Source organism: Acomys minous (genome assembly GCF_964271855.1).
Source record: "Acomys minous genome assembly, chromosome: 3".
Lineage (NCBI taxonomy): Eukaryota > Metazoa > Chordata > Mammalia > Rodentia > Muridae > Acomys > Acomys minous.
The window spans coordinates 28888914-28998042 of record NC_140485.1 but is presented as its reverse complement, the minus strand read 5'-3'; the positions used below and the strand labels follow the sequence as shown (position 1 = coordinate 28998042).

At 41.0% G+C, this 109129-nt stretch overlaps 1 protein-coding gene and 1 long non-coding RNA gene across 20 annotated transcripts; one reads left to right on the top strand and one right to left on the bottom strand.

The window, feature by feature from the left end:
• Positions 1–20909: 20909 nt before the first annotated feature.
• Positions 20910–107285, top strand: MGA (MAX dimerization protein MGA). Of its 18 annotated transcripts, none has more exons than XM_084775548.1 (24): positions 20910–21421; positions 44970–46097; positions 58117–59062; positions 61447–61525; positions 61639–61737; positions 63182–63313; positions 63571–63675; positions 64968–65662; positions 67581–67923; positions 71728–71954; positions 72576–72758; positions 73283–73352; positions 75180–75694; positions 78532–78826; positions 80333–80956; positions 87511–87801; positions 87978–89431; positions 92188–92315; positions 94678–94729; positions 96985–97191; positions 99510–99621; positions 99904–100137; positions 101625–101801; positions 103415–107285. In XM_084775548.1, exons 2-24 carry the CDS (start codon positions 45037–45039, stop codon positions 104683–104685), a joined length of 9300 nt encoding a protein of 3099 aa, XP_084631674.1. In that variant the 5' UTR covers positions 20910–21421; positions 44970–45036; the 3' UTR covers positions 104686–107285. The 18 variants fall into 18 exon arrangements, with proteins under 18 accessions (XP_084631674.1, XP_084631673.1, XP_084631677.1 ...); XM_084775547.1 differs by lacking the exon at positions 20910–21421 and adding an exon at positions 21574–21709; XM_084775551.1 differs by lacking the exon at positions 20910–21421 and adding an exon at positions 21582–21705.
• Positions 33213–39116, bottom strand: LOC311594116. 2 transcript variants are annotated; one of them, XR_014777962.1, is made up of 3 exons: positions 38048–39116; positions 37111–37220; positions 33213–34416 (listed from the first exon to the last, which is right to left on the bottom strand). It is a non-coding gene; the product is annotated as an uncharacterized lncRNA (long non-coding RNA). The 2 variants fall into 2 exon arrangements; XR_014777963.1 differs by having other exon boundaries at positions 33408–34416; positions 38549–39114.
• Positions 107286–109129: the final 1844 nt, after the last annotated feature.

Here is a 109129-nt window from a genome sequence, read left to right as displayed (position 1 = left end):
TTTTTTGATTAGGTATATATGTCTCTCTGTGTCTTGGGGGAGTATTGGTCCATTAGTGTTGCATCTCCCTAGGAAAATTTTGTCACACAACAGTTTGGTATATGTCTGTCTTCTGTTCATGTTTGCTCGCTTGCTTGTTTGAGGCAGTATCTTTTTTTGTTTGTTTGTTGTTTTGTTTTTTGAGACAGGGTCTCTCTGTGTAGCCTTAGCTGTCCTGGACTCTCTTTGTACACCAGGCTGGCCTCGAACTCACAGCGATCTGCCTGCCTCTGCCTCCTGAGTGCTGGGATTAGAGGCGTGCACCACCACCAGACCCAGCAAGGCAGTATTTTATACATCCCAATCTGGCCTTGAATTGCTTTGTAGTTGAAGGAGACTCCGAATTTCTGATCTTTCTACATCTACCTTCTGAGTACTGCGTGCCTGTGCCACTTTGCTCAGTTTATATAGTGCTGGAGATCAAACCCAGGGCATAGTCCATGCTAAGTAGTATTCTAACAACTAGGATGTACACCCAGTTCTCTTCTTTAAAAACATTTATTTTGGCGCCGGGCTATGGTGGTGCTTTTCATCCCAGCACTGGGGAGGCAGAGGCAGGTGGATCCCTGTGATTTCGAGGCCAGACTGGTCTACAAAGTGAGTCCAGGACAGCCAAGGCTACACAGAGAAACCCTGTCTCAAAAAAAAAAAAAATTGAGACAGGGTCTCACTACGTAATCCTGCCTGGCCTGGAACTTACTATGTAGACCAGGCTGCCCTGGAACTTTTGGGGATCCTCCTGCCAATGCCTTCCTACTCACTTACTTTTTTTTTTTTTGTACTTTATCTGTGTGCATGTGGTGTGTGTGAGTACATACATGTACACAGGACCTTGTCACATGCTACAGAGTGCTCATGTAGGTATGTAGGTTCTCGATTTCCATCATGTGTGTTCCGGGCATCACACTCAGGTCATCAGGCGTGGCATCAGGCTCCTGCTCCCACCGGGCCATATTGCCAACCCATGTTGATGATGACGATCCACCAGAATGTATCCGCAGTTCTTCTCCCATCTTCCCCCTCTGTTCTGCAATCTTAGTACTCAAGAAGCTGAGACAGGAGGAAGATCAATTACAGACCAGTATGGTCTAAAGAATTGATACTAAGAATGCTAGCACGGGCTGGAGAGATGGCTCAGAGGTTAAGAGCACGGTCTGCTCTTCCAAAGGTCCCGAGTTCAATTCCCAGCAACCACATGGAGGCTCATGCCCATCTGTAATGAGATCTGGTGCCCTCTTCTGGTGTGCAGGCACACATGCAGGCAGAATACTGTATATATAATAAATAAATATTAAAAAAAAAAAAAAAAAGAATTCTAGCACTGGCTGGGGAGATGGCTCAGAGGTTGAGAGCAGTGGCTGTTGTCCCAAAGGTCCTGAGTTCAGCTCCCAGAAGCCACATGATGGCTCACAACCATATATATAAAAATGATAAGACAAAAAAGAAATTATTAAATCTACTCCTCAACTTAAGGCCTCACAAATAAGGTTAATTTTAATTCATTAATATAAATTTTTGTATATTGATACAAAATAAGTTTAATTTTGATACATTAAAAATAAAATTAAAATTTAATATTATTCACACATTTTATTTCTACTTTAATATGAGGTATTGTACATATCCAACTCAATTCATACATGGTTGCTATTATAGACTGTTTAAGATAATTAAGTAATACAAGTCAACTGTTGATCAATTCATGGTCATGTCAAGTATAAGAATATACATGCTAGGTTTAACAACTATTATTCTATAGTTAAATAAATTCTTCAAAAACCTCAGATATCTACAAAATATGACATTTAAAAATATTTTTATTGTTTTTAAGATTCTTTAACAGTAAGACAAGTTAACTCTTGACAACACCCTGCCTACCTCAAAAAAAAAATGATGAACATTAAAAAACCTCCTTGTGAAGATGGCTTTAAATGTGACAAAACAGCCACTAGACAAAAATGTTCTCATTTCTCCCACAGACAAACTTCTGCCTAAAATGAACAAGCTTGGATACAGACAGAGTCAACGGCCAGACTCTGCCAAGACAGGGTAAACAAGTCCTAAATGGTTCCTGCTTCACAAATATGTCTGCCAAATATACTGGGCCAAAAGCTAAAGACGATGCTCCAATGTTATAGAGAGTTTTGGATATCTGTTCAGACAGTAAACTGTCTCTGTCATTTTTTCATTTTAAAAGCTACTAACCTACACTTCCCTTTTACTCAGGTAGTTAAATTTATTCCTTCTCAAGTCTCTGATGGGGTTAAAGACCAGATAGTTAATTTCAAAATTATACCTAGTTGTTTAGAAAGTAAAAAGCTACTTTTAAGTCTAGGTAGATACTTTTAGGTTAATAGATTTGAGCTTTAATAGATGTTGATTTAGGTTCAAAACTTTAGATGTATCAAAATAAAATAAAAAATATTTTCTACAAGATTGCCAAATACATTTTGATTAAAAATTATGTGTATAGGTCTTACCTATTAGTTTTTATAATTTTTCATAATTATACTTACTGTATATAAAAAATGGCATTTTTATTTAGACAGAAAAGGGGAGTTGTTGGGGGATGGGCTGATGTATTTTGATGCTAATTACTGCTTGCTGTCTCTGTGACCCTTTTGCTTAATAAAAAGCCATCCCACCTGGGCAGGACAAAAGAGATAGGTGGGGCTTAGAGAGAAAAGAATCTTGGGAAAAAGAAAAGAGAGACTGCCATGAGGAGAAAGGAGAAAGACCTGAAGGGAAGAGACGAAGGCCGGTGGAGAATCCGGCCCAGATAAAAAACATAAACAAGTATATGAGATTATAGATGAAAGGTACCTTGACAAAAGTTATTGAAAACAGATGGCACGGGATTGAGACAGGGATTCCATGCCTGCCCCACTATGGGAGGTAGTTTAAAAGATTGATATCTGCCCTGCCCCAGGTTAACTGAGGCTATTTAAAAATATAACAAGTGTCTGTGTCTTGATTGATTACTAGCCAAACCTATAGATAGTACATATAATTTAAAAACAATAATCTATAAAGAGATCTGGTGCCCTGTACAGGTGTACATGCAGGCAGAACATTGTATACGTAATAAATAAATCAGTCTTTTTTTAAAAATTAATTGATTAATTAATTATTATTTATACAGTGCTCTGCCTGCATGTAGGCCTGCAGGCCAGAAGAGGGCATCATATCACATTATAGATGGTTGTGAGCCACCATGTGGTTACTGGGAATTGAACTCAAGAACTTTGGGAGAGCCAGGCGTGGTGGCGTACGCCTTTGATCCCAGCTCTCGGGAGGCAGAGGCAGGTGGATCGCTGTGAGTTCGAGGCCAGCCTGGTCTACAAAGCAAATCCAGGACAGCCAAGGGTGTCAGATTTCCTGAAACTGAAGATATGAATTATTGTGAGCCATCCTGTGGTGCTGGGGACTGAACCTGGTCCTCTGTAAGAGTAACAGGCGCACTTAATGGCTGAGCCAACTCTCCAGCCCCTTTAAATCTCTGAGTCCGTAGGCAAGTTCACATGAGAACTAGGTTAGGGCAGAGAACATTTCCCAGAAGGCTGAGGTTGAAACAGACAATTGAGTGTCTTTTTGTTTGTTTTCAGTGCTATGGATGGAACCTAGGGCCCTCCCCGTTCACCCGTCCTGTGAACACCCTGCTGCAGAGCTGTATGCCAGCTTGTGGTTAGTGCTTGCATATACACCAGAGGTCAGGCCCTCTTAGTGATAGTCTCTTCCTCTGGAATGTGGAGTGAAATCCTGAGAATGACAAAGGAACGGGAGAAAGCACAGTAGACTTACTGATGGCATCTGCTCCTTAAAATAGAGTCTGTAGACTTTAAGCAGCATAAGAAATTACCCACTCTTTTCTGGAGCGTTTTATACCTAGCATTGGAGTTTCAGTTGCCCCAAATCCTAGTCAGCACTTGTCAGTCTTTTTTAAATTTAGACATTCTGGAGGATGTGAAGTGGTATTTCATTGTGGCTTTGTTTTTCCCTGACAATTATGAATGCTTTCATGTGATTGCTAGCCATCTGTATGACTTTTAAAAGAGGCATCAGTTCAAGTCTTTTGCTTATGTAAAAAAAAAAAAAAATTGAGGCTAGAAGTGTGCTTCCGTCGGCAGAGCGCTTGCCTAGCGCACCCCAAGTCCTGGGCAACCAGATGTGATGGCATAGTCGCAGTGCTCAGGAGATGTGAGTCGGGGAGAGGAGCTCAGTGTCATCCCTAGCTATATTGACTGTCAGGCCAACCCCGACCTCACAGTGCCTTATTGACCCTTCAAAATAAATTTCAAAAATGGGACTTGATTTGTTATATTGAGTCAGCTGGGCAGTGGTGGCACTTGCCTTTGATCCCAGCACTCAGGAGGCAGAGGCAGGTGGAGCACTGTGAGTTCAAGGCCAGCCTGGTCCAGGACAGCCAAGGCTACACAGAGAAACCCTGTCTCAAAAAACAAACAAACAAACAAAAGGAATGTAATGTTATATTGAGTCATAGACTGGTTTTTGTTTTGGGGGTTTTTGTTGTTGTTGTTGTTGTTTTGTTTTTGTTTTTGTTTTGAGACAGTATTTCTCTGTGCAGCCTTGGCTGTCCTGGACTCACTTTGTAGACCAGGCTGGCTTTGAACTCACAGCAATCCACCTGCTTCTACCTCCTGAGTGCTGGGATTACAGGGGTGCACCACCATGCCAGGCTGAGCCATAAAGTGTTTTAAACAATATATTTTGGAATTTTATCCTTTGCTAGATATATGCGATGTGAATTCATATTAATGAATCAGAAGATTAATTATTTGTGTTATTATTTTATTTATTTTTGTCTTATGAGATAGGATTTCACACTCTAGCACAGGATGGACTCATTAGCCTCAGATTTTCAGAATCCCTTAGCCTCCCAAATGCTGGGCATACTGGCCTATAATTCTGTGCCAGCTTTCAATCTTATTGAGATATTAATTATTCATAATTTGATCTATAAATTCAGTGAAATTCCAATAATAGCTCTAGCAGTTTTTCATAGAATTTGACAAGCAAATTTTACAGTTTAAAGGAAAGTGCAAGGAAAGCTAGGAAGGTGGTGCATGCTGTAATTCCTAGCACTTAGGGAGGTTTAGGTAGGAGGATCCTTTACGGCAGTCCAGAATACACAGCAAGTTTGAAGCCACTCTACAGTTATATCCTGATTGAAAATTTTTGAAAAAGAAGATTACTAAGTTAGACTTAATAAACCTTTGGGCTTTTTTGTTTGCTTTTTATTTATTTTTTATTTTTAAAATTGTTTATTTATTTTTATTTTATGTCCGTTGATGTTTTGCCTGCATGTATGTTTGTGTGAGGGTGTCAGATCTTGGAGTTACAGACAGTTGTGAGCTGCCATGTAGGTGCTGGGAATTGAACCCTGATCCTCTGGAATAGCAGTCAGTGCTCTTAACCACTGAGCCATCTCTCCAGCCCCCTTTTATTTGCTTTTTATTTTATTTTATTTTTTGGTTTTTCTAGACAGGGTTTCTCTATGTTATCTTGGCTGTCCTGGACTAACTTGTAGGCCAGGCTGGCCTTGAACTTACAGCAATCCACCTGCCACCGCCTCCCATGTGCTGGGATTTAAAGGTGTGTACCACAATGCCTGGCTATATTTGCTCTTTTATTTTTTGGTTTTTTGGTTTTTTGAGACAGGGTTTTTCTGTGTAGCCTTGGCTGTCCTGGACTCGCCACCACGCCTGCCTTATATTTGCTTTTTAAGATAGGGTTTCTCTAGGTAGCTCTGGCTGTCCTGGAACTTGATTTGTAGATCAAACTGGCCTTAAATGCCTAATCTGCCTGCTTCTGCTTCCCAAATGCTATGATTAAAAGAGTAAGGCACTACACCCACCTTTTTTTTTTTCTTCCCCAGACAAGGTTTCTTTGTGTAGCCTTGTCTGTCCTGGACTCACTTTGTAGATGAGGCTGGCCTTGAACTCACAGAGATCCCCCTGCCTCTGCCTCCCAAGTGCTGGAATTAAAGGCGTGTGCCACCATGCCCAGCTTTTTTTTTTTTTTTTAAATATCAGCTCTTACTATGTGACCCTGTTTGACTTGGAATTCACTATGTAGAAAAGATGTATTAGTTATTGGTTTTGTTTTTTTGTTTTTTTGTTTTTTTGTTTTTTTTTACAAGGCAGGGTCTCTTTGTGTAGCCTAGACTTGCTTTGTAGACCAGCCTGGCCTCAAACTCACAGAGATCCTCCTGCCTCTGCCTCCTAAATGCTGGGACTAAAGGTGTGCGCCAACCAAGCCCAGACACACCTAACTGGGCTTATGGGTTCAGTCCATTGTCATCAAGGTGGGAAGCGTGGGGTGTGGAGGCAGACATGGTGCTTGAGAGGTAGCAAGAGTTCTTCATTTAGATCCACATGCAGCAGAGAGAGAGAGAGAGAGAGAGAGAGAGAGAGAGAGAGAGAGGGAGAGAGAGAGAGACTGGCCCCGGCTTGAGCATTTGAAACCTCAAAGCCCATCCCCAGTGGCACACTTTCTCCAACAAGGTCACACCTACTCTTACAAGCCCACACCTCCTGATAGTGCCACTCCCTATGAACCTATGGGGACCATTTTCATTCAAACTACCACAAGGAGGAGGAGAGAGTTCACTAGGGATGGTGGAAGGCTTCTGAAACCTCAAGCCTATCCTCCAATGGCACAGCTCCTCCATATCCTCCAATGGCACAGCTCCTCCATATCCTCCAGTGACACAGCTCCTCCATATCCTCCAATGGCACAGCTCCTCCATATCCTCCAGTGACACAGCTCCTCCATATCCTCCAATGACACAGCTCCTCCATATCCTCCAGTGACACAGCTCCTCCATATCCTCCAATGACACAGCTCCTCCATATCCTCCAATGGCACAGCTCCTCCATATCCTCCAGTGACACAGCTCCTCCATATCCTCCAGTGACACAGCTCCTCCATATCCTCCAGTGACACAGCTCCTCCATATCCTCCAATGACACAGCTCCTCCATATCCTCCAGTGACACAGCTCCTCCATATCCTCCAATGACACAGCTCCTCCATATCCTCCAGTGACACAGCTCCTCCATATCCTCCAGTGACACAGCTCCTCCATATCCTCCAGTGACACAGCTCCTCCATATCCTCCAGTGACACAGCTCCTCCATATCCTCCAATGACACAGCTCCTCCATATCCTCCAGTGACACAGCTCCTCCATATCCTCCAGTGACACAGCTCCTCCATATCCTCCAGTGACACAGCTCCTCCATATCCTCCAATGGCACAGCTCCTCCATATCCTCCAATGACACAGCTCCTCCATATCCTCCAGTGACACAGCTCCTCCATATCCTCCAGTGACACAGCTCCTCCATATCCTCCAATGGCACAGCTCCTCCATATCCTCCAATGACACAGCTCCTCCATATCCTCCAGTGACACAGCTCCTCCATATCCTCCAGTGACACAGCTCCTCCATATCCTCCAGTGACACAGCTCCTCCATATCCTCCAATGACACAGCTCCTCCATATCCTCCAGTGACACAGCTCCTCCATATCCTCCAATGGCACAGCTCCTCCATATCCTCCAGTGACACAGCTCCTCCATATCCTCCAATGGCACAGCTCCTCCATCAATGCAACACTCGATAATCATTCCCAAGTAGCCACCAGTTAGGAGCTGGCTAGTCAAATACATGAACCTATGGGGGTCATTTTCATCCAAGCCAGCACACCAGGCTGGCCTCAAATTAATCAATTTCCAGCCGAGCGTGGTGGCACACGCCTTTAATCCCAGCACTTGGGAGGCAGAGGCAGGCGGATCATTGTGAGTTTGAGGCCAGCCTGAGCCGACAAAGGGAGTCCAGGACAGCCAAGGCTACACCACAGAGGAACCCTGTCTCTAACCCCCCAAACAAACAAATAAACAAACCCAAAACAACAACAAAAAAATGCACATGTGTGAGTGTGTGTGTAGAATACAACTTTAAGAGTCATTTCCTCCTACCTTGGTTTCCTGGGATGAACCCAGGTCATCAGGCTTCTGCAGCAAGTGCTTTTACCTACTGAGCCTTCCTGCTGGCCGGGGGAGGAATTTTAATTCAGAACTGGCAAGAGATCACATCCAAAGACCTTTTAGGTCTGTGTGATCTGGCTGGAAAACACATACATCTTTAATCCGGGAGACAGAGGCAAGCAGATCTGAGTTCAAGGCCAGCTGGTATACAGCAAATTTCAGGTAAAGAAAAGGTGTAGTGGTGCACGCCTTTAATCCCAGCACTGGGGAGGCAGAGGCAGGCAGATCTCTGTGAGTTTGAGGTCAGCTTGGTCTACAAAGAGAGTCTAGGATAGCCAAGGCTATACAGAGAGACCCTGTTTTGAAAGAAAAAAAAGGAAAGTGACATCTATTAATCCCAGCACTCAGGAGGCAGAGGCAGGTGGATCCCTGTGAGTTCAAGGCCAGCCTGGTCTACAAAGTGAGTCCAGGGCAGGCAAGGCTACATAGAGAGACCCTGTCTTGAAAAACCAAAAAAAGAAAGAAAGAAAGAAAAAGAAAGTGATGTCTAATTGATATGTGTGTGTTTGTGTGTATTCCCGCCACCCCTACCCCCACCCTAGCCCCCACCCCGACCCCCGGCTTGGAACTCACAGTAATCCACCTGCTTCTACCTCCCATGTGCTGGGATTAAAGGCCTGAACCACCACTGCCAACTTGTATGTTTGTTTGTTTGCTTGTTTTTTAAGACAGGGTTTTCTTTGTAGCCCTGGCTCACTCTTTAGACCAGGCTGGCCTTGAACTCAGAGACATGAGTGGTAGCATTACAGGCATTCACCATGATTAAAGGTGTGAGCCACCACGTGATGTCTAATTGAATGGCAGAAAAAGAGAGTGATGAATCAGAGAAGATTTGACAGAATAGGGTTCTCCCAACCCTCATGAGAAGAGAGAGGAAAGGGAAGCTACAGAGAGAGGGGATGGGAGGCAGTTTTATCTAGATGGCAACAGAGAGACAGGTTGCAGAGACAGAATTCAGGGGAAGACTCAAGGAGCCAGAGAATAGGAGCTATAACACTAGGAAAGATTGTTGGAGTTAGTGTGAGGCCAAGCAGAACAATTCAGGGGCCGACAGAGAAGCTGGGAAAGGAGTTTGAGCCAGAACAGCTCACTGAACCATCCAGAGCTCAATACTAACAAGAAAGGGTGAGCTTATTCAGCAGTAAGTCTCAGAGGCCTAAACATTCGAGGCCTGTGTTAGAGTGTATGGAAGGCAGGAGCTTCCAGGACTAGGCCTAGGTTAGCAGTAAACCTCTGAGAGAACAACTGAAACAGAATAAAAGTTCTTGTTACGCCAGCCCTATATCAATTTTTTTTTCCAAGACAGGGTTTCTCTGTGTAGCCTTGGCTGTCCTAGACTCACTTTGTAGACCAGGCTGGCCTTGAACTCACAGGGATCCGCCTGCCTCTGCCTCTCGAGTGCTGGGATTAAAGCTGCGTGCCACCCCGCCTGGCCCTCCTTTTTAAAGGAGAATTTTGTTTTGTTTATTTTTGCTATTGTTTGAGACAGGATGGTCATGTGTCGTCCCAGTTGGCCTAGAACTCATTATGTAGACCAGGCTAGCCTCAAACTCATATGGAATAACCTACCTCTGCCTCCCCAAGATCTGGTATGAAAGGTGTGTATCACTATGCCTGGCTGGTAACTCATTTCTCCCCCCTCACCTCAAAATTAGTTTTTTTTTTCTTATTTACTATTTGTTTATAGTTATGTGTATATGTTTGTGTACTTGAGTGTGATGTTTCCAGAGGCCAGAAGAGGGTTTATTTGGAGCTGGAGTTATAGGCGGTTGTCAGCTGCCTGATGTGGGTGCTGGCAACCAAACTCCAGCCCTCTGGAAGAACAGCATGCATTCTTTTTTTTTTTAATGATTAAAATATATATGTATATTTGAAAAAGCAGCAAGCATTCTTTTTTGTTTGTTTTTGAGATAGGGTTTCTCTGTGTAACAGTCCTCGCTGTCCTGGACTTGCTTTTGTAGACCAGGCTGGCCTCGAACTCACAGAGATCCACCTGCCTCTGCCTCCCGAGTGCTGGGATTACAGCCATTTTGGTTTTTTTGGTTTTTTTTTTTTTTTTTTTTTGAGACAGGGTTTCTCTGTATAGCCCTGGCTGTCCTCTGAAGTGTGCCACCATGCTTGGCCACAGAATTTATTTCTGAGTATGCGTACCTGTATGGTGTGTGTGTGTGTGTGTGTATTTGTGTGTGAGAACATGTGTGTGTCATGATGCACATGTGTAGGTCAAAGGCCAATCTCAGTGTTGGTCTTTGTTGTCTTCCTTCCTTGTTTTTGAAGCAGAGCCTCACTTATTGTTTCCCACTGTGCTGAGTACTCCAGGCCAATTCCTTAGGATTCTCCCATCTTGTTTCTCATCCTGTGTAGGGAATACTGGGATTACATGCAGCTTTCACATGAGTTCTGGAGATCCAAATCAGGTGATGCTTCTGTGGCAAGTGCTTTTATACACATTTCCACGGCCCAAACTTTCTTAAAAATTATTTCTCTCTCTCTCTCTCTCTCTCTCTCTCTGTGTGTGTGTGTGTGTGTGTGTACCCACACCCTTGTGCACATGTGGTCTGAGGACAGTTTGTAGGAGTTGGTTCTCTTTTACTATGTGAGTCCCACAGATTGAACCTAGGTCTTCAGGCTTGGAAGCCTTTATTGCTGAGTCATCTTTTAGCCCATAAATTATTGCTAAAGTACCCTCAACTTGGATGTTTGGTGAATTAAAAAAAGTTTGTTATTGCTCTTAAGGGTTAAACTTAGGACTTCTTGCATGCTGGTGAAGCACTCCTCTGCCACGGATTTGCAACCCCCAGAGTTTTTTGTTTTTTGTTTTGACAGTCTTTCTGTGTAGTCGATGTTAGCTTTGAATTCATACATGCTCCAAGCTGATCTCAAACTCCTCCTAGCTCAGCCTCCAGAGTGCAGGAATTAAAAACAAGTATCACCATGCCTTGTAAATTTACTTCCTTTAAAAAGCGAATAACAGAGTCTGGAGAGATGGCTTAGCAGCTAAGAGCATGGGAGGCTCTTCAAGAAGACCCAGGTTTGATCCTCAGCACCACAAGGCAGCTCACAAGAATCTGTCATTTCAGTCTCAGGGATTTAATTGCCCTTCTCTGGTCTCTTTGGGCACTGAACGCAGGTGCTGCAGTTTGCAGACAAACTAGTATGTAAAAATACCCACCCCCTTTCTCTCTGTCTCTCTCTGTAATATATATATATATATATATATATATATATATATATATATATATATATATACATATATATATATAAAATTATGGCTGAGTGATGGTAGCACACACCTTTAATCACCTTTAATTCTAACACTCAGGAGGCAGAGGCAGGTGGATCTCTGTGAGTTCCAGGCCAGCTTGGTCTACAAAGTGAGTTCTAGGCCAGCCTGGTCTACAAAATGAGTTCTAGGCCAGCCTGGTCTACAAAGTGAGTTCGAGGACAGCTTGGTCTACAAAGTGAGTTCCAGGACAGCTAGGGCTACACAGAGAAATCTTGTCTAGCAAAACAATGACTTCAAAAGCAAGTCTCTGTATATAATGCATTTTTATATATTCATTCATCAGTTGAAGGGCATTTGATTTGTTTCCACTTTTCAAATATTGTCATTAATATTGCTGTGATTGTTGGAGTACAAATAATCCCTTCAAGACTCTGCTGTGACCTATGACTTTTAATCCTACCATTCAGGAGACAGAGGCAGGTAGATTTCTGTGAGGTCATGGCCAGCTTGGTCTACATATCAAGTTCCAGGCCAGCTAGAGCTCCATCGTGGGACCCTGTCTCAAAAACCAAAAATCAAAACCAAGACCCCTGCTTACAATTCTTCTGGGTGTATACCGGATGTGGACTGCTGGACCATATGGCATTTTTATTTTTAGTTTTTTGAGGAACTGCCATACTGTTTTCCACAGCAGCTGCATCATTTTACACTCCCACAAGCAATGCTTCAGGATCCCAATTTCTCCACATCCTTGACACAATATTTATTATTGGTTTTATTCATTTAAAAAGAATTATATTTAATTATGTACATGTGTAGTCTTTATCGAGCTATGTGCACAAGATTGTGCTACCTGTGGAGGCCAGAAGAGGGCGCTGGACGCAGGGGAGCTGGAGGTACAGGCAGCTGGGGTCTTAACTCTGCTCCTCTGGAAGAGTGTAACTGCTGAGCCATTTCTTCAGTGTGTATTTGTTATTTCAGAGTAGTCTACTACTGAGTCAAAATCCAGTTCCAACTTTAAAAAAAAATATATGGTCTCATTAGTCTTGGCTGGCCTGGAATTCTCTATGTAGGACCCAGAGAGAGAGACCCACCTGCCTCTGGCTATGGAGTGCTGGTACTAAAGGTGTGTGCTATGCTTCCCCACACCCCACCCCCGTGTAACCGTGACTGCCCTGGACTGGTTTTGTAGTCTAGGCTTTGTAGACCAACAGACAGATTTGTTTGTCTCTGCCTCTCCAAGTGCTGGGATTACAGGTGTGTGTCATCATGCTGGGCTCTCAAAAAAGGGTCTTAACCTGAGGCTCACTTGAACTGGTAGTGATCTTCTTGCCTGCTTCCCAAGCCTGAGCCACCAAGTTTGCTTCTTTTTAGAATATTACATTTACGCTCAGGGAGGCAGAGACAGTCTGATCTCTGTGAGTTCAAGGCCAGCCTTGTCTATAAAACAAGTCCAGGACAGCCGAGGCTACACAGAGAAACCCTGTCTTGAAAAACAAAGAACAAACAAACAAGAATATTACATTTATTTATTTGTGTGTATGGATGGGTACACATACTTGGGGGATTAGTTCTTTCCTTTTGCCTTTGTGGGTCCTAGGGTTTGAATTCAGGTCATCAAGCTTGGCGGCTGGTGCTTTCACCCACTGAGCTGTCTTGCCTGCCCTATTTTAAAGTGTAAGTTTTAATGTGTATGAGTGTTTTGCCTAATTGAAGGTCTCTGTACTACCTGCTGCTTGGTACCCTTGGAGGCCAGAAAGAGCCATTGGATCTCCTAGAAATAGAGTTACAGTTGTGAGCCACTATGGGGCTCTGGGGATGCAAACCCAGGTCCTCTGAAAGAGCAGCCAGATCTCTTAACCGTTCCTCCAGCCCCCTGGTTTATTTTTATTTTGAGACAGGGCTCATGCAGTTCAGGCTGGTGTCAATTTATACAGCCGAAGCTGGCCTAAAATTCTTAATCATCTTGCCTCTACCCGCTAACTACAGGTATGTGCCATTACAAACAACTCCACTTCTTTAAAAAAAAATATGATTTGTGTGTGTGTGTGTGTGTGTGTGTGTGTGTGTGTGTGTGTGTGTGCCATAAAGACCGATTCTGAGTCTGGAGAGATGGCTCAGCAGTTAAGAGCATTGGATGGTCTTACAGAGGACCAGAGTTCAGTTCCAGCAGTTACATGTTGGCTCACAACCATCTGTGACTCCATTTCTAGGGGATCTTCTCTTTACATGTACCAGGCACACATGGTACATATACATACATGCAAGCAAAAGAGTCATACACATAAAGGTTTTCTTTGCTTTTTGTTTTTTGAGATAGAGTTTCTTTGTATAGCCTTGGCTGTCTTAGACTTGTTTTATAGACTAGGCTGGCCTAGAACTCCTAGAGATTCCTCTTGCCTCTGCCTCCTGAGAGCTGGCATTAAAAGTATATGCCACCACACATGGCAATAAACAAATCTTAAAAAAAATTGATATAATATCTAAAATTCATGGTACTTTTGTTGACAAGAGAAGAAAAGAGCAGGGAGAGGGGGAGAAAAAAAAAAGCTAAGGCCCCCGCCTGGTGGTGTATACCTGTAATTCTGGCACTTGAGAGGCAGAGACAGATATATCTCTGTGAACTCAGGATTAGTCTAGTCTACATTATGAACTCCAGGCTAACCAGATCTTCACATCCAGCCACTATAAAAAGAAGAGGAGGAGGAAAAAAAGAAAGCAGAAGGAAGCCAAAACTGTGGAAATGACTTTGATAACTGTGAACACAAAGGGCTGGTCAGAGAGTACCAGATTCAGCCAATACCCAAGGAAATTAGAAATGAAATTCTCAGGTACTTGATTATTAGCCAAACTAACTTTTATTCCTTATTACTGAAAGAGACTAATGAAATGACTCTGGTTTTTGGTTTGTTTTTCTTTTTTCTTTTAAAATTTTGTTGATTTATTGTATATGAGTGCTTTATCTGCAGAAGAGGGCATCAGATCCCATTACAGATGGTTGGGAGCCACCATGTGGTTGCTGGGAATTGACTTCAGGACCTCTGGAAGAGCAGGCAGCACTCTTAACCACTGAGGCAACTCTCCAGACCATTTTTTTTTTCATACAGGGTTTCTCTGTGTATCCCTGGCTGTCCTGGACTCACTTTGTAGACCAGGCTGGCCTCAAAGTCATAGCGATCTACCTGCCTCTGCCTCCCAAGTGCTGGGATTAAAGACCTGCGCCTCCATGCCCAGTCTAATGAAATGACTTATACATGCTGTTTAATCCATGCCAAGGCTTTAAGGAAGTTCATTTGGTATCTAGCAGGCATCACATTTGTTTTGTTGAATTTGAAAATGATGGGTAAGATCCAGACCTGGTGGCACTTGTTTCCACTCCCAGCACTCAGAGTGTGGTGGGGCAGAGGCAGGTGGATCTTTGTGAATTTGAGGCTAGCCTAGTTTTCAAATTGAGTTCCAGGACAGCCAGAGCTATATAGTGAGATTTTTTTTTAAGGTTAATTTTTTTAAGAAATTTATTTTATTTTATGTACATTGGTGTTTCGTCAGCATGTGTATCTGTGTGAAGCAGTCAGTTGGAGTTATACACAGTTGTGAGATGCCATGTGGGTGCTGGGAATTGAACTCAGGTCCTCTGGAAAAGGACTCAGTGCTCTTAACTGCTGAGCCATCTCTCCAGCCCCCTATAGTGAGATCTTATCTAAAACAAACACACACACACTATGGGTAGGTTGTTGCTTTTTTCGGTTTTTTTTTGTTTTGTTTTTTGAGACAGGGTTTCTCTGTGTAGCCCTGGCTGTCCTGGACTCACTTTGTAGACCAAGCTGGCCTCGAACTCACAGTGATCTGCCTGCCTCTGCCTCCCAGAGTGCTGGGATTAAAGGCATGCACCACCATGCCCTGTGGTTGTTGCTGTTTTGTAGGGGTATTTTGTCAGATCATTTCAGTGGCTGGTGAAGACAACATTTTGGGGAAGATTTTTTTTTTAAATCTAGTATTTTTCTAGTTTTAGTAAACTATGAAATACAAAGACCTTAATTTTGTTCAATAAACTTAAAAAATAATTTATTATTTGTGTAGTATTCTGTCTGCATGTGTGTCTGCGTGCCAGAAGAGGGCACCTGATTTCATTATAGATGCATGTGGTTTTTGGGAATTGAACTCAGGACCTTTGGAAGAACAGACAGTGCTCTTAACCTCTGAGCCATCTTTCCAGGCCCCAACTTTTATTTGTAGTCTATAAAAAAAAAAGAATAAAGGTCTACAAAGTGAGTCCAAGACAGCCAAGGCTATACGGTCAAACCTTGCCTCAAAAAAGCTAAAGCAAAAAAACAAAACAAGAAACTAAGGGCAGGGCATACAGTGCAGTAGTAGAGTATGTGCCTAACATTTCCAAAACCCCAGGTCTAACCCATAGCACTGCTAAGGCAGGAGTGGCCAGGAAGCATCTATAGAGTGCTATGTAGCACGTGCTATGTAGCACGTGTGGGCTCTGCATCCCCAGGACAGCAAGAAGGAGGAAAGAGAAGTAGAGCAGGAGAGGATGGGGAAAAACAAAGGAGACAAGACACTAATAGCATCGAGAGACAGCTGTCCCAGGGCGACACAAATGAACCCAAAGAAAGAACAGTCCCTGGGATGTGGGGATATTTTACTTTAGGGATGGCAATTACATTTACTTGTTTGTTTGTTTGTCTGTTTATTATGTTTGTCAGCATGTGTGCCATGGCACAGGTGGCAGGTGTGAGGTCAGAGGGCAATTTCAGGAGCTGGTTCTCTCCTTCCATCACGTGGGTCTCAGAGATCAAACTCAGCTGGTCAGACGTGGCAGCAGCCACTCACTGAGACACATTGCCAGCTCCATTTTTTGTTTTGTTTTTTGTTTTGCTTTTAAACCATCCTACTGTTTAATCCAGGCTGACCTCCCAATTGATGAGCCTCCTGTCTCTACCTCCCAAGTGCTAAAATTGTGCCTCTGTGCCTAGCCAGTCACTTCTATATTATGACCTTACTTTATTCGTTCTTTCTTTCTTTTTTAGACAGGATCTCTCTGTGTTAGCCTTGGCTGTCCTGGGCTCACTTTGCAGTTCAGGCTGGCCTCAAACTCACAGCGATCTGCCTGCTTCTGTCTTCTGAGTGCTGGGATTAAAGGCGTGCACCACTTCGCCCGACCTGTCCTTAGTTTCTTGCGATGTAGTCTAGCCTGGTCTCTAGCCTGGTCTCAACTCTTGCTCCTTTGGCTTCAGTCCCCAGGAGTTTTTTGTTTGTTTGTTTGTTTTTTTAAGGTTTTTCAAGACAGGGTTTCTCTGTGTAACAGTCCTGGATTTCCCGGACTCACTTTTGTAGATCAGGCTGGTCTTGAACTCACAGTGATCCACCTGCCTCTGCCTCCCAAGGGCTGGGGTTGAAGACGTGCTCCACCATGAGAGTTTTCCTTCTAAGTGTGTGTCACAACTTGGACATTGGCAATTGGCACTTTCTTTACCAGACTGGATTTTTGTGCTCTAACAAGTTCTTCTGTTTTTGTGTCACTGAGTGTGTTCTGTGTTGTAACAGAAAAGTGCAAATCTGAGAGTCTTATCCCAAGTTATATCTTGCACACACAACATACTCACTGCAGACTGACTGGGGTAATGTGCTCTGTGTCATCCTAATAAGAGACCAGAGCTGATAAAATAACCACCAGGTGGAGCACTGCTCAGCACTGTGGCTGAAGGGAGGAAAGGCGGAACTCTGTACTGGTGGTTAAGCTTTTTCCTTCCCACAAGTGATTCATGAAATTCCCATTCATACTTTATTGGTAAAAAGTCATATAGTCACTGTCCACTTCAAAGGCACTATGAAATAATTACAGTATAATCTTTTGTTTTGTTTTGTTTTTGGTTTTTTTTTGGAGACAGGGTTTCTCTATGTTATCTTGGCTGTCCTGGACTTGCTTTGTAGACCAGGCTGGCCTCAAACTTACATGATCTGCCTGCCTCTGCCTCCTGAGTGCTGGGATTAAAGGTGTGCACCACCACTGCCCTTCTTCTTCTTCTTCTTCTTCTTCTTCTTCTTCTTCTTCTTCTTCTTCTTCTTCTTCTTCTTCTTCTCTCTTTTTTAGACAGGGTTTCTCTACTTAGCTTCAGCTGTCCTGCAACTTGCTCTGTAGACCAGGCTGGCCTCGAACTCACAGAGATCCACCTGCCTCTGCCTCCCAAGTGCTGGGATTAAAGGCGTGCGCCACCACGCCCAGGTACAGTATATTCTTTGAGGCTGTAAGAAGTAAAATATTTGAGAAGAGGATGATAATTATTTTTAGCATTCAGGAGGCTGATGCAGTAGGATTGCCATGAATCTGACTCAGTCTGGGCTATATAGTACCAGGCTAGCTCCTATATCAAAACTCAAAACCAAAAAACCAAAACCAATCAACCAACCAACCAACCAAAACCCCAAAACAACCAAGAACAACACCACACACAGACAAGAAAACGTCTAAGTTTTTCAGCTCCTAGTACTCTTGCTGGGTGTGGTGGCACATGCCTTTGAGCGCAGCACTTTGGAGGCAGTAGTAGATGACTCTCTGTGAGTCTGAGGCCAGCCTGTCTAAATAACAAGTTCCAGGACAGCTAAAGCTACATAGTGAGATCCTGTTTCAACCAAACATACAAACAAAAATAAATAAAAGAAAGAGAGAAAAAAAAAAGAAAAAAAGAAAGAAAGAAAGAAAGAAAGAAAAATTTACTTAAGCTAGGCGTGGTGGTGCACACCTCTAATCCCAGTACTCAGGAAGCAGAGGCAGGTAGATGTTTATGAGTTCCAGGCCTGGTCTACAAAGGGAGTCCTAGAAATCCTGTCTCGAAAAGACAGAACAAAAACAAAAACCAACAACCAAACAACAAACCAACCAACCCCAAAACAAACAAACAACAGCAACAGCAACAAAAACAAACCTTGAAGGCAAGAGATAATGTGATGGTGTATTTCCCAACAGATGGGGAGTATCACCAAGAAGTCTCAAAGAGATTTGTGGTATAAGAATCTGTTATTGGAGCTGGGTGGCGGTGGCGCACGCCTTTAATCCCAGCACTTGGGAGGCAGAGGTAGGACTGCTGTGAATTCGAAGCCAGCCTGGTCTACAAAACGAGTCCAGGCCACCAAAGGCTACACAGGGAAACCGTGTCTTGAAAAACAAACAAATAAACAAAAGAATCTGTTATTGTTCTCAGCCAGGGGAATCTGTGAGTTCAAGGCCCTCCTAATCTACAAAGGAGTTCCAGGACAGCCAGGACTACATAAAGAAACACTGTCTTGAAAAACCAAAGCAAACCAACCAACCAAATAAACATCTGTTAGTGTTCCTCTAGCATTATTTAGGGAAAGAACAGGAAGGTAGAGAAAAAAAATTGAAGAATATGTTGTGGGGGCTGGAGAGATGGCTCAGAGGTTAAGAGCACTGGCTGCTCTTTCAGAGGACCGAGTTCAATTCCCAGCACCCACATGGTGGCTCACAACCATCTATAATGTGACCCGATGCCCTCTTCTGGCCTGCAGGTGTACATGCAGGCAGAACACTGTATACATACATACATAAAAAAAAAAAAAGAATATGTTGTACTAGGCTAGGCTAGGTGAGTTTAAGGACACCCTGGTTTCCATAGAAATTTCTAAGCTAGCCAAGGCTATATAGTGAGACTCTGTCTTAAAAAACAAACAGGGAGGCCGGGCGTGGTGGTGCACGCCTTTAATCCCAGCACTCGGGAGGCAGAGGCAGGCAAGTCCATGACAGCCAGGATTGTTAGAGAGAAACTCTGTCTTGAAAAACCTAAAAAACAAACAAACAAAACAAATGGGGTGGGGATGTGTGTGGGGGTATTGGGGGGTGAGGGTGGGGCTTGGGGAGGGTGGCTAGAGAGATGGCTCATAGGTTAAGAGCATTGGACCTGGGTTCAATTCTCAGCACCCACATGACAGCTCACACTGTCTATAACTCCAGAAGGCAAAACACCAACGAACACAAAATAAAGATGAGTTATATTTAACAAACAAACAAACGAACGAACAAACAAACAAACGAACGAATAAACAAGGCCTGGAGAGAGGGCATAGTGTTTACAGCATTAAAATGGAGGCTTACAAGTTTCTATTATCTCCAGTTCCCAGAGATCTCATGACTGCTCTGGCTTCTCTGTGGTATGTGTACATGCATGCAGGCAAAACATTCATACACATATAAATACTTTGTTGTTGTTTCTTTGAGACAGGGTTTCTCTGTAACATCCCTTGGTGTCTTGAAACTCATTTTGTAGACTAGGCTGGCTTTAAAGGATCAGAGACCTGCCTGCCTCTGCCTCCTGAGAGTTGCCATGATGCCCAGCAAACAACACAGGAAAATATCTTAAAAACAAACAAACAGACAGACAAAGAATCTGCCGTACTGGACAGAGAGAAGAACTGCAGTTCAAATGCAGCCATCAGCAACAGTTACTACTGACGTTTTAGATTGTTTTGTAATCGTGAACTATGACAGCTATTCTAAATATTTTTTTTTCAAAATCATTATGACAATCCAAATACTAGGTAAAAGTGTCCCTAGTTTTTTTTTTTTCCCCTAAAGGAACCAGATATAACAAAAGTTCCAAGCTATGTTTACAGTCACAGCCCAGGAAGGGACGCACAAGCTGTTCACACCTATCAGACTGCAAGGCTCTTGCTGTTGTAGCCCATAGATTTTTTTTTTTTTGAGACAAAGTGCCGTTTATCCTTGAGCAGTCTCAAACTGGCTGTAGCAAAGGATGACCTAGAATTGCTGACCTTCCTGTGTGCCACTGTACATGGTTTACTTGGGACTGAGTTTATGGCTTTGCACATGCTGGACAAACACTCTACAACTCAACTACACGCCTAGTGCTAGACAGCAGATGTTAAACCCAGTTCATCGCTTTTCCTAGACATCATATGAAAATATATTTTCTCTGATTTCCACGCAGGACTGAGATATGTAATATGAGTATTATGCCACGTTGCCAGCATAGACTATAAAAAAGAATTAAAAAAAAAACTTCAAGCTTAACAGATATTATACATGTTTATTTAATGTTTTGGTGTCTTGGTCAGAAATTAGTTTTGTGATATTTAATTAGAGTGACTGCAACCAGGAGAGTGCCCTGTACTTTAGGTTTTGGGTTTAATATTACAAATATACTTATTAACCATCTTCTAGACTACAAACATGACCTTGCAAAAGAAAGTCTGAGGAAGACTAGTCAAATTTCTCAAGCTGATCATCCTTTGAGACTTACAAAAGTTTTGACATCATCAAAATCTGTTAAGTGTAGTTCAAAGCAGGCGAGGTGCAAACAATTTTAAGCAGGGTCTTCACTGTGGGTTGGATATTAGGTTTGGCTCAGCGGGTAAATGTGTAACTTGTTACAAAACCAACTAGCTCTAATACAAGCCCACCTTTTTCTTAATGTCAGCATATGATTTTTCGTAGTTCCAATGTGTTATAAACAGTTTGGGCAAACCAGGGCTGATGCTAGGGACATGCTGTCGATCTAAAAAAAAAAAAAAAAAGTAACACAAAACCAAACAGCCCCACTCCTCGTATCTTCCCAACAATAAGCTTACTGAGAAAGGGTGCCTATTCCTAGAGAAAAATCTAAGAATCATAACTATTCTTTGAAAAAAAAAAAAACCCCGTTTTCAAGTTAGTGTTCTAGTCCACTGACCACGAAAGGCTGGTGGTTCTTGTATGTAAACACCCTTGTTATTTTTCTACAGTATTCACAAAGTCAGCTCCACGAAGAAAGGCTGAGCGGCTTTACCAAGAGCACACAGATCAAACAAGAAGGGGAGGAGGGACTGAAAGTGCCTGGTGTCCTGTCATAGTCCGGTAATTATCCAAACCGTCACGTCCTCGGTCTGGCTTTCAAAGGGACACCAATGCAAAGCCAGAGAGGTGACAGCCAGGAAAACGGGAGAGGTGGCTTTCCCGGCATGCTCTGCAGCACACCGAGGGGCGCCAGACGCATCCCGGCGTGCAACGGGGAGCGCCCAAGGGCGATGGTTCACGGCTCCTGGAGGGGCCGGCGAAGTTAAACCGGTAGGTGTGAGCTTACTTAGTTTTGGGACCCCGCTTTCTCGTTCCTCCTTTACGGATGCCACCCGGCAAAGGGCAGAAGGAGGTCTAGTGGCCACGCTCCCCTTGCGCGTGCAAGGCACTTTCGGTGCCGCTTCGAGCACCCTGCCAGGTGATTAGCGGCTGTGGGCGGGCCTGCGAGGAGCACGTGACCGGGCCTGGCAGCCAATGACCAGCCGGGTGGTCCGGCAGCGCGACGATCCCGGGACCCCGGAGCGGCGCGGCGTGGGTCGACTCCCGTCCACCAGGCAGGTACGCGCAGGCGCCTCGCTTGTCACGCGCTCCGCTCGTCCCCACGCGCCCAGTGGCGTGGACTCCGCGCGAAGCGTTGAGAGTCTGTCGTGGCTGTTTTTTTGTGGGTGGGTGGGGGACGGCGAAGCGGGGGTGTGGGGGGGGGGGACAGGAGAGCGCCGTGGCGTCACGTGCGCGTCACAGCCTATCGCAGGCCGAGGCGCACCCGCAGCCTTCCTGGCGCCCCGGGGTGCGACGTGTTCCGTGAGGCTCGGGCGGGCCCTCACTGTCTGAGCGCTCTTTCGAAGCGCGTGTGCAGCCCGGAACGTCTGGCTGCGACGTGGCGTGCGATCGGACCCCGCGCAAGCACGGATGACAAGTTCTCGGCAAAATGGCTGCTGGAAAGAGTCGCCTAGCAGGGGCAATGCTGGGGCCGCGTGAAGGTCACATGACGAGGTTGGCAGCGCGTGCTGCTGGCGCGGAGAAGGGGGAGGCACGGGGCGTGGCGAGTCACGTGCCCGCGGCTCGCGAGCCTGTGATTTCGAGCGACTTTGCTGAGGCCTGATGGTCGGCTTTTACCCCCTCCCTTTTCGAAGCTAAGCACGCATCCGCGAGTAACTCCGGTGCAGTGGAATGAATCCTAATATGGGTTCCCACCTTTGGCCAGTTTTGTAATCTTTCTATTTATATTTTAGCAAGGTAGAGATGATGGTTGTGTGTGTGTGTGTGTGTGTGTGTGTGTGTGTGTGTGTGTGTGTGTGTGTGTGTGTTAAATGGTCTTATTAAGGTCGATGATTTTCTGGCTTCAGTTACATGCAGCTAACCAAAATAACAAGTGGTGATGAGTGTAGGTCAGTGACATAATGCTTGCTTAGAATGTCTTAGGATAAAAGCCCTTGATTCCATAACAGTGAACCAATTACTGGACAAGCTTTCCTCTCAAAGACCTTCCCCAACCACTCTGGGTTCTTTTTGAGACTATGTAGACCAGACTGCCTTCGAATTCACAGAGACGTGCTGGAATTAAAGGCATGTACCACCATGCCAGGTGGCCATATCTGTGGTGGTCAGTTCCATTTCTGTTGTATGTTTGTTTCGTAGAGTTCTTTGGAAGAGCCTAGACGTAACTTTTGTTAAAATTCTGAAGCTTTCTACCATTCAGTCTTTGTTTTACCAAGGCCAAGGCTTTGTAGAAATGAAAAACCTATAAACTATACATTGCCAATCAATAATACTATGGACTGGAGAGAAGGATATATATATCTCCTTCTGCCTCCCCAGTGCGGGGATTAAAGGTGTGTGCCACACTATGCCTGGCAAATAACACACTTTGAACATTTTTACTTTTAAGGAGCCAGGGGTCAAACTCTGGGGTTTCAAGTGTCCTAGACAAGGGCTTAACCACTGAAATTTCACTCCTATGTACTACTGTTTATATTTTATAGTATCTTCTGATTTATCTTAATGTGCCTTGGAATTGTGTGGGAAAAGAATTTGGAAAACATTCGTTGTGCAATCAATAAATAGGTGTCACTTTTGAATAATTAAGCTAATAGCTAATATTTTTAATAACAGTGTCCCTTTTCTTTTCATTTTTTCTAGTTTGGAGACAGGGTCCCCTTTCGGCCAGGTGGATCTCTCACTCACTATTCAGCCAAGGATGATCTTGAACTTCTGATTCTCCTACTTTTATATTCTTGTTTTTCTTGGAGACAGGGTTTCTCTGTGTAGCCTTGGCTGTACTGGAACTCACTCTGTAGACCAGGCTGGCCTCGAACTCACAGAGATCCTCCTGCCTCTGCCTCTGCTGGGATTAAGAGGGGTGTGGCGGACACCCTACTTCTATATTCTTATGTTCCTGGATTGCAGATAATGTGTTACAATACCCAAATCTGGTCTATTCAATCCTGGTGGCAGAACACAGGACTTCCTGCATTCTAAGGCAAGCATTCTACCAGCTGACCTACATCCCAAGTCTCCCAAAATTCACTGGGAAAGTGCTGCTATAGAGTAGGAGATTTAAAAAAAATATTTATTACCATGTATACAATGTTCTGCCTGCATGTACTCCTGCAAGGCAGTAGAGGGAACTAGATTTCATTCTAGAAGGTTGTGAGCCACCATGTGGTTGCTGGGAACTGAACTCAGGACCTTTGGAAGAGGAGCCAGTGCTCTTAACCTCTGAGCCATCTCTCCAGCCTGTGCATAATGAGTCTTATCGAGATGAAAAAACAAGATGACTGTTTTGAAGAAAATTGAGTAGACAGCAGGTGTGATGACACATGCCTATAATTATCCGCATGCAGGACAGTGACAGCACTGCCATAGGTTCAAGGCCGACTGAACTACAGTTGATACTCCATCTCAAAAATTTTCTCAAGGTGGGTAAGATGGCTCGGTGGGTAAAGATGTTCCCCGCTAGCCCGACAGTCTGAGGTCAGTCCCTGAAGTGCAGGTGGTAGAAGGAGAGAACTAGCGCCCTCAAATTCATCTCTGACTCCACACGAGTATTGTGGCATGCACCTACCCGTGTACATGCAATATATTAACACACACGATAGATAAATGAATGTTAAAAAAAATAACAATAAAGAGTCAGAGTTTTTCAGGAGAGAGAGGCAGGTTGTTCTCTGTGAGTTTGAGTCCAGCCTGGTTTACAAAGGTCCAGGACACCCAAGGCTAAAAAAAAAAAAAAAAAAAAAAAAGTTTCAGATATTTGAAAGGAAAAAAATTGTTTTCTTAAAATTTGTTTTGAGGGGCTGGAGAGATGGCTCAGCAGTTGAGAGCACTGGCTCTTCTTCCAGAGCTCATGGGTTCATTTCCCAGCAACCACAGGGTGGCTCACAGCCATATATAATGAGATATTGCGCCCTCTTCTGGCCTGTGGGTGTGCAAGCAGGCAGAGCACTGTATACATAATAATAAATAAATCTGAAAAAACATCTTTTTTGTTTTGAGATAGGAGTTTCATTGTTGCCCAGATTGGCCTGGGATTTACCTTTTGTCTCAGCCTCTTGAATAGATGAGGTGGAGCAGCTGCACCTGGAGCATAATACCTTTTGCAGTTATACTCTCAAGCCTTTGTTTTCCCATCCCCATTTTCTTTTCTTTCTTTCTTTCTTTTTTTTTCCCCTGAGACAGGGTTTCTCTGTGTAGCCTTGGCTGTCCTGGACTCACTTTGTAGACCAGGCTGGCCTCGAACTCACAGAGATCCCTCTACCTCTGCCTCCTGAGTGCTGGACTAAGGTGTGCAATACCATGCCTGGCTTCATTTTTTATTTCTTTTTACTTGTCTAGATTTGTCTCAAACTTGCTATGTAGCTGAGGCTGGTCTTGAACTCCTGCCCTGGGCTTCTGAATACTGGAATTTCAGGCACAGCCCCTATATTCCTCAGACCCCTGGGAACTGGAATTATAGATGGCTGTGAGCTACCAGTGGGTGCTGGGAACTGCACGCTGGTCCTAGGGAGGAGCATCCAGTGCTTTTAACTGCTGAGCTATCTAATAAAGATATTTTAATGTTGATTATAAACAAGATTTAAGAGAGACACTTAGAAAGTTAAGATACTACAGAGAACATACTGATAATCAAGAAGTAGATCTAAGCCAAGTGTGGTGGCGCACGCCTTTGATCCCAGCACTTGGGAGGCAGAGGCAGGCGGATCACTGTGAGTTCGAGGCCAGCCTGGTCTACAAAGCGAGTCCAGGACAGCCAGGGCTACACAGAGAAACCTTGTCTTGAAAAAACAAAACAAAACAAAAAGTAGATCTAAGCCTTTCATAGCAGAAACAGCATATCTATGTATATAATATATATATACATATATATATGGGGCTGGAGAGATGGCTCAGCGGTAAGAGCACTGGCTGCTCTTCCAGAGGTCCTAAGTTCAAGTCCCAGCAACCACAGGGTGGCTCACAGCCATCTATAATGAGGTCTGGTGCCCTCTTTTAGTGTGCAGGTGTACATGCAGGCGGAATATTGTATATACAATAAATAAATAAATCTTTGGAAATTGTATATGTATATTTATATATACACATATGCATATTTATGCACAACACACACACATATATGTATATGGGCTTGGCACATGCCTGTAATCCCAGTACTCTGGGAGCAGAGGCAGGTGGATCTCTGTGAGTTCAGCCTAGTCTATAAAGTGAGTCCAGAACAGCCAAGGCTACGCAGTGAAACTCTGTCTTGAAAAACAAAACAAAACAAAACAAAAAATTATATAAGTATGCATGTATGTAAAGTCCAGATATAGTTGCATGTGCCTTTAATTCCAGTATTCAGGAGGCATAGTAAGGATGTCTGCGAGTTTGAAGCCAGCCTGATCTACGTATTCAGTTCTAGGCCAGTTAGGGCTACAAAGTGAGCACTTGTTTCAAGAAATAAGCACAAAAAAATAAGATAGAAATAAAAGTTAGTGATGTTATTAACTATGCATAATATAATGAAATGCAAATAGGATAATTTAGGCTTATTTGGTAAATTCATAATAATCAATAAGCCCTACTCTATGCCAGACACTGTGCCAGATGTTAGGGTGTTCAGTAACAAGAAAAAAGATCTTGTGGAATTTATATTTTAGTAAATAGACAATATGCAAATTAAATATGATTTCAGATATTGTCAAAATGCTGTGAAGAAAATAGGAGGATTGGAAATATAGCTGTTATGGTAGAGTACTTGCCTAGCATGCATGAAACCTTGGGCTTCTTCCTGGCACTGCATCAATCCTGCCTGATAGTATGTACCTGTAACCCTAGCACTCAGGAAGTCAAGGCAAGAGGATCTAGAATTCAGGACCATCCTTGGATATATAATGACTTTGATACTGAGATATCGGAGACATTGTCTCACAAAAAACCAAAAAAAAGATACATGGTAGAAAGGCTTTGTTTGTTTGAGGGAGGATTCTATGTAGCCCTGGCCAGCTGAGAACTTGCTATGTAGACCGGGCTAATCTGAACTCTGCCTTTGTCTTCTGAATGCTGGGAGCAAAGATGTGTGTTACCACACCCACCCTGGTTCTTTTTTTTTTTTTCTTCGTTTTTCGAGACAGGGTTTCTCTATGTAGCCTTGGCTGTCCTGAACTCACTTTGTAGACCAGGCTGGCTTCAAACTCAAGCAATCCACCTGCCTCTGCCTCCCGAGTGCTGTGCGCCATCATGCCTGGCTAGCCTAATTCTTTTAATTGTGTGTGTATGTGTTTATCTGTGTATGCAGGCATGCTCATATGGTGGTTGGAGATTGAAATTGGGTATCTTCCTCAATTGCTTTCCATCTTTTATTTTTATTTTTTTAGACATACCCTCTCACTGAACTTGGAGCTCACTAATCTCACTGATTTGTCCAGTGAGCTTCTGTTTCTACCTTCTCAGCACTGAGCTCATAGGTGTGAGCTGGTGTTTCCATGATGACTTCTGGGGGATTGCATGCAGGTTCTCTGGATGTGCAGCAGGTACTTTACCTACTATTCTAATTCCGTTCGTTCTTTTCTTTTTTTTTTTTTTTTAAGTTTTTTTGGGACAGAGTTTCTCTGTGTAACAGTCTTGGCTGTCTTGGACTCGCTTTTGTAGAACAGGCTGGCCTCGAACTCACAGCGATCCGCCTGCCTCTGCCTCCCAATGCTGGGATTAAAGGCGTGTACCACCACGCTTGGCTCTATTTTTTTCTTTCTTTTTTTTTTTCTAGACAAGGTTTCTCTGTGTAGCCTTGGCTGTCCTGGACTCTCTTTGTAGACCAGGCTGGCCTCGAACTCACAGCCATCCACCTGCCTCTGCCTCCCAAGTGCTGGCGTTACAGTGCAGCCAGTGCTCTTCAATCCTGAGCACTATGTTTCTAGCTCCAAGTTTGAAGATTCTTAAGCAAAGTGCTGTGGTTTAGGTGGCATGGATGACTTGGTATGTTTTGGACGTTGGCAGGTTGAGATTGCATAGAGAGCCTTGTAAACCACAAGCATTTTATATTTTTTTCTAATGTTCCCCTCCATTGGTTTTTTTTCCAGTAATAAAAGGTATCATCTAGTTTATATCTTAAAAATAGCACTTTACTGATCTGGACATGGTAACCCTAGTACTCAGGAAGCAGAAGCATGTGTTCTGGCAAGTTTGAGCCACATAGCAAATTCTAGGCCAGCCTAAGAGACTCTCAAACAAACAAGACATCACTTTGCTGTAGAAGCAAGAGGGGAAAAGTCAGTAAGAGGCCACATACCGGGTTGAAGAAAAGATTCAGAAAAGAGCGCTCAGTGTTCTCCCATGGGACCAGGGCTCAGCCTCCCGCATCCACACGGTAGCTCAGAACTGTCTGTAACTCCAGTTCCTGTAACTCCAGTTTTATGGGGTCCCATGTGCCTGCTTTACCCCTCAGGCACCACATGTGCACAATACACTGTGTATATACAGACAAACACTCTTAGCCATCAAAAAAAGGGTATTTTAAAATACTTTAAAATTCTAGGCGGGGCATGGTGGCACACACCTTTACTCCCAGCAGGCAGAGGCAGGTGCATTTCTGTGAGTTTGAGGCCAGCCTGGTCTACAAACTGAGTTCAGGACAGCCAAGGCTACACAGAGAAACCCTGTCTTGAAAAACAAAACAAAAAATTAAAATCTTTTGTGATTATATCATTTCCCCACTTAATCCCTCCAACCCCTTTCTCAAATGCCTCCCACATGCTCTCTTTCAAATATGTGGCTTCTTTTTTCTTTGTTGTTACATATCTATACATGTATGCATATGTGTGTGTGTGTGTATTCCTGAATATGTAAATATTATCTTCTTAGTCCATATTGTAATCGCATGTCTATATTTTTAGGGCTGACCATTTAGTATTGGATAACCAATTGGTGTGCTCTTCCCTGGGGTGCTTTTCTCCAGCTTTCCTCATTTCCACAATTGACTGTAGGTATTTGTGTAGTGTTGAGCCCTCATGAACTTTCCCCCATCTATGGTCACATGTACATAGGTGTTGTCCTTGTTCAGTTCTTGATTAGGTAGCCATGTTGGTAAGATTTCATAAGTGTGGCTTCTCTGCAGTTTCAAGGAGACACAATTTCACAGCAAAATTCCTGTTCCTCTGGTGATTACAGTCTTTCTGCCTCCCTCTTCTGCAGTGATCTCTGAGCCTTAGTTGCAGGAGTTGTATTGTAGATGTACCAGTTGGGACTGGCTTCCACAACATTGCATTTTGATTGGTTGTGATTTTCTGAAATGGTTTCTGTCTATTGCAAAGATGTTTTCTTTTCTTTGTTTATTTTAATTTTTTGACACAGGGTTTCTCTGTGTAACCCTGGCTGTCCTGGACTTGCTTTATAGACCAGGCTGGCTTTGAACTCACAAAGATCCACTTGCCTCTGCCTCCCAAGTGCTGGGATTACAGGCGTGTGCACCACTACCGCCCAGTGAGTTGTTTTCTTCATGAGGGCTGAGGGCTACATTTATTTGTAGGTATAAGGACAAACATTTAGAGTGTCGTTGGGAATTCTGATGGTTGAAGTGGTGGTGTTTCTCCAAGGTTCATGGCTTCATTATAGCCCTGGATAGGTGGTTAGGTTTCCAGTACCAGCCATGATTTCCCTTCACTGAGCAATTTTTTTTAACCTGCATCTGGATAGTTCTAAAGGCTGGCTGGGCGGTGGTGGCGCACGCCTTTAATCCCAGCCCTTGGGAGGCACAGGCAGGTGGATCCCTATGCGTTTGAGGCCTGCCTGGTCTGCAAAATGAGTCCAAGACAGTCAAGGCTACACAGAGAAACCCTGTCTCGAAACCGCCCCCCCCCCCCCCCCCGCCCAAAAAAAAAGAAGGCTGAAGCCCAGCTAAGCCCTGCAGAGTTCCCATTGACGCAAATGGAGCTCATAGAAAAGTATGGCTATCTGGATTTGTTCATCCAATGTTATGGTGGATCTTTTGGGATGCCAGTGTGAGGCCCCATGTGAGGTCCAAGGAAACAAGGGGCCTTCTGAAACACACAGGGAACATGCATCCAGTGTGTGGGAGTCATCTCCAAATGTCCAGTCATGACAGAAGCACATGCATGGCCAGAGAGAGCTCAGGATTCTGGCCCAAACTGGACTTTTTTGGGAGACAGAGATGATATCTTGGGAAAAGGAGTTTGCTCCGCTGCAGCCCCCTGATCCCCACCTAGCTACATCTTGGACATCTACAGTGAGTTTTTGTATTTTAAAATCAGGTCATCCGGTAAGTGTACAGACCCTTTGTTTTGCTGGTCCCCTGGAATCCCAGGACTCACTAAGCCTCAACCTGGAGGAGTGCTGTCTTTGAGTGAATGGATGCTATAGGAAAGCTGTTTAACTAGTGAGTTGATGTAGTATTTTTCTAGGTTTATAGTATACAAGTTGAGGTCAGAGGACAGCTTATGAAGACAGTTCCCACCTTCCACCCTGTTGGTCCCAGAGATGGACTCATTGTCAGATTTGGTGGCAAGTACCTTTACCCATAGAGCCATTGTACCAGTATGAGTGACATGGTGAAGTGTTTTTAAGGTAAAAATAAAAGCAGATAATCTTTGTAGGAGAATGAAAATCATGAAAGTTTTAAGGAAAAATGCTTGTTTCCACAGCTATTCACTGACTGTTTCTTTCTCTTCCTCTGGACTCCCAGGGACTCAAGTTTTTCTCCTGTGCCTCAGAGATGAGTTAGTGGGAACCTGAGAAGAGTGGGGCCAGAGCATTTCGGATATATATCAGGCATGGAGTGTTTGCCAGGCCTATGTGAGGCTTTGTATCCATCCCCAGACCACAAGCAAACAAGCAGCCAGTGTACACCAAGCTACTGAATCAAACAGATAGCACATTTAGAGGGAAACAAATATTGTACAATTTCTTCTAACTGGCTTGGAAATCTTGTGCACACAAAGGCAAAGAAACCTAGCAGACATCCCCAAACTCTTGGCACCGTAGGACAGACTAAAATCTTAGGACTTAGGTCACAGCCATTTTACACCAACTCCAGAAGTGACATTTTGTAAAGTCACCCCCAACACTGAGCCACAGTCTGGGACCTAGGATTAACCCATTAACAGACAACTTTCTTTTATGTTAGTTTCTTTTTTAAAACTCCATGTTTGTTGGGCGTAGTGGCACATGCCTTTAATACCAGCACTTGGGAGGCAGAGGCAGGTTGGATTGTTTTGAGTTCAAGGTCAGCCTGATTTACAAAGTGAGTTCAGGGACAGCCAGAGTGACATAGAGAAACTCTGTCTCAAAAACAAACAAAAAAACCCAAATCAAAACCAAACCAAACCAAAACAAAAAACCCTCTATGTTTGAAATTTATGTTGACTCATTGACATTGAACTTCAGACAAACAGCACTGTATTCACATCTGGATGAAGCCAGGAGGCACAGTATTGCATTTCTGCCCTTTGGGATACCACATAGTTCAAGTGGGGATCATTTTAAACCATAAGGTCACCAAGTTAGAGTCTGTCTCTGTCTGTCTCTCTCTTTGTGTCTGTCTCTGTCTGTCTGTCTCTCTTTCTTGTGCGAGCGCATGCATGCACTCATGCATGCATTCTCCCTGCACCTAAGTTAAATTTTAAGTTAAAAGTTTAAAAGCTAACCTGGGTGTAGTGGTCTGTATTCAGAGGAAGACAGATTGCTGTGAGTTCAAGGCCAGCCTGGTCTACAAAGTGAGTCCAGGACAGCCAAAGCTACACAGAGAAACTCTGTCTTGAGCCCCTTCCCTCCAAAATAAAAGTTTAAAAGTTAAGAAAGAGCCTTGAGAGATGCTCAGCAGTAAAGGTCACATACTGTTCTTGCAGAGTACCTGAGTTCATTCCTAGCATCCATGTCATGGGTTTCACAATTGTCAGTAACTCCAAGGCCAGGATATCTGATGCCTCTGGTTTTCATGGGTGGTGTGTGTGTGTCTGTCTGTCTGTCTGTGTGTGTGTTTTCATATGCTCATACCTGTGTGTGGATGGGCACATGGGAAGTCAGAGGACAATTTTCAGGAGTCTATTTTCTTCTTTTCCATGTGCATCTCAAGGATGAATGAAGGTCTTCACTTTGAAGACCTTTACCTACTTAGTCATCACACTAGTCCAATTTCCTTTCTTCAGAAGCTATTTCTATCCATGGGTATCTTTTTTTTTTTTTTTTTTGGTTTTTCGAGACAGGGTTTCTCTGTGTAGCCTTGGCTGTCCTGGACTCCCTTTGTAGACCAGGCTGGCCTTGAACTCACAGCGATCTGCCTACCTCTGCCTCCCAAGTGCTGGGATTAAAGGTGTGTGCCACCATGCTCGGCTTATCCATGGGTATCTTGAAAGGTAATCTGGTAGCTGCTGAGATTGTCACCTAACCTGTACTATATTTTTCTCCTAAATTCTAATGAAGTTGTACTTGTGCTTTAAAAAATATTAAAATTGAGCTGGAGAAATGGCTCAGAGGTTAAGAGCACTGTCTGCTTTTCCAGAGGTCCTGAGTTCAATTCCCAGCAACCACGTGTGTCTCACAACCATCTATAATGGGATCTAATGCCCTCTTCTGGTGGCAGAAAGTTGTATACATAATAAATAAATCTTTAAAAAAATATTAAAATTACTTGGGAGGCTGAGGCAGGTGGATCTCTGTGAGTTTGAGGCCAGCCTGGTCTACAAAGTGAGTCTAGGACAGCCAATGCTACACATAGAAACCTTGTCTCAAAAAAACCTAAAATAAAACAAATTTAGGTAGCAGTACAATTTCTGCAAATTCGGATGGACAGAAGTTGATCTCTGACTGGGCGGTTGTTGTGCACGCCTTTAATTCCAGCACTTGGGAGGCAGAGATAGGTGGATCTCTGTGAGTTCCAGGCCAGCCTGGACTACAAAGTGAGTTCCAGGATAGCCAGAGCTGTTACACAGAGAAACTCTGTCTCGAAAAACCAATGCTTAATGATAATGCTTAGACAGTTTATAACTTTGACCAAAAAGTAAATTAAAGTTACATCTGGGGCAGCAGCTCAGTTGGTTCTACCTCGTTGTGCCTAAAATGCACAAAGCCCTGGGTTTGAGCTCAAGCACCAGGATAAACTGAGCATGGTGACATGTGCCTGTAATCTGACTACTTGGGAGGTGGAGGCAGAAGGATCAGGAGTTCAGCATCACCCTTGACTATATAGAGAGTTGGAGGCCAGCCTGGGCTGTTTGAGACCCTGTCTCAAAGTCTTAAAAACACAAAAACAGATTTCCTATAATATATAATCATGGACTATTAGTTGAGATTTTTAGAATCTTATTATGGCAAGTTTTAGTTTCACTGATATTCATTGTGATATAAGTTAGCCAGTACAAAGTTTTAAGAAGTAATGTAGGGAGTCAGTTCAAAGACATGGCAGGAGTGTTTTTAGTCTCTAGGACTGAATAACGCTTATTCTTTGCATAGAGGCAGATTATAATGGATGCTTCCTTCTCTTGCCCACTTTTCCACCTACCTTCTCAGTAGTCAAGAATTCTATTTTAACATTACACATGGACTTTGAGCTTTTTGCTAGAAAAGGAACCTAATGTAATCCAGTAGACTCAGCAGTCTTCGCCCCAGGAATGTCCTTTGAATTGTTGTATAGGAGGAGGACTAATGGTGTGAACTGTAGGTGTGAGAGTTTCAGTCTGTAAGCCCACGATAGAGTTGATTATTTTGTCACTCAGCATGTATTGAGCACTTACCATCTATGGGCCACATATGAAGTGTCCCTGGGGAACCTAAAAAAGACATAAAAGACAATTCCCTGTATATGAGATCTTGGTAAATTGTTGAGGAAATTAAACATAACAATAAAAAGTAGTTTGAAGTTACCAAGCAGAGTGATACGGTACATATGTCAAGGACTTGAACAGAGACCCTGGTGTGGGTTTTCACAAAGATGATCAGTGAATTCCTGGTAAGGACACTTGGTGAACACAGTCTCTTTCCAGAGGCCAGCTGTCAGGTAGCTGTAGGTCTTGGGGATGGCATCAAAAGTGGCCTTGGCAGAGTTGCCCAGGGTGGCAGTACAGCCATGCGCTGATGTGTAGCAGTTATCAGTGCCGTCAGTAGCTTCCTGGGCACAGGCACAGAGACAATGCCAGTGCCTCTGGGGGCAGGGATGAGATGCACCAAAACAAAGCTGCAGTGGCCTGTCACCTTGCTCAGAACGGTTGTGTGGTTTGCCAATCTTGTTCCCCAGCAGCTCTCCGCACAGGGACGATGGAAAGCTTGGCCAAGGTGATGGCCCCTCAGATAGCAGTGGCTACCTCCTTGGCGCACTTAACACCAATGTGACCATTGTAGTTCCGAATAGCGACAAAAGCCTTGAACCTGGTCCGCTGGCCAGCCGTGCCTGCCTCTGCACTGGCATGATCTTGAGAGCCTTGTCCTTTAGGGATGCACCCAGGAAAAAGTCAGTAATCTCAGATTCCTTAATGGGCAGGGAGAACAGGTAGATCTCCGAGAACTGGATCTTCACATCCTTATTAACCAGACTTCCCAGCTTGGTGACTGGGATCCACTCCTTGTCTTCGGCTTTACCTCCAGGAGCCCTTGGCCCATAGCCTCTAAAACCGCTGCTGAATCCTCTGCAGAAGCTGCATTGGCCTCCTAATCCTGGGCCCCTGGGTCCGCTGGGCCCTCCTGCTACACTGGCATCATCTGCCATTTGGTGTTTTCCCAGGGAAGAAGAAATCCTTTTTATCTTTTGAAACAGGTATGTAAATCTGGATAGCCTGGCCTGCAACCTAGATATATAGACAGGTTGGCCATGAATTCACAGAGATCCCCTTGCTTCTGCTTCTTGATTGTACATTACAGGACCTTGCCACCAGACTCATCTGTTTTACTTTTTGACTACATAGTCCTGGAACTCACTATGTACATCAGGCCAGCCTCAAACTCACAGTGCTGGGATTAAAGGCGTGAGCCACTATGCCTGCCACTCTCTGAGATAACTTGTTGGTGATTCTCTTGCTTCTCTGTGCTGGCTTTTAGATGGGAGTCACCATACCTGTTTTCCTGTTTTATTTTTTTGTGAGACTGGATTTCATGTAGCTCATTCTTGCTTACATGTTCTCTTTAAGCAAGAACATCCTTATGGCAGAGAATGACCATGAGTTTCCAATCCTTCTGCTTCCCAAGGGCTGAGATTTGGTGGATTTTCTTTCTTTTTTTTTTTTCTTATTTGGTTATTTTGAGACAGGGTTTCTCTGTGTAACAGCCCTGGCTGTCCTGGACTTGCTTTGTAGACCAGGCTCAACTCGAACTCAGATATCCGCCTGCCTCAGCCTCCTGAGTGCTGGGATTAAGGCATGTGCCACCACGCCCGGCTAACATATTTTTTTAACTATCTAAAAATATGAAGTTTGGAAGTATAGCTTGCTATGATGCATAAGGCTGAGGTTTCATTTGCAATTACCACTAAGAACAAAAATTTTAAAAAGTAAGATATAAGCCGGGCGTGGTGGCGTACGCCTTTAATCCCAGCACTCGGGAGGCAGAGGCGGGCAGATTGCTGTGAGTTCAAGGCCAGCCTGGTCTACAAAGTGAGTCTAGGACAGCCAAGGATACACAGAGAAACCCTGTCTTGAAAAACCAAAAAAAAAAAAAAAAAAAAAAAAAAAGGTAAGATATATAGAAACCTAGAAGGGTTGGCTCATGCTGTAATTCCAGTACATGGGAGGCAAAGCAAGGAGACTGCACAGCCAGTCTGGCCTGCATTACGTGTTCTGTGCCACCACCATGGTTGTAGAGTAAGACTCTGCCTCAAGGAAAAAAAAAAAAAAAGGAAGAAAAATATACGTGTGTTAGCTTGTGAGCCTTATGAAAACATGCATTGTATGGCCTATGGAGTTGTAGTTTACTATTCTTTATACAACCACACTCTTGTGTAGCCTTGGCTGTGACCAGGCTGGTCTTACATTCAGAGATCCACCTGCCTTTACCTCCAAAGTGCTAAGATTAAAGGTATGTGTCTTATGCCTAGCTAGTTTTTAGATTTTTTAATTAAAAAAAATTTTTTTTTTTTTGGTTTTTGGAGACAGGGTTTCTCTGTGTAGCCCTGGCTGTCCTGGACTCCCTTTGTAGACCAGGCTGGCCTCGAACTCAAAGAGATCCACCTGCCTCTACCTCCCGAGTGCCAGGATTAAAGGCGTGCGCCACTACGCCCAGTTTAGTTTTAAATTTTTAATGCTGGATATGGAACCCAGGGTTTTGTGCATGTACTTTGCAACCACTCTATCCTGATCTGTATCTCTCCTCTCTTTCCTTTCTGCTGGACACAGGTAGTTCACACTGGCCCTGAACTTAACTTTATAGTTTTGGCTTTGGGAACTTACAATTTTCCTGAGTGCTAGATTGATTATAGGCATTCTACATTATTTCTGGCTAAGGATGGTTCCCCCACCCCCGTCCCTTGGTTTTTGAGATAAGGTCTGTGTAGCTCTGGCTGTCAATATGTAGACCCGACTGGCCTCAAACTAACAGGGATAAACTTGCCTCTGCCCCCAGTACAGGGTTAAAGTATGTACCATCACATTCCACTAAGGATGAACTTTAAAGGAAAATAGAATACAACTGAATACAATTTGAAGAACAATACATTGAAAGTAGAATGTAATCATTTATGCATGCCCCTTTAATCCCAGCACTTGGGAGGCAGAGGTCAGTGTGGATCTCTGTGAATTGGAGTCTACAACTGGTCTACAAAGGGAGTCCAGTACAGCCAAGGTTACATAGAAAAGCAGTGTCTCAAAAAACCAAACCAACTGAAAACAAACAAACAAAAGGGTGGAAAAAGCAATAAAAAACCCAGAACAAAACGCAGTCACTTGGTTCCTGGGGATGTAGCACAATTGATAGAGTGCTTGCCTAGCATGCATAAATCCAAGTTTAGCAGCAATATCTATTTGTACTTGGAGGTGGAGCTAGGAGGATCAGAAGTTCAGAGTCATCTTTGGCTATGTAAGTTTGAAGCCAGCAAGGGATACATGAAACCCTGTTTTAAGCAAAAATGGTTACTTGGTAAAGCCAAACTGAATCATTGAAATAGATATGGCTGTATTATTAATTATAGATTAGTATATAAAAATAGAAATTCTCAAAGAACTCTCATACTCCTAACTTCCAACATTTATAGGTTAAGTAGACTCCACTCTGAAAACATATGGGTAACGGACCTATTAAGGGATCTTGTATTGCATCTTGAAAATTTATTTAAAAAATTAATCTAGAGGATTATTTCAATAGAAGTTGAGAGAAAAAGAGCAGAGTGGGCAAGCTGTAGGTATTGTCAGCTGGAAGGAGATAGAGTTGTAAAAAAGTCAAGCCTTTTGAGTCAAGGTCAGCAATGGAGGTCTGCAAGAAGCTCTAGAAAGGTTGGAGAGAGGTCTTCAGAGAGAACAATGAGAAAGCCCAGACTGTAGGGCAAACATACTTACGATTTTGGCAAAGAGAGAAATTATGCTCAGAAAACCAGCTAGTCTTAGCAGTGAAAAAAAATCAGCAAACAGTTGGTGTAAGTTGTTGACATCTGCCATTTCATGTTTACCTGGAATAGGGAAAGAGCACCAAAGAACATTTCTATTGCCCTCTTCCATGTAACTTGTTTTTATAGATTTTTTAATTAGAGATGCTATTTGGGTTGTCTTTTTTTGTGTGTATAGTTTTTTTGAGACAGGGTTTCTCTGTGTAGCCGTGGCTGTCCTGGACTCACTTTGGTAAACCAGGCTGGCCTTGAGCTCAGAGATCTGCCAGCTTCTGCCTCCTGTAGTGCTACGATTACAGGCATGCACCACTGTGCTGGCTTTTTAACTTATTTTTCATTTTATGCACACTGGTGTTTTGCCTGCATGTATGTCAGATCTTGGAGTTGCAGTTGTGAACTGCCATGTGTGTGCTGGGAATTGAACCTGGGGCCTCTGGAAGAGCATTTTGCGCTCTTAAACACTGAGCCATCTCTCCAGCTCCTTAGGGGGAAACATTTTAAGACTAATAAACTCAAATTTTAGTCTCAGAAAATGGGACTTTTGAGAAAGCATTACAACCCGTAAGAAAGGAGTCTTGGTTTAGTAGGAAAGGTTCTTGGAGTCAGAGAAGAGGAACACGTTAAAGAAACAGTTGTTTTTGCCTAAAATCTTGACTGCTCTTTCCGAATCATGGGTTTCAGAATGATTTCAGAAGTAAACTTTAGTTCTGGGCTTGATTAGAATAGGCAGGTTCTGCCTATGTGTTGAATGTCTCCTCAGGAAGACCTAAGTAAAAAGCACAGGTCAATCTTGTTGGGTATCCCTGCCCTTCTTGGTTCCATCCTTACAATCTTGTTTTCCTTCAAAGTGTTTGTATTGTCACCTAGGAAAAAATAAGTTTTCCTATTACCTTCCAGTTGTTCTGAGAGTGAAAACTTAAGGACGTGGACTGCAATTTCTGTTTTCCTATTCAATTATTTCTTTGTACTCCCTTTCACTTTAAACACTATTTACTGGTGGATTAGCAGCATGAAAGTAAGTGACAAAGAAAACTAAAAAATTTGATGTTTAGTTGAGAAATAACTGTTCTTTGGCTTAGTTTGGTAACTGCTTGACATACTTGTTGGTTAATGTTTTCTTTACATTTTAGTTTCATTGTCCTAAAGAAACAACAACAAATAACAAAAATACACAGGATCTAGGCGCTAAATTTCAGATAAAAGTCTCAGGCAAATTTCTTGGCCACTTGTATTTTAGATATCTTTCATCTTGGTATTAGGCAATTTAGTAGCAGTTCTTCCTTTAGTGGCCCTTTCTTTGCTTTGTTTTTCATTTCGACAGGGTGTCTTGGCAGCCTAGGCTGCCCTGGAACTGGAACTCACTTTGGAATTCAGGTTAGCCTTGAATTTACAGTATTCCTCCAGCCTCAGCCTCTGTTGGGAATACAGGCTTAAATTGCCATTCTCTTCTCTCAGCAAGGGTTTCTCTTATTTTCCTAGTGTTCTTTGTTGGTGAATATTGGAAAATTGCTTATTCTTCTTTCATGGTGTTTGCTTCAAGGTTTTCCAGTGCTCTGGAGCTTTCCAACCGCACTACATTTTGTACAAGAGGTCCTCAGATTCTTTTGATGGACTTGTGAAGCCGGGGGTGGGGGTGTCTACGGAGCTTCGTGTGGGTGGGACTGGGTACAGCAGGGGCGGGGCCGGTGAGGAGCCCCTGGAAAAGGCTGAAAAGTCTAGTTGAGAAAGGCCCGGTGGGCAGTAGTTTCAGAATTTTCACGAAGGCTTCGAGTACAAGGCTGAGGGAATTGGGCACCTCTCTCCTGCCTCACCTTTCTTGATTCTGGAAGCTTCAGTAGTTCATTCTGTGTTGCTAAGACGCGAAAAGGTTGTGGCTGTGGCTCCGGGGGCGGGTCCCAAGGGTCTTGATGCCGCTCAGACCGTTTGGCCTCCTGCTGTTGGGGGAGGGGCAAAGCGGTGCTGCTCGCGCCTTCCTTTGCGCCTGCGCGGCGGGCTCTTAGCGGGTAGGAGCGCGTGCGCGGTGACGTGGACGTCCGGTGCGTGCGCAGGCTCTTCAGCTGAGGCGGACACACGGTGTGCGAACCCTTCAGAATAACCCGCCCCTACAGGGGTATGAAGGACTCGGGGTGAAGCCGACCACACCCCGTACGGTAACTCTCGGGCCGGGTGGAGGGCGTCGCTTCAGTAGTGGCCCGCTCTGAGTTTTTGGAGAGTTTAAACCACTTGTGTATTTGAACGGCTTGAGCAGCGTTCCGCAGAGAGCTTCGCACGCCAGGGCCTGGTTGGGCCTTACGCGGTGCAGCCTTTGGTCCCTTGAGCCAGTTGCGCATGTCTTCTCGCGCACCTCCCAGACCTCATTTCCGCGTCGCTCAGAGAACTAACTAGGAACATCGACGCCGGAGACTCTGACCACGAGGCGGGCGGGGTGAGAAGTGCCCGTGGCACGGCCCTGCCCTCGTGTGCGTGGGGTGTTGAACAGCGTGGCATGTTCCGCGTGACCATCTCGCTCCTGGCAGTAGGTCGAAACCAGTGCTGAATAAGCGCAGGTTTTAGAGTTAAGCTCGCGGCTTTTCAACTCTCCGAGGGAAACAACCAACGTCGGTTTCTCTAAGGAACTGGGTGCAGTGTTTTGACACCTATACAAACACCTCCTAGCGTGTAATTTCTAGTCAAATTGAGGCAAGGTCGCGGGTTTAATAAGGAGGGGGCTTTGAGTAAGTTGAACGGAGTGAGAACTTTGTAAACAAAGGAGAGGTGGTTTGTAAGTGCACAATTGAAGGCGGAGAAAACAGGTGGGGAAGGACAGGTGGTTTTTCTCTTTGTGGGTTAGCCTTGACTGGTTTTCTGTTCCTAGGACTTCCTCTTTCTGTTGAATTTTCAACTAGGTCTTTGGCTTGAGTGTAACGTTAGGTGAGCAGGGCCATTAGTAGCTCGCCACCCCTAAATTGGGGGATCTGTGTCGAAGATTATAGAGAAGTGGGAGTCTCAAACTGGTGAAATTGGTGGCAGAGTGCATTGCTGTGAGGTTTTTTTGCCTTCACTTTCGTCTCCCGGGAATGTCTCTTTGCTCTGGCAAAAGTAAAGAAGCAGGGTTGGGTGAAGAGTGTCTGAAAAGAGGGTGGCTTGATTGGCAGACCGGGAAACTCTCCGTCTGAGGGAGACCCACTGTTGATCTCGTCGCCGGAGCAGACACGTGGATCTGGAGAAGTTAGGGCCCACTTACGCACAGCCTGTGCGTGTTGTTGAGCTTGCCAATCCTGAGTGGCCGAGTGCTTATTAAACCCTGCTTGGCCTGCCTGCTTTTTGGGCTCGACGCTGCTGCAGTTCAGGTGCAAGCGAGTGGCGTGATGGCTGCTGGGAAATGGGCTGCAGGGTGGCTCCTTGTGGAGTCTCCTAGGTAACCGAAAGCAGCTGAACCGCCCTATGATCACAGGGTTCCGCCTGGCTGCACGTGATCTACCCTGTAAGTTTTCTTTGCGACATTTTTCCACGTTGTTTCTGGCTAGCAGTCTTCTGTAGTTGAAAAGTGGAATAACTGGAGGCTTTAAAAAAAAAAAATATATATATATATGTAAACTGCAACACAAATGGACGAGTTGAGGAAATCTAGTTCTCTGGATGCTGTGGTATTTTTATTTCAAATTTGCTGTTCATTTCTGTTGTAGATGTTAGTTTTTCAGAATCGACTTAGTAACTAAAAGCTTGCTAGCTTGAATTGTTTCAGATTGATACTTAGGAATGGGGATACTTAACAAAGTTGAATTTTAAATGCTATTTAATTTAACATGTAGTGCGCCTGCTATACAGTAATACATTTATTGTTGGAAAGGGTATGGTTAGCATGGCAACATTCAGAATGTGTTGACCATCATTTGAAATTTGTGAGGTTTTTTTTTTTGGTTTTGTCTTGTTTGTTTTTGGTTTGGTTTTGAGTCAGGGTTTCCCTCTGTTTTTGTTTTTGTTTCGAGGCAGGGTTTCCCTCTGTACCCATGGCTGTCCTGGACTCACTCTTGTAGACCAGGCTGGCTTTGAGATCCACCTACCTCTGCTTCCCCAAGTATTGGGATTAAAGGCATGTGCCACCACACCTGCCCTTGAAATTTGTGTTTTAAAAGTAATATACTGGCTTGGAATTTTGGTGTAGTTAAATTTTCTTGGCACAGTATGTAAATCATTAAGCTGTGTTTCTACTTAGTGTGCTTTGTGGGTTGTATCAGGGTCACCATTATAGTAAAAAATTCCCCAAAACCACTGGATGAGAAAAAAACAGGTACTCTGAATTTGTTACAATTGATACAACTCGCTGCTACACTATTTTAAATGATATCAGCTAGAGATTGTGTGTGTGTAGAGAGGAGACTTTAAGAATCATTGAGAAATTTTCTCTTTACAACTAAACTTTGTTTTATTTCACGGGGTTTCTCTCTGTAGCCCTAGGTGTCCTTGAACTCACTCTGTAGACCAGGATGGCCTGGAACTCAGAGGTCCACATGGACTCTCTCTCCTGAGATGGTGGCACCACTGCCCGGCCTTAAGACCCTTTCTAACCCTTACCTTAGTCTAGGTAAATGCTTGATGAAGAAAGGCTGAATCAAACAAAACCTTTTGAATTTTAAAATGTAAGTAGACCAGGCTGGTCTAGAACTCAGAGATCCTCCTGCCTCAGCCCCCTCCGCAGTGCTGGGAATAAAGGTTTGTACCATGGGCCTGTGTTCTTTGTTAAAACTTTTTGTTTTTGGTTTTTTTTGAGACAGGGTTTCTCTGTGTAGCCTTGGCTGTCCTGGACTCACTTTGTAGACCGGGCTGACATTGAACTCACAGCGATCTACCTGCCTCTGCCTCCCAACTGCTGGGATTAAAGGCATGTGCCCCCCACCATGCACTAGTTTTAAAACTTTTAAGAGAGCAAAATACAGAGTATTTTAGAGTATTGCTAGAAAGGACTTTTGTTCGTTTTCTTTCCTGGAGTAGCCTTGCTCTTCTAAAGTACATTTAGTTTTTTGCAATGGGCATTTATGGTTATTTTATACTTCAGAGGGGTCTTTGTATGTGAGAAACACCGTATTCACTAATTGACAATCAGTAGAGAAGAAAAAAATCAAGCTTAGGTTTGGGAGTATAGTTCAGTGATAACTCACTCAAGTGTCATGTGAGAACCCCTGGCTGGTTCAGTTATCAGCACTGCTGGGTGATGGGGCAAGCAGGGTCTCATGTAGCCCAGACTGACTTTGAACTTGATATGTAGTTGTGAACTTTTGATTTTCCTGCCTTAGTGCCTGGTGTTATAGGCATGTACCACATTGTCTCTTTTTTTTTAAATGTGGTGCTGGTCATTGCCTCTGTATATGCTAAACAAGCACTCTGCTGACTGAGTACATCTCCTCCCCAATTTGAGTTTTCAGCACCTAACTTTATTAGGAAAGAAAAACTAGACATTGAATCCTACTATGGTATATAACTTTTTATGAATTCTCTAAGTTTAAACATAGTACAGACTCACCAGATGACTTGTGAAACTTTTCGTTTTGTCAGTGTGTTATATGTAAGCATATTAGTTTTAGGAAACTAGTCTTTATGGATAAAATCCTAAGGTAGCTTTAGAAAATCATTATTTTAAGTCTTATCTACCATATGCCTCTGTTTACGTCCCAGCATTGCAAAACAAACATCCACATACTTAAGTAATTTGAATCTCAGTACTCCAGAGCCCAATGTATTGATGAAGAATGATGCATCCCTGGTTAGCCTAGTATGTAAGACATTGTCTCAAAACAAATAAACAAACAAGTAAATATCAAGATTAAACAAAAACTACTCTAACCCACAGGAGTTTATCCCTACTCATAGATGTTAGTGCTTTAGTATCAAAAACTAAATCCCTCCCTTGTAAGCCCTTCAAGGCAAGAGTGACCAGTCCCAACCCTAAGGACCTCCAATTGCTGGCTGCATCCACACTGGACCCAGCCCCTCAATGTGTAGGCTGGCAAGCTCAGTTCTGCAGAATAAAAGCCCAAATTAGGCCACAAAATCTCACCAATCCCAGGCCACTCTGGAAAAAGCCTGCAGTTCTCTGCTGCTTCTCACCCAAGCTGAAGCAACTATCTTCCTGTATTTTTCTGGAAAAAAAAATCTTGTGAGATTTGTTGTGTGGTGTTGACTTTGTGGTATTCCCTGGCCTCCTACTGCCAGGATACCTTTCCCTATAACACTTATACCACTCCACCACCAATCTTTTAATCTCAGTCATAACTCATGGCAACCCTGTTGCCTCACCAGCCTTCTGATGGCTAAATGGGTATGAGCCATCAAGCCTGGCTATTTATAACTTTTTGGAGACATGATCTATTTAGTCCTGGCTGTCTTAGAACTAACTCTGTGTAGGTCAGGATGGCCTTGAAGTCACAGAGATCCTCCTACCTCTGCTTTCCACGTTCTGAGATTAAAGGCATGTGCTATTTGTATATATACATTTTTTTGAGTTCTACTTCACCTATGATAAAATTTGTAGTTTTAAGTGTACCAGGGCCTGGAGAGATGTTTCAGCAGATAAAGCACTTAACTGTTAGGACTGGAATTCTTGTCTCCAGTACCCAAGAGCCTCTTTGATCATGTAGTCTAAACTGGCTTTAAGCTTTAAGTAATCACTCCTATTATATCATAGAACCACACCCAGTTTATATAGTTTTTTCTAAAATGAAATGCATAATTTTAGTTTGTGTAGGATTACAGGATTGTTATTAAAATTTTTTAGAGAGATAGGATATGAGTAACTTTAACTACTTAGAGTAGATTAAAATTAGTTTAAAGGTGATGGAAATGATTAGGGTAATTGTGTGTAGTGGCCCATGCCTATAATCCCAGTACGTGAGAAGCAGACATAGGATTGCTGTAAATTTGAGGCTAGCTTGGTCTACATAGTGAGATTCCGACTGTCTCTTAAGAAACTCTCTTTCCACTCCCACCCCCACCCCCATTTTTTTTTTTAAAGAATGATTAGGTAATCAACAATGAATACTTTTATAGAGATTGAAAGATTATATGCTGTGTCTTAAGAGAATTAGGACTATTTTTAGATAATGTGATCATTTGTACTTTTCTATTTATAAGACAGGCTTTCATGGACCTAGGGTGATCTTGAATTCCCTTGAAATTCTTTTAAATTAATTTTTGGCAATTTCATACTTGTATATAATGAATTTTAGTAATTTCATCTCTAATCTTCATTACTCTCATTTCCTCTCTCCCTCTCTAGTTGAAACTTTTTATGTCGTCATTCTCCTACATTGATATTATTCTCTGTGTGTGTTTCCATGAGTTGAAAGTTTTAAAGTAAATTATTGTGTGCTTGTGTGGTCTGCGTGCCACCTAATGAACACTGAGGGCAAAGGACAAGTTTTTGAAATCAGTTCTCTTCATTTACTTTTTGGTAAGGGTCAGGGATTGAACTCAGATCATCAGGCTTTCCTGGCCAGTGCCTTTTCCTGCTAAGCCATTTCCTTGGCCTCCACTGGGTTTTAAGTAGGGTTGCTTGCATGAGCATAGTAGGTTGACTATTCACTGGTCAATGGATATGTTTACCGCTGACTGGCTTTGAACTTGTGCTTTTCTCTCTCCGTAATCCAAATGCTGAGAGTACACGCCTACCCATGCCACTACTATTTATTTATGCAGGGCTGGAAATTGAACCCAGGGCTTCATGCGTGCTAGGCAAACCTATCAGATAAGCTACCATTCCAGCCCTAACAGTTGTATTTTTGTTTGCAAAATTCTGAGTTGATTATAAAAGTTTTCTGTTCTGTTTTTTGTTTCTAGGATGGGAAGGTATTTGTGACTATGTGTTGACTACAGCTTGCTTACTACTGAATTTCTCACTGGAATCATGGAAGAGAAACAGCAAATTATATTAGCCAATCAAGATGGCGGGACAGTGACAGGAGCAGCACCCACCTTCTTTGTCATCCTAAAACAGCCAGGAAATGGCAAAACTGATCAAGGAATTTTGGTTACTAATCGAGATGCTTGTGCTTTGTCAAGTAGGGCGCCATCACCAGGAAAATCTAAAGGGAAGATATGCCTTCCGGCTAATTGTACTGTGGGAAGAATCACTGTTACCCTTGATAACAATAGTATGTGGAATGAGTTTCATAATCGAAGCACAGAAATGATTCTGACCAAACAGGGAAGACGCATGTTTCCTTATTGTCGCTATTGGATAACAGGCTTAGATTCAAATTTAAAGTATATTCTTGTAATGGACATATCTCCTGTGGATAATCATCGTTATAAGTGGAATGGCCGTTGGTGGGAACCCAGTGGGAAGGCTGAACCCCATATTTTGGGGAGAGTTTTCATTCATCCAGAATCTCCTTCCACAGGTCATTATTGGATGCATCAACCAGTATCTTTCTATAAACTCAAACTTACCAACAATACATTGGACCAGGAAGGGCATATTATCTTGCACTCTATGCATCGTTACCTGCCAAGGCTTCATTTGGTGCCTGCAGAAAAGGCTACAGAAGTGATTCAATTGAATGGCCCTGGGGTTCATACTTTTACTTTCCCCCAGACTGAATTCTTTGCAGTAACAGCTTATCAGAACATTCAGATTACCCAGTTGAAAATAGATTACAATCCGTTTGCCAAAGGCTTTCGGGATGATGGGTTGAGCAGTAAGCCCCAGAGAGATGGAAAACAAAGGAATAGCTCTGATCAAGAAGGGAATAGTGTTTCTAGTTCTCCTGGTCATCGTGTTCGTCTCACAGAAGGTGAGGTGTCAGAGATGCATTCAGGTGATTTTGATCCTGTGTTAAGGGGTCGTGAAACACCAAACCTAGGTTTGGAGAAGCCTCCCCATAATGTAAAACAAGACTTTCTTGGATTTATGAGTACTGATTCAACATTTGAAGTTCCTCAATTGAAACATGAGATTTCTGAAAGGTAAGTCATAATTTTTCTTTTTAAAAGCTTACATTTATTTAGCTTGTGTGCATGTGTCTAAGTCAAAGGACAACTTTAGGTAATTGGTGTTCACGATGGGTCTGGGACATCAAATTCAGCACCTTTACCCACTGATCATCTCTCTGGGTGGGTAGTAGTTTTTCTGTTCTTAGAGATCAAAAGAAGATTGAGATGGGCCAGATTTTGGAATTAATACATTGGTTCTGTGGAACACTGTAGATATTGATTAATATTAGTTGCTATAAAGTAAGACATACTTGCTTTTAATTATTTGATGTGACAGCGATGAATATGCACTGGGTTCAGAATCTAAAATTGCAGCCAGATTGGATAATTTATCAAAATAGGGGGGTTTTATTTGTGGTTTGTTTCTTATTAATATACATGTCTATGAATTCATGATTAATTATGGAAAAGAGGGAAAAACTAAAGTAACTGAAATAGTTTATCCAATTAAGGCATAAGATGTACTAAAAAGCTGAATTTACTGGCCTAAGATAATTTTAACCCATAAGTTGCCCAAATAAAATAGAATTAGAAGATTATTATCTATGAAAATATGCTAATGTGGCCGGGCGGTAGTGGCGTGTGCCTTTAATCCTAGCACTTGGGAGGCAGAGGCAGTAGGATCGTTGTGAGTTCAAGGCCAGTGTAGTCTACAAAAGTGAGTCCAGGACAGTCGAGGCTACACAGAGAAACCCTGTCTTGAAAAACAAGAAAGAAAAGAAAAGAAAATATGCTAATGTATTTTGTAAATATAAATTCATTCTATATAACTGAACCTTTGTGTAAAAAAAAACAAAAACTCCCAAACTTTGAATAATTCTAATACCAAGCAATTTAGGTAAGAGGTACTCCATTTCTGTATATTTTATATTATATGCTGATACTTCATTTCAGTACTCTGTATGTACAAATACATAGTGCTGAGTAATACTATAAAAGTGTGTGTATACATACATACACATGTGTATGTATTTACATACACTTCTATTTTTAACTCTTTTTTTTTTGGCGGGCGTGGGGGGTGGGTCAAAGTTTGAGTGTATAGCCTAATTTGCTTAGAACTTTCTATTTTTAGGCCAGGTTGGGCCCAATCTCAGGATCCTTTTATATCCTCCTCCCAGCTACTGGGATTACATACAGATGGGCACCTGTGGTTGGCTCTCCTTTTATTCTTTTCATTTTTACTCATTTTTGGGGGGGAGGGGAGGGTTGTTTGCTTTTTAAAGTTTTTTTGTTTGTTTTTCTTTATTTTTTTAAATTTATTTATTTATTTTTAATGATTTTTTTTTGAGGGGGGTTGGTTTTTCGAGACAGGGTTTCTCTTTGTAGCCTTGGCTGCCCTAGACTCGCTTTTGTAGTCCAGGCTGGCCTCGGACTCACAGCGATCCGCCTGCCTCTGCCTCCCGAGTGCTGGGATTAAAGGCGTGCGCCACCACGCCCGGCTTTTAATTTATTTTTATTTTATGTGCATTGGTGTTTTGCCCTCATGTATGTCTGTGTGAGGGTGTCTGGTCTTGGAGTTACAGACAGTTGTGAGCTGGGTGAGTTGTGGGTGCTGGGAATTAAACCCAGGTCCTTAGGAAGAGCAGTAAGTATTCTTAACCATAGAGCCATCTCTCCAGCCCTTTTGTTTGTTTGTTTTGAGAAAAGATCTTAGAATGTAGCCCTGGCTACAGGAACTTGCTATGTTGACAAGACTGCCTTTGGACTGACAGATCTGCCTGCCTCTTCTTCTTTGAGTTCTATTAAAGATGTGCACCACCATGCCTGACTTAAAGATTATTTTTATATGTGTCTGTCTGTGTATCTGAATGCTGTACATGTATGTGGGTACCTGTGAAGGCTAGAAGATAGTTCCCCTGAGCTGGCGTTATAGGTATTTTTGAGCGACATGGTGTGGGTTTTCTTAAAGAGCAAGTGCTTTTAGCCACTGAACCATCTTTCCCGCCACCCTGATTCTTTATGTTGTTGTTGTTTGAGGAAGGGTAGCTCTGGTTATCCTGGATCTCTGTGTAGACCAGATCAGCCTCAAACTCACAGATCTGTGTAAATGTTTATTAGGAAGATTCTCAGCTGGGCAGTGGTGGCGCACGCCTTAATCCCAGTACTTGGGAGTCAGAGGCAGGTGATTTCTGAGTTTGAGGCCAGCCTGGTTTACAGAGCAAGTTCCAGGACAGCCAGGGCTACGCAGAGAAACCCTAACTCAAAAAACCAAAAGAAAGAAAGATTGATTGAGATCAAAGATATAGCTCAGTGGTAGAATGCCTACTTAGCATGTTCAAAGTTCTGAGTAATATCTAATGCTGCCCTTCTTTCCAAATAAATCTGTAAAATTTTAAGGTATACACTTCTGAGTAGCATGATGAAATTCTGTTGTTGTCCTGTTTTTTCCTGCATGGGATTTTCATCCCAGTGTCCAGGATATCCATGTTGTGCCCACTAGTAACTTAGTAGCCTTCTCAAAGAAGAAAGGGAATTGTGGAAATATTGTAGTTGTTGCATTTGGTTAATTTTTATATGTTATACTATTGGCACAGTGCCTATGTTATTTACTTCATGTGTCTCACCACGTAGGCATTTTGTTTTCACTTTATTCACCTTTATTATAGAGTGTTGTTATAATTTTATTGTAAAATTAGGTTTTGTTTTTAATCTATTATACCTAATTTATGAATTGAAATGTATCTTTATTACCTGTGTACAGAAAGTACATACAGGGATTGCAAACCTTTTTTGTGGATACTTTAGCTGTATTTTAGGTCTTTAGATGCACTTCTTTTGGTAGAGTGCCTGTCTACAGTAGGCCATGCCATAGGTTTGATTTCCAACACCCCATGAAAACTGCTCCTGGTGGCACATGCTCGTAATCCTAGCACTTGGGAAGGGAAGGAAGAAAAAAAAAAACATCAGAAGTTCAAGGTCATTCTCACATTTATATCAAGTTTGAGGTCAGTGCAAAAGAAACGAGGCCTTGTCTTTAGGAAAAATTGCTTGCCGGGCATGGTGGCGCACACCTTTAATTCCAGCACTCAAGAGGCAGAGGCAGGTGTAGCACTGTGAGTTCGAGGCCAGCCTGATCTACAAAGTGAGTCCAGGAGGACAGCCAAGGCTACACCTTATATCAAAAAACCACACACCCCCCCCACCAAAAAAAAGGAAGAAGAAAAATTGCTTTGAGCTCTCCTGTCTGCTCTCGCTCCCCACTGCCACCCCCTCCCTGCCTAGCTGCTCTAGCTTGAGCTTCGCACGCTGTATTGTATAGAGTTGTTAAAGGTAGGAGCATTATGATTTCAGTTTTTATTTTTGTGATGACTGTGAGAACTTTTGGCCCTTGCAGTCACTTAAGAGATTATATATATGGGAGAGTCTTTTCTTGGTTATTGTTTTTTTCCTTTGTTCACTTTGCGTACCTGCAAGGTATATTGATTCAACTAATACAGCTTTATAGCCCCAACTGCCTGCTGATGATCCTATTACATAGTTGGAGCATTTTTCTAAAATTCGGCATTGTTGGCTCCCAGCTAATTTGGTGACTTTTCATATTGTCTCCACCCTACCCCCTTAAAGACAGGGTTTCTCTGGGTAGTCTTTGCTGGTTTGGAGCTCACTATGTAGACCAAACTGGCCTCAAACTCAGAGATACTCCTGCCCTCTGCCTTCCAAGTGCTGAGATTTAAGGTGCACACCACTATGCTAGCCTGGCTTTGCTTTGTCTCTTTATAACTCAGACTGTTGCACCTTTCACTCTTCCAATTTTGCCTGGATTTCAAGTAGTCGGTCAGTTGTGCTTTCTTTTGAGACATATAGTAGAGGCTGCCCATTCTGCTTTAGCATTATGAGTGTTGCTGTTTCAGTATGCCTGACTCCATGCCAGACTCTTAATATTTGCTTGTTTATTTTGTATGCACATAGCGTGTATGTGGAAATAAGACAACTTGCACTAATTGGTTCTTTCCTTCTAGCATGTGGGTCCTAGGGATTATCAGACTTGGCACTAAGTGCCTTTACCTGCTGAGCTGTCTTGCTGGCCCTAGACATTTAATATTTAGATGGAAGGCTGCTAGCTGCTAGTAATCCACTTAATTTTTCAAGGGTATATACATACACATTTCATTCAAAATAAAATCAAAGTCAGAATAATTCTATAATAGCCCCTGATTTTCAGTTGAGGATAAATTCCAAGACTTAGGGATGCCTGAGACTACAGATGGTGCTGAAGCCCATACATCTGCTGTGTTCTTTTCTTTCTGTGTACATGTTTATCACAGTAAGAGATTAACAGGAATAAAATGCAAAAGTGATAATTTTAAGCCTACTAATTACTTATTTCTGTGCCTTGGCTAACCACCAGGGAACTGAAATGAAAGAAAAAAAATTGAGGGCAAGGGGAGTCTTAGTATATCTTGTTTCAGCCATGTATGGTATAGTTCATTTTGACACAACTTTTGTTTTTTGAGACAGGGTTTCTCTGTAAGTCTTGACTGTCCTGGACTCACTTTGGACCCTAACAAGTTTTAAAAAAAAAAAAAAAAAAAAAAAAAAAGGTTGCTCCCATTTCAGAACCTTAGCCCAGGACACTTTTTTTTGATCAGCAACGAGGAGATTCTGATCTCTCTTAGAGTCACTAAATTGCTAAACTCACAGAACTCAGGAAAGGTTCTATCAGATCTCCTGTCCACTTTGCTCTCCCCAGAGGCTGAACTGACTCAGAGTGCTGATTCTCTAATCAGTGTTAGTAGCCTCGCTGATACTGATGCTACTTGGGGGGTCCACTATGAAGTCACCTTATTAGCATAAACTTAAATGTGAGCAATATGCTCATGAATAATGAAAATACTTTAGTTATTCAGAAAATTTCAAATATATAAGAAGTCCTGTGTCATAACCTTAAACAAAGACCAAATTCTTTATAAGAACACAGACAGACAGACACACACACACGTGCGCGCGCATGCAAGCGCATGCCTAGTGCTATCGATTTCCTGGAACTGGGGTTACAGGAAGGTATGAGCTACAATGTGGGTGCTGAGAATTGAACACAGGTTCTCTAGAGATGCAGCCAGTGCTCTGACTGCTGAGCTATTTTTCTAGCCCCCCCCCCCCCATTTTTAATAGTATACTGTGTAGTCCTAGCTTGGTCCACCTGGCTGGGAGTAAAGGCATGCACCCCTACACCTGTCCTGTTTTTATTGAGACAATTTCATTAGCTCAGTGGAGGCTGGATTGGAGCTCCTGATTCTGGTTCTCCTGTTTCTTTCTGTCAAGAACTGTGACTAGAGATGTTGCATTGCTACTCTTAACTCTTAAAATAATTTTGCAGAGTTTTGGTTTTTGTCTTTTTGTTATGTAGCTTTGGTTGGTCAGGGACTCATAGATATATCCACCTGCCTGTTTCCTGAGTGCTAGGATTAAGGGCATGTGCCACCATGCCCGACTAATTATAAAGAAACCCCACCCCACCCCCACCCCAGACAAGGTTTCTTTGAGTAGCCCTGGCTATCCTAGAACATGATCTGTAGACCAGGCTAGCTTTGAACTCAGAGATCTGCCTGCCTCTGCTTCCAGAGTGTTGAGATTAGATGCAAAGAGCACCACGCCCAGCTAATTATAGAGGTTTTTTTTAAAAACACTAATAATGAAAAATAGTAGTTATTTGCTTTACTCCTATTTCTAGAAGAACTTTAGTGTTTCTCTTAGCTGTTACTTGTTTTTGCCTGTCTTATCACAACTAATGTTAACTACTAGAGTCCTTCCCCCATTGTGTGTGTGTGTGTGTGTGTGTGTGTGTGTGTGTGTGTGTGTGTGTGTGTTGTGTTATGGATGTGTGGGGATAGGGCCATGCACATACAAGCAAGTGGAGGCTGGGTTGATGGTTGATTCATTGATCTTATTCATCTAGGCAAGGTCTCTTAGTCAAATCCAGAGCTTGTTAATGTGCCTAGTCTTGCTACCCAACTGGCTTTGGGGATCCCATCTTTGCCTCCCTACGGTAAAATTATAGGCTAGTTACCATTCCCATCTGGCATTCTCATGGGTTCTGAGGTTTTAAACTTTGGTCTTCATACTTGCAGTCACACTTTAACCACTGAGTGAGACATCTACCCAGTCCCCAGCAATCAAATTTACATGTATCTTTCCTCCTTTGTCTTTTCCTCTCTCTCTCTTCAATTGTGGGGATGGAAACAGGCTGTTGTTCTACCACTGAACTATATCCCTAGGCCATGTGCTACTTATTTTATTTTTGGTTATATTGGGAGTGTCCTAGAGACTTGTGGTTTAAGAAAGTGTTCGACCATTGGGCTAACCTCCAACTCCCCCCCCCTTTTTGAGAAAGTTCAGCAGTAAGTTGCCAATGTTCTGTAGGTCAGGCAGACCATGGATTTGTGATTGCTTCTGCTTTAACCTCCCACATTGCTAAGATTACAGGCCTCTAGCACCAGGACTTGGTGTGTTCAGGGCATACTAGGCAAATTTTATCACTGAGCATTTATAATTTAAAATTATTTCGCAATACAACATTTTAGCTCATTTTATTTTGCTAAAACAAACCAGAGACAAGACAAATTATTTTTGTTTGGGAGACTGAAAAATTTAAGAGCATGGAGCCAATATGTGTTTGGCATCTGTGGAAATGTTCTCGCTACGTCATAACATGATGGTGGGTGTCACATTGTGAGGCAACAAGTGTTCTAGCTTTGGTTTCCTTTGTTCTTTTTTGATTTTTTGAGACAGGGTTCCTCTGTGTAGCCTTTGCTGTCTGGGACTCAGTTTGTAAACCAGGCTGGCCTTGAACTCACAGAGATCCTCCTGCCTCTGCCTCCCAAGTGCTGGGATTAAAGGTGTACGCCACCACCATCTGGCTCCTTTATTCTTAAAATACTATGAATGCTCTACAGAGGTACTCATCTAATCTTTACCTTACAAAGGCTCCATCTTCTAATGCTATAACATTGCTAATAGACACCCTTTGAGGGTCGAATTCAAACTAAACTACTATATACAATGTACAAGTCTCATGGTTGTTATTTTTCCTTTATTCTCTCTGTGTAGTGTAGTTAGCAAGGTTTTGTAAACAGTAGTAGAACACTGGAAAATATAAGCCTTCTCCTTCACACTATACACAATAATTAGTTCAGAAGTGCTCATAGACTGAAGTATGAAAGCTATAAAATAAGCTTGCCTTTAAAGAATTTCACTTAGCCAGGTGTAGTGGTGCAGGCCTTTAAATCCCAGTATTCAGGAAGTGGAGGCAGAGGCAGATGGATCTCTGTGAGTTCAAGGCTAGCCTGGTCTACAAAGTGAGTCCAGGACAGCTAAGGCTACTTAGAGAAACTCTGTCTTAAACAAACAAACAAAAAAACTAAATTTGCCTCTGAACACTACGACAGTTTGCATTCTATACATTTTGGTATTTGCTTTGCCTTTTTTTTTTCCCTTCCCGTTTTGTTTTTTGTTTTTTTGAGACAGGGTTTTTCTATGTAGCCTAGGCTGTCCTGGAACTTGATCTGTAGGCCAAGCTGGCCTCGAACTCAGAGATCTGCTTGCCTTTGCCCACCTAGTGCTGGAATTAAAGGTGCCACATCAGCACGCCTACCTCCTTACTAATTTTTATTGGATAAGGTAGTGATGGTAGTAGTGGAGATTGAGTTTAGGCCCTCCCACATGTTTAGCAAATATGCAACCACTAAAGAATATATCCCCCAGCAGATGTTCACCGAGAAAACTGGGCTAAAATCTTTTTTCTTTATAATTCTGGAGTTTTGTTCTCTTTATTACTCTTTTTGTTTGCTCGAGACTGGATCTTACTTTAGAGTTCTGGCTGTCCTGGAACTTGCTGTTTAGATTGTAGATTTGCCTCAAAATTCCAGAGATTCTCCTGCCTCTGTCTTATGAGTGTTGAGATTTAAAGGCATCTGCCATCATTCAGGCACACTTGCATGCTCTATCTTACTCTCTTTTCAAAATTGTCTCTGGGATTAATTTTTTTAATTAAAAAAGTATTTTATGTGTATGGGTATTTTTCCTGTACATTTGTCTGTTGTCTGTATACCGCATGCATGCCTGAAACCTCTAGAGGCCAGAAGTAGGAGCTATAGGAGGTTGCAAACTGGAATGTAGGTGCTAGGAATCAAACCTGGCTTCTCTGGAAGAGTAACCAGTGCTTTTAAGAACTGAGTAATCTTTTGACCTCCCCCCCCCCCCCTTTTAAAATATGGGATCAACTCTTATTCATACTGTTTTTGTATTCTGGCCTCAAATTATTTTCCTTTCTCAACCTCCTTTTCTATTTCATCCTTTCTTGACATTACTTTTCTCCCACTCTTGCCTTTTTCTTCCTTTTAGCTGGGTAGTACCAAGTTAAGTGCTTTAGAGCTATGTAGCCCCAGCTGTTTTAGGCTCTTCCCTTATTTTGTTCCTTTTTGTGGTACAGGGCCTTTTAAACTTGAATCTCTTTGTCAATTCTTGCTATTTCAATCTCTAAAAGTTCTTTTACAAAAAGTCTTTGCTTATGCCTGTGTTTTCCTCTAGCTCAGCGGTTCTCAGCCTGTGAGTTGCAACACCATGGGAGGCATATCAGACATCCTGCATACCAGATATTTATATTATGATTCATAACAGTAGCAAAATTACAGTTATGGAGTAGCAATGAATAATTTTATGGTTGGTATCACCACAACACAAGGAACTGTATTAAGGATTACAGCATTAGGAAGGTTGAGAACCAGTGTTGTAGCTGTTTGAGTTTCAAGACTGACAAAGTAAAGTCTTTCATTCATTTTGAATAGATTTTTGTGTAGGGTTAGGATAATTAATAGTTACTTGTTCTGACAGCAGTTTAAGGAAGGAAGGATTTATTTTTGGCTCACAGTTTGAGGAGACAGTCTATCATTGGGTGAAAGGCAAGGTAGCAGCAGTGTGAAGCAGCTACTCACATTGTCTCTACTGTTAGGAGGTACAGGAAGATGGATACTAGTGCTCTACTGGCTTTTTCTTTTTCGATTTTTATCCAGCCTGGCACCTTAACTCATGGGATTGTGAAGGCCATCGTGTTTGGGATAAGTGTTCCTTCCCTTCTCAAACCTTTCTGGAAAATAACCTCATAAACACATCAGAAATGTGTTTTTGTGGTGATTCAAAATGATATTAAATTGACAATGAAAATTAACTGTCATAGTGATTTCCTTCATAGTTCTCTGTGTGTAGGTATCCAGTTTTCCTTGACACTATTTGTTGAGGCTAGTGTGTGTGTGTGTGTGTGTGTGTGTGTGTGTGTGTGAGAGAGAGAGAGAGAGAGAGAGAGAGAGAGAGAGAGAGAGAGAGAGCGCGAGCAAGAGCGCACACATGTAAGCGTGTGCTTCTATATGAATCTTTGGATTGTTTTCTAGTTCAGTGAAGAAAGTCATTGGAATTTTGATGGGACTTGCATTGCATCTGTAGGTAGCTTTCAGAAATTTATCCATTATTCCACAATATTTTTTCCTCAATCCATAAGCATGGAAGCTTTTCCCATCTTCTCTTGTTTTCCTTAATTTCATTACTATATGTCATAGTTTTTATTATAGAAGTCTTTACATCCATGGCTAGGCTTCTTTCTTCCTTCCTTCCTTTCTTTCTTTCTTTTTCTGAAAAAAAAATTAAGACCACAGTAAATGGAATTGTTTTCTTGATTTCTTTCTCAGTATATTTGAAGATAGAAAATCTACTGATCTAAGCTGGATGTGATAGCAGACACCTTTCATTCCAGCATTTGTAAGGAAGAAACAGACCAATCAATCTCTGTCAAGCCAACTTGGACTACATAGTGAGTTCTAGGACAGCTATAGCTAAATAGTAAGAAAAACAACAATAACTAAAAACAACAATAACTATGTAGAAAATCTCCTGATCTTTGTAACATGTTTGTTTGTTTCATATCAACATGCTCAAAATAGGGATACTTTGACTGTTCTTTTTCAATTTTTTTCTTTTTTAAAAAAGATTTATTTATTTTTTATTATGTATACAGTATTCTGCCTGCATGTACACCTGCAGGCCAGAAGAGGGCACCTGGTTGTGAGCCACCATGTGGTTGCTGGGAGTTGAACTCAGGACCTTTGGAAGAGCAGCTAGTGCTCTTAACCTCTGAGCCATCTCTCCAGCCTTTCTTAATTGTATCTATTTTACTTCTTTCTTGTCTTATTCTGGCTGAGATTTCAAACACTATCTTTGAAAAGAATGAGCAGAGTAGTAGACACCTATCTAGTTTCTGATTTTAGAGGAAATGTTTTTTACTCCCCCCACCCCACCCCACTTAGCCCAGGTTCATTGTATGTTGCTTTATTATGGTGAGGTATTCATTGTATGTTGCTTTATTATGTTGAGGTGTTCCTTCTGTTCCTACTTTCTGTAGGTCTTTTTTATGAAAAAATGAACTTATTGTTGAGAATTTTTCTATCTTTGTTTGGTTTTTGTTCTGTCAAGACAGTTTTTCCTTTGTTATAGCCTTGGCTGTCCCTGCACCCTGCTGAGACTAATTGGCTAGCCTCCAATTCACAGGAGATCTTGCCTGCCTCAGCCTGCCAAGTGCTAGGATTAAAGGCGTTCACCACCACGCCTAGCTGGATTTTTACGTGTTTGTATATCAGGGAAATTGGTTTAGTTTCCTGTTTTTGTTATATCCTTATCTAGTTTTGTTATTTTGTTAATCACGGTAAGTTTGTTTACTACCACTTCTCTCCTTACTTATTTTATGGAATACTTTGAGGCACTTTGGTTTTTCTTTTTAGGTTTGCTTGAAATCCACAGGCACCCTGGGCAGGGTGGGGCGCCTTGAATATATAGTAAACACAGGGTGTTCCAGACCAGCCAGTGCTATATGACACCATCTCAAAAAGGAGAGGAGGGAGGATAATAGTAGCTGTAGGGAAGGGAAGCACATATAATAACCAAGAAAGATTTTTGTATAATTGATATGGGGGAGGACGCTATAAACAACTAGTTTTCATTTCTTCCCAGTTTGTTGCTTAAAGGATAAAGGAATCTATATCAATATGGATCTAGGAGACATGGCAGGACTAAACAGTTAGATTGCCTAAGATTCCAGACTGCTCCAGGTAGAATTAGAATGAATCTTCACACTACATCTCTGTATCTTCATTTTTTTCCTTCTAAACATGAATACAAGTCACTATATACCCACAACACATATTCAGTTACAAACCATATGTTGAAATAGGATAATCAATTATTTTTTAACTTAAAAAAAATCTATCACTGACAATAGCATTTATGTATACAAGGCTGGCTTCAAACTGGGTTCCCACAATGCCCGACCTTTCTTTCTTTGAGATACTAGTTGTGATAGACTTTGGGGCGGGGGTGGGGGGTGTGTGTCTTGAAACAGGTTCTCTGTCTAGCCATGGCCCACTTGGACTCTTTTTGCAGACCAGGCTGGCCTCAAATCCAGAGATCTGCCTGTATCTGCCTCCCTAGTGCTGGGATCAAAGGCATGCGCCTCTGCTGCTCAGCTGTGATAGACACATTTTTTTTTTCCTATTCCTTTTTGGCAGTTGATGATGTGTGCATTTTTAATAAAGAGTTTGAGTTTTGATTGGTTCTACCTGACTTTCAGTATGGACTACTTTATATATGGCCAATATTTAAAGGCAAACACAGTTTATAAAGTACTCTGAACTTTGATTTAATGGTAAACGTTTTCCCCATGTTATTTATATAAGTGGGGCACATTTATGTGTTCTAGGCAAGCATTCTACCAGTTGAGCTATCTTCTCAGCTTTGAAACTTTGTTCTTGCATTGTATTTTTTGTGTGAAACATTGATAAATATGTTGTGTTGATATGTTGCTTTGGAGTACTTTAAGTTACAGAGAGTTGTAAAGGAATGCCTCATGAAATCTGATGCATTAGTTGGTCTTCAGACTGTTTTTCTCTTGAGTCTCTTTGAGTCTTGTTTATGGATATTTTTATTCTTTTATCTTCTTCTGTCTCTCCAGTCTTATTGCAAACAGTTTTGAAGATGACTCCCAGATTGCCTCACCATTAGACCCCAATGGAAACTTTAATGTCGTCATTAAAGAGGAGCCTCTAGATGATTATGATTATGATCTTGGTGAATGCCCAGAAGGGATCACCGTGAAACAAGAAGAGACAGATGAGGAAACGGATGTATATTCAAACAGTGATGACGATCCTATATTAGAGAAACAACTAAAGAGGCACAACAAGGTTGACAACCTGGAAGCTGACCATCCATCTTGTAAATGGCTGCCAGGTAGCCCAGGTGTTGCTAAAGCTAAAATGTTTAAGTTAGATGCTGGAAAAATGCCAGTAGTTTACCTGGAGCCATGTGCTGTCACGAAAAGCACAGTGAAAGTTTCTGAACTGCCTGATAATATGCTTTCCACGTCTCGAAAAGATAAATCTCTGTTGGCAGAATTAGAATATTTGCCTGCGTACATTGAAAATTCAGATGGGACTGGCTTTTGCTTAAGCAAAGATTCAGAAAATAGTCTCAGAAAACATTCATCAGATGTCAGAATGGTACAAAAATATACTTTACTTAAGGAGCCTCATTGGAAATATCCTGACATATTTGACAACAGTAGCACGGAAAGAATACATGACAGTTCAAAAGGATCGGTTGGAGACTCAATTTTGGGAAAAGAGGACTTAGGCAAAAAGCGAACATCTATGCTTAAAATGACAACACAGTCAACAAAGACTGTGAATGCTAGTCAGGGTGCCTCTCTAAATACTCCTGGAAAAAGAGGAAGGCCAAGAAAATTGAGACTCTCTAAGGCAGGACGACCACCTAAAAACACAGGGAAGTCTTTAACTGCTGCAAAGAGTGCTCCTGCAGGCTCTGGGAATACCTTTCCTGATGTGAAGCCTGATCTGGAGGATGTGGACGGTGTGCTCTTTGTCTCCTTTGAATCCAAGGTACAGTTGTAATGATCAGCTTTCTTTTTAAGATCTGTTAATCATTCTTGAATTGAAATTGAATATTGTCTTAAAATTCAAGATCTGCTTTTGTCAATGTATTCATTTGTGAGTATGTTTGGGGAAATTGAGTATCTTTGGCTTAGTAAACATTAATCACTTAAAAAAATTTTTAAATTTACTATGCATACAGTGTTTTGCCTATGTGTATGTCTGCTCACCAGAAGAGGGTACCAGATCTCATTATAGATGGTTATGAGCCACCATGTGGTTGCTGGGAATTGAACTCAGGACCTCTGGAAGAGCAGTCAGTGCTTTTAACCTCTGAGCCATCTCTTCAGCCCAGTAACCACTTCGTAACATACTTGCTTTGAAATAGGATTTTTAAAGTGTACCTTTGCTTAGGTCTCTCTGTATGTGCAGTGTATTTATCTGATTAAAAAATATTTATGTGTGCCTGTATGTGTTTGTATGTGAGTGCAGATTTCTGTGCAGGCCAGAGGCATTGGGTTGCTCTAGAGCTACAGTTGTAGGCAGTTGTGATCTGCAACATGGGTGCTGGAAATTGAACTTGTAATTTTCATTCTTGTAGACTGAAAGCTTAGCACTACATGAAAAGTTCACTGATTTTTTTTTTTTCTTTCTTTTTTTCTGAGATACTTCATTTCCCCTATACTGGTTAGTAATAATAGAGTGTTGGAGAACCAATTACTAGCTTTTTTTTTTTTCTTTTTGGAGATCGGGCCCCTTTACATAGCCTTGGCTATATGTGCTTTGTAGATTATACTACCCTTGAACTCAGAGATCCATCTGCTTTTTTTCTCTGAGAGCTAGCACTAAAGGCATATGTCACCATGCTCAGCTCAATACTAGCAGTCCTTATAACTGTCTTACCCATAGATATATTTTTGGTTTGTGCTTTTCTGACTCTACATGCATATTGTTTTTTGCATAGAGTTTTTTTTTTTTTAAGTAATGTAGTTGACTGTAGATGTTGGGTTTGTCTTCTTACCTGTTCTCTTCCTTTTCTGCTACTGAGAAAGCTTTTTTTATGTAGACTCTGAGAAATGAGCATGTAGGTTGGATGTAAATAATAGTTTGATGTTGGTTGAGTATGAGATTACTATTCACATATAGGCTTTTGTTTTTGTTACTTAGAGACATTCTTATTATGTGCCCATGATGGCCTTGGACTTTGAATCCTCCTGCCTCAGCTTGCCAAGTGCTGAGATAATGGGTGTGAGCCACCATGATTGGTTTGGCTTTTGCTTTTGTCTTTTTCCTGGTGGTAGTTGTGTTTCTCCTTTTCCTGCCTCTTCCCCCTGTTCCTCCTTCCTCCTTCTCTTTCCTCTTCTTTATCATCTTCCCTCTCTGACTCCCCCACTCCAACCTCTACCCCCCATATTTGTAGCAGGAATGGGGAGAACAGTACTGGAGATCAAACCCAGGAAGGGCCTTATACATACTAAGGCAAGTGTTCTACCACTAGACTACCTTTCTTAGCTTCTGATGATTAAAATAGTTGAATGCTAATACTGTAGAAAAACAATAAGTCATATATTATCCTCTATATTGTGATACATGCTTAGCATGGGAAATAGAGAGACTGCATAATCAGGAAATGCCTGCCACCATCAACTTCTTTATGAGTTTGAGATTATAGGTTACAAGAAACACTACCAACAAAACAAAGCAAAAAGACAAGAAACTCCAAAAAGTACGAGAACAATTATTCCTGTCCTATGGATTTGGAGCTATTGTTAAAACATGGTGGCTTCATATTCTTGGTCCTTTATTATTATTTTAAAAATTCATTGTAGGCCAGGCATGGTGGTATACACCTTTAATCCCAGCACTCAGGAGGCAGAGGCAGGAGGATCGCCACGAGTTTGAGGCCAGCTTGGTCTACAGGACAGCCAAGGCTACACAGAGAAACCCTGTCTTGAAAAACAAAGCAAAAATTCATTGTATATGAATGGTTTATGCATGTAGTTGGGTTTCAATGTGTATTCCTGTGCGACTGTGTGCAGAGGCCAAAGATTGGCACCTTCTTTGTCGTTCTCAGTCTTATTCTTTGAGAGGGGGTATCTTTACTGAACCTGGAGCACACTGATTGGCTAGGTTAACTGGCCAATGAGCTCCAGAGATTCTCCTGTTTCCTTTACTCCAAACTCTACCAGAGGCTACAGAAAAGTGCCAGCATATCCAGGTTTTACATGGGTACTGAGGATAAGCCAGAATCTCATGATTCCACGGCAAGCACTGTGCCTACTGAACACTCCCCCAAGCCTCTGGTCATTGTCCTTTTTAAAAAAATTCCTTTAAAAATTTTAGAAGAAAAAAAATAGAAGCAATATAACTGGCTTTTATTTTTAATTTTATAGGAGGCTCTGGATATTCATGCAGTTGATGGGACAACAGAAGAACCTTCTAGTCTTCAGACCACAACCACAAATGATCCAGGTATTGTCTAACAGTATAAATTCAGATCTATTTGCTGTTGGGGCTGTAGTATGAAGTATGGGACATTTATTCTCTCTGATGTACATTATTTTATCTTTTCACTGTTTTGTAAGTAGGTTGCAGAACAAGAATTTCCCAGTTGGAAAAGGAATTAATAGAGGATTTGAAGTCTTTGCGGCATAAGCAGGTGATACATCCTGCTCTGCAAGAAGGTACTAGTTTCAAAATGTGGACAATCCAATTTGTCTTTTGTATGTTTGTTTTCTTCCTTAAATTTATTTCAGTACTTGTTATCAATTTAAAAAAGTTTCTCGGCTTCTAAAGTTCTTTTAGTTTTCTGTTTTTTGGTTTTGGTTTGGTCCCTTCTACCCCCACCCCCACCAAGACCGAGTTTCTTTGTGTAGCTCTGGTTGTCGTGGATTTGCTTTGTAGACCAGGCTGACCTCGAACTCACAGAGATCCACCTACTTCTGCTTCTCTGAGAGCTGGACTCAGAGGCATGCACCACCGTGTCCAGTTTAAAGTTCTTTTCAATTTGGTAGTTTGTATACGAAGAAAATGTATCACAGTAAGAAAGCAGTGTTTTTAAAACGGGAGCGTTTTGCATCTTTTAAAACTCTGACTACGTTTATGAATCGTTCTCCCTGCCCCCCTTTGGGATTGGGCCCTGCTTTTATTCCTTAAAGAACACATTTAAGGACATGCGTATACACAGAGAGACTTTTTAGGGGCGCTGAAGAAATGGCTCAGTAGATAAAGTGTGCTTACTGTGAAGTGTAAGGATCTTACTTTGATACCCAGCACACACACAAAAGCTAGGCATGGCAGTACTTGCCTGCAATCTTGGTGCTTGGAAAAAAGAGGCAGGGGAACCCCTGAGTCTTCCCTGATTTTTGCTGTGCAGTCAGATTAGCCAGATTGGGATATTCTAGAATCAGTGAGCAATCTCCTGACTTTCCTGACTTCTCTAGTACTTTCATGCCTACTTAGCTATATGACTTTTTTTTTTTTTTTTTTTTTTTTTTTTTTTTTTTTTGGTAACCTATCTGTACAGCATTACTCTATATAACTTTAAACTCCTTTTGGCCTTGTTTAAAAAAAAAATCAGGGTATTTTTCAAAAATATTGTCTCTTAATTTTTAAGTAATTTTTGGTTTAGGCTCATTGATAATAACTGGAGAGTTAGTACCTGTAATGAAGCCAGAAACTCCATCTATGGCAGCTTTTTATTAGATACCCTAGAAGACCTCTGGACCTCAGGGGCTAAGCAATAAAAGATTTGGATTTGCTTTATTTATTTATGTTGCTGAAAGAATTACTATAAAATTTGTAACCTAAAACAAAATACATTTGTATTTTCTGTTTTCTTTATATTTGCAGTCTGAGCAAGACTTAATTATGCCCTTTGGTTAGGTTCTCACAAGGCTGTAATCAAGATTTTGATGAAGCAATTGGCAAGACATGCTTTTCTCTTTATGATTTGCTGGAGAGAACTCCACTCCCATTCTCCTTTAGCTTATTGACAGAATTTATTTCCTTACAACTTTACGAGTTTTGCCCATAATTTTTGCTTATTATCATTTTCTTTATTAACTCTTGAGTCTTTTTTTTTTCTTCAAAGAAGGGAGATAATATTGTGCTCTATTTTTCTTTTAGTGGGCTTAAAACTGAATTCAGTGGATCCAACAATGAGCATTGATCTTAAATACTTGGGAGTACAACTGCCTTTGGCTCCAGCCACCAGCTTTCCTTTATGGAATGTGACAGGAACCAACCCTGCATCTCCTGGTGAGTGTGTAGCATTTGTGTAAGTGAATACTGTTTTCCTTCTCTGATGTTTAGGTTATTTGTATTATAAATTGTAAAGCATTACATTTGTTCTCCAATTTAGTATATTTAGATAACCATTTAGGATATTTTAGAGAGTAAATAGTCATTTCTTGGCATAGAATTAATACATAGGATGTATTCATAGTAGAAACAGTAATTTGACATATATTGGCTGGCTAGAACTCTGGTCATTTCTTTTGCTTTTTCTTTTATAGATGCTGGGTTTCCTTTTGTTTCTAGGACAGGGAAGACCAATGATTTCACCAAGATTAAGGGATGGAGAGGAAAATTTCATAGTGCTTCTGCATCTAGGAATGAAGGTAATTAGTCTTTTGGGTTTTGATTGTTTCTTGTTTGTTGTTTTGGGTTTTGTTTTGCCACTGCCACCGATTGAATATAGGGGCCCAACAGCTTCTCACGCACTTTCCTATACTCAGCTCAAGCTCAGCTCTTTTTCTGTTTCTTTGAATGCAGTCTCATCAAGTGTAGAAGGCTGGCCTTGTTGAACTCCCAGTCCTCTTCTCTTGCTCAGCCCCCCAAGCGTTAGGATTACAGGCATACCACCAAGCCTGGCTGGTCATTAATGTTTGTTTCAGTTTTACCTCTACCTATGTTCTTAAAAACGTGGTCTTGGCCTAGGATAGTGGTACTTGCCTTGAATCCTGACACTTGGGAGGCAAAGTCAAATGGATGTCTGTGAGTTTGAGTCCATTCTGGCTATGTAGTCAGACTACATAGTCCAGGCCAGCCAGGGTCACATAGCAATGTGAGACCCTGTTTTAAATCAAGTCAGTCTCATTGAACCACTTCTTATTCTTTCCTTTTTTTTCCTTTAAACTAAACTGAAAGCAGTGTCTTGCTGGTAAACTTGTAACCCAAAGGTTTTGATTGGCAATAGGAACTATTTGTTTGGTTTTCCTTTCTCACTGCATTTGTTTGGTATTTATACCCTTATCAGCTTAGTTTACTATTTGTCCAAAATAACTCTTCCTTATCTTTGAGTTTGTTAAGCCTTACAACAATAGTAGTATGTTTGAATCTTTACTAATATTTTTCTTTCCTAAAAACAGGATGTTGCTAGATATGGTGATATACTATTGTAGTTTAGTCACTTGGGAGGCAAGCAAAGGAAGATTTTAAGAAGTCTTGCCTAGTTGCTATGTCGTCAGATCCAAGACATCCAGGGCTACTTAGTGAAAACTTGTTTCAAAATAAAACAAAACCAAGTAAATGAAAACACTTAAAGGTTACACTTTCCTTTTTATGACTTTAACTCTTCCCTTATATTATATTTCAGATTCTATGAACTCAATGCTCTTAAAATCCCTTGGTGTTCTGTTGAAGTCAGCTTTGATTTAGTTTCTTTTTTTCCCTTTCTGCTATGTGTTTATTCATCACGGGTTACTAGAGTTAGGTGAAAAGTTAATGGCTTGTATCTGAAGACACTGTCTCATTTTGTTTGGTTTTCTTTTTCCTTTTTTCTTTTTCTCTGAGTAGGAACCCTTAAGACAAGTCTCAAAAGCATGTAGCTCAGCACTTCTGACCCTGTAAAATGTTCTTAGATATCTAAAACTCTCCAAGGTTTAAATGTCTTATATCTCCTTTTTTCTAGGTGGAAATTTAGAGACTTCGCTGAAAAACCGTTCTGCTTTCTGTAGTGATAAGCTAGATGAGTACTTGGAAAATGAAGGCAAGCTGATGGAAACAAGCATGGGCTTCTCTTCCAGTGCCCCCACATCTCCAGTGGTGTACCAGCTACCCACCAAGAGTACCAGCTATGTTCGAACTCTTGATAGTGTACTAAAGAAGCAATCTGCCATTTCCCCTTCTACCTCTTACTCTGTGAAGCCTCATTCTGTAACCACTGCCTCTCGAAAAACAAAGTCTCAAAATAAGCAGACAACACTGAGTGGCCGAACTAAATCAACTTATAAGTCTATTTTACCATACCCTGTTTCGCCGAAGCAGAAAAACTCTCATGTGATCCCAGGAGATAAAATTACCAAGAATTCCTTAAGTACAACCTCAGATAATCAGGTGACTAACTTGGTTGTGCCAGCTGTAGATGAAAGTCCATTTCCAAAGCAGATTAGTTTGCGGCAGGCGCCGCAGCAGCAGCAGCAGCAGCAACAGCAGCACCAGCACCAGCACCAGCACCAGCACCAAGGAACTCGCTCTTCAGGCTTGTCAAAATCTCAAGTAAAGCTTATGGACCTCGAAGATTGTGCACTCTGGGAAGGAAAACCAAGGACCTATATTACTGAAGAGCGAGCAGATGTCTCCTTGACAACTCTGCTTACTGCTCAAGTAAGTATTTGCTATTTTCTGTAAATATTGGTGCTTATGGCAAAAAGGTAAGCTGGGTGTTAGCATTTTAATAACCGAGGTAACAATTAACTGATGTCTTCACTTATTTTCTGTCAACTAATCCTTTGAGGATAGATCTCTTCTGCCAGTAGAGGGAGACAGTGAATCAATGAATATAAAATTCTGAACTGATTTGGTTGCTAAAGATGAAGACCTGAGTTTAGAGTCCTAGAACCAACGTAAAAGCCAGGTGTGATGGCCTAGGCCTCTAACTACCAAGACTTGGGCCTCCAGAGATAGGGGAATCTTTTTGGCTAGCCAATCTAGTTCGAAATGTTGAGCTTTAGGTCCAACAAGAGAGAATCCATATCAGGAAACAAGGTGATCCAGGCAAGGTGCCACATACCTTTATTTTTATTTTTGATGATGATGATTAATTTTTGAGATAGTCTCACCATGTTATTGTCCTGGAATTCACTCTTTAGACCACAGACATCTGTCTGCCTCTTTACCATGAGTGCTGGGATTAAAAGTGTGGAATACAACACCTGACTTGGTTTATGCATTTAATCCCAGTACTCAGGAGACAGAGGCAGGAGGCATTTTGTGAGTTCAAGGCCAGATTGATCTACATAGCGTAAGCTTCAGGCCAGCCAAGCTACATGGTGAGACTGTCTCAAACATAAAGGTGGAAAAGCATAAAGGTGCCTGATACTGATCTCTGGCCTAAATATGTGTGCCTGTGGGTTGGCATAGCCACATAGTTGCATGCATATATTGCATACATACTACAGATAAATAAATAAATACAAAAAATAAAAACTCTGGGGCTAGCAATTGGTTTAATGAGTAAAGCTACTTTCTGCATAAGTCTGATGACTTTAGTTCAGTTTCCAGAAACAAAGTAAAAGGGGATAAAGAGAACCAACTGTACAGTCTTTTGTTCTTTTATGTGTGCTGTGGCACAGGTACCCTCACATATTCTGCACACATATTAAGTAAAAATAAAATTCTATATTGAGTCTAGAGCTGAAGATCATAAGATGTTGGCAGTAAGTGCTTTCCTGTAATTTCTAAATGTGGTGCGTGCATGTATGGGTGTGTGTTTTTGTTTGATCATAGATACATGTGTGTGCATGCATATGTGTATGTAGGTGAAAGTTGATGTGAGATGTCTTGTTTAGTCGCTCTTTCCTTTATTTATGGAGGCAGGATCTCTTGTTGAAACTGGACCTAGTTTAGCTTATCAGCTGGCTCCAGGGATCCTCGGCTCTACCCCCAAAGTAATGGGATTACAGGTGGCTGCCTTGCCTGCCCAGCTTTTAGGTAGATTTTAGGGATCTAAACTCTGCTTTTAAATGCTTGGATGGGAGCACTGTATCCACCAAGTCAAATCCCTAGCCTGTGTTCTGTATTTACTAGTCATAAAGATTCAAGTGTTCTTGATATTCTTTTTATTGTTTATTTAGGACATTTTATATAAGATAGTAGATAGTAATGATTTTGCAGACCACATATGCTATTGGAGAGTTGTTGATTCTACTGTTATACTGTAGGCAATATCAACCTGCTTGTACTCCAGGAAAACCTTATGAAACATTAAGCTTGACCTATGAACCTTAGATTTATCAGTCCCTGCAGGAGAATATTATATGTGATTTCTAGTGGGTAAATAATCTGTATTTGATATTTTTGCTCTTAATTAATGAGAGGTTTCTTTTGCTAATATGTGCTAATGCATTAGAATGGAAGCTTGTTTACTCAGAGCCCTAATTATATGTGTAGTCTGACCTTTGAGTCTGTATTAGTCTTGTGTTATTAGTACTTGTAATCAGAAGGTAGATCAATATGTGACTCGTAAGTTGTTGGCGGTATTGAGATGATTTAGTAAAATTTTAACTTTCTCTTTTAACTTTAGGCATCTCTCAAAACTAAGCCCATCCACACAATCATAAGGAAACGGGCTCCTCCATGTAACAATGACTTCTGTCGCCTGGGTTGTATATGTTCCAGTCTAGCTTTGGAGAAGCGCCAGCCTGCTCACTGTCGTCGACCAGACTGCATGTTTGGTTGCACTTGTTTGAAAAGAAAAGTTGTGTTGGTTAAAGGGGGATCTAAAACAAAGCATTTCCATAAGAAGGCTGCTCATCGAGATTCATTATTTTATGATACATCAGGAGAGGAAGCAAGGGAAGGAGGAGGAGTCAGAGAAGACGAGGAACAATTGAAGGAGAAAAAGAAGAGAAAGAAGCTGGAATACAGTGAGTATTAACTGACTTAAAACTGTTATCTTATTGTTTGTAAAAGTATCCTTTTTATATGTGTATGTACCTGTTTCTGTGAATGTATGTAAAGGGGCCAGTGGTTGAAGTCATGTGTTTTCCTAACTTGTTTTCCACTAGATTAAAATAATTTTTTAGATTACATTTATTTATTTTGTATGTGTGTCTCTGTGTGTGAATGTGGAGGTCAAGAGGACAACTTGAAGGAGTCAGTTCTTTTTACCATGTGGGTCCTGGAGATTACACTTGAGTTGTCAGATTTGACAGGATGTTCCTAATGTGCTGAGCTATCTCACTGGCCCTCCACATTTTTTGAGAACTATTTCACTGAAGTTGGAGATCATTGATTTGGCCAGACTGACTGGCCAACAAATCTCCAGGGATCCTGTTTCCATTTCTCTAATTCTGGAACTGCCACACTTGGTTTTTTAGTATAGTGCTGGAATCTGGGTCCTCATTCCTATGTGGGAAACACTTTAATGACTAAGTCTTTTCCCCAGCTCGTGTGTGTGTGTGTGTGTGTGTGTGTGTGTGTGTGTGTGTGTGTGTATGTGTGTGTCCCCGTCCTTTTTCTCAGCACTGGAGACTGAACCCACGACATGCTTGCTAGGAAACTACAATTGAACTAATCCTTAATCTCTATTTTTTTCTCATTTATTTAACATGTATGTGTATGTGTGTGCCTGAATGTATGTACCACCTGTATGTAAGAACTCTCAGAGGTCAGAAGAGACATTGGATCCTCTTGAACTGGAGTCACAAATGATTAAACTACCATGTGGGTGCTGAGAACTAAACCCAGGTTTGGCTTATTTATGGAGATAGAGGGATCCCGAAGAAGACCAACAGTCAGCAAACCTACGTCCATGGAGGATCACAGAGACTGAACTACCAACCAAAGAGCATGCATGGACTGGACCTAGGTCCCCTAGCTGATGGGCAGTTCTGTCTTCCTGAGGGTCCCCAAGCAATTGGAACCGGGGCTGTCTCTGACATGGACTCTGTTGCCTGCTTTTGGATCCCTTTTCCCTAGCTGGGCTGCCTTGTCTGGCCCCAGTTGAAGAGAATGCACTTGGTCCTGATGAGACTTGATATGCTGGGGCAGGTTGGTGGTAGTGGGCTCCCCTTTTCTAAGAAGAAGGGGAGGGAGGGAAAGGGTGAGATGGTGGGACTGGGAGGCGAGGAGGGAAGGGGCTGCAATCAGGATGTTAATTAATTAATGCCTGGGAAAAAAGTAGATTTTACCCAAGAAGGTAGAAAAACTTTGTTATTAGCTACATTGCTAGACTGGAAAACAGTATCTTTAAAGTAGAAAATGACAAGTTACTGATAAGATTATGTTTAGATTTATTTTTTCAAAACCAACCATGTTTGAGAACCTGGGTGTTGTTCATGAGTGCTCAGCGTCTCAAGTTGCAGAATGATCACGAGGGCCATGCACTGTTCTAGGATGTGCATAAGCCATCTCAAGATGAGTGGGGGTAGAACCCAGGAGGCCATGGACGCTGCCTTGGCCCTGGAGAAGAACCTGAACCAGGCCCTCTTGGATCTCCATTCCCTGGGTTCTGCTGACACAGACCCTCATCTCTGTAATTTCTTGGAAAACCAATCTGGATGAGGAGGTGAAGCTCATCAAGAAGATGGGCAATCACCTGACCAACATCTGTAGGCTGGCTGGGCCACAGGCATCTCTGGATGAGTATCTCCAAATGGCTCACTCTCAAGCATGAAGGAGTTCCACCTCTGCTCTGCACCAGCCAGCCTTAGGGCCTCCATCTGAATGAACCTCTCAAGCCACTAGCAGCTTTGTAATTGCCCTGGAGCTCCTCCCTCGTCTTGGACCAAGTAAAAATAAAGCTTTTTGAAACAGAAAAAGGGGAAAAAAAAAAAAAGAAAAGAAAGAAAAATCCATCAATAGTCAGGCATGGCAGTTCAAATCCTTAGTCCTGGCATTTAGGAGGGAGAAGTAGGTAGGGCTCTATGATTTTGAGGCCAGCCAGATCTACATAGGTCCAGGCTACATAGCGAGACTTTGTCTCAAGGGGGCGGGTGGGGCATAGGAAGGAAGAAAGAAAAAAATCAATTTAACATAGTTTTCCATGACCAGAAGAGACATTTTAAGAAGACATATTATCCCCCCAATGAGTATTTTTAGAGAATTGCCACACTTCCACCTGGCATAGTGGAGTGGTACACATCTTTATTCTCAGCACTTAGGCAGCTTAGGCATGTGCATCTCTGTGAGTTTGAGGCCAGTCTTCTTTACGTAGTTCTAGGACAGCCAGAACTGCATAGTGAGATACTAAGAAAGAAAAAAAGAATTGGCAAAATTTATTTCTGATAAAAAATTGTGGGCACACTAGAAACAGAAAGGCCCTTTATCTGTTTGATAATGAGATCTGCAAATCACTTTACAAATTCGTTGATTATGAAAGATTGAGCCAGTAGTCCTCTTTCCCCAAAGACAGAAAGAGGAAGAATGTGTGTGCTTTCAATCACTTGTGTGCTGGGCAGTGCTAGTCCCAGAACCCAGGAGGCAGAAGCAGGCAAACATTTCACTCAACAGTCAAGTGCATTGCCATGGCATTCAGGAGGCTGAGGTGAGAGTATTGCTCAAGTCCACGAGTTAGACTAACCTGGGTAACAGCCAGACTGTATCTCAAAAGCAAACCTATTCTAGAAAAACTAGTGTATTAAGGTATACATGTTGGAAAAGAAGAAGTAAAATTTACTTTTTCTGTAGAGAGAAAAATCATAAGTCATCTACATCAACCTGTTAGAAGTATGAATTAATTTAGTGAGATAAAAGTGTATATCATTAGCATGTAATGTATAAGCAACAGGTAGTTGATTTTTGCCCCCCTTGGTTTTCGCTGTTGTTGTTGTTTTAAGGTTTTGTTTGTTTGTTTTTTTAGTTTTTTGAGACAGGGTTTCTCTGTGTAGCCTTGGCTGACCTGGAGTCATTTTGTAGACCAGCCTGGCCTCGAACTCGCAGTGACCTGCCTCTGGCTCCCGAGTGCTGGGATTAAAGGCGTGTGCCACCACGCCTGGTACCCCCCTTGGTTTTTTGAGGCAGTGTTTCTCTGTGTAACCTTTGCTGTCCTTGTGCTTTGTAGACCAGGCTGGCTTCGAACTCACAGTGATCTGCCTGCCTCTGCCTTCCATGTACTGTGATTACAGGCATGCGCCTCTGCGCCCAGCACAACAGACAGTTGAAAGTTGATATAAAAATTACCATTTAAAATAACATCTAAAAGAATAACATCTATGGGTTGGTGGGATGGCTTAGCAGTAAAGGTGCTTGTTGCCAAGCCTTATGATCTGTGTGTGGTCCCTGGAACTCACATTGTAGAGAGAACCTATGCTCAAAAGTTGTCCTCTGATTTCTACACATGCTCTGTTTCGGTTTTCAGTTTTAAAATGACAGCAAAAGACATGAGACACAATAAGTTTAACAAAAGGATCTAAAGTGTGTGTGTGTGTGTGTGTGTGTGTGTGTATGTGTGTATGTATGCTTGTTTGTTTATGTATACATACACATACTCTGTTTTATTCTTAGCTATTCTCTTGGTTGGACTGTGGGTGCTCAATAAGTATTTGATTAATAGATGAATAAATCAGTGAATAAGAAGACAACTAGAGGACTTCCAGGGAGGATCTGTTTGATTGTTACAAGTTATTATCTTTCTGTGAAGGAGCGTATCTTGTTTTGGCGTTGCTTCGGTGCTGAACTTATATATTGCCAAAAGCACTTTAAAAATCATATCCTCCTTTTCTGTTAAGCCGTATGTGAAGCAGAACCTGAGCAGCCTGTTCGACATTACCCATTGTGGGTAAAAGTGGAAGGTGAAGTAGATCCAGAGCCGGTTTATATCCCAACACCTTCTGTCATCGAACCTGTGAAGCCATTGGTGTTGCCTCAGCCAGATGTATCTTCCAATGCCATGAAGGGCAAACCGCCTACTGGAATTAAACCAGCCCGAGCGTACACTCCTAAGCCCAATCCTGTGGTAAGCCTGGAGTTTGTTGTTTTTATTGTAAGTTCTGTAAGTTATTTGAAAAGGTAATAGACTTCAAGTAGAGTTTTTATTAATATTCTGTCAAGAATTAAGGTAATGTGTCTGTAAGGCTCTTCCTCTCTGGCTCAATTTGGAAGACAGAAGCAGGCGAATCTATGTAAATTCAAGGCCAGCCTGGTCTTTGGAATGAGTTCCATGACATTCAGGGCTACAAAGAGAAACCCTATATTTTGAAAAACAAAAAACCAAACCAAAACAAAAAATAATAAAAGAGAAAGTGAGTAGAAATAATTACATGTAGCCAAGTTTTTTTCAAGTTCATAGAAGAAAGATGAACTTTTTCATAATTTAGTTTTTATAGTTGTGTATGCCATAGGTGTATGGGTGCCCTCAGAGCCCACAGGTGGATGTAGCATCCCCTGGAGTTGGAGTTAGATGCAGTTGGGGAGACGGAAGAAAGTAAACTTCTAAGTTCAAGAGATCCAGCCTGACTACACAGGGAGAGAGATCTAGTATGGAAAAACAAACAAAAACAAGTTTTGTAATGGATTCTAGGATATGTTTTTTTTTTCATCATTATAATGATCTGTTCTCGTATTTGAAACTTAATAGATAAGAGAAGAGGACAAAGATCCAGTCTATTTATACTTTGAAAGTATGATGACTTGTGCCCGAGTTCGAGTATATGAACGGAAGAAAGAGGAGCAGAGACGACTATCTCCAACCCTGTCCCCATCTTCATTATTTCAGCAGCAGAGCTCATGTTACTCTAGTCCTGAGAACCATGCTACAAAGGTAAACTGCTTGTTCCATAATAACCTTTTAGTTTTCAGGTCCCTGTTGTTGGTATTAGAATTTTTATTAGTATCATAATTTTGTTTCTGTTTCCTATAATGTATAAATAAACCCATTTTTCCTCATATCTATTTAATCTGTCCTCTCAGTGTTTGTTACTAAAATCCTGTAGCAGTTAAGTACTTCTGGTTTTAAATCCGAATACTTACTTATTAGTGAGATTTGCTTTTTTCACATTAATGAATTTTCTAAAGACGTGAAGTTCCTTCTGTTAAGTATCCAATATTCTTCCTTAGAATGTATGATAGTGTATAGTGTAAATTATTTTTTAAGTGATTCAGTCATTTTTCTAGAACATTAAGAAACAAAGGCTACATCTTATTTATCTGCTTTATTTTCTTGGCCTTGGATTGTATAACGAGTAATGTATCTGGGCAGATGTGAAGTTGTAGATTATTTTACTAATTTATGTCCTCTTGATAATGTTTTGAATTAAAGTATTTCTGTATTGCTTCCTTCTTTAGGAACCTGATTCTGAACAGACCTTAAAGCAACTTATTTGTGACTTGGAGGATGATTCTGATAAATCACAAGGTCAGAAATACAGTAGATAGTAGTTATTATGTAATTCTGAATTACTTAGTGGGAGAAATTATACAGTGCTCTGCCTGCATGTACACCTTCAGGCCAGAAGAGGGCACCAGATCTTACTATAGATGGGTGTGAGCCACCATGTGGTTGTTGGGAATTGAACTCAGGACCTCTGGAAGAGCAATCAGTGCTCTTAACCTCTGAGCCATCTCTCCAGGCCCCTGCGTGAGAAATTCTTAAACCAATGCTCCAGAGTATGTCACTGTGCTTTTTATAACTTCTGCTGAAAATAGAGAAAACAAGCAGAAGACTTTGGCTTAATATCACTAAAAGGTCTGCTGTGGTGATAAGGCATTTTATTTCAGAGGACATGTAAGAATCATCTTAGTGAAAAATTTTTTCTCTGTGTAAGCCTCAAGGTATGGGTATCATTAGCTATTAAAATTTGCCTGAGGTCTTCCATAGCCACCACCACTGGACTTGTGTAAACAGAGAATGGAAGAATAACTGTCAGCTGGTGATCTAGCTGTCTCTACTGCCAGAATTTCTATGAAGAGAATTTCTGTTTGCTTCAACAAATAGGAATTTAGCTGTTTGGTTTTGGCTATGCAACACCTAAGTAATAGCACTCTTCTTATAGTGACACAGTATGCATTAATAAAATGTTTCCATTCTACACTTAAGAAAATGGAGGAGGCTGCTGGGGTAGAGGGAACCTGCTTGAGACCATGTGCACCCTGGGGAACTGTATCCTTGACACAACTCTCTCCACATTGGTTGAGAAGCTTCACTGTAGAAATCTGGTGCCTTATGAAATACGTTCTTTGGCAGCATGTCACCATGGATAGGGATACACTGGGTTCTGAGTCACCTGTATACAATGTAGACATGGAACAACCATATCTAGAGGCATAGCAGAATTTGTAGAAGAAACTAGTGGTGGAATGTGCCTTAAAAGTTTCTTTTCTTTTTTATTTAATTAGTGTGAGGGGGTTGGGGAGGTACGTGCTTGCCATGGTACACATATCAGAGGACAACTTGTAGGACTGAGTTCTCTCCTCCCATCATAAAGCGCCAGGCTTTATGAACTCAGGCTTAACCACAAGTTCTATCTCACTAACCTCTTTGTTTTTTTATAAACAAAATCATACCTCTTTTTTACTTAGTGTTGATTCTTGCCTTTACATGTCTCAAAACAGGCTTACCAATTATCTGTGTTTGACCTGTTTGGATATTAGAACAACAACTTCTGTCAAGTAAACTTTGCAAGATAGCACCTTCTATGCTTGTGACCTTTTAGAGCAGTGCTAAGGAAATTTCCTATTTTTAAAATTTGAAACAGGGATTCTCTGTGTATCCTTGTCTGTCCTGGACTCACTTTATAGACCAGTCTGGCCCTGAACTCATAGACCCGCCTGCCTCTGCCTCCCCAGTCCTCGGATTACAGCTGTGCGCCACTGCACTGGGCTGGAAATTTAGTCTGTGGGAAGTAAAGACAATTGTATAGTACTGTGAGATTTTTTATTTTTTATTTCCTTTTCTGGAAAACTCCAGAATGGGGTTTACACACTAATTTAACACACTGAAAGTATTAGGAATTGAGACAGTGAGAAACTTGAATTTCCTTCAGAGTTCAATAGCATGTCTTTAATCCCAGCACTCCAGAAGACAGAGGCAGGTGGCTCTGTGTGAGTTCGAGGCCAGCCTGGTCTACATAGTTCCAGGTACAGCCAGGGCTACACAGAGAAACCCTGTTTCGAAAAATAAACAAAATCAAAATTCAATACCGAATGGCTGTGATGTAGGAGATCTTTATATTTTTTTAAACAGAAAAGAGCTGGAAATCCTGCAATGATGGGGAGTCCTCTTCTACCTCTTATGTACATCAGAAGTCACCCGGTGGTCCCACCAAACTGATAGAGATCATCTCAGACTGCAACTGGGAGGAAGATCGAAACAAGATCTTGAGCATTTTATCTCAGCACATCAATAGCAACATGCCACAGTCACTTAAGGTGGGCAGCTTCATCATTGAGTTGGCTTCTCAGCGGAAGTGTCGGGGTGAGAAGAATCCTCCTGTTTATTCTTCTCGTGTGAAAATCTCTATGCCATCAAGTCAAGACCAAGATGATATGGCTGAGAAATCTGGATCAGAGACTCCTGATGGTCCATTGTCCCCTGGGAAAATGGATGATATCTCTCCTGTGCAGACAGATACCCTGGATTCAATGAGGGAGAGATTGCATGGAGGCAAAGGTTTGCCTTTTTATGCAGGGCTTTCTCCTGCGGGGAAGCTTGTGGCCTATAAACGTAAACCCAGTTCAACTACATCTGGGCTTATCCAGGTGAGAATTACCTTTAATCTGGGTATAATAACCTTTTTACATTTAGCTAATATCTTGAATTTTTTTTTTAAAGTACCCAAAGACCTTTGTTGACCTTAGGTCATATTTAAATTTTCTATGACCTGGGTAATAAAATCATTATTCCTTATTGTGATAAGTATAAGATAAACTAATGTTACATAAGGAGAAATATGGAGCCTCAATTAGCTTATGATTTTCTTTCTATTCTTTTCAGAAAGTTTCTTTTCATAAGCTTTAATGCTTGGGCTCTAGTGATTCTTTGATAACTAAACAAAAGTAGGCATTTAGTTTAGTTCTTAGAATATCTTATGGCATAAAAATTTCAAAACAGAAATATATAGACTATTGGGGATAGTAGAGTTAAGTTGAGTTTAAGGTAGGTAGTATAAGTCTGGCAGAGTTGGCACACGCCTTTAATCCTAGCACTCTGGAGGCAGAGGCAGGTGGATCTCTGAGTCAGAGCAACCAGGACCACAGTGTGAAACCTTGTTTTGAAAAAAACAAAACAAAATCCCCCTCAGGAACAGTCATAGGGGAGGGCAATAGGGGGAAAATGGGAGAGAGGGAAGAATGGGAGGATACAAGGGATGGGATAACCATTGAGATGTAACAAGAATAAATTAATTTAAAAAAAAGAAAAAAAGAAAACAAACAAAGATAGATATATATATGTAACAGGGAAACGAGTTGTTTTCATTTGCTTGTTTTACAATAGTAAAACTAACCTACATTGATAGCTCAGGAAAAAATTTAATTTCCTAAGATGTTATTCAAGCACATACAGTTTTTTTTTTTTTAAGTAAACTGTAGTTACTTTTCACCTTTTATTTGAAATTTTGTGGGTAGAACTATTGTAGGATAAAAATACCTTGTTGCTGTTAGTAAATTGGTTTGTAGACTATTCTCTGGAGAGAGAAGTTTTGAATTCAATGTGATCTAATGAAGGCATGGTGGCACACACCTTTAATCTCAGCACTCAGGAGGCAGAGACAGGCAGATTTCTAAGGTCAAGGCCAGCCTGGTCTGCAGAGCAAGTTCCAGGACAGTTGCAGCTACACAGAGTTCCTTTCTTGGAAGGCAAAAGGAAAGAAAGTCACTGCATAACTTTGTTTTGTTTTGAGACAGGGTTTCTCTCTGTAGCCCTGGCTTTCCTGGGCTTGCTTTGTTGATCAGGCTGGCCTTGATCTCACAGATTATTCTGCCTCCACCTTCTGACACTGCGCCACCAGACTAAGCTGTCACTGTATGGTCAGTCAGTTTGTAATACAAGTTGAGCATTCTTGATACCCATATCTACAATTTGAAATTATGATCATCAGCAAATAGAAATTTTCACAACTGATGGTTTTTAGGTCGAATGCTAGCACACTAAATACTATTATGTAAAATTATCTATGGTCCTTATGTATATGTAAGGTATTTGTGGCCAATAAAATTTGTGCTTTGATTTAGACCTTCTCTCCAAATAAGTTATTACATAGATCTGAGAATCTGAAATGCGCTTTCTTATCCCAGGAATCTGGGGTATAAGGAATGCTCGACCTGTATAGACTTTAGGGAAGATAATCTCAGTAACAAGTAGTAGTGATCTATATTCTTTATAGCTAAAAAACTGGTATGGTTTACTTTTGGATGGAAAAAAATCTTAATTTATTTTTAATATCAGATTTGAGGGATTGAGGTTGCTGATTTTGATCTTGCTGAGAATAATCAAAATTAAGTAGCAAAGAGTAATTTTGTTTTATGGAGTGGGTTGCTATAGTTTCTTTACTGTTTCTCTGTTAATTTGAAGAGTAGATGGCTCGTTTTTAATCTACTACTTGTAAATGATGAGATAGAAAAAGTTATGTTCTCTAGCTGTCACTCAGTAGTATGACCTAAAAATCATGAGTAAGAAACTTGGAAGGCTTTAGTACTCTCTTGAAGCACACACCACACCTAAATTGCTGCCTAAAGTGGACAGTCATCAACTCAGGCAGCACTTTATTCTGACCATTTAGTGACTACATCTACAGTTATACTGAGTTCATGCCAACATTTTATTTCGAGCATGTTCTGTTTACAATATTAAGATAGTATCTTTAGAGTTGCTCCTTTTGAAAACCAAAAACTGGGGCTAGAGATAGAGCTTTGCAGTCATAAGCACTGGCTGCTTTTCCAGAGGACCTCAGCACCTAGATGGTGGTTCACAATGGTCTGAATTCCATTTCCAGGGGATCTGATATCCTCTTCTGTCCTCTGGGGGCACCAGCCATGTACATGGTATACAGGCAAACACTCATACACATAAAGTGAAAATAAATAAAACCTGAACATCTTAGAAAAAGAAAAAAAAACTGGGGTGAGTTAATAGCTTGGGTTATTGTAGTAGTGAGTGACCTTTAACTTCAAAAGTAGATTGTATGTATTTTAAGATATGAAGGATATTTGAAAAGACCCTGTGTGAGGGCCTTTATGCCTCTCTGGTCTCAGAGATTCTGTGGGTCACAGTTACTGTTTTTGCTGATGATTCATTAATAAAATAATTAGATGAATTGTTGGACACAGTTATGTCTTTTACATATCTATAATGCAGAAATTAGTTTAGTTTCTAAAATTCTGCTTCCAAACCATAAATGGAGATGAGGTTAGTTCAGATATCAGATCATACCATCCAGTTACTCAGATTATCCTGATTGGAAGCTTCACTCCTTTTTCCCTTTCACATCTGAAGCATAGATTTTAAAACACCTTATAAAAATGGAACCCCTGTCAAGGGAGAGGAGTTAGCCAGAGAATTTTATCTTTACAGAATTTCTCTTTGCCACTTGTTTCAGGTTAATGGTAAGAGTTACCCGCAGGCTAAGTTGCTATTGGGACAGATGGGGGCATTGCATCCAGCCAATAGGCTAGCTGCTTATATCACAGGCAGGTTGCGACCCTCAGTCCTGGACCTCTCAACCCTCAGTACTGTCATCTCCAAGGTAGCATCCAATGCCAAGGTGGCTGCATCCAGGAAACCACGCACCCTGTTGCCTTCAACATCTAACTCCAAAATGGCATCCTCTGGCCCAACAACAAATCGCTCTGGGAAGAATCCGAAGGCATTTGTTCCAGCAAAAAGGCCAATTGGTAAGTTAGAGAGTGCATATGGTTTCAAAAAGTCTGCAATTTCGTGTTGGCTAATGAATATGAAGGTTATAAAAGTTGAAAAGTAAAGAATTTGGCTTTATTAATTCCCTTAAATATTGTAAAGTAGTTCTTCTGGTGACCTATGGTATTTGACAGGTTGAACTCTAGTTTTACAGTTAAAGACTTTGAGACTGTATACTAATGTAGGGAAAAAACCTTAAGGTTTTGCCTTAAAATATTTTCTTTATTTTTCCTGTGAGGATTGAGGTTTTTTAATACAATCATATGCATATTCCATGTACTTACAATCTAAGAAACTAGCAAGAGCTAGTGGGATGGATTAGTATAGGCTAAAAATAGAAAGCTTTTACAAAACATAAATTTCAAAATAATACAGTATTGTATGTATTTCTTTCTGTGTATGAAAACTTTTTTGCTTAACGTTTTAGCATTGCAGTCTGTACTAGAAATTGCTTTCTTGAAACATTGTTTTAGTTGAACATTCTACAGTTGGTTTATGGAACTCCTCCTTTTTGTTTCAGATACCTTTAGTAATGTTAAGGAAAGGTGTCAATTTGTCTTCATTTTTATTCCTCTAACAGGAAATTGAAATAGCTGGCTGAAAGCTGGAGTGAAGATAGAGGATGGGCAGTTAATGCTTTAAAGAGAACCTGTTTTTGCCTCTTTAGACTGCAGCTTTAAACAATAAAAGACAGTCCTAGTCTCCTCTTTAAAAAGTGTGTTTAAAGCCGGGCATGGTGGCACATGTCTTTAATCCCAGCACTCAGGAGGCAGAGGCAGGCAGATTGCTGTGACTTTGAGGCCAGCCTGGTCTACAAAGTGAGTCCAGGACAGCCAAGGCTAACACAGAGAGACTCTGTCTTGAAAAAATAAATAAATAAAAAATAAAAAATGTGTTTATATTTTTAAAATATGTAGTACTTAACTATCTTGTAAAAGGACCACCATTGAGGTGGAGCTGCTGAGGCAGGAAGAAGTGGCAGAAACACACTTTAAATTTTGGATGGGGAAAGTAGGAAACTGTGTTTGGGGGATTCTTGTCCTTCTCTTTTTTATTTGTTTTAGATGATAAGGTTAGTGACTACTCTTTTTGTTTGTTTGGGTTTTTGTTTGTTTGTTTTTGTTTTGAGACAGTCTCTTTTGTCACCCTGACTGTCCTGGAACTCACTTTTTTAGACCTCAAACTCATAGAGATCTGCCTGCCCCTGCCTTCTGAATGCTGGGATTAAATGCATGTTCCATTATGCCAAGCTCACACTTACTTTTTTCTTGTTAGTGTCTTAAGAACTTAGATATATTGTGTAGCCTAAAGAAGTTTAGTCAGAACACTTAATTTTCATGTTTTTTAAATTAGAGCTTTAATAAAGCTTTGTTTTGGGTTGAGAAAAGTGATTTTTTTTTAAATGGGTAGAAATTGGTACAGTACTTAGTAGGAGGGCACAATAAGAGAAGTAAAGATTTTGACACACAAATTTTTATTTGCAGCAGCTCGGCCATCTCCTGGTGGTGTGTTCACACAATTCGTGATGAGCAAAGTTGGCGCCTTACAGCAGAAGATACCTGGAGTTCGCACACCCCAACCCCTGACAGGGCCACAGAAGTTCAGTATCAGGCCTTCTCCAGTAATGGTCGTCACACCTGTGGTCTCTTCTGAGCCAGTTCAGGTGTGCAGCAGTGTGCCTGCTGCTATTACTACTTCTTCTCAAGTGTTTTTAGAAAATATTACTGCTGTGACATCTATGACTGCTATTTCTGATACGGGAGCTAAAGAAGCTACTTTTTCTTCTGGTGCCTCTGCTACTGGGGTTGTTGAGATCTCTGAAACTAATAACACTACCCCTGTAACATCTACCCAGTCTACAGCCACTGTGAACCTTATCAAAACTACTGGGATAACTACTAGCCCTGTGGCTTCAGTTTCATTTCCTAAATCATTGATAGCATCCCCAACTATAACTCTTCCTGTTGCTTCCACTGCCTCCACCTCCATAGTCATGGTGACCACAGCTGCATCTTCCTCTGTGGTGACCACATCAACGTCATCGCTGAGTTCTGTACCTATTATACTCTCAGGAATTAATGGAAGTCCACCAGTGAGCCAGAAACCAGGTAAGGACTAGTTCTATTCAGCTGCTTTATTGTAAACCTGTTTAATTGAATTTTCCAGTTAATAAAATTAGGAGTTTCCAGTTTTTACATTGTCGTCTACAAATCTGTTAGGTTGCATTCATAACTATCTTGAGATGCTTTCATGTCTGAATACATTTTGGCTTTTTAGCTGTAGTATGACATGTTAATATTCCTTAAAACCTTAAAGTTCTGCAAAACTGAACCCTAAAAATAACAGAGCTTATGGCTGGTTGTAGGATTAGGAATGACTGCTGCGTATCTGTGCAGTTGTCTAGCCAGATTCTTGATTACAGGAATCAGCTGCCATGAAGAGATTATCTGATTGATAGTTTAATAGGACTAGCGTTTACCCCAGGAAGTACTAAAAACACAAAAATCAGAGTGGAAATGATGGCTGAAGAACATGAAATGATAGGACCTTTAGTACATAGGACCAGAGCTCTGAGCCATTAGAACAGCCATTAAAGTGACATGGGAGCCAAGGGCAAAATGGGATATGATGAGAGCTAGGGTTGCACATCTCTAAGGGGATTTCATGATAGCTGCTGAGGTAAGCATTACTTTTTCACCCTCCCTCCCTTTCTGAAAAAATGTTACTACATTTATATTTTTTAAAAAAATGTGTGTATATATATGTGTGTGTGTGTGTGTGTGTGTGTGTATGTGTATATACATACATACATACATACATACATACATACACACATATATACACACACACACACACACACACACACACACACACACACACACACAGAGCAGTAACACTTTTAAAAATAGTATGCTTACTTATTTTGATAATTTTTTGTAAATTTTAATAGTGTTTTACCTGCTTGTATATCTGTGTACCACATATATGCATTATTCAGAGGTAGGCCAGCCTGCCTGTTTTGTTTTCTTAAAACAAAGCCTCATCTTCATTCCCAGCTCTCATTATTATACTCAGTTGACAAACAACCTGATCAAAAAATTAAGTAATAGAAGAAGAGTTTATTTGGGCTTATGGTTTTAAGGTCCAGTCCATTACGGTCAGGAAGGCCATGGCAGCAGGAGTGTGAGTCACTGTGTCACTGTGTGTCTGAGACTTCTGCTTTTCATCTATCCAGGCCCTGAGTCCATGGAGTGGTTGTTGTCCACATTCATGATGGCTTTCCCTCCTTGGTTAAACCTCGCTAGGAACAACTTCACAGACATGCCCAGAGGTTGTTATCCCAGCTGTTTCCAAATCCCATTAAGTTGACAGTCCAGATGAACTGACACGGATGTAACTAATAAGAGACAACATTTCCATGTTTTGTACTTACATTTTGTATTTATAGTCTTTTTAGTTAAGTTTATTTTCTCTTTCTTAAAAATTTATTTTAGTCTGGCTGTGGTAATGTACACCTTTAACCTACCCTACCCCACCCCTGGGGGGGAGAAGGCAGACAAAAGGCAGGGGCTGGTGGTAGATCTCTGAGTTTGAGGCCAGCCTGGTCTATAGAATGATTTCCAGGGCAGCCAGGCTATACAGAGAAACCAAAATTTAATTTTATATGAGTGTGTGCCTTCACGTATGCAAGTACACCATGTGCTTGCAGTACCCACATTGGCCAGAAGAAGATATCAGATCTCTGAGAATTGTAGTTATAGACAACTGGTTAACCTTGCAGGTGCTGAGAACTGAACCTAGGTTCTCAGAGAGAGAAACCAGTTCCTTTGACCACTGAGCCATCTCACCAGCCCCAAACTTAAGTTGAATTAGGTTAAATGAATTTAAGATAATATACTTATTTATTTTGATAATTTTTATTTATTATTTATACTTTACCTGCATGTGTGTCTGCAAGCCAGAAGAGGTCACTAGATCTCATTACAGATGGTTGTGAGCCACCATGTGGTTGCTGGGAATTGAACTCAGGACCTTTGGAAGAACAGCCAGTGCTCTTAACCTCTGAGCCATCTCTTCAGCCCACTGCTTTGATAATTTTTAAATAAATTTTTATTTTATGTGTATATTTTATCTTATTTATCTATGTATGCCTGTGGACCACATACATGCAGTGCCCACAGACGCCAAAAAAGGACATGAAATCCTCTAAATCTAGGTCTTCTAGGTCTTCTGCAAGAGCAACAAGTGCTGAGCTGTCTACAGCACCTATTTTTATATTTAAATACAACTAGCTAAAAATGTGATTCTAAAACAAACAAGTAAATGATTCTTCTAGTTCTCTCAAAGAGTTAATGTGGGGAGACTAGGGAAATGGCTCAGTAGGTAAAGCACTTGCTGTCCAAGCCTGGCAGCCTGAGTTCATTTGCTGGAACCTCATAAAAAGGTGGCAGTAGAAAGTCTGCATATACATGCCCATATAAGTTATAATAGAACTAATGTGGGGGAAAAGATTAAAGGGGAAACAAATAATAGCTCAGTTCTATTTTAGTTACTGATATATTTCCTATTAAATATGTTTGAATTTGAAAACATGATCCAAGTTTGTCTCAGACTTTTAAGTTATGGGAATTAAGTGTAAGGTTTATTGAAAGGAAAATGAACTGTAGTATTAATTTTTTTTTCTGTTTCTGAATATATGTAAAACACATTTAGTTTAACATACTTTATAATTTTGGAGGTGAGATCATTGTAGGTAAAGCTATTTTGATTTCCTCTTGGATCTCAGGGTTCATTTCTATCGTTATTATGTTTATTTATTTTATTATTTTATGTGTTTATTTAATGTGTTTTATTATTTTGTGAGTGTTTTGCCTGCATGTCAGAAAAGAGCATCAGATCCCCGGGACTGGAGTTATAAATGGTTGAAGACCACCATGGGAGTGCTGGGAATTTAGCCTGGGTCATCTAGAAGAGCAACCAATGCTCTTAACTGATGACTCAGCTCTTCTGCTCTATTTTCTAATTTTTATGCACATTTATGGATGTGTGTATATATCTCTTTTCCACTTTAATCAATGAGACAGGTCTCAGTGAAACCCAGAGCTCACTGGTATAGCTAGTATTACTAACCAGTTTGCCCAGGGGATCCTGTCTCTGCCTTTTCAACCTGAAATTACAGGTAGGCTGCTCTCATATCCAGCATTTATACGTGTCCTGGGGATGCACACTCCATTCCTCTTGCTTGTTTAGGATGAACTTTAACTGCTGGTCCATCTTTCCAGGCTGTCGATTCCAGCCTCTCTGCACACTTTGTTTTGTAGTGCTTGGGGAGTATAGCTTCATGAAGAAGCAAACATTCTATCGCAAACTATGCCCTCTGAACTCTAGTTTGTTTTAGTTACATTGCTTTATAGATTTCAGTTATTCAAAGTATACATATTGCTCTCAATGTCATCTATACTGTCATTTACTTATATCTACTTAAATTCTTTATTATATGTGTTAGTGTTTTGCCTGAACATATGTATGTATGTATGTATGTATGTGTACCACATATGTGCCTAGCCCTGGAGAAGTTCAGAAGGGGCTTCAGATCCCCTGGGACTGGAGTAACAGATGATTGTAAGTTGTCATGTGAGTGCTGGGAATTGAACTCAGGCCCTTTGCAAGAGCAGTAAGTGGTCTTAACTGCTGAGCCAATTTTGCAGCCAAGTTAGCCTCAAACTCCCAGACATCTTCCTTCCTTGGCCTCCCATCCGCCCCTCCCCAATGGCTTTTAATTCACATTTTCTGTATTTTAAGTTTCTACCTTTTTTTTCCTTCTTTATCCTAAAACTCCCTCCCCCCCCCTTTTTTTTTTTTTTTTTTTTGGTTTTTGAGACAGGGTTTCTCTGTGTATCCTTGGCTGTCCTGGACTCACTTTGTAGACCAGGCTGGCCTTGAACTCACAGTGATCCACCTGCCTCTGCCTCCTGAGTGCTGGGATTAAAGGCATGTGCCACCATGCCCTGCTTTCCCCCCTTCTTTCTAACCATGCTTTATTTCCATATCATTGAACCAGGAATAGTTTTTTGTTTTGAGATTATTTCCACAAACTATTAAACCTCTTTTTGTAATGCTTATTTTTATTTTTTAATAGTTTAATTTTTTATGTACCTTGGTGTTACGCCTACATGTATGTCTGTGTGAGGGTATCAGATCTGGAACTGGAATTACAGACAGTTGTAAGCTGCCATGTAGATTCAACCCAGGTCCTTCTCTCTCTCTCTCTCTCTCTCCCCCTCCCTTCTCCTTCCCTCCCTCCCCCTCCCCTCTCCCCTCACACCGCCCCCCCCCCCTCTCTCCCTCCTCTCTCTCATCTCTCTGTCTCTCTGTCTCTCTCCAAGGTTTCTCTGTGTTCACCTTGCCTGTCCTGGAATCTGTAGACCAAGCTGGCCTTAAATTGACATTGATCCTCCTGCCTCTGCCTCCCCAGTGCTGGGATTAAAGGCGTGCGCCATGCCCAGCAAACCCAGGTCCTTCGGAAGAAAGAGCAGCTGTTTTTCTTAACCACCGAGCCATCTCTCCAGTCCCCATTTAAAAAATTTTTTTCCAGTTTTATGTGTATGGTGTTTTGTTTGCATGTATGACTGTGTACCATATGTATGCAGTGCCTGCAGAAGCCAGAAGAGGGCATCAGTTTCCCTAGATTTACAGGTGCTAAAAAGTGAACCTGGGTCCTCTGGAAGAATAGCCAGTCTTCTTAACTACTTTCTAGCCTCAAGTTAAGCTTCTCCTATTTATTATATAAGTTTAAAAACCAAGAACCTAGCATATATTTGGTGACATTTACTACTTAGCACTATCTTTCTGATGTATAAACTGTGAAACAAAATCATAAGACTAATTGTAAAGAAGAGAATTAAGTCATGATTTTTCTTCGGTTGGTTTTTCTTTTTGTTGTTGTGTTGTTTTGTTTTGAGACAGGGTTTCTCTGTGTAGCCGTGGCTGTCCTAGACTCTCTTTGTAGACCAGGCTGGCCTGGAACTCACAGTGATCTGCCTGCCTCTGCCTCCTGAGTGCTGGGATTAAAGGTGTGCACCACCATGCCTGACTAAATCGTAATTTCTTGAACTTCAGTGTGATCCCAGCTTTTGAGGTCTACCTCTTGCTTTTCACTAGATAGAAACATGTACTTATTGAGAATTGATGCTTTTCCTTTTAAGTCATTTTGAATGTAAAGCTCTACAATTTGGACAGTCAGTCAGGTTTAAAATCAATTCTTCTTTGGCAGGTAGTACATGTAACAGTACTTGCCTCCAAGCCTGAGGACCTGAGAATTATTCCCTGGAATCACATGACAGAAGGAGAGAATTGTCTCCTGATCTATAAACACTAAAGTGGTTGGTTTGTTTGTTGAGACAGTCTATATAGCCCTGACTGTCCAAGAACCCACTATTTAGACCAGGCTGGCCTCTAAGCTCAGGATCCCCCTCCCATGTTCTGGCAGTAAAAGTGTGTATCACCACTGACAAATGAAATTTTTAATAATAATAATGATGATGATGATGATGATAATGATAATAGCAGCAGCAGCAGCAGCTGTCAATTTCAGTTCTCAGGGCAGGGGCTGGCATTTCCTTTTGAGCTTGAGGCCAACCTGTTCTTCATTGCTAGTTCTAGGACAGTCAGGGCCATATAGAAAGATCCTGTCTCAAAAAATAAAAACAAAACAAATTATACATTATTCCTAGCTATAAATACTATACTATCCAGGCATGGTGGGGCACACTTTTAATACCAGCACTTGGGAGGCAAAGGAAGGCAGATTGCTGTGAGTTCAAGGCCAGCCTAGTCTACAAAGGAGAGTCCAAGACAGCCAAGGCTACACAGAGAAACCCTGTCTCGAAGAAACCAAAACCAACCAAACAAAAAACTATTCTATAGAGGACAAAATTTCATTAACTTAAATAAGTCAAATTAGACATTACGTACAGCATTATTATATCTTATGTAATATTGTTTTTACTAATGGCATGAAGGAGTTAACACTAGTCCAAGTTAAAAGCAGACCCCAAGTGGTTACATTATATAAGCCATGAGGTTTTTAAACTTGTGACAAGGAACAGAAGGGAAATCCTCACTTAAGCTTCAAAGCCACAAGCACTTAAAACTCACGAACCTTCACCTGTCGTCCTTAGCCAGTCCAATGTGTATCAGGAACTGTAGCTGAATTACTTCGACATATTCTAGATGTTCAAATACAGTACCATTGTAGGCCAAATTTCTTCATAAACTCCTTCTCTAGTTTCCTTTTTTGGTAATCATCAGCGATCCCTTGGACAGTAGTAAGGGTCTTCCTGCCATTTCTCTGTTGAGTTCTTATATGGATATAATCTTCAGTGCCAGCAGGAAGCAGGTCATCACTCTTACTTGCATCAACAAAAGGGTTGAAAGAGTGGCAGTTCTGTATAGCGGACATATGAACCATTCCTTTTTCTTGGTGGAAATGGCCTGCAGACGGCAGCTGCGGGAGAAGGCGGGCAGGGGGGACAGAGCATCTTGAAGCAAGGGAGCTTGAGGGGAGGCAGCTGAGTCCTTTTTGGCAGCTCAGTGACTGGGCTATCCATGAAATTTTTTAAGATAAATTCTGATAGTAGCTTCTTATTTTTCTGTTTTTCAGAAAATACCCCTCAAGTTCCAGTGACTACTCCACAAATCTCTCCTAATAACGTGAAACGTACGGGCCCTCGGTTGTTGTTGATTCCAGTGCAACAGGGCTCTCCTTCGCTTAGACCAATTCCAAGCCCACAACTTCAGGGACAGCGGATGGTCTTGCAACCTGTTAGGAGTCCAAGTGGAATGAACCTATTCAGGCATCCCAATGGGCAGATTGTCCAACTCCTACCTTTACATCAGATTCGAGGCTCTAATACCCAGCCCAGCTTACAGCCTGTCGTGTTTCGGAACCCAGGTATAAAGTTAGAGATCTTTCTGATGGGTTTTGTTGTTGAATCATTTGATCATATGGTGTCGTTGATATACCAGAACTTTTCTTTCTCAGCCTCCTAAACTGGGAAATATATGTTGAAAGACGTGATATGAGCAGCAGTGATTTAAATTCTCTCTCTCTCTCTCTTTTCTTACCAGGATCTGTGGTGGGAATCCGTCTACCAGCTCCTTCCAAATCTTCTGAGACCCCATCGTCTTCTACTTCATCCTCCACCTTCTCTGTTATGAGTCCTGTAATTCAGGCTGTTGGGTCTTCTCCGGCAGTAAATGTCATTTCTCAGGCACCTTCAATGCTTTCCTCTGGATCTAGTTTTGTCTCTCAGGCTGGTACACTGACTCTGAGGATTTCTCCTCCTGAAGCTCAAAACCTTGCAAATAAAACAAGCTCTGAAAGCAAAATAACACCCAGGACTGGAGGGCAGCCTGTTGGCACTACTAGTCTCATTCCTCTGCAGTCAGGTAGCTTTGCCTTGTTGCAGCTCCCTGGACAAAAGCCTGTTCCTAACTCTGTTCTTCAGCATGTTGCTTCCCTTCAGATAAAAAAGGAATCTCAGAGTGCAGACCAGAAAGATGAAACAAACTCTATCAAAAGAGAGGAGGAAACTAAGAAAGTTCTACTATCAAAAGAAGATGCTGTAAGCAAGCAAAACTCAGGAATTATTGCCTCAGAAGATACCTTGAATGATTCATTAGATGATGGAGATGATCTTTCCGATGAAGAAACCCTTATGGAAGATACCAGACCTTACGAACACTCTTGTAGCACCAGATCACACACAGATGAAGACAAAGATGGTGATGAAGAATCTGGGAACAGGAATCAGAACAGGCCAAAGGAAAAAGAGACTGTTCCAGAAATTAGGGCTGTTTCTGAAAAGGTCAATATTAGGACAGTCCAGAATGTTAGTAAAGTACGGCCTCAAAAATGTGCTGAGGTGAAGATGGAACAGCAGCAGGAATTACACAATCCAGAGGACACAGAAGAATTTCTAGTCATCTCTAAGGAAGAAAGTAAAATTGAATTAGCAGGGAGCCAAGTTAAGGAACAGCATTGTAACTCACAGATGGCGGCCAAGGATTATGAAGATTCTTTGGGGAAGGGCAGTCTTAGAACGAGATGGAGAAAACACCTGAAGGGCCCTTTAACTCAGAAGTACGTTGGAATTTCACAGGAATATAAGAAAGAGGCAAACTTGCAGTTCTTTACAGAAACGAAGCAATGCCAAGAAAATTCTGAACATGACATCTCCGACTTACTTGCAAAAAGTGGAACTATTGAGAGTGATGGAGTTTTAAAAACTGAGGATAGTTCTTGGAGTGGCATTTCTAGTTCTGCAGCCTTCTCTATTATTCCTAGGAGAGCTATAAAAGGAAGACGAGGGAACAGACGTTTTCAGGGTCACTCACTGCTCCCAAGAGAAGAGATAAAACCAAAGCAAGAGACAAAGAATGGGAGAAGCAGTGCTGACTTCACTGTTTTGGATTTGGAAGAGGAGGATGAGGAAGATGAGAATGAGAAAACCGATGATTCTATTGATGAGATTGTGGATGTTGTTTCTGGCTACCAGAGTGAGGAGGTTGATGTAGAAAAGGTGGTGAGCCCATTTTTGTTGTGACTGAAACCTCATGGATTTAAATGATTGAGACAGTAGCTTTTCTTAGAGCATCACTATTACCTAATATATGCATCTGGGTAACTAGGTTTAGATCATTATTAAACAACTAGTGTTTAAGGCGCTACTCGCTGTGTCTTGCTTAAAACTATTGTAAAGGCAGCTTGATCCTTTGGAGTATAGATGCTATAAAGTGCTTACCAAAGTGAACTTTTAAGGAAACCTTGAAAACCCCACAACCATTTGATCTCATTTTCTGTCACATCGTTTGTGATGTGATTGGCCCCTGATACAGATAAAATAAACAATGAAAGGGTAACTTTAAAAATGGAGGAGGAGTTTGCTTGCATTTAGAGGGAATATTTTCTTTTTGGGAGAAAAACTATAAAGTACCACCAAGTACTTTAATATAATCTGCCTGAAAGTTGCTTTGTATCTTTTAGTATTAAATGTAGTATAGCTATGTTATATATTCTAGTCTTTGATCATAGTCCTTTGCAATGTGGTCTTTATAGTTTTGTATTTTAATTTGCCTGAGAGCTTTTTTTTTCCCCCAGGGAGGGGGATAAGTTTCCTATATATGGTTCTATTAACTGCATTAAGTAACTGAGGGTCAGGCATAGGACAAAAGTTAGATTACATTTTTTTTCCCTATATAAAGGGGCCAGGTAGTAAATAAACATTTTACATTTTGCAGGTTAAGTGATTCCATTACTGTGGTAGTATGGAAGCAACCACAAACATGTGAGTGACCAAATGTGGCTGTTTTCCAGTAAACTATAAAATATGTGGTGGGCTATGGTTTCCTGACCACTAGCATAGGGCCATATATAAAACATGTGATCATAGATAGCTGCTTCAGGGAGACCATAAATTAAATTGTCACCTTTCTTCAGGAGCAAATGATAGAAACCTTTGTACCAACTGTATTTCAGAATTTCTTCCTTGAGATATATTTAGCTCCTTTGTCTCCTGGTATTTCTTTGTTAATACCTACGTGCTCTATCAATTACAACAAAAGGATAATAGTAGTTTAAAACTAAAATAGTTGGTATGGTAGCGCATACCCTTACTTCCTGTAAGTAAGAGATGGTTGATTCTCGTGAATTTGAGGCTCGCCTGGTCAACATTGAGACCCTGTGTCAGAAATAGCCCCTCCCCCAAAAAACCCCTTTAAAACATTTTAATCTTGTACTATATATTGATTTATAAATAAGGACACAGCTCAAAAATTGGATAATTTATATATGCTTTATATTTTCTCTGTAGGCTAATTCTTTTCAAGGACATAAATCCAAGAATATGAGATTGTAAGGTTCTATTAAGACATATTACTGTACAGTGTCTTTTGGGTCTGAGTAAACACTACATCAACAAACAAAACAGTTCAACTTTAAAAGGAATGAGGACTGTAGCTATCAGTGAAACAGACTTCACAGAGCCTATGGAATGCCTTAATCTTACAGGGGCTTCTCCTTGGATATACTGATAATTTGACAAAAGTTTACAGTGACTTCTAAAAAATATAAAACATTATGTGAATGATTTCTAAAATATAAATTCTCTATCATATTTACATGCATGTCCTGTGCCAAAATTATCTTTACATCTATCACTAGGCTTGTGTTTGAATTGTATGAGGAAATCTGTGACTAACTGCTTTGTGTTCTATTGAGATTATTGCATACTGTTTACAAAGCCTGCAGTTAAAATCATGCGTTAGATGGGTGTGGGGCGCAGGCCTATAATCCTATCAGTGAGGAGATAGAGGCAGGAAGAGTGCAGGTTTGAGGTTATCCTGGGATACATGACATAACCTGTGTCTATGAAATAGACACACACCCTTTGGTTCAAGTATTATAAGTCAAGCCTATATTAATAACTTTAGATTCTATTCATTTTTGTTCTTTAGGGGGTAATTATATTTTGTCTAAATTTAACATATTGCTTAAATTATGCTTAAGTTGAAGTGGACACCATAAATAATAGCTTGTTGCTTGTATTTAGTGTCTGTTAACCTTTTGGAACCTTTAATTTTGGAGTGATTTTTCCAAAATTATAAACATGAGATTTTAAATAAGGATTGGGATACCTCATTTTGAATTATGCCTTGAAAGTAAAGTGAAAATATATATATATTAAGATAGTTTTGAGTTTTTTGTTTGTTTGGGTTTTTTTTGGCATAGTGAGCACTGCTTTTAAAGATGGACTTGGAAATATGTTTATTTCACATTATGCATATAACTTTATTAAAGTATTCAGTGAGTTTCTGGGATAAGTGCTCGGTGTTTACTCAGTTGCCTCTGTTCATTATAGTGAACTATACTTGGCATTACTTTTGAAAACTGAAATCCTTTAAATGCTCTGTGGGTTTTGGGGGGATGAGGAGTTGGTAGGTATTAAACCCAGGGCCTCAACGTGCATGATCTTAAGATTTTCTTTTTTTAAGCCTTAAGGCATCATACCTGAATGCTGTCCTCTAAAAATAACATCAAAGCATCAATTATAGCCTCTAGAAATTCTGAGTATACATCTATGAGTTAATGTAGTTATTGGTATTAACTCTAATCATGTTCTTCTTTGACTTAATTTCTTTTTGTGATTATCAAGCAACATTAGTCCTTGTGGTAGATAACTATTTGAAACTAGTTGGTTTAATAATGGAGCATGCATTTGAAAAGCTTAGGTAGTGTATTTCCCAATACATTATTTACTGTCCTAATAATGTATTTCAGAATAACTATGTAGACTATATTGAGGATGATGAACAGGTGGATGTTGAGACTATAGAAGAACTCTCAGAGGAAATTAACATTACCTACGAGAAGACCGCAGCACCTCACATACAGTCCTTCAAACAGCTGTAAGTCATATTTACCTTTGAGTTATTGTTTGGAACCCAGAAAAACTCTAGGAGTGAAACCGGTCATGGTAGTGCACGCCTTAACCCTAGTACTGGGAGGCAGAGGTAGACAGATCTCTGTGAGTTCGAGGCTAGCCTGGTCTAGAAAGAGAGTCCAGAGTAACCAAGGCTACACAGAGAAACCCTGTCTTGATAAACAAAACAAACGAACAAAAAAATTCTGGGCGGGGCTGGAGAGATGGTTCAGCAATTAGGAGCACTGACTGTTCTTCCAAAGGACCTGAGTTCAATTCCCAGCACCCATGTGGATTCTCACAACCATCTGTAACTCCAAGGTCTTCACATAGGCAAAATACCAATAAACATTAAAAAAAAAAAAAAAAAAAAAAGCTCTGGGCAACAGACCCACTTCCACTATTCTTTTAGGGTTTGTTGGTTTTCTGTTTGGTTTTGTTTTCTTTTCTTTTTCTCCTAGGTAGCCTAGATGAGGTATTGAAATAGGAAGGAATTTACCTGCTTTCTAAAAAGTAGTATATCAATAAGGAGTTTGACGCCAGAGTGGTCTATATAGCAAGTTCTAGGCCAACCAGAGCTATATAGCGAGACGTTGTCTAAAATAATAAGTAAAATAAAACACTACTTTAGCTAGTTTAGAGATAGATATTTAACCTTGGACAGGTTTATAATTTTTTTGAACCAATATGCCCCCATTTAGAGTGTAGGATGAAATAGTATACATATTGTCCATTATAGCTAATGAGAGATGACTACTCAATAAAATTTATTTCCTTTATATTTCATTAAAAGTTGAAATTTAGTTATTTTACTAGCTGAACAGGTGAGGTACAGATATGAAATTGTTTCTACCTATCCCACTGATGAGGCGCAGGTGTGTGTGTTCTGGGTGGTGCCATCTCACCCCGTGTTAGGAAGCTCTGTACGGAATGGGAATTGGTATGTGAGAGACAGGAAGAAAGGTGCAACTTCATTTGTGAGACCGTCTCCTAAGTGGCTGTCTTTACTCCAGAGCTGTTTACAGGGTCTTTCAATTAGCTATTGCTTAAGGTGAGAGAGTTTAAATTCATTAAAACTTAATTATATCTACTAAGTTCAGTAATATTGCAGACAAATGGATAGGAAAGTTCTGTACTTTAAACGCAAGTTCCTGGGGGCTGGAGAGATGGCTCAGAGGTTAAGAGCACTGACTGCTCTTCCAGAGGTCCTGAGTTCAATTCCCAGCAACCACATGGTGGCTCACAACCATCTATAATGAGATCTGACGTCCTCTTCTGGCATGCAGGTGTACATGCAGGCAGAGCACTGTATACGTAATAATAAATAAATACATCTTTTAAAAAATCCAAGTTCCTAAACAACAAAAAAGAAAAATGTAATTTTAAAAATAACTATTTTCAACAATCACAGGAATAAAAGCTTTCTGGGCATAATATAGCCCTGTAGGCTGTAAATGCTTAAAAATAAATCATTGACAGTACACATACTGTCCTGACATTGTGAGTCATAAAGTGACTTTTGATGTGCCTGAAAATTCTTATGTCTAAAAATGGTTTAGAGGCTACCTTGGTGGCTCAGAACTATAATGCCAGTACTAGAAAGGCCAAGGTAAGAGGATTATTGCTAGTTCCAGGCAAAGGAGGGCTACATGCTGATACTTTTGAAATGATTCCAACCATTTATGTATTTCAATTTAATACAGTTAAGCTGTACAAAGCTTGAAGAAAATTATATCGAGATACATTTAAGAATTCAGTAAGTAAATGCACCGTGTTATTAGGTTGGGATAATAAAGAGCCAAGAATAACCACTATATACAAAGAGCATAAACTATAAAAGAACAGATAACTAAATTTAAGACAGAAACAGATCTCTGAGTTTGAGGCCAGCCTGATTTGTATAGCAGATTTAGAACAGCCAGGGCTTCGCTGGGCGGTGGTGGCACACACTTTTAATCCCAGCACTTGGGAGGCAGAGGGAGGTAGATCTCTGAGTTCGAGGCCAGCCTGGTCTACACAGCAAGTCGAGGACAGTCAAGGCTACACAGAGAAAACCCTGTCTTGAAAAATCAAAAAAAAAAAAAAAAAAAAAAAAAAAAAAGCGATGCCCTTTACAATGATGCCCTGCCTATGAATGAATGAACTAACGAATGAACAACAATAATTTGTAATTTTAGTAACTATTTGGACCCTAAAGTGTACTGGTGGATAAACTGGCTATCTAGTATACCTTGGAGAAAAGAAACTGGTTGTAATTTAGGAAGTTTGAGTGGTATAATTTGATAACGTGTGGAATAGATCTGATACTGAATTTCAGTAAAACATTAAAACTACTTTTTTTTTTATAGGTGTCATAGTCATATCTCTGCAGATGAAAAAGCCTTTGAAAAGAGTCGAAAGGTATTTAGAATTTATTTAATATAATTATTAATAAAATGATAATGTTTATTTTATAATTGAAACATAAGCTCTGTTAACTATTTTTTCAGGACTATTTTAAAGATTGTGTATGCAATATTCTGCCTGCATGTAAACTTGCACTCCAGAAGAGGGCACTAGATCTCATTATGGTTGTGAGCCACCATGTGGTTGCTGGGAATTGAACTCAGGACCTTTGAAAGAACAAATAACAAACAAATAACAGGTCATTTCTGAGGACCCTATTAGAGGTGAAGGCATATTTCCAATTATAAGATTGTTATGTAGTTATAACTCTATATATGTCAGTAACTTCTTTTTAAGAAATACATTTTAGGGCCTAAAAGTTGGCTCAGTGGTTATTAGCATGTACTGTTCTTCCAAGAGGCCCAAGTTTGGTTCCCAGCACCCCATCAGGCTTACAACCATTTGTAACTTCAGCTCCATGGGGAATCTAATGTGTCTGGCTTCTGCTGGTACCTGCTTTCAAGTGTACAGGCCCACACAAAGACACACATGTGTGCATAATTTAAAAATAAATCTTAAAAATTTTTTTCTAGGCCAGATGGTGGTGGTGGTGCACACCTTTAATCCTAGCAGAGGGAGGTGGACATCTGAGTTGGAGGCCAGTTGGATGTGTGATCTACAGAATGTGCTCTAGGACAATCAGGGCTACACAGAGAAACCATGTCTCAAGAAACCAATAAATAAATAAATAAATAAATGAATAAAAAGTGAGTGAGTGAATACATTTAAATTTGAAGTAGAATACATAAAATAAATGAGACTAGGATATGCTAAAAATCAAGAACTCCCTGAAGTTTTTTTTTCTGACTTCCACATGTGCAGTGTGTCATACTGTCCTCCCCACTACTACCCCCTGCACAGAAAAAGTCCTCCTCCTCCTGAAAGGGTTGGAAAGAAAGGTTGTTTAGAAGAGAGTGGCAGTTGATCCTTTCCCAATTTGTGAAAGGTCTTACTTATATTAAATTGTGTGTGTATGGGGTTTGTGCTTGCCAGATGTCAAGGCCAGAAGTGGATGTCAAGTGTCATTTGAGAAAGGGCTTCTTACTAAATCTGTAATTCATTGTTGGAGCTAGGCTTGCCAATGGTCTATAAGCCTCCCACATCTGCCTTTCTACACTTCTCTAGTGCTGTAGCTACAGAGGCACACCCTCCCTTGCTCAGCTGTTATACAGATGTTGGAAACCTCAACTCATGTCTTCGTGCTTGCACAGCAAGCACTCTGCCCGCTGAGCCATTTCTTTAGTCTTCTTAAAATATTTGTATCTTGCCAGCATTCAGGAGGCAGAAGCAGGCGGATCTCTGAGTTCAAGGCTGGCCTCACATGCAAAGTGAGTTCTAGGATAGCCAGAGCTATTAAGCAGAGAAACCCTGTCTTGTGGGAATATATATATATATATATATATATTTTTTTTTTTTTTTCTTCTAGCAATCAAGATTGTGATTTAAAAACAAAAAAACTAAGGAGGCCTCATAGGGGCTCATAGAGACTGAAGGCACAGTCATGGACCCTGTATGGGTCTGTGGTAGGTCCTGTACATATACATTGCCTAAGGTTACGTAGCTTAGTGTTCTTGTGGGAATCCTACCAGTGGCAGTGGGCAATGTCTCTGACTCTTGCCTGCTCTTGGAACCCTTCCTCCTACTGGGTTGCCTCATCCAGCCTTGATAGGAGGGTTTGTGCCTAAGTCTTTTTATAACTCATTATGCTGTTCAGTTGATATCCCTGGGAAGCCTGCTCTCTTCAAGCCTGCTCAAGGAGGATTGGATCTAGGGGAGATGGGACGTGTGGGTGGGCGGTTGGGAGAAGCAGAGCTAGGGCAAACTGCAGTTGAGATGTGATATATGTAAAGAATAAAAAGTAAAAGTAAGATAAAGACCACTTTTAAAAAAGAGAGAAAAACCAAAAAAAGAGATTGTGACTAATTTCAATAACGGTGAATTTAATACGCTTTTCCAGATCTTACCTTCCTCTAGCTCCAGATGATTCCTTCTCATTTGAGAATCACCTAAACTTTAGCTGGGAAATAATATGATTATATTAATCTATATTAGAATTTATACTGTTGATGTTGTTGAAATGGTGTTCAGAAAAAAGAGATTGGGAAGATAGAGCAATTGAGAGGCCATTATAACCATCCAAAGCATATCTGAGATAGAACAATATCATTTGGGATGGAGGAAGATGCTGAAGAAACACTGTTTTTGCACAGGTTCCATTAATTTCTCCAAAATTGAAAGATGATTGCTGGAGTGATAAGCCACAGAAAGAAACAGAAGCCTTTGCCTATTACCGTCGGACACACACTGCCAATGAGCGGCGGCGGCGTGGTGAAATGAGAGATCTCTTTGAAAAATTGAAGATTACATTGGGATTACTTCATTCTTCCAAAGTTTCTAAAAGTCTCATTCTTACTCGGGCAAGTATTTTATAAATCACATACACAGACATAAGTTGAATTAAGAGAATTTTACAGATACTATGAGAAAGGAAATCCATAGTTGAGTGAAATTAGTAGTTGGTCATGGTGGCCCATAACTGGTATGCCCGCAATTAAGAGGCTGAACAGAAAGGAAGATTGCTATGAGTTCAAGGTCAGCCTGAGCTATACAATGATGCTGTGTCACAAACAGAACTAGTAAATAAGCAATAAATACTGCAGTTGTGTGTGTGTGTGTGTGTGTGTGTGTGTGTGTGTGTATGATTATGTTAAGTCAGAATACCTTTTTAAAAAAATTATTTATGTCCATTGGTGTGAGGGTGTCAGATTCCTGGGAACTGGAGTTACAGATAGTTGTGACTGTCGTGTGAGTGCTGGGAATTAAACCTGGGTCATTTGGAAGATCAGACAGTGCTCTTAGCCACTGAGCCATCTCCAGCCCCAAGTCAGAATAACTTTATAATGAATGTTAAATATGGAGACAGGAGAGTAGGGAAGGGGCGGGAGGGAGGGAGGGAGGGAGGGGGGATGGAGGGAGGGAGAGAGAGAAAGAGTTATTGTGTGTGGTGTGCAAGCACATGAATCTATAGTTACATGTTCCCATGAGCACATAGGCAGAGATCAGAGCAGGATGTTGGGTGTTTTCCTTTATCACTTTCTTTTTTTACTACTTTGAGACAGGGTCTCATAGAACTAGCAGCTTGCCTTTATGGCTATGCTGGGTGACCACTGAGCTCTTGGGATCTGCTTGTCTCATCTCGTTGCAAGGGTTACAGATGCAGTCATGCTTAGATTTTTACATGAACGCTGAGGATTCAAATTCAGGTCCTCATGCTTGCAATGTGAGTGCTGCTGTTGTTACCTAGTGATCCATGTCTCTAACCCTAAACATTTACATTCTTAAGTCAAGCTGAAAGCTGAGAGGATAGCTCACTCGATAAACTACTTACCTTGCAAGCACAAAGACTTGAGTTTCACAACTACAGAGTCTACATTTAAAAAAAAAAAGCTGGGTGGAGCTAGAAAGATGGCTTGCTGTTCTACTGGAGGATCCCAGTTCCATTCCTAGCACTCTTTTGTTTGTTTTTTCAAGACACAGTTTCTCTGTGTAGCCTTGGCTGTCCTGGACTCCTTTTGTAAACCAGGCTGGCTTTGAGCTCACAGAGATCCGCCTGCCTCTGCCTCCCAGAATGCTGGGACTAAAGGTGTGCGCCACCACACTGGCTCATTCCCAGCACTCTTGTTGAAAATCTTACAACCACCTGTAACTCCAGGAAGATCTACTACCCTCTGCTGTCCTTTGGCAGCACAGGCACACATGTGATAGGCACACAGATGGAGACATAAATAGAAGAACAAAACCACATATACACACACACAAAACTACGTGTGGTGGCACATACTTTCAATTCCTGTTTGGGTAAGGGGAAGTATGTAGACACCAGGGGCTTACAGGCCATACAAGCTTAGCCTTCTTTGGTGAAGCTCCAGGCCAGTGAGAGATCATGTCAAAAAAAGACAGACAGACAGTGCTGAGGAATGATATACAAGTCAGAAACTTGCTCTAAGTTTGTGTGCTAGTCTCTTTTTATTATAACCTATAGCATTTCTAACAGTTAATTATACTGTAAAAGTCATAGCATAAGAACAATTTAGCACGCATTTTCTTTTTCTCAGTAGGCATTAAACACAGCGTTTCATGCATGTGAGACAAGCAATTGACTTCTAACTAATTACCTCCATAACCCTTAACACATTTATGAATAGTTGACAGCTACTTAAAAAGAAAATGAAATAGCATAAGTTTTTAACTCTGCACATAGACCATCTACGATAACATTTCATTACTTTTAAGTAGAAGTTGGGAAGCATACATACAGTATTCATATCCCTCTATTGTAATGAAACTGATTTTATAAACATTTTTAAATTTGATGAAAACTTAAGCATAGCATACTTATTTTTTATTCCCTTGCAATAGTGGGAAACATACTGCTTAGTGATGATCTTTAGAAATAAGCATTCTGTACGTCCCCTAGAAATACAAGCTAGTAAACAATTTAACCAATACTGTTGGGTTGAGGATACAGCTCAGAGGTAGAACACTTGCCTAGCATGCACAAGGCCTTGAGGTTCTGTTTCTAGCAGCTCAATCTATTAATCAGTTTCTGAAACATCAGTAGTTGTTTTTTTAATGTTCTCTAAAATACTAGCTTAAATAGTTTATTAAAGAAACGGTGTGACTCCCTATACTTCCTGAAGTAAGTGGTCCATTAACATTGCTGTTTCTGTTCTAGGCATTCAGTGAAATTCAAGGACTAACAGACCAGGCAGACAAATTGATAGGGCAGAAAAATCTCTTGAGTCGAAAACGAAATATTTTAATACGGAAAGTATCGTCTCTTTCAGGTAAGCTATGTAAATGTCTCTGGTAAAGAGCACAGTAGTAACAGTTTTAGTTAGGAGAAATGGTCACTGGGTTTTTGAAAGTCTTTTTAAGTGAAGGATTGGCATCCCCAGGTTTATAGCAGAGTTAACTTTGAGAGAGTCACATCTTCTGATTTATAATCACTCTTGCCTTTCATAGTTTGGGGGAATATAGTTAAATCAACTAGATTTCATGTAACTGTATTTCTCACTATTATGTGGGGTCATGCAGAAAGTGATACTTTATTCCCTACCAACCTGTAGGTAAGACAGAAGAAGTGGTCCTGAAGAAGCTAGAGTATATTTATGCAAAACAACAAGCACTAGAGGCACAAAAAAGGAAGAAGAAGATGGGATCAGATGAGTTTGGTGTGTCTCCCAGAATTAGCAAACAGCTGGAGGGATCTTCTACATCATCTGTAGATCTTGGACAGATGTTCATAAATAACAGGAGGGGGAAACCTTTGATTCTTTCCAGAAAAAGAGACCAGGCCACAGGTAGGAGGGATATCCATTGCTTTTCTTAATGTAGATAAACACCAATTTAGTAGACTGAACATCTTCTCTTGGCTGAGTTCTAATTAAATAAATTGGGAATGAGTATTAAGAAAAAATGGAACTTTAAGTTGTGACTTTAATTTTTGGCTTTGCACATACAAATAACTCCTAAGAGCTTAGTATTCTAATCTCTAAGACCTAGTTCTAATAGCAGTCTACAGTTACATGTTTTTTACTAAGTACATAACTGCTTTTGTATGTGAACAGTTGATTTTCTTGAATTTATTATAGGTTGAGAAATAAATTGAAACTTTTAAAAAATGCTTTATTTACTTATTTATTATACAATATTCTGCCTGCATTTATGTACTCCTATATACCAGAAGAGGGTACCAGATCTCATTATAGATGGCTGTGAGCCACCATGTGGTTGCTGGAAATTGAACTTAGGACCTCTGGAAGAACAGCTAGTGCTCTTAACCTCTGAGCCATTTCTCCAGCCCCCATAAATTGGAACTTTTAAAAGCTTTTTTTAAAAAATTAAGTTGGGCATGGTGATATGTATCTATAGTTTCAGGTTCTTTAGAAGCTAAGGCAGGCAGATTGCTTAAGGCTCAGAATTGAGGTCAGCCTAGGTAACACAGTGAGACTGTTGTTTCTTTTCTTTTCCTTTCTCTCTCTTTCTTTATTCCTTTCTTTCTTTCTTTCTTTATTCCTTCCTTTCTTTCTTTCTTTCTTTCTTTCTTTCTTTCTTTCTTTCTTTCTAAGATTTAATTATTATGTATAGAGTGCTCTGGTTGCACATACACCGTAGTCCCAAAGAGGGCATCAGATCTCATTATAGATGGCTGTGAGCCACCACGTGGTTGTTGGGAATTGAACCCAGGACTTCTGGAGGAACACACAGTGCTCTTAACCTCTGAGCCATCTCTCCAGCCCCTGTTGTTTCTTTTAAAAAGAAATAGTTTAATTTCTTTGAACTAGTCCAGTTTTCATTGTCTCTATTAAGGAACAAAATAAACTGGTTTAAGTTCCTTCTTACCTTGATTTCTGGAAGTAGCTACACTGATTTAATGTACTTGGCTTGTGTATTAGAGAAGGATGTGTTGTGTTTGTTTGTTTGTTTGTTTGTTTTTCATTCTTCAGACAGCTTGCTATATGGACCAGGAAAATGTGACTTGTATCAGTCTGGGTGGATTCTAAAATAAGAATTAGTTTAACATTACAGAGAAAGAATAGAATTTTATGAAAGAATTGGATGACCCCTTACCTGAATTCACAAATGGAAAGAAACTACATTCTAAAAACTTGAAAGACTTTGTTATCAGTATATAGGACAGAGAACCTGTGAATAGACTTGTGGTATGCCTTCATCTAAACATACATAAACTTGTTATACCTTCAAGTTAGGGTTTAGGACTGCCTTTCTCTGGAGTACACTAACATTAATTGGACATTTGTTTTACTGATTTTTCATTTCTTTGCAGAAAATGCCTTGCCTTCTAACACGTCACACTCCTCTGCCAACCTAGTAATGACTCCACAAGGGCAGTTGCTTACCCTAAAAGGCCCCCTATTCTCAGGACCAGTGGTAGCTGTTTCTCCTGCTCTCTTAGAAGCTGATCTGAAGCCTCAAGTTTCAAGCAGTACTATGGCTCAGTCAGGTATGTGGTGGTATCCTCTATAGTTAGTTAAAAAAGGTCCCAGTGATAGAGGAGGCATTTAAGATCTGCTCTATAGTGATCCAGAACTGTTCTGTTGGCATTTGCCTTGTTAAGAAATGACCCTGTGGGGCTAAAGAGATGGCTCAGGGGTTAAGAGCACTGGCTGCTCTTCCAAAGGTCCTGAGTTCAATTCCCAGCAACCACATGGTGGCTCACAGCCATCTATAATGAGATATGGCGCCCTCTTCTGGAGTGCACGTGTACATAAAGGCAAATCATTGTATACAAAATAAATAAATAAATCAAAGGAAGAAAAAAAAAGAAATGACCCTTCAAGCTTGATTGATGGTTTACTTGGGATTGGAAACTGTTTTGTGAATTCTAGTGAACTCTAAACAGGGGAAGAATTAAAACAGTGTCAAAGTTGCTGGGCGTAGTGGTGCATACCTTTAATCCCAGCACTCAGGAGGCAGAGGCAGGCGGTTCACTGTGAGTTTGAGACCAGCCTGGTCTACAAAGTGAGTCCAGGACAGCCAGGGCTACACAGAGAAATCCTGTCTTGAAAAACAAAAAGAAAAGAGAAAAGAGAAAACCAATGTCAAAGTGAAATGATGATATAGAAAGGTCAATATTTAATTTCTTGGTGTTATTCATTGTCTTGTATTGTACTCTGAAGGGGTGTACTCTCCTGTTACCATTCCAATGCATTGTTTTGAGCACCGCCCCTATTTATTTATTTATTTATTTATTTATTTATTTATTTTCAGGGTTTCTCTGTAGCCCTGACTTTCCTAGACTCAATTTGTAGACTAGCCTGGTCTTAAACTCAGAGCAATTTTCCTGCCTCTGCTTCCCCTAGTGCTGGGACTATAGGCATGTGTCACTGCGCCCAGCTGTCACCACCCCTTTATACAACAAAGAATAAAGTATTATTTTGTTTGGTTTGGGTTCTACACATCCAAATCTCTGTTAAGGTAGCAAGGGTATTCTTACCAGTTTTAAAATTGTAGGTGTTTTGTTGCCATTGCAACATTAGTTCCCTGCTTTTGTTTCTGCTGACAAGCCCACTCTGGAGTGCTCTCCTTCACTCTGGAGCACACACCACCACTACCACCACCACCACCCACTGTGCTGGTTCTAGAGTTCTGTTTTCCCTTATAACTACCATTTAATTGGGTGATCAAAATCAGGATGTATTTCTGCCTCGGGACAAGAATTATCTTGACAAGCTAGATTTTTGATGGTGGGCTATGTCATAATCCCACTCAGGAAACTTAGGCAAGATTTTTGTGAGTTAGAGGCCAGCCCTGGACTTCATAGGAAGATCCTGATTCTGTCTGAACCTCAGGCTGGGACTGTATCTTAGTGATAGGATGAATACTTGCCTGGTATAGGCAGAGTCCTAGGTTTAATCTCTACCACTGCCCTCCCAATCCAGGAAAGAATTAATTATCTTGTGGAGATTTCTAAAAAATAGTTACTTAAGTATTGCCATTCATCCATCATTCTGGCAAAAGTGGACTAAGATAGGTATAATGACTGGGGAAGGGGAGAAAGAGAAAAAGATTGTCATTACTGTAAATCTAATAAATTCTTTAATTTTTAATTTTCAGAGAATGATGACTTATTTATGATGCCACGAATTGTTAATGTGACATCATTGGCTGCAGAGGAAGATTTGGGAGATATGGGTGGCAGCAAATATGCTCATGAAGTTTCTGATGGCAAGCCACTTGACCACCTGAGAGACATTGTTGGGAATGATGCTAGCTCCTTAAAAGATAAAGATAAAATCCCTTCCAGAGGAAACCATAGAGATTGCAGAATAGCACCTGGTACAACACAAGTATTTTTGGCAAATAAAGATTCTGGGTTTCCTCATGCTGATGTTTCTAGTATGAAGGCACCACAGGAGTTTATACCTAAAAAGATTTCTGGTGATATGAGAGGGCGTCGGTATAAATGGAGAGAGTGCGAGTTAAGAGGAGAAAGACTGAAATCAAAGGAATCTCAGTTTCATAAACTAAAGATGAAGGACCTCAAGGACTCAAGCATAGAGATGGAGCTAAGGAAAGTAGCCTCAGCTATTGAGGAAGCAGCCCTCGATCCCAGCGAGCTGCTGACTAACATGGAAGATGAGGATGACACTGACGAGACGCTGACTTCACTACTCAATGAAATTGCCTTTCTTAATCAGCAACTGAATGATGACTCTGGCCTGACTGAAATGCCTGGCTCTATGGATACAGAGTTCCCAGGGGATCCTCAGCGAGCTTTTATCAGTAAACTTGCTCCTGGGAACAGATCAGCTTTCCAAGTTGGACACTTGAGAACAGGTGGGAAAGAGTTGCCTGATGTCCAAGAGGAGAGTGAATCCATCAGCCCCCTCCTCTTGCACTTGGAAGATGATGACTTTTCTGAGAATGAAAAGCAACTTGCGGACACAGCCTCTGAGTCAGATGTCCTTAAGATTGTTATTGACTCTGAAATAAAGGATTCTCTTGTTTCCCGCAGGAAACCTAGTGATGGAGAGCAGAGTACTTCTGTTCTCCCTGCAGAGACTGACAGTGTATCTCCACCTCCCATCTTACACATGAAGACTGGCCCAGAGAACAGCAACACAGATACTTTGTGGAGGCCTATGCCGAAGTTAGCCCCTCTAGGTTTAAAAGTAGCTAACCCCCCCAGTGATAGCGATGGTCAGAGTCTCAAGGTGATGCCTTCCTTGGCACCTATAGCTGCCAAAGTTGGGTCAGTTGGACACAAAATAAACTTAACAGGGAGTGACCAGGAAGGCCGAGAGAGCAAAGTGATGCCTACATTGGCACCTGTTGTGGCTAAATTGGGCAACTCTGGAGTTCCATCAAGTTCTTCAGGGAAATGAACTTGTTCATCCTTCTGCAAAAGCCAGGCTATGAGGGGAAAATTGAATTTCACCTCCTTTCTCTGTAGGCATCTGTTTGTCTTATGGAACTGTAATCCTTGACTTTATGTGTGAATATTAATGGAGAAAGGGGGGTAGGGTACTGGCCCTGGTGTTTGAAATTTTGATCATGTTAAAAATGTTACCTCACTTGTGGTGCTGGGTCCCCTCATCTTCTCTAAGAAGGTGTGATCCCTTTTGCCCAAGGAATTCATAACAAGATTCTGGCTCCATTGGATACTATAATTTTTCCCCTGAGAAAATGCTGGAGACTTGGAATTACTATGGACTAAACTGTAGATGATAGTTGTTATCTCTAAAATCTAAGAACCGTGATACAGTTGTGTGAAGGGACCTAGAAAGAGTTTTTAGTTATTATTTCAACAGTAGGGTATCATAGAGCTGGACGTGGTTGTGCATACTTGTAATTCCAGCACTTAGAAGACTAAAGCAGGAAGATTGCAAGTTTGTGTCTGGCGTGAGCTATAAAGGACGGACACACGGACACACACACACACACACACACACAATTAGGTGGGCGGGGGATAAGGAGGGAAGAATGTTAAGGTAGATAGGATGAATATTATGGAATACCAAAGTGAAGGAGTTTTTTCATTCAGCAGGCTGTTCTTTCATATCCTGAATAGCTGTTCCCTTACCCTTTCAGTCATAATTATAAATTTTAGGTTTTCTGGTAAAGTAAGAATATATACTTTTAACTTTTACTATTAACATCCTTATTTTGAGAGACTTAAAAAAAAAAGATATGTCTCCTTTATTGTCTTTTGGGATATTGAAAAGATTCCTTCATAATGCTCAAGAAACAGCTAAAATGAAAAGCAGTTTCTCTCTTGACCAGAGACCATAGCCAAAATAAAATATGTGGGGTTGGATATTTCCAAATGAAACCAGCCTCTAGGTGCTTGAAGGTTTTGTTCACTGTTACCTGCACAGGATGTAAAGAAAAGGCGAGTCATAGTAGGCATTCTTTACCAGGGATGTAAGGCAGTATTGGAGTCACAAAATATATTTTTTATCTGCTACCATGGCATCAATGATCTATAGAGCTTTTTCACTCATCAGTTGTCAGGATATGAAGGACTGACAACCTGTAAAGATAAAGATATTTATATTTTTGTATAATTGTTTTCATAGATTTCTCAAAGGATGAAGTTTTCAACCTAGAAGAGATTTGTATTGAGTATAGAAATGTTTCCTATCTAGTTTGTAAATAATCATGGTGCATTTGAGGGGTCCCTTGGAAACTCCTGGGGCAAGAATCACTGTTCTGAAAATGTATAGACTGAGATTTAGCTGCTGCATTTTGCCTTTCTTAAATAATTATATTTTGGAATGTAACCTGTTCTGTCTTGGATGACAGGATTTGCTTGTGTTGTAAAACACTTTAACACAAGTGCTTCCGGTGCCTGGGCTGTGCCTGGGTAATTCTGTTTCTTTTACTTCCCTGCCTTCTTTATTCTTAGTTCCACTGAGTATATCTTCAGACCTAGGTTGTGAGACCAACTTTGGAATGAATCTAGCCAGTGAATTATTACTTCCATGTTTGATTCCCTTTTTAGATTAACTCTGGTAATCATCAGATTGAAATGATGAAAAAACTTCCACTGCAAGATGCAATGGTAGTAAGTTCTTTGTTGGTTTTGTGCTGCTTCCCATTGGGCAGGTCATCAGCACTCAACCTTCCCTGTTTACTACAAAAGCCTGGTGTAGTAAAAACAGTATTCCTCAGCTTCTCCTTTGTCCTTTCTGTCCTCTACCCAACTGACTTTATCCAATGCCTTAGCCAAGGAGTGCAGCACCTGTCGCCCTTGCTAATAGCTGTCCATGGAGAAGCTAGTTCTTTAGTCCGGGTATAACAGTTTCCAGTGGTTTTATTGCCTGTTTCTTTGCTGTTTCCTTCTGGCTTTTGAGAGTCAGACAAGAAACAGACAAGGGAGTGGAAAAATCCTCAGGAAAAGGACCATTTTAGCTTCTGAATACTTGCTTCTGCTTCTGCTGCTGCTGTGTGGTTGGCGTTTTTTTTTGTTGTTGTTGTTTGTTTGTTTGTTTGAAAATATATACTCAAAACAGGTCAGGGTTTATTCTTGATTGGAAGATACTTGGCTGTGTTTATGAAAGATGTACAAAGACAGAAATGAGGTTTGGTTCTAGGTGTTCAGGGAAAGCTGCAGATGTCATTGTGAACTCCCAAGATACATTGTTCTTAAGACAGATTTAGGAGCTATCAGGGCTAATTTGAGGAGGGCTTAGTCTTCAGAACAATCTTGTAGTCTTGACAGAAATCCAAAATCTCCCCAAACCTCCTGCTCTTTAACTTTACATTAGGAGAAACTGATCTATGAAAACTACATGTATGATTATGAAAGGTGAAACATTGGAGGAACCTGGAAAAAAGCTCCCACCCTTACTAAGAAGCATGATCTCAGTAGACCAATAACTCGCCTTTTTATATTCCTGTAAATAAACGGAATGTTTTTAAGAATATAATTATGTCAGATTTAGCATTTTCTTTTATATATTAAATATATATCTTTCATTTCTGCTTTTGAAAGTGATTATTTTTTTAGAAATAACAGAAGTTTGGCAGTTGAAAGGCAAGACATGTGAACCTTAAATAAACCAGTTACACTAATTAAAGCAGAACTTGGTGTTGGGAGGTTTGTGCCTGGTTGGAAAATTCTTAATGCCCTCAGGTGTATTAAAAATGATGCCATTGAAGTGATCCTTCCAAAGAAGCTTCTTGTCCTTAAAGCTTTGATGTGCCATTTGGGAAGACCTTTGATGTTCTAGTCCTTGTAGCATTGGGACTTCAAAATTATGTACAATTTGATGACAAATAGTTGCTTTTCTATGATGAAAATAGTTTCATAGTACCACCGTGTGCAAGGCAGTTTATCTGTTGTCTTGAGGAACAACAGGACATAAACACAATCTTAGTGACTAGGGGCAATAGGTGTTCTTTTAAAATTTTTTGTCTGTGTATTGGGTATGTGTGCCATGGCATGCATATGGAGATCAAAGAACAACTTTGTGGAGTCTTCTCCTAGCAGGGACTGAACTCACTTTGTCAAGCGTTCAAAGCAAACACTGCCCAATAGGTGTTCTTAAGACAAGGTGTTAAGGGGTTTTTCATACTTAAACAAAACTGTTCTCTTCACCACCACCACCACCACCACCTCTGTCTCTCTGCATCGTCTTCTCTTCCTCCCCCTCTACCCCCATCTCCCCCCCCCCCCCCCCGTTTCTCTCTGTCTCTCTCTCTCTGTCTCTTTCTGTCTCTCTGTCTCTCTCTCTGTTACAGGCCTTTGCCACCACCACTCCCTGGCCTTTTAAATCATTGAACGGTTCCCAGATGCTGTTAGATTCTAGAAGTCTTCACTAGTTCCCAAATAATTGACACAGATTATGATTCATAAGCTTTAAAGCACCATAACTGGGCAGGTATCAATCAACTCTCTAGCTATTTTGCTGTTTCACAGCCACATATCCCATGTTACTTGCCTTAATAGTTCCTGCCTGGCCTGTTTTCTGTTCCATCATGCCCACCTTTATGGCTGTGTGCTCACGGTCCATACTCCCCCATGGCAACTTCCTTCTCTACAACTTACTCTCCTCTCAGCCTGGTGGTCCCTCTGAGACCCCCAGCCCAGAAGCCTAAACTTCACCTACTTCTGCCCAGTTACAGGCCTCAGCAATTTTATTAACCAGTTAAAACTTTAAATTAGGTAGAGCATGGTTTACACAACAAAGACTGGTATATGTGAGTCTTGAGTCTCATCTGGACTGCAACCAGATCTTGGGGGGGCAATAATTAGCATTTGAATATATAGCACCAGATCAACCCCCAACATTTTACCTTGTATACTTTTATGATAACTGCAGTTGGTTTTTGTTACCCCAGAAGTATGGGTGAAATTGATGGTAGGCTTTTCTTTCAAGTTTGAAAATGTTTTGAACAGAGAAGACAGTAAATATCTATATGTTTCTTTGCTTGCTTGTTTTTGAGACAGTCGCACTATGTGACCCTGGCTGTCCTGGAATTCTATGGAGACCAAGACGGACTTGAACTCATGTAGATCCACTTGCCTATGCCTTTTGGGATTAAATGCACGTGCCATCGCCCACTTCTTTATGTGTTATTTTTGACAAAGTTTCATACATTTTTCCTCACTGTGCTAGTTATTTATAGTGGAGTTATGTGATAAATACACCTTGAAAACAAGTCTGGAAAAGAGTGATAGTGCTAGTCTCTTTCAGAATTAAACTGTAGGTAGTATGGACAGCTCATTTTCAGGAACTTCGGTTTATGTCCTCATTTCATGGAGATTGACTGGTACTCAAGGAACCAGAGTAAAACTAATTGCACAGAATTGTTGATTTTTAA

Excerpts from the sequence above, each read along its gene's own strand:
- MGA (XM_084775548.1), top strand. The coding sequence starts at position 45,037 with ATGGAAGAGAAACAGCAAATTATATTAGCCAATCAAGATGGCGGGACA. Across the intron at positions 92,316-94,677 it reads ATACAGTCCTTCAAACAGCT|GTGTCATAGTCATATCTCTG; the intron begins GTAAGTCATATT and ends TTTTTTTTATAG. Across the intron at positions 99,622-99,903 it reads GAAAGTATCGTCTCTTTCAG|GTAAGACAGAAGAAGTGGTC; the intron begins GTAAGCTATGTA and ends ACCAACCTGTAG.